Genomic DNA, 122749 nt, shown 5'->3' with positions numbered 1-122749 from the left:
TAGGGTTTTGTTTCATAAAGATTCAGAGATAATGTTTTTTACTCATAGTATATTTTGAAGGTAGTCTTCAGTTACAAAGCAAAATTAGAAACTCTTACTGCCTTAGAAACTAACCATATTACACTGAATATTAATAAAACTCAAACGTGATTTAAATTCAGTGAGTCATTTAATGACGCATGTTAATTGTGAAATAGATTGGAAGTGATACCAGTTAATATTGTGGTGAAAAGACCTAAGGGCTCGTTTATTAAAAAATCTTTGCACGAAAACTCCATGTGTGTATGAACAGTAAAGGTCAAACTGCCATTTGCATCATACAGGTTCTCAATCCCATGTATCGTAGAAACGTTTGCAGGTCCTTGCTTAGGTGACCTTTCCCACCCACAAATACCCACTAAGGGGTGGTGTCAGCCTAATGGGAAGAAACTGATCCTCAGACTTGTGATGCATGATTTAATAACATTTCCTGGATGGGAGTGGTGAAAGATCGTTGGTTTAAGTCCACAACCAGCAAGGTACCATACCCAAGCACTGCTCCCTGGGTGCTGAATTAGCTGCCCCCTGCTATGTCACAATGTCACATATGGGTCAAATGCAGAGAAAGAAAATAATGCTGAATGGCATTGTGTGACTGCTGCTGTTAATACGGTAATATGGTCAGCTCCACAAGCCGGACAATGATATAAATCTGTACAAAATAGGCAGTCCTCAAATCAGAGGCAAAAAAGGTAGGTTAATGCCGCACACCAGCACAGTGTATTGGCCAAGGAAACCTGCATTCTGTGATCTAAGTGGACTTACCACAAAAGGTAAAATGTGTTGTATATGTTACACGTAAGCACATTCGTACAGAATCACAAAAGCTAGAATGTAAAATGGTAGTGTTTTTTTGTGAGATGGAGGAATTAAGTTATTTTGTTTTTGAAGTGTATCTGTAATATTTGCAGCACAACAAAGAAATGGAAAAGATGTCCATTGTGAAAATCATATTATCATATACAATGATGCCCGAGGGTGAAGCCGGACCAAGCAGGCCACCATCCACCCATGTTTGTATATTTAAATAATGCCGCATATCATATGACATCCAATAAGCCTTGAAATGCAAGCTGTCACTTTCACCCATCAAGATACAGAGGGCCTTGTAATTGGCTGAGTGCTTCCAGGAGACCTGCCTCTAGTGGCTGCAGTTTGGAGCAGTCGAGCAATGAGCTACAGATGAAACCACAGGCGGATATGAGTGCAAGAAAAAGTTGATTTCCTTTGCTAAGCAGCTTCACAGGGTGGATGGACCTGGTGCAGTGTGAAAGCATTTTAGTTTTTCATTGAATGACTTCCTTGCCCGGTAACGTGTTTGAAACCGCTCCAGAACAGACATGAGCGCTGCTGTGGTGCCTGGAAATCTTGACAAGTTACAGCCCCCGCTGGTGGCAAGTTCCCTAGGGGCCACTGTACTTTTCTAGATGACAATCCTCGCTCACAGCATCACTGTCTACCTGATGGAGCAGAGAGGATATCTCTTGCCTAGATATTGCTCTAAAAGACATTCTGAAGTGAGGTAGTAGCCTGTTGACAGGGGCACAGCTGGGGTGTCGTGGCTATTGCCTCATGAATTAGAACTTAAGCGTTTGTCTCGGTCTGTTTTCTGTGATCGTGCACCCCACTTGCTAGAGAGCTGTGACTGGACATTAATTACATTTCCTGGTGGCACGATTTCAGCATGTATTTCTCAAAAATGAAAATAAGCCGATGGAGCAGAGCAAAGATGGCCATTGCATTTCAGTGTGATGTGGCACAATTTCGTCATTAAATTGTGTGTAATGTTTTTCTGGATGGTATTTCAACAAGATGCAAATCAATGAAATGATAGTTTTACTTTTCATTGTGTCACGTTCCCCTTACGACACTCATTGAAAAGCAATGCTGCGTGCTGTGCACTGTAAAACAATACATCGCATCAATTATTATCCCCCAAATGTCAAAGTTGTATTTGCATTTCAAGGTGGCACAAAACCTGCTGCATACTTAATATTTGAGAATGGGATATTAAATGTCGTAAAAAATCCATTGTTTCTCTTTTTTTTGGTAGAAAGATTTCCCATCACGCAATCACGGTCTACCGAAAAATGCGCAGTAACGGCATTATCGAGCCTGTGGATTCTGTGGAAGTACATTACGCATGCGTAATACAACGGAATGAACCATACGTAATAAATAAGTGCCGGAAGTGGTGGAAAATGTGGTTTCGTGGACGCATGTGTGATGGATGTGCGCATGCGTAGTAACGGGGGTTACATTTTCGGTAGGTGTGATGTTTTCAGTAGTGACAGGCGGTTTAGGCTACATTTGGGTTTAATCAGGACTCTAAGCTACTCGAGAACATACTGATCGGAGAAATAACTTTCCAGTTACTTACACGGTACGGTAAGATGTTTTTGGTGGTTTCGTAGTTCTGAGTGCTAATGTAGTTAGGTTTGCGTTTTGCCGAAAGTCCGTCAGTTATAGATAACTTTCTAATGTATTTTACATATTTCATTACATGTTACTCGTAGGAACGTGGGCTTGATGGAGGTCACAGGAAGTAACGGGCTTTGGGCATGAGCTCAGACGAGGCAAGGCAGCTAGGATAGAGAAATTATTACTGGCAAGGCCAGTAAGTGCTGTGGCTTTTCAGTTTTCGTGTCCCTTCCCTGTGAAGCATGAGGCAGCATCATGTCCCCCGTCCCCAGCTGTCCCCGTTTGGACTGAGTACCGGACCGCACTGCAACGCAGATTTCAGTGCCACTTAAATCTCAGCTGTCGATTGAAATATTTGCCCTCTGGTGCTCAGGCAGCAGAAGCATCACCGCCCCTCAGGTGCCATCGCTGGTTAACGTCACACTCGCCCTGATGTCAGCAGACGCCTGCCGTTGGCTGGTAGCTACCTCAATTAAACACGGTTATGCCTATATCTTAACTGCCTAATATATGCCTGTATTTCACCCAAAATCACCCAACACTAGGTAAATTTATTAACTGTTTTGTATTTGTCTACATTTACACAACCCTTGAGTACAGACATCGGGTCGCTTTTCTGGGTTCATAATTGAGTGCGGAGGCTCTTCCCACGGTATGTCATCGCAATGTACAACGAAATTTATTTAAAATTAATGATGTATGATCATTTATCTGCAAGAAGTGTCGCTAGCGATCCGAAATCTGTGAAGTTGCCCATTTTAATTATTGAGTTTGTAAACCGCACTGAGTTTGTAAAACGTCCCTTTCCCCTATTATTTCATCTTCACGAGTCAGAATTACTTAGAATATCACTGAAACAAAGTAAAAGACATTAGAACTTTTATCAAATTGACCTGATTTTCTTTCTCCGTTATTACCCCCATTACCATGCTGTCGCGGAGCCCGCGAAGTCCCGAAAAAAAATATTTTTACATCTTGTGCGCCCAAGAAATTAACCAAGCTTTAACGCAATGGTCGCCAACTCTGTCCTGAAGATATAGTTGTAATATTTCCGTTGTACGATAAGTGACCATTTCATGTTGTTCACTATGCCACAATGAATGACGTGAGTGTCTTTTTTAATTTGAGGTATTAGCCTATTTATTTATTCCAGTGCACACTGAATGTACTTATTGTAATTGGTCATAATTATATATGGAGATACATAAATTGAAAATCCATGGGGTCTGCATTGTCCCCTACAGGCAACTGATCAAAGCACAGTTTACTGTTTGTCTCTGTCTCATGTTGTTTTGGAGTTATTAGAAGTTACGTCCTGTGTGCTATGCATGGTCACTCAGGGTGCCTTGCTGTAAGTGAATATGAAGAGCACATGCCAAATTCTGGAAACACAAGGGATGTGCGGGAGTTCCCATTAACTGTAAATGCTATACCAACATCTCGTTACAGCTGAAATAGACCATTTTCGCAGCATGAACCAGAAACCTTTCCAGCAGGGTGTCAGTGAGGTCAAAAAAGAGGAGCAGGAATACCTGATATCTGAGGGTGGGGGATCTTCGAGCGACACCCCCCACAAGGTGAAATGGAGTGCCAGTAGGTCTCTTCACCATTGTCATTTGTCCACTCTAAAGTCGTTTATTTTTTCAGTGTTAATCTCAAAAGCAACCAACTGTAGGGATCAACGGTGAAGGATGTAAACGAAAGTAGTAAAATCTCCCAAAAGAATCATTTTTGTTTGCTTTCTGCTCCTGTTTTTCTAATATACAGGCTGTTCTTTTTGCTTTTTAATACTATGAAGTGAGTGGCTCGTTTAGCCTTGTCATTTTCCTTCTGATGGAAGACGAAGGGTGCAGAGTTGCAGGATGTGACTGAGGAGAAGCTGACTGGTTCTCTTCTGTTGAGAAGCACTGATGGGAGTCATAGTAGGAGATGCAAGCTGAGTGTGAAACCTCCAAACCCAGGTGGTTCCAACTACTGACATATACAACAAAAAACTGCAGTTACTTTGGTACATTTAGTGGTTATAAAGTTTGTTCTTCTGGTTCCCTTTTTAAACCTCCAGTGTCGTGTTACTCTGTGCACTTCAGGTATGTCAGAGAGCCTGCAACGTGGGCAGCAGACTGTGAACATGACCGGCTACAGACATGGTCGTAATCTGCGCAGCACACCGAAGATACTCTACACTGAGGGAGAGGAGCTCAGAGATGATGATTACCTCTGTGAGTGGTTTATGGCTGAAGGATATACCACATTATAGCAAACCCACGTGGTGTTCTCTCTCGGTTGTCTTGTTGTAATGCACTTTCCCTCCAAGGTTCCTGGGCTTGTCTATCCTGACCACTTTCATGTGTTGCTTCACGTGACCGTTATGCTAAGTAAGAATGGGAGATTGAAAAGGTTCATAGGTCAAACTTCAGACGTCAATTCACAAATGACAAAACTGCACCACCACCCCAAAACAATGGAGGATGATGTTGTTGTTTTAGTTATTAGTTCTTGAGGGGTGGGGGATCGATCACATGGTCCAAAAATACAGGGGAAAATTGTGTCCTGTACTGCTTCAAAATGGGACGGGTGGCAACTCCAGTTAGAAGACATATGATCTCAAAGCACCAGCCCATGATACGGTTTTATACGGCCTGCTCCACGTTCAATGTATGCTTTTAAATCTAACCAGCAGATCGGTCTTTCAATTTTCAACGAATAACGATGTAACATTATTCCACTAATCTAAAAAAACTTATTCATTAATGCTTTTAATGTAATTGAAATACAAAATTAGTTCTATCTGCTCCATTTTCGCTCCGCTACTATTTCTTTCCCCAATACTTCTGTGTAACTTACAAGTTAGAGTGGGGGATTGCGGTCAGCCAACTGGGAAGCTCATCAGTATAAACTCCACCGCAGTAGATACTAGTTGAATGAAGTACCTACCCCAGAGCAGGAGATAAACACGGTTGAGGAACTACAGTCGGGGTGAGATCCGGCGGTGGAACACAGCGGAAGTTCCGGGTTCCTTAAAAATGTTCCTATGATGGAATATATGGTATGGTGTAGTATTTACTCTGTTACTGTGTGTAATCCACATTCCTGTTCTTTCTTCATCAGATTGTGAGGATTGCCAGTCCTCCTTCACTGAGCAGTGTGAGGTCCATGGTCCTCCTGTCTTCATCTCTGACTCTTCTGCAGTCATGGGGGTCCCCGGCAGGGCCCTCCTTACCCTACCCCCTGGTTTAGAGGTTCGGTCATCCAGCATCCCTGGGGCAGGCCAAGGGGTGTTTAACCAGGGGCAGACTGTACCCAGAGGAGTGCATTACGGTCCCTATGAAGGAGAAGTCACGGACAGAGAGCAGGCCATTGACAGCGGCTACTCCTGGGTGGTGAGACTAAGCATGCAACAGTGAGGAAGGTGTATATATAACAACAGGAGAGATTCATGTCTTACTTCTTAATACCTTACAGCTTTGGGAACACAGGTCGCATTACCCTTCTGTACATTTGAATCAAGATTCAAGATATATATAATATGCATACTAGAACTGTCACTTTTTAAATGATATTTGAATAATTGAATAATTTGAAAAATTCCTATTCGAAATGTAATTAAGCCATTTGAATTTCAAAATGCCATTGTACAGAATTGTCCAACCCACAAGGGGTCCAGAGCCTATCCTGGAAGCAATGGGCACGAGGCAGGGAACAACCCTGGATGGGGTACCCAGCCCATCGCAGGGCACACTCACACACCATTCACACCTAAGGGCAATTTAGCATCTTTGGACTGCTAAAACCGGAGCACCCGGAGGAAACCCCACGACGACACGGGGAGGACATGCAAACTCCACACACATGTGACCCAAGCGGAGATTTGAACCCAGGTCCCAGAGGTGTGAGGCAACAGTGCTAACCACTGCGCCACCATTCTGCCCCTAGAGCATCAGATCATTTATTGTAATTTTGTTTGCTGTCTCTGGAGCCCCTAATAGGTCAGGGTGGGAAAATATTTGAAATAGTTTTGCAATCCCACTTGCTGCAACACGATGGCAAGATTAAACCTAAATAATACAGACATACTAATAATAATCAATACTTCATTGATCCCTGTGGGGAAATTGTCTTTATGCCTCCCTCAACTTGCTCTTTGCAGTGTAAGCTGTCCATGAAGGGCAGCCACCTGTAGTGGCACCCAGGGAGCTGTGGGTTAAGGGCCTTGCTCAAGGACCCGCAGATGTGCTGAGGCTGGGTTTGAACCAGTGACCTTGTGATTACAGGCACACAGGCTTAGCCCACTGAGCCACACCCCCCCTCCGACATGTCCTAAAAAGTGAGCAGATTTCGTAAGCAGATTAGTAGTGCACCTAAAATGTTAGTGATCTGTATCAGTGTTTCCCCCAGGTTTACAGCTGACAAGCTGTTGTGTAACTAAGATAAATAACATGAGGCTATTTAGTTTGTTTAATAAAAGGACAATGTATAGACCTATTCTATAGGAAAGGTAACCTTAAATGACTTCTGTTGTGATCTGGCACTATATAGAAAATAAAATTAACTTGACCTTCGGGTCAATGGTAGGGGAAACACTGTGTATAAATTTGGCACATCTTTATGTTAAATAAATGTGTGGGACGTTAAACTGCAAAAAGTACCACCACACCGCCGACGTCTTTTTACCTTGTTTATCCAAATGAGCTTCTCTTCCAGATGATAGTGGCTGCTCAGCTGTCCCTTTCTTCACCCCCACTTCAGTGCTTATTGCTTCCACGATACACCAAAGCAGTAGCATGTGGTGTGCTCCGCTAACCGAGTTTAATAAACATAAGGATATACTGATATTATACAGATTACTAACTTTTGGGCGTCACAATACACATCTCATTGACATTTTAGGCGTACTACTAATCTGCTTATCAAATTGCGGGCGTAAGTAAACTTCCGTACAGTACAGAAAAGCCAGCCGCTGGACAAATGTTCACGCACGTGATCTAAAGCCCCAGTGATGATGATATCTTGATCTTGATGACATCTGGTAATATCGTGCAGCCTTAATTATTAGTATTTCTTATTTAAAATCCACATAATAAGCTTATCGGCCATAGGTATCAGTTTTATTATGTCATTTGTTTTGTTTGGCGTCAGTTACTAAGTTTTGGAGTTATACTCCTTTAACTAGTTTTCCCATTGGATTTGTGCATTATAGTACGCAGTTTAAGTGAATGCGAAGTTTTTCAAAATGTATTAGTCGCGTTGTAGCAGGACTGACTGTAGTTAGGTATCTGACTGATCAGCTGGAAATTCTGTGCTGGCATAACTTGAGTGGGGTGATGTCTATTACTCACAGGCCTGTGGTTTCAGGTTTACAAGGGCAAACAGTGTGAGACATACATTGATGCCAGGAGAGAATCACACTCCAACTGGATGAGGTGAGATGACACCATTACTGAGTCTCTGTCCGTGCTGCAGTCAAACATACATACATATGGTATGTATACTGGTCATGTCTGCCTATGCCTGTGTGTCAGGTATGTGAACTGTGCCCGTGATGAGGAGGAGCAGAACCTGGTAGCCTTCCAGCACAAAGGGAACATCTTGTATCGCTGCTGCAAGCCCATTGCCCCCAGGCAGGAGCTCCTGGTATGGTACGGGGAAGATTATGCCAAGGACCAGGGCATCACCTTTGACAACTGGTGGAGTAACAAGTGCTCTTCAGAAGGTATTTGTGTTTCTTGTACCTTTGTCATCTTTTTTTCTTATTTCTATTAACCCTGTCCCATCTCAGTACTGACTGACTGGTCTCTATCTTGTCCCCAGCAAGGAGAGCGGTGGAATCCTCCCAAGGATTCCCATGTACTCAGTGTCCCTTCTTCTTCACAGCAAAGGTTTACCTGCAGAGACACATCAAAAGATCTCACCCTAAGTATGTCAGACAACTGAGGGCTGGATCTGTCAATACACCCCAGCATTTCACTTCTTCTGCTGGCACCAATGCTGCTCAGCCCAGTACCAACACACTCGGTACCCTGGAAGAAGCAGATTCAGACAGTCCTACAGCACGACAGGAATCCCAGACCGAAAAGACACTCAATATAAAGAGCAGTCGTAAAATACACCAGCGGATTCACAAAGGGGAGAGACCCTACCAGTGCTCTCCGTGTGGGAAGAGCTTCACTCGATTGGGATCCTTAAAGAGACACCAACGGATTCACACAGGGGAAAGGCCCTACCAGTGCTCTCCGTGTGGGAAGAGCTTCACTCAATTAGGATCCCTAAAGAGACACCAGCGGATTCACAAAGGAGAGAGGCCCTACCAGTGCACTCAGTGTGGGAAGAGCTTCAGTCAGATGGGGGCCCTAAAGAAACACCAGTGGATTCACACAGGAGAGAGGCCCTACCATTGCTCACAGTGTGGGAATAGCTTCACTGAATTACGATCCCTAAAGAGACACCAATGGATTCACACAGGGGAAAGGCCGTATCAGTGCCCCCAATGTGGGAAGAGCTTTAGTCATGCAGGACACCTAAATACACACCAGCGGATTCACACAGGGGAGAGGCCCTACCAGTGCTCCCAGTGTGGGAAGAGCTTCAGTCAATTAGGATCCCTAAAAATACACCAGCAGATTCACACAGGGGAAGGGCCGTATCAGTGCCCCCAATGTGGGAAGAGCTTCAGTTATTTAGGATCCGTAAAGATCCACCAACGGATTCACACAGGGGAGAGGCCCTACCAGTGCACTCAGTGTGGGAAGAGCTTTAGTCATATAGGAGACCTAAAGACACACCAGCGGATTCACACAGGGGAGAGGCCCTACCAGTGTTCTCCGTGTGGGAAGAGCTTCACTCGATTAGGATCCCTAAAGATACACCAACGGATTCACACAGGGGAGAGGCCCTACCAGTGCACTTGGTGTGGGATGAGCTTTAGTCATGTAGGAGACCTAAAGACACACCAGCGGATTCACACAGGGGAGAGGCCCTACCAGTGCTCCCAGTGTGGGAAGAGCTTCAGTCAGTTAGGAAACCTAAAGATACACCAGCGGATTCATACAGGGGAAAGGCCCTACCAGTGCTCCCAGTGTGGAAAGAGCTTCAGTCAGTCAGGACACCTGAAAACACACCAGCGGATTCACAGAGGGGAGAGGCCCTACCAGTGCTCCCAGTGTGGAAAGAGCTTCACTGAAGTAGGATCCCTAAAGATACACCAGCGGATTCACACAGGGGAGAGGCCCTACCAGTGCTCCCAGTGTGAGAAGAGCTTCAGTCATTTAGGAAACCTAAAGATACACCAGCGGACTCACTGAGTTCAGTCCTTTGTTACAGTCAATCAAATAAGTGTATATTCTTGAATTCTTTACAAAGTATTTTTTGCTTTGAAGTTGTAGGTGTGGATTTTAGAGTTTTGTTTGTCACGTATATTCAGAGAGGCAATGTTTTATAGTATAGAATATGTTGAAGGTAGTCTTTAGCTACAAAACACTGAATTAGACACTTGCAAAATTCCATTGAATACTAATGAAACTCAAATGTCATTCAGTGAGCTTTTTCTGTTATCTGTTAGAAGTGATACCAGTTTATGTTGGGGTCAACAGATCCAGTCTGGGAAACCTTTACAACCAGCGGCAGCTTTCATAAGTGATTTTAACTAGTCTGGGAAACATTGAAAGCTGCCGCTGGCTGTAGTAAGTGATTTTTACTATGCTGGACTTTTACAAGACTGAAGTGGTAAATAATGCTTCAACTGCCTACTGTGTTAGAATTACAGCTACATGACAGCTCATGTAATGAGCACCTAAAAAGTTGAATTAGGCAGTTCAGTTTGCAAAATAAACATGTTTAACACCATTAACAATAAATGCTTACTGCACGTTTCATTTTGTGAACAGCCAGGAAATGGCCAAGGCTCCACTAGGAACCACTGGGATTTGCACTGTGTACTTGCACTGTCTGTATAGGTTGTGTTTGGTACTACAGGCCTGCTTTGTATTTTAAAGATCAGGTTTCATCCACCTAACTCTGAAAAGCACATTTGTTTATGTACATTAAATTATTGAAGAATTATGTTTGAATATAGCAATATTAAGCTAATAAACAAGCCTTGTTTTTCCATAATATTTAACTATTAAAAACAGTCAACCAAACCAAAATACAGCTTCAGAAGCAGTTCAATTGCGGTAATCCCATATGCTGATTGCAAAGGAAAACCATTATTAAGTGATTGTATGAGTTTTCATTTCTAAATTATTACAAGATGAAGTCCCTTGGGGATTGTCAGGCTCTGCGTGCTGTTCAATTACAGACACAGTGTCACACACACACACACACACACTGAACCCCATGGTACAGGTACACCAGAATCAAGCAAACCAACCAGGACTAGCGAGCTGCCCATCTTCATTCATACCTAGAGGACAGGAAAACTGGAACGTGAGGTGAAACAAGTGCATGACACTTGAGTGCATGAGGTACTGTGGCCACGCACATGGCACACTTCACGAAACCTCGATGATGTTATTCTGGTTTTTCGTAGCATATGCCATTCTGGAACTGTACTTTGGTCATGTGTGGATGCCTCAATTTTATGTGCCATATCAATGGACACGGTCAAGCTTCGCAGGTGCAACTGTTCCTCTTCTGTGCACACCCACACGCACTCCGTTGGCGCGAGGCTGTGGGTCTCCAGGGGAAGGCTGGGATAGGGTGGAGCGTTGCAGTGTAACACAATGTTTTTGCAGTGGAGTTTGGGCTGCTGATAAGAAAGTATACTGCCTCTCTGCACCAGTCCGAACTCTGACTCTACAAGTGGTTTATTTGCACTCATTTTTAAAATCCGCTGAAGCCATTTGATGATGCAAAAATGATTACGAACCTCATCAGGAATGTACAGTGAGTACTCTCGAGCTTTGGGGGGAATAAAACCCCAGAAAATAGTTAAAAGCATGCGAGGAATTGGTAATATATCATACAGGGAAGACCATGAAATAATAAACTGAGAAGAAGACCTAAACTTTCACTCAGAGCTCATAACTTATCACCTCCTCAGGCGCCATCTTGAAGGGCCCCTCCGCCAGCTGAGAGGTTCTGAACGATCTATAATATTGCTGCATTCCATTTGCCTCGGGATCCGATTTTCGGATTCCGATATTACGTCACATCCGCTAAAAACTCGGGAAAACCGAGTCGGATATGATCCATTTGCCATAGAAGTAGCAATACCATGGACCCATATGGAAAAAGCAAGATTTTTTGCTTAGCCGGACAACTTGTCGGATTTAAGGTACCTCAGTTTAAATGGCCTTTATCTTCGTTCCCTTACAATTAGCCCGAACTACCTTAAATCCGACAAATAATCCGACTAATCATGAAATCCAATTCTAGACCGGTTAATTGGTAGCCATTGCTAGCCATATCACTTGATAACATGATATTACGCGCGGTGCTTCACGTATAAAACTCCGTAGCAACACGTCCATAGATAAGTTGGACGGTATAGTGTGTGCGACCGATTTAATGAGCCAGAAATGAGAAGTAGTGCTTAACTACAACTTTCCCTTCTGTTGATAAAGGGCGCAGCCATCTTCGATTCTGAACTCGGGATCCTCTGCGTTATCCGAGATATTTCTCGGATTCTTCGAGAAACGGGAGCGCGCATGTCATCACTTCCGGCTTCGAAACTCGGAATCCGACTCGGAAATTCCGAGTTCCGAGGGCAAATGGAATGCACGATATGTCGTCTTGCTCTCGCGAGGTGTCAGGACCAGAATGCATTGCTTTAAGCCAGCACTATAAGCGGCTGCATGAAGTCGATCGCACCTATTGTTATTTGGTCGCCCCCGTTGCAACGGAGAGAAATACCAGTGAATTGGGTTATCCTGGAGCAACGTGAACGCCCTGCCTCAGGTGAGACAGCTCTGTTTTATTTCCTGTTTATTTGTTGTTGTGCTCCGCTAACTGAGTTTTATAAACATAAGGATATGCTGAAATTATACCGCTTACTAACTTTTGGACGTCACAATGCACATCTCATTGATATTTTAGGTGTATAGATGGGTCAGTATATGGTTTAACATCAAAAAATTGATACAAAAGATTTTTTTATGGATTCTATTACTATTGAACCTGCTAAATGACATACTAGAAACCTAGTAAAATCTGACTAAAATTTTCAAGATGGCGTCCAAGATGGCTACCAGGGCCTTAAAAGGGGTCTATCTCAAGTACTATCCAGCTTAGAAGGTTGAATTTGAGTTTAAATAATAGGTTTTTGACCCTGTAAGCCAATTAGTATCATCAGTTAATTTTAGAAGTATTTGTTTGTATAAGTATTTGCTTAGTAACTGGTAATAAAATAATTGAATAATTATATAATCCATCCATCCATCCATTTACTTCCGCTTATCCGAGGTCGGGTCGCGGGGGCAGCAGTCTCAGCAGGGAAACCCAGACTTCCCTCTCCCCGGCCACTTCCTCCAGTTCATCTGGGGGGATCCCGAGGCGTTCCCAGGCCAGCCGAGAGACATAGTCCCTCCAGCGTGTCCTGGGTCTTCCCCGGGGCCTCCTCCCAGTGGGACATGCCCGGAACACCTCACCAGGGAGGCGTCCAGGAGGTATCCTGACCTCATCTGGCTCCTCTCAATGCGGAGGAGCAACGGCTCTACTCTGAGTCCCTCCCGAATGACCGAGCTCCTCACCCTATCTCTAAGGGAGAGCCCAGCCACCCTGCGGAGAGAACTCATTTCGGCCGCTTGCACTCGCGATATCGTTCTTTTGGTCATTACCCACAGCTCATGACCATAGGTGAGGGTAGGAACGTTGATCGACTGGTAAATCGAGAGCGTTGCCTTTTGGCTCAGCTCCTTCTTCACCATGGCAGCACCCGCATCACTGCTGACGCCGCACCGATCTGCCTGTCGATCTCCTGCTCCATCCTTCCCTCACTCGTGAACAAGACCCCGAGATACTTAAACTCCTCCACTAGGGGAAGGACCTCCTCCCCGACCTGGAGAGAGCACTCTCTCAATCCATGACGAGCTCAGAAGTCCAACAACAGAACACCACTCGGGTTCAGATCGGGGGGGCCGTTCCTCCCACTCACGCCACTCCAGGTCTCACTGTCATTGCCCACGTGGCCATTGAAGTCCCTCAGCAGAACAAGAGAGTCCCCGGGGGGAGCGCTCTCCAACACCCCTTCCAAGGACTCCAAAAAGGGTGGGTATTCTGAACTGCCGTTTGGCGCATAAGCACAAACAACAGTCAGGACCCGTCCCCCCACTCGAAGGCGAAGGGAGGCTACCCTCTCGTCTACTGCGGTAAACCCCAATGTGCAGGCGCCCAGCCAGGGAGCAATAAGTATGCCCACCCTGGCTCGGCGCCTCTCCCAGTGAGCAACTCCAGAGTGGAAGAGGGTCCAACCCCCTTCGAGGAGACTGGTTCCAGAGCCCAAGCCGTGCGTCGAGGCGAGCCCGACTACATCTAGTCGGAACCTCACAGCCTCACGCACCAGCTCAGGCTCCTTCCCCATCAGAGAGGTGACATTCCATGTCCCTAGAGCTAGCTTCTGCAGCCAAGGATCGGAACGCCAAGGTCCCCGCCTTCGGCCACTGCCCAACTCACACTGCACCCGACCCCTATGGCCCCTCCTACAGGTGGTGAGCCCATTGGAGGGGGGATCCACGTGCCTTGTTCGGGCTGTGCCCGAACAGGCCCCATGGGTGTAGGCCTGGCCACCAGGCGCTCGCCATCGAGCCCCACCCCCAGGCCTGGCTCCAGCGGGGGGGCCCCGGTGACCCACGTCCGGGCAAGGGAAATCGTGGATCCATGTTATAACTCATCATAAGGGGTCTTGTGAGCCGCACTTCGTCTGGTTCCTCACCCAGGACCTGTTTGCCTTGGGTGACCCTACCAGGGGCTTAAAGCCCCAGGCAACTTAGCTCCTGGGATCATTGGAACACGCAAACCTTTCCACTAGGGCTGCACGATAACAGAAAAAATGATTATCACGATTATTTTGCTCAAAATTTTTATCACGATTAATAATGACGATTATTCCTTTGTTAATGAACTTTTATTCACTTGTGTATTCTTATTGCACTTTACAGCCACAAATAAAGAAAAATAAACAAACCAAACATGTTTAGAATGGAGAGTTTTTCTTAGCTGTGGTAAATAAATAAAATTAAACTGCCTCTTTTACATCAACTTGTAATAAAATCAAATAAGAATAAAAAAAATTTTACAACATGTTACAGATTTTTGGCTAAGAACACAAGCCTGTCAACTTGATCGGGCTTTAGGGAAGACCGCAAGCAAGTAACTACACTTCCACCGGAACTGAAAGCCCTCTCTGAAGGAGAGCTTGTGGCTGGTATGCACAAGTATTTTTTTGCCACTTTTGAAAGCCTTGGGTAGATCTTTTCATGTTCTTTCCACCATTTTAATGGGTCCCCCTCACTATCCAGGTAGCTTGACTGCAAGTAAGATTCTAGCTCACAGGCTACACTGGATTCCTGGTTGTTAGGTGGCAAGGCTTGTTCAGCAGTTTTAAAGTAGCTTCCTAAAGTCATCTTTTTCTTTGGGGCACATCCAGTTTCAGCTTCCTCCTCGCTGGTCTCTTGTGCTGTTTCTTGGGGTGGCACCTAAACACAGAAAAAGGCATTTAGAACAAATTTAACTAATTGAGACTCAAAACACTAATATAGATCTCAGTGCAGCTCATTTTTACCATCATTGCCAAAGTCTGCATCTCAGCTTTGAGTCTGGATTGAGTTGTTGTTTTGTTGTCCTCAGCCGTGTATCTCATCTTAAATCGTGGATCCACCGTAGATGCCATGTCCAATAGAGCTTGGATGTCTGGGTCACTGTATTTTTCGTTTAGGTACTCCAAAATTTTAGACTTGATTGCTCTTGACAGGTCAGTATCATCATCCTTAACTTTCAAGATTGATGCGTTGAAAAGATGAAGAACTGGCTTAACAAATGACACGCTGACGTACTTCTCGCCAGACAGTGCATCTGTAAAATTAACTAGAGGGTGCAAGGATTTGTTGATTGCCTCTAGTACGTCCATGTCCTGCCATGTTGGGATAAGATGACGAGACTTCTTGTCAGAGGACAGGACATGTGCAATGGCCTTTTGCTGCTCGATGATTCTCTCTATCATGGCCTGACGTGATCCCCACCTTGTTGGACACTCTGTTTTCAGTGAGTGCTCTGGGAGTTTCATCTCCTTTTGTGCAGATAAAAACTCTCTCTTACGCTTCCAGCTGTAAGAGAAGGAGCTCACCAACTTTTTACAGAGCCCCACAGCCCGGTCAATTCTTGGATCCTTCATGGCATTCTCTTCAGGAAATAAACATGATCAGAAAAAAACAGTAAGACACAGGAAGACTCTTGTTGTTTATGCAACTTTTGATCAGAAATAAAAAAAAATGTTTTTTATTTCACTAATTATATATACCTACATAAGACAATTATCAAACATTTATTAATAAATAATAAACACTCACTTATTCTAAACTCATCGGGGTTCACAAACATTAACATAATAGTACTGTATTTGACTAATCAAATATTTTTTTAACTTTTAAATGTATCTATTTTGATAGATTAGCAGAATAAAAATGATGATTATTATACTGTAGACATATGATTCATTGTCATTATAATGTGTCATTATAATATCACTAAAACAACAATAACAACAATTCATATTTTTAAATTGTCACATTGTTTCAATATATCTGGGAAAAAAACATACAACTTACCGATGGCTAAATGAAGTCTGTGACCAAAGCAGTGTAGCCTCGGCCAGTTATTCACAGATGCTGCCCTAATCATATTAGCTGCGTTGTCCGTTGAGATGCACACAAGTCTATCTTCCACCAAGCCCCAAGCGGACATCGCTTCTTTGAGGCCCACTGCAATAAACTCCGCTGTATGGTCTTGTGGGAAAAACGAAGTTTGCAAAAGCTTGCTTTTCATCTCAAACTCGCTGTCAATAAAATGAACTGTCAAGCTCAAATACGGTTCTGCAGTTCTGCTTGACCATAAGTCGGTCGTGGCAGCAAAATATTCAAGGCTGAGAATTTCTCTTTCTATTTCTTTTCGTCATTCCGCATACAGCGAGGGCAGCGCAACATTGGAAAAATGGTTGCGTGAGGGAATGCTATATCTTTTATCAAGTGTTGTGATCATTTTTTTAAACCCCTCACTGCTCACGGTGGTTATTGGACACATATCCTTGGCTATATGGTACGTGATCGCCTCTGTTATTTCCCGGTGTCTTTGCGAGCTAGGCAGATATGGTATTGCGTTGAACAATGTCCCTGATATTGTTGTCTGTGTTGTAGATGGCTGGGAATTTTTTGTTGTTGCTGTTTGTGCCTTCAGTCGTTGAAATTCTTGATAGTGTACTTTGTGGTGGCTTTTAAGGTGGTTTATGAGGTTTGTTGTGTTACCTTGGGACGTCTGGACGGAACAGGAGCAAAGTTTGCACAAGACTCGTACCTGATCAACATCACATTCCTCGAAACCGAAATAGTTCCAGACGACTGAGTATGACCCTTTTTAGGAACTAACGATCGCACTTCTGCACTTCCCTCACGTTGCTCCGCCATCATATGTTTATTCTGACTGACTGTTATTGCTGCTATTGACTTCTACTGCTTCAGAAAGCGCTTGCAATCTAGACGCAGTAACGTCATAGTGACGCAGTCCAATCCGTAAACTCCGCCCATAAAAAAGTTTGGTCTTTATACTGTAAAATCGCGACGATATTTATTAACTGATCGTGGGTCATAAATATCGTTATCATGATAAAAATACGATTTATCGTGCAGCCCTACTCTCCACCACGATAAGGTGTCGGCTCCAGGAGAGGATTATATAATCCTTTTTCACCAAATTTAAAAATAGGATTTAAACAACCTTTCATATAATTCATCATCCTCTTCATCTGACTCTTCTGGAAGGAATTTGTTGTGTGGATTGTCACATCTTTGATTTTGACAGGATCCTCAGGCAGTAGTGCATGGTAATCCATATCGTCTACAACAGCAGCGGTGTGTCTTGCAGGAGTTGGTGCAGTTACAATGAATAACTTTCAGTAGATTATCAGGAGCAGCATTAATTCTTGACATGATTGGGATGAACTGATTATCCAGCAAGTTCCACCCCCAGTTTTTGGCATTCATACCCTCTGCCTTTCCCATCCAGATCATAACCTGGTAGTATACTCTGCGACAGTGAAGTTCAGTAGCAGATTCAGTTGGAGGCAGGCGCTCGGGTGCTACAAATGATGAAGCAGAAGCAACCTTTTTGCTGAAGATGTTGTGCCGTAATGTTGCAAGAGAATCTGTGTTCTTCCCACCAAAGAGTACAGCCATTCCTTGCCATCCTAATTCATCGATTATTTCTGTGGTCTGATTTGGGATGGTAAAAGTATTAGCACATGACTGAAGGAAAGGATCTCCTTTTAAAAGCTTCTGGAAAGCAGTCTTTTTTTCCCCCACACCAAAAATCCGTGATGTTGTGTCACAACCTGTCATGGCATGGACAAATAACAACTGAGGACATACCTCATGTCCAAAAACTTCTTTGACATGGTTAATGTCATACTCTTTAGGGCTACCTGCAGCTCTCGACCTGTCTGATTTGAAGTACAGACTCTTATTATCTTGTTGTGCATAGTAACAAAGTAAGACGAGGAGAGCTGTATCTTCTCCGATCAGAGTAGTTGTGCGCAGAAGAGATGCCTCAACCGCTGCTTTCACTATGTCAACATCAGCATCACCAGTTGCATTGATTACAGTGCAACCCCTTTTTCTCAGTTCCTCACTCACCATCTTGATGTGTTTCTGCTTATTGACATCTCTTGAAAGAAACTCTTCCCAGAGAATTCTGTGTCAGCAGTGAAGCTGACAACTGGATGAATATTGTGTCCTCTCCTCAGATGTGTATTGTCCTTAATAGTTGGCCCTTCTTCATAGCCATCAAAGACAATGGTTGGGGCTGAACCATAATGCCAGATTGTGAAGTCAGCATATGAGCGTGCGATTCCACCATAACTTTCTCCATGTCTGATGGCATGAGCTAGTTGAGGCTTATCAGCCTTTCGGAAAATGTTCCTGGCTTCAAAGAGGGCAGGAGGAAAAGGATTAAGTTCCTAATTCATGACCTCCTGCAATGACAACTCACCAGATTTGGAGACTACTAGGAGCCTTTGAAATAAAAGAACAGAGTCAATGCTTCGATCAGGAGCAACCTTGATTGCTGATGTTTCTCCAAGGGTTATTGCCTTATCCTTTCTGCTGAAGCATATCGTGAATACAGGCTGTCCAATCATTTTTTGCATAATTTTGCTTGAGTCAAAATAGGGAAGAACCACTTGTGAACTTCTAGGCGAATAACGATGTTTAACAGTGTGACTGGTAACCGATGTCAATACAAATGTCTTGGTTTGCCCAGGGTATTTTTTCAAGGAATTACAGTTACACTCCCTTAACTAGTTTTCCCATTGGTTATGTACACAGTATTGGTGAATGCAAAGTTTTTCTAAATGCATTTCTCACATTGTAACAGGACTGACTGTAGTTAGGTATCTGACTGATCAACTGGAAGTTCTTTACTGGCATAACTTGAGTGGGGTGATGTCTATTACTCACAGGCCTGTGGTTTCAGGTTTACAAGGGCAAACAGTGTGAGACATACATTGATGCCAGGAGAGAATCACACTCCAACTGGATGAGGTGAGATGACACCATTACTGAGTCTCTGTCCGTGCTGCAGTCATACATACATACATATGGTATGTATACTGGTCATGTCTGCCTCTGCCTGTGTGTCAGGTATGTGAACTGTGCCCGTGATGAGGAGGAGCAGAACCTGGTGGCCTTCCAGCACAAAGGGAACATCTTATATCGCTGCTGCAAGCCCATTGCCCCCAGGCAGGAGCTCCTGGTATGGTACGGGGAAGATTATGCCAAGGATCTGGGCATCACCTTTGACTGCTCTTCAAAAGGTATTTGTGTTTCTTGTACCTTTGTCATCTTTTTTTTCTTATTTCTATTAACCCTGTCCCATCTCAGTACTGACTGACTTGTCTCTATCTTGTCCCCAGCAAGGAGAGCGGTGGAATCCTACCAAGGATTCCCATGTTCTCAGTGTCCCTTGTCCTTCGCAGTGGAGATTTACCTGCAGAGACACATCAAAAGATCTCACCCTGAGGAGTACTTCACATAGCTGATGGCTGTGTCTCTCAACACAGCCCAGCATTTCACAACTTCTATTGACCCCAGTGCTGCTCAGCCCAGTACCAACACACTCGGTACCCTGGAAGAAGCAGAAACAATCAATATGAAAAGCAGTTGTAAAATTCACCAACAGACTCTCATGGAGGAGAGGCCCCACCAGTGCTCCGAATGTGGGGGGAGCTTCAGTCATTTAGGAAACCTAAAGAGACACCAGCGGAGTCACACAGGGGAGAGGCCCTACCAGTGCTCCCAGTGTGAGAAGAGCTTCAGTCATTTAGGAAACCTAAAGATACACCAGCGGACTCACTGAGTTCAGTCCTTTGTTACAGTCAATCAAATAAGTGTATATTCTTGAATTCTTTACAAAGTATTTTTTGCTTTGAAGTTGTAGGTGTGGATTTTAGAGTTTTGTTTGTCACGTATATTCAGAGAGGCAATGTTTTATAGTATAGAATATGTTGAAGGTAGTCTTTAGCTACAAAACACTGAATTAGACACTTGCAAAATTCCATTGAATACTAATGAAACTCAAATGTCATTCAGTGAGCTTTTTCTGTTATCTGTTAGAAGTGATACCAGTTTATGTTGGGGTCAACAGATCCAGTCTGGGAAACCTTTACAACCAGCGGCAGCTTTCATAAGTGATTTTAACTAGTCTGGGAAACATTGAAAGCTGCCGCTGGCTGTAGTAAGTGATTTTTACTATGCTGGACTTTTACAAGACTGAAGTGGTAAATAATGCTTCAACTGCCTACTGTGTTAGAATTACAGCTACATGACAGCTCATGTAATGAGCACCTAAAAAGTTGAATTAGGCAGTTCAGTTTGCAAAATAAACATGTTTAACACCATTAACAATAAATGCTTACTGCACGTTTCATTTTGTGAACAGCCAGGAAATGGCCAAGGCTCCACTAGGATCCACTGGGATTTGCACTGTGTACTTGCACTGTCTGTATAGGTTGTGTTTGGTACTACAGGCCTGCTTTATATTTTAAAGATCTGTGGCCTGTACTATGAAGCGGGGTTACCGGCTTATCGGGGTAACTTGTTGGATTTAAGGTAGTCTGGGCAAAATGTAAGTGAGCGAATATGAAGTCCATTTAAACTGTGGTACCTTAAATCTGACAAGTTACCCCGATATGCCAGTAACCCTGCTTCGTAGTACAGGCCACAGGTTTCATCCACCTAACTGGAAAGCACATTTGTTTATGTACATTAAATTATTGAAGAATTGTTTGAATATAGCAATATTAAGCTAATAAACAAGCCCTGTTTTTCCATAATATTTAACTATTAAAAACAGTCAACCAAACCAAAATACAGCTTCAGAAGCAGTTAAATTGCGGTAATCCCATATGCTGATTGCATAGGAAAACCATTATTAAGTGATCGTATGAGTTTTCATTTGTAAATTATTACAAGATGAAGTCCCTTGGGGATTGTCAGGCTCTGCGTGCTGTTCAATTACAGACACAGTGTCACACACACACACTGAACCCCATGGTACAGGTACACCAGAATCAAGCAAACCAACCAGGACTAGTGAGCTGCTCATCGTCATTCATAGCTAGAGGACAGGAAAGCTGGAACGTGACGTGAAACAAGTGCATGACACCATGTCACCTCGCACGTCGAGAACTCAAGCTCGCCGATGTCTTTGTCCTGCTCTGAAAGAGGCCTGTTGATCACCGTGGCAGTTTTGGACACATCTGGGTGGTAGTGTTTGTGGAGGGTCTGAGTCAGAGAAGATGGGTGCACAGTGAGGACGGGATTAAAGGGCCGTCAGCCTCCCCTGGCGACACACACATACCTGCAGCTCCCACAGGCTGCTGTCGAGGGCATGACAGAGGGCGGGGTCATCCTCCTCCATCGGGTAAGGATCATCAAAGGGCTCTAAGCATAAGAATCCCAGAGGTGTTCTACCAAACGTATATCAATAGCTTCTCCAGGGAGAATACTGATTATGCTTTTCTCAAACTAGTTGATTTTGACAGGTGGGTGGTGCTTCAAGGTCATGGGGTTGATGTGTGGGCAGTACCATAGGGATGTAGCGTCACATGATTCATACGTGTGTAATGGATATTAAAATGTAGGCGGTACTTTTGTTTACATATGTAATGAATATTGAAATATAGGTACTACTTTTGAGATGAAAGAAAATCCAGTCTAATAATTGGTGGAAATATGCTTTTGTATTTGCTTTGTTCTTTGCGAGAGGTTGAGAGTCAGAAACTAAGAGAGAAAAAAGAGCAGTATGTGATGGGGAGGTGCCCGCCGGCCTCGGTGTGGGTGCCAGAGAGTGTCTTTCTGACTTTCCGGGGTGTGTGTCTGGAGTTTGTGCCGTACCTGCAGCACGCCCCGGCATGCCACATCGAGAGGTCGCTGTTTGTGGGTGACAGTGTCGACCTCATGGGTCTCCTGATCGTGTAACCATTAGTGGAGGTTCCTGTTGGTCTGGTAACCATTCGCAGAGGCTCCTGTTGGTCCGGTAACCTTTTTACGGAGGTTCCTGTTGGTCCGGTAATCTTTTGCGGAGGTTCCTGTTGGTCCGGTAACCTTTTGTGGAGGTTCCTGTTGGTCCAGTAACCTTTTGCGGAGGTTCCTGTTGATCTGGTACTTTTGCAAGGTCAACGAAGTGCCTGGGGTCCGGAGAATTCTGCTACCTCATCAGGCTGGCTGTTTTGGTGGAGGACCTATGGATGTTTAGGGTGCTGTTCGACATTATCCCTATGTTGTATAGTTCTTAAAAAGACTACCAGAAAATGATGGTCCCAGAAATTGGGCGACAGTGTGCTGGACAGGGAGGTATGAATGAGTAGAGGTGCGTCTTGAGGATACTGTTGACTCTGATAATGCCTATTAAAAGCTACGGATTTACTTAACAATGCATTGATGTCTGAATGTTGTCCAACGAGAGTGTGGAAATCCCCCACATCAGCACCATCATCAGCCACTGAGCACGGACAGGAGATGACGACAGCCCTGCAGATTGGTGTTCAGCCCGGCCAAGTGTGGAGGGATGCCGGGCTGCATAAAAGTGGCAAAGGTAGTGCTTGTGCCTAAAGTCATTAGGAGGCAAATGGAAAAAGGTTCCTACGGCCTCCCAGTCAAAGACATCACCCCAGCCTGTTCCTGCCTGTTCATCCACTTTCATTTGGTGGTTTGTGACATCTGGACCGATCGGCTCATACCCACTTTGACTCATGGTCTGGTGACCCTGAATGTACAAGCCCATCATGCAAGAATTTCTGACTCATTGGGAGGGTGACGAACGACCTGCTCACAACTGGGAACGCCATTAGTAATGCTATACGTAGGATCATGCTAAATGTGTTTTTGGAAAAAAATCCTCTGTTAATGCATGCTTTTGGAAAAAAAAAAGTCTGTGATGGAAAAAAGAGGATAGGTCATTGGTTGATTCTCATAGTATAAATGTTATGGTTGATGGAGTGAACATCAAAGATAAAAGATGCTCTAATAAACTGTTCAGGAAAATGTGTCAGGTACACTCAATACCCCAAGCAAAAAATAGATGGATTAATGAATTTGGTAGTGTCAATTGGAAACTTGTTTGGAATTATAATAGTAGATTTTGTGTCACCAATAAAGTGAGGGAGGTGTCACACCCGGGGAGGGAGATTCTCCATTTAATATATCCATCAAACCAGGTTTTACAGAGATTCAAAGTCGGTGTTGATGAACAATGTTGTTTTTGTAAGTTCAGCGTTGAGTCTATTTGTCATCTTTTTTACAATTGTATGTATGTCTTTTCTTTTTGGTTGGAAGTTGAAAATATGTTTAATGTGTTTTATAGTAAAAAAAATAAATTGGGAAATAAGGATGTGATTTTCTTTAATGAAAAGACTGATATTGAATACAATAGGAAATTTATATTAAACCTTTTTATTTTACATGGGAAATATTTTATTCATAAATGTAAATGGACAAAGAAGGGATCCAGGACTTTAAAATAGAAATCGGACTTTATTTCCAAATCCTGCATGGATCAAAAAAGCTGTTAAGACTCTGGATGCATATTGAGCCTTGATCTTACCATTATGATTACTTTTTCTCCTTTTTCTATTCTGTCCATTTACCCCTGTCTGTATCTTGCTGTATTTTCTTTGGAGAATTTGTTAAGTGTGTTCAAATGAGAACATTTGCTTGTTTGTTGTTTGTACCATGTGAGATGGTGATGCGTGGTGATGTTTTGCAGCGCCGGCTGAAGTAAAAAAAAAAAAAAAAAACCACAAAAAATCTAACCTAAACTAAAATCTAAAAATCTAATCTGTTGACTGCATCATCCACAGACCTATTTGCTGTATAAGCAAACTGCAGGGGGTCCAGTGAAGTACTTCAGATAATCCAACACCAGTCTTCCAAATGATTTCATGACCACAGACGTTAGAGCTACAGGTCTGTAGTCATTAAGTCCAGTATTTTTGGGTTTCTTTGGGACAGGAATGATGGTGGAGCGTTTGAAGCAAGAGGGGACTTCACACAGCTCCAGTGATCTGTTGAAGATCTGAGTGAAGATGGGGACCAGCTGGTCAGCACAGCTTTTCAGACAGGCTGGAGTCACACCATCTGGGCCTGGTGCCTTCCTTCTTTTGTTCTTCTTGAAGACCTGGCGCACCTCGTCTTCACTGATCAATACAGCGGGAGTGGGGTTGCAGGAGGTGAGAATGGTGTTCTCTCAAACCTGCAATAGAACTCGTTCAGATCGTCTGCCAGTTGTTGATTCTCCACAGTGCTGGGGGATGGTGACTTGTAACTGGTGATGTCTTTCAAACTTTTCCACACAGAAGCTGTGTCACCAGAGGAGAACTGAGTTCGTAGCTTTTCGGAATAATTCCTCTTTGCCACTCTGATCTCCACGATAACCATGATGCATTGCGTCAGGACCAGAATACATTGCTTTAAGCCAGTGCTGTAAGCGGCTGCATAAAGTCGAAGGCAGCCATTGTTATTATATTTGGTCGTTCCTTTTGCAACGAAGAGAAATAGTGGCGAATTGGATTATCCTGGAGCAACGTGAACGCCCTGCCTCAGGTGAGACCGCTCTGTTTTATTTCCTGTTTATTTGTTTTTGTGTGTCGAACGGGGGGGATCCGTATGTGGCTCAGCCGCGGGGACACCAGCAAAACGTAGGCTTTGGAAATAGCATTGTATGTTGGGGGGGAACTTGGACGCAGGGCTGCTCCAATTTTAAAACGTTTGTAGTCCTTGGGTTGTTTCGGGAGCCACCGTTTGTTGAGACGTGTAATCTGGTTTCGTTTAGGCATGTTAAGAGAGGGTTTGGTGGTTTTTTATTGTTTGGCATAACATCTGAATTGCATTTATTGTGTAAAATGTTTGCTTGAGGATAATGGATAGGCAGCGTTTCTTGCTGCTCCGTCGGCAGATACGTGACTATGTTTCTTCATTTCTCCTAGATATGTTATCTTTATTTTATGCACCATATTGATGTTTTCTACTTTTACGTAAATAAATATTCTTTAGATGCGAAGGCTACGGCGTGGTCTCCCTTTCATATTGGGTCTGCTTGAGCCAGGCAGTTTTAACAGCTTATTGCTTCCACGATACACCAAAGCAGTAGCATGTGGTGTGCTCCGCTAACCGAGTTTAATAAACATAAGGATATACTGAGATTATACAGATTACTAACTTTTGGGCGTCACAATACACATCTCATTGACATTTTAGGCGTACTACTAATCTGTTTATCAAATTGCGGGCGTAAGTAAACTTCCGTACAGTACAGAAAAGCCAGCCGCTGGACAAATGTTTACGCACGTGATCTATAGCCCCGGTTATTACGGCGCATGCACCATATAATCGTGATATCTAGTAATATCGTGCAGCTTTAATTAGTATTTCTTATTTAAAATGCACATAATTACATTATCGGCCGTAGGTATCAGTTTTATTATGTAATTGGTTTTGTTTGGCGTCAGCTACTAAGTTTTGGAGTTATATCAGTTTATATCAGACCCTACCAGTTTTCCCATTGGATATGTGCATTATAGTACGCAGTTTAAGTGAATGCGAAGTTTTTCGGAAATACATTACTCGCGTTGTAGCAGGACTGACTGTAGTAAGTATCTGACTGATCAGCTGGAAATTCTGTGCTGGCATAACTTGAGTGGGGTGATGTCTAATATTGACAGGCCTGTGGTTTCAGGTTTACAAGGGCAAACCGTGTGAGACATACATTGATGCCAGAAGAGAACCACACCAACTGGATGAGGTGAGATGACCTGCAGAGACGCATCAAAAGATCTCACCCTGAGGAGTACGTCAGACAGCTGAGGGCTGGATCTGTCAATCCAGCCCAGCATTTCCCAACTTCTATTGGCCCCAGTGCTGCTCAGCCCAGTACCAACACACTCTGTACCTTGGAAGAAGCAGGTTTAGATGCTCCAACAACACGACAGGAATACCAGACCTAAAAAACAATCAATATGAAAAGCAGTTGTAAAATTCACCAACAGACTCACATGGAGGAGAGACCCCACAAGTGCTCCGAGTGTGGAAAGAGCTTCAGTCAATTAGGAGACCTAAAGAGACACCAGTGGGTTCACACAGGGGAGAGGCCCTACCAGTGCACTCAGTGTGGGAAGAGCTTCAGTCAGATGGGGGCCATAAAGAGACACCAGCGGATTCACACAGGGGAGAGGCCCTACCAGTGCTCCCAGTGTGGGAAGAGCTTCAGTTGTTTAGGAACCCTAAAGAGACACCAGCGGATTCACACAGGGGAGAGGCCCTACCAGTGCTCCCAGTGTGAGAAGAGCTTCAGTCGTTTAGAAACCCTAAAGGCACACCGGCGGATTCACACAGGGGAGAGACCCTACCAGTGCTCCCAGTGTGGGAAGAGCTTCAATCAGTTAGGAGCCCTAAAGGGACACCAGCTGATTCACACAGGGGAGAGACCCTACCAGTGCTCCCAGTGTGGGAAGAGCTTCAGTCATTCAGGAGCTCTAAAGAGACACCAGTGGATTCACACAGGAGAGAGGCCCTACCAGTGCTCCCAGTGTGTGGAGAGCTTCAGTCAGATGGGGGCCCTAAAGACACACCAGCGGATTCACACAGGAGAGAGGCCCTACCAGTGCTCCCAGTGTGGGAAGAGCTTCAGTTGTTTAGGAACCCTAAAGAGACACCAGCGGATTCACACAGGGAGAAGGCCCTTCCAGTGCTCCCAGTGTGGGAAGAGCTTCAATCAGTTAGGAAACCTAAAGATACACCAGCAGATTCACACAGGGAGAAGGCACTTCCAGTGCTCCCAGTGTGGGAAGAGCTTCAATCAGTTAGGAACCCTAAAGATACACCAGCGGATTCACACAGGAGAGAGGCCCTATCAGTGCTCCCAGTGTGAGAAGAGCTTCAGTCATTCAGGAGCTCTAAAGAGACACCAGCGGATTCACACAGGAGAGAGGCCCTATCAGTGCTCCCAGTGTGAGAAGAGCTTCAGTCATTCAGGAGCCCTAAAGAGACACCAGCGGATTCACACAGGGAGAAGGCCCTTCCAGTGCTCCCAGTGTGGGAAGAGCTTCAATCAGTTAGGAAACCTAAAGAGACACCAGCGGATTCACACAGGGAGAAGGCCCTTCCAGTGCTCCCAGTGTGGGAAGAGCTTCAATCAGTTAGGAAACCTAAAGATACACCAACGGATTCACACAGGAGAGAGGCCCTACCAGTGCTCCCAGTGTGAGAAGAGCTTCAGTCGTTTAGGAACCCTAGAGAGACACCAGCAGACTCACTGAGTTAAGTGCTTTATCACAGTAGATCAAATAAGTGTATGTTCTTGAATTCTGTACAAAGTATTTTTTGCTTTTAAGTTGTAGGCGTGGATTTTAGAGTTTTGTTTGTCACGTACATTCAGAGATACCATGTTTTATAATATAAAATATTTTGAAGGTAGTCTTTAGCAACAAAACACTGAATTAGAAACTCTTGCAAAATTCCATTGAATACTAATGAAACTCAAAAAAGTCATTCGATAAGTGTGTGTGTATATATATATATATATATATATATATATATATATATATATATATATATATATATATATATATATATATATATATATATATATATATATTTTTTTTTTTTTTACTTTAGAGTTAAAGTGCAGTTTGACAAGCCAAAAAAAGATTGTGAGATGGCAGACCTCGCCATCTCACACGCAATTATTACAAGCTGAAGTCCCTTGGGGATTGTCGGGCTCTGCGCGCTGTCCAATTACAGACACAGTGTCACACAAACACACTGAACCCCATGGTACAGGTACACCAGAATCAAGCAAACCAACCAGGACTAGTGAGCTGCTCATCTTCATTCATAGCTAGAGGACAGGAAAACTGGAACGTGACATGAAACAAGTGCATGACACCATGTCACCTCGCACGTCGAGAACTCAAGCTCGCCGATGTCTTTGTCCTGCTCTGAAAGAGGCCCGTTGATCACCGTGGCAGTTTTGGACACGTCTGGGTGGTAGTGTTTGTGGAGGGTCTGAGTCAGAGAAGATGGGTGCACAGTGAGGACGGGATTAAAGGGCCGTCAGCCTCCCCTGGCGACACACACATACCTGCAGCTCCCACAGGCTGCTGTCAGGGCATGACAGAGGGCGGGGTCATCCTCCTCCATCGGGTAAGGATCATCAAAGGGCTCTAAGCAAAAAGAATCCCAGAGGTGTTCTACCAAACGTATATCAATAGCTTCTCCAGGGAGAATACTGATTATGCTTTTTGATTTTGACAGGTGGGTGGTGCTTCAAGGTCATGGGGTTGATGTGTGGGCAGTACCATAGGGATGTAGCGTCACATGATTCATACGTGTGTAATGGATATTAAAATGTAGGCGGTACTTTTGTTTACATATGTAATGAATATTGAAATATAGGTACTACTTTTGAGATGAAAAAAAATCCAGTCTAAGAATTGGTGGAAATATGCTTTTGTATTTGCTTTGTTCTTTGCGAGAGGTTGAGAGTCAGAGACTAAGAGAGAACAAAGAGCAGTATGTGATGGGGAGGTGCCCGCCGGCCTCGGTGTGGGTGCCAGAGAGTGTCTTTCTGATTTTCCGGGGTGTGTGTCTGGAGTTTGTGCCGTACCTGCAGCACGCCCCGGCATGCCACATCGAGAGGGCGCTGTTTGTGGGTGACAGTGTCAACCTCATGGGTCTCCTGATCGTGTAACCATTAGTGGAGGTTCCTGTTGGTCTGGTAACCATTCACAGAGGTTCCTGTTGGTCCGGTAACCTTTTGCGGAGGTTCCTGTTGGTCCGGTAACCTTTTGCGGAGGTTCCTGTTGGTCCGGTAACCTTTTGTGGAGGTTCCAGTTGGTCCGGTACTTTTGCAAGGTCAACAAAGTGCCTGGGGTCCAGAGAATTCTGCTACCTCATCAGGCTGGCTGTTTTGGTGGAGGACCTATGGATGTTTAGGGTGCTGTTCGACATTATCCCTATGTTGTATAGTTCTTAAAAAGACTACCAGAAAATGATGGTCCCAGAACTTGGGCGGCAGTGTGCTGGACAGGGAGGTATGAATGATTAGAGGTGCGTCTTGAGGATACTGTTGACTCTGATAATGCCTATTAAAAGCTACGGATTTTCTTAACAATGCATTGATGTCTGAATGTTGTCCAACGAGAGTGTGGAAATCCCCCACACCAGCACCATCGTCAGCCACTGAGCGGGGACAGGAGATGACGACAGCCCTGCAGATTGGTGTTCAGCCCGGCCAAGTGTGGAGGGATGCCAGGCTGCATAAAAGTGGCAAAGGTAGTGCTTGTGCCTAAAGTCATTAGGAGGCAAATGGAAAAAGGTTCCTACGGCCTCCCAGTCAAAGACATCACCCCAGCCTGTTCCTGCCTGTTCATCCACTTTCATTTGGTGGTTTGTGACATCTGGACCGATCGGCTCATACCCACTTTGACTCATGGTCTGGTGACCCTGAATGTACAAGCCCATCATGCAAGAATTTCTGACTCATTGGGAGGGTGACGAACGACCTGCTCACAACTGGGAACGCCATTAGTAATGCTATACGTAGGTTCATGCTAAATGTGTTTTTGGAAAAAATCCTCTGTTAATGCATGCTTTTGGGAAAAAAAAGTCTGTGATGGAAAAAAGAGGATAGGTCATTGGTTGATTCTCATAGTATAAATGTTATGGTTGATGGAGTGAACATCAAAGATAAAAGATGCTCTAATAAACTGTTCAGGAAAATGTGTCAGGTACACTCAATACCCCAAGCAAAAAATTGATGGATTAATGAATTTGGTAGTGTCAATTGGAAACTTGTTTGGAATTATAATAGTAGATTTTGTGTCACCAATAAAGTGAGGGAGGTGTCACACCTGGGGAGGGAGATTCTCCATTTAATATATCCATCAAACCAGGTTTTACAGAGATTCAAAGTCGGTGTTGATGAACGATGTTGTTTTTGTAAGTTCAGCGTTGAGTCTATTTGTCATCTTTTTTACAATTGTATGTATGTCTTTTCTTTTTGGTTGGAAGTTGAAAATATGTTTAATGTGTTTTATAGTAAAAAAAATAAATTGGGAAATAAGGATGTGATTTTCTTTAATGAAAAGACTGATATTGAATACAATAGGAAATTTATATTAAACCTTTTTATTTTATATGGGAAATATTTTATTCATAAATGTAAATGGACAAAGAAGGGATCCAGGGCTTTAAAATAGAAATGGGACTTTATTTCCAAATCCTGCATGGATCAAAAAAGCTGTTAAGACTCTGGATGCATATTCAGCCTTGATCTTACCATTATGATTACTTTTTCTGTTCTGTCCATTTACCCCTGTCTGTATCTTGCTGTATTTTGTTTGGAGCATTTGTTAAGTGTGTTCAAATGAGAACATTTGCTTGTTTGTTGTTTGTACCATGTGAGATGGTGACGTGTGGTGACGTTTTGCAGCGCCGGCTGAAGTAAAAAAAAAACACAAAAAATCTAATCTGTTGACTGCATCATCCACAGACCTGTTTGCTGTATAAGCAAACTGCAGGGGGTCCAGTAAGGGTCCAGTGAAGTCCTTCAGATAATCCAACACCAGTCTTTCAAATGATTTCATGACCACAGACGTTAGAGCTATAGGTCTGTAGTCATTAAGTCCAGTAATTTTGGGTTTCTTTGGGACAGGAATGATGGTGGAGCGTTTGAAGCAAGAGGGGACTTCACACAGCTCCAGTGATCTGTTGAAGATCTGAGTGAAGATGGGGACCAGCTGGTCAGCACAGCTTTTCAGACAGGCTGGAGTCACACCATCTGGGCCTGGTGCCTTCCTTCTTTTGTTCTTCTTGAAGACTTGGCACACCTCGTCTTCACTGATCAATACAGCAGGAGTGGGGGAGAGGGGGGTTGCATGAGGTGAGAATGGTGTTCTCTCAAACCTGCAATAGAACTCGTTCAGATAGTCTGCCAGTTGTTGATTCTCCACAGTGCTGGGGGATGGTGACTTGTAACTGGTGATGTCTTTCAAACTTTTCCACACGGAAGCTGTGTCACCAGAGGAGAACTGAGTTCGTAGCTTTTCGGAATAATTCCTCTCTGCCACTCTGATCTCTTTGATAACTATGATGCATTGCGTCAGGACCAGAATACATTGCTTTAAGCCGGTGCTGTAAGCGGCTGCATAAAGTCGAAGGCAGCCATTGTTATAATATTTGGTCGTTCCTTTTGCAACGAGGAGAAATAGTTGCGAATTGGATTATCCTGTAGCAACGTGAACGCCCTGCCTCAGGTGAGACCGCTCTGTTTTATTTCCTGTTTATTTGTTTTTGTGTGTCGAACGGGGGGGATCCGTATGTGGCTCAGCCGCGGGGACACCAGCAAAACGTAGGCTTTGGAAATAGAATTTTATGTTGGGGAGGAACTTGTACGCAGGGCTGCTCCAATTTTAAAACGTTTGTAGTCCTTGGGTTGTTTCGGGAGCCACCGTTTGTTAAGACGTGTAATCTGGTTTCGTTTAGGCATGTTAAGAGAGGGTTTGGTGGTTTTTTATTGGTTGGCATAACATCTGAATTGCATTTATTGTGTAAAATGTTTGCTTGAGGATAACGGATAGGCTGTATTTTGATCTTCTGGACCCGTTGCAAATGGAAAATGTAAGTGCATTTCTTGCTGCTCCGTCGGCAGATACGTGACTATGTTTCTTCATTTCTCCTAGATACGTTATCTTTATTTTATGCACTATATTGATGTTTTCTACTTTTATGTAAATAAATATTCTTTAGATGCGAAGGCTACGGCGTGGTCTCCCTTTCATATTGAGTCTGCTTGAGCCAGGCAGTTTTAACAGCTTATTGCTTCCACGGTACACCAAAGCAGTAGCATGTGGTGTGCTCCGCTAACCGAGTTTAATAAACATAAACATAAGGATATACTGAGATTATACAGATTACTAACTTTTGGGCGTCACAATACACATCTCATTGACATTTTAGGCGTACTACTAATCTGCTTATCAAATTGCGGGCGTAAGTAAACTTCCGTACAGTACAGAAAAACCAGCCGCTGGACAAATGTTTACGCACGTGATCTATAGCCCCGGTTATTACGGCGCATGCACCATATAATCGTGATATCTAGTAATATCGTGCAGCCTTAATTAGTATTTCTTATTTAAAATGCACATAATTATATTATCGGCCGTAGGTATCAGTTTTATTATGTAATTCGTTTTGTTTGGCGTCAGCTACTAAGTTTTGGAGTTATACTTCCTTAACTAGTTTTCCCATTGGATATGTGCATTAAAATACGTAGTTTAAGTGAATGCGAAGTTTTTCGGAAATACATTACTCGCGTTGTAGCAGGACTGACTGTAGTAAGTATCTGACTGATCAGCTGGAAATTCTGTGCTGGCATAACTTGAGTGGGGTGATGTCTAATATTGACAGGCCTGTGGTTTCAGGTTTACAAGGGCAAACCGTGTGAGACATACATTGATGCCAGAAGAGAACCACACTCCAACTGGATGAGGTGAGATGACCTGCAGAGACGCATCAAAAGATCTCATCCTGAGGAGTACGTCAGACAGCTGAGGGCTGGATCTGTCAATCCAGCCCAGCATTTCCCAACTTCTATTGGCCCAAGTGCTGCTCAGCCCAGTACCAACACACTCGGTACCCTGGAAGAAGCAGGTTTAGATGCTCCAACAACACGACAGGAATACCAGACCGAAAAAACTATCAATATGAAAAGAAGTTATAAAATTCACCAACAGACTCACATGGAGGAGAGACCCCACAAGTGCTCCGAGTGTGGAAAGAACTTCAGTCAATTAGGAGACCTAAAGAGACACCAGTGGGTTCACACAGGGGAGAGGCCCTACCAGTGCACTCAGTGTGGGAAGAGCTTCAGTCAGATGGGGGCCATAAAGAGACACCAGCGGATTCACGCACAAGAGAGGCCCTATCAATTCACTCAGTGTGGGAATAGCTTCAGTCAATTAGGATCCTTAAAGAGACACCAATGGATTCACACAGGAGAGAGGCCCTACCAGTGCTCCCAGTGTGGGAAGGGCTTCAGTTGTTTAGGAACCCTAAAGAGACACCAGCGGATTCACACAGGGGAGAGGCCCTACCAGTGCTCCCAGTGTGAGAAGAGCTTCAGTCGTTTAGGAACCCTAAAGGCACACCGGCGGATTCACACAGGGGAGAGACCCAACCAGTGCTCCCAGTGTGGGAAGAGCTTCAATCAGTTAGGAGCCCTAAAGAGACACCAGCGGATTCACACAGGGGAGAGACCCTACCAGTGCTCCCTGTGTGGGAAGAGCTTCAGTCGTTTAGGAACCCTAAAGGCACACCGGAGGATTCACACAGGGGAGAGGCCCTACCAGTGCTCCCAGTGTGTGGAGAGCTTCAGTCAGATGGGGGCCCTAAAGACACACCAGCAGATTCACACAGGAGAGAGGCCCTACCAGTGCTCCCAGTGTGGGAAGGGCTTCAGTTGTTTAGGAACCCTAAAGAGACACCAGCAGATTCACACAGGGAGAAGGCCCTTCCAGTGCTCCCAGTGTGGGAAGAGCTTCACTCAGTTAGGAAACCTAAAGATACACGAGCAGATTCACACAGGGAGAAGGCCCTTCCAGTGCTCCCAGTGTTGGAAGAGCTTCAATCAGTTAGTAAACCTAAAGACACACCAGCGGATTCACACAGGAGAGAGGCCCTATCAGTGCTCCCAGTGTGAGAAGAGCTTCAGTCATTCAGGAGCCCTAAAGAGACACCAGCGGATTCACACAGGAGAGAGGCCCTATTAGTGCTCCCAGTGTGAGAAGAGCTTCACTGAATTAGGATCCCTAAAGATACACCAGCGGATTCACACAGGGGAGAGGCCCTACCAGTGCTCCCAGTGTGGGAAGAGCTTCAGTTGTTTAGGAACCCGAAAGAGACACCAGCAGACTCACTGAGTTCAGTCCTTTGTTACAGTCAATCAAATAAGTATGTTCTTGAATTCTTTGCGAAGTATTTTTTGCCTTTAAGTCGTAGGCGTGGATTTTAGAGTTTTGTTTATGTCACATAGATTCAGAGAGACAATGTTTTATAGTATAGAATATTTTGAAGGTAGTCTTTAGCTACAAAACACTAAATTAGAAACTTACAAGATTCCACTGAATACTAATGAAACTCAAAAATGTCGTTCAGTAAGCTTTTTCTGTTATCTGTTAGAAGTGATACCAGTTTATGTTGGGGTCAACAGATCCAGTCTGGGAAACCTTTACAACCAGCGGCAGCTTTCATAAGTGATTTTAACTATGCTGGACTTTTACAAGACTGAAGTGGTAAATAATGCTTCAACTGCCTACTGTGTTAGAATTACAGCTACATGACAGCTCATGTAATGAGCACCTAAAAAGTTGAATTAGGCAGTTCAGTTTGCAAAATAAACATGTTTAACACCATTAACAATAAATGCTTACTGCACGTTTCATTTTGTGAACAGCCAGGAAATGGCCAAGAAACTCTCGCAAAATTCCATTGAATACTAATGAAACTCAAAAAAGTCATTCGATAAGCTTTTGAATTGGAATATCGATTGGAAGTGATACCAGTTTATGTTTGGGTTAGAGCTGGGCGATATGACCTTTTTCACAATAAATCAGATTTTCAATTTTAATCAATTTTCCCCTCCCCCTACTCAAAATCAGATGACAAATAAATGGTTCAAAACAAGTTTTAACTATATATATATATATATATGTATTTTTACTTTAGAGTTAAAGTGCAGTTTGACAAGCCAAAAAAAGATGGTGAGATGGCAGACCTCGCCATCTCACACGCAATTATTACAAGCTGAAGTCCCTTGGGGATTGTCGGGCTCTGCGCGCTGTCCAATTACAGACACAGTGTCACACAAACACACTGAACCCCATGGTACAGGTACACCAGAATCAAGCAAACCAACCAGGACTAGTGAGCTGCTCATCTTCATTCATAGCTAGAGGACAGGAAAACTGGAACGTGACATGAAACAAGTGCATGACACCATGTCACCTCGCACGTCGAGAACTCAAGCTCGCCGATGTCTTTGTCCTGCTCTGAAAGAGGCCTGTTGATCACCGTGGCAGTTTTGGACACGTCTGGGTGGTAGTGTTTGTGGAGGGTCTGAGTCAGAGAAGATGGGTGCACAGTGAGGACGGGATTAAAGGGCCGTCAGCCTCCCCTGGCGACACACACATACCTGCAGCTCCCACAGGCTGCTGTCAGGGCATGACAGAGGGCGGGGTCATCCTCCTCCATCGGGTAAGGATCATCAAAGGGCTCTAAGCAAAAAGAATCCCAGAGGTGTTCTACCAAACGTATATCAATAGCTTCTCCAGGGAGAATACTGATTATGCTTTTTGATTTTGACAGGTGAGTGGTGCTTCAAGGTCATTGGGTTGATGTGTGGGCAGTACCATAGGGATGTAGCGTCACATGATTCATACGTGTGTAATGGATATTAAAATGTAGGCGGTACTTTTGTTTACATATGTAATGAATATTGAAATATAGGTACTACTTTTGAGATGAAAAAAAATCCAGTCTAAGAATTGGTGGAAATATGCTTTTGTATTTGCTTTGTTCTTTGTGAGAGGTTGAGAGTCAGAGACTAAGAGAGAACAAAGAGCAGTATATGATGGGGAGGTGCCCGCCGGCCTCGGTGTGGGTGCCAGAGAGTGTCTTTCTGATTTTCCGGGGTGTGTGTCTGGAGTTTGTGCCGTACCTGCAGCACGCCCCGGCATGCCACATCGAGAGGGCGCTGTTTGTGGGTGACAGTGTCAACCTCATGGGTCTCCTGATCGTGTAACCATTAGTGGAGGTTCCTGTTGGTCTGGTAACCATTCACAGAGGTTCCTGTTGGTCCGGTAACCTTTTGCGGAGGTTCCTGTTGGTCCGGTAACCTTTTGCGGAGGTTCCTGTTGGTCCGGTAACCTTTTGCGGAGGTTCCTGTTGGTCCGGTAACCTTTTGTGGAGGTTCCAGTTGGTCCGGTACTTTTGCAAGGTCAACAAAGTGCCTGGGGTCCAGAGAATTCTGCTACCTCATCAGGCTGGCTGTTTTGGTGGAGGACCTATGGATGTTTAGGGTGCTGTTCGACATTATCCCTATGTTGTATAGTTCTTAAAAAGACTACCAGAAAATGACGGTCCCAGAACTTGGGCGGCAGTGTGCTGGACAGGGAGGTATGAATGATTAGAGGTGCGTCTTGAGGATACTGTTGACTCTGATAATGCCTATTAAAAGCTACGGATTTTCTTAACAATGCATTGATGTCTGAATGTTGTCCAACGAGAGTGTGGAAATCCCCCACACCAGCACCATCGTCAGCCACTGAGCGGGGACAGGAGATGACGACAGCCCTGCAGATTGGTGTTCAGCCCGGCCAAGTGTGGAGGGATGCCAGGCTGCATAAAAGTGGCAAAGGTAGTGCTTGTGCCTAAAGTCATTAGGAGGCAAATGGAAAAAGGTTCCTACGGCCTCCCAGTCAAAGACATCACCCCAGCCTGTTCCTGCCTGTTCATCCACTTTCATTTGGTGGTTTGTGACATCTGGACCGATCGGCTCATACCCACTTTGACTCATGGTCTGGTGACCCTGAACGTACAAGCCCATCATGCAAGAATTTCTGACTCATTGGGAGGGTGACGAACGACCTGCTCACAACTGGGAACGCCATTAGTAATGCTATACGTAGGTTTATGCTAAATGTGTTTTTGGAAAAAAATCCTCTGTTAATGCATGCTTTTGGGAAAAAAAAGTCTGTGATGGAAAAAAGAGGATAGGTCATTGGTTGACTCTCATAGTATAAATGTTATGGTTGATGGAGTGAACATCAAAGATAAAAGATGCTCTAATAAACTGTTCAGGAAAATGTGTCAGGTACACTCAATACCCCAAGCAAAAAATAGATGGATTAATGAATTTGGTAGTGTCAATTGGAAACTTGTTTGGAATTATAATAGTAGATTTTGTGTCACCAATAAAGTGAGGGAGGTGTCACACCTGGGGAGGGAGATTCTCCATTTAATATATCCATCAAACCAGGTTTTACAGAGATTCAAAGTCAGTGTTGATGAACGATGTTGTTTTTGTAAGTTCAGCGTTGAGTCTATTTGTCATCTTTTTTACAATTGTATGTATGTCTTTTCTTTTTGGTTGGAAGTTGAAAATATGTTTAATGTGTTTTATAGTAAAAAAAATAAATTGGGAAATAAGGATGTGATTTTCTTTTTTGAAAAGACTGATATTGAATACAATAGGAAATTTATATTAAACCTTTTTATTTTACATGGGAAATATTTTATTCATAAATGTAAATGGACAAAGAAGGGATCCAGGACTTTAAAATAGAAATGGGACTTTATTTCCAAATCCTGCATGGATCAAAAAAGCTGTTAAGACTCTGGATGCATATTCAGCCTTGATCTTACCATTATGATTACTTTTTCTCCTTTTTCTATTCTGTCCATTTACCCCTGTCTGTATCTTGCTGTATTTTGTTTGGAGCATTTGTTAAGTGTGTTCAAATGAGAACATTTGCTTGTTTGTTGTTTGTACCATGTGAGATGGTGACGCGTGGTGACGTTTTGCAGCGCCGGCTGAGGTAAAAAAAAAAAACACAAAAAATCTAACCTAAACTAAAATCTAAAAATCGAATCTGTTGACTGCATCATCCACAGACCTATTTGCTGTATAAGCAAACTGCAGGGGGTCCAGTGAAGTCCTTCAGATAATCCAACACCAGTCTTTCAAATGATTTCATGACCACAGACGTTAGAGCTATAGGTCTGTAGTCATTAAGTCCAGTAATTTTGGGTTTCTTTGGGACAGGAATAATGGTGGAGCGTTTGAAGCAAGAGGGGACTTCACACAGCTCCAGTGATCTGTTGAAGATCTGAGTGAAGATGGGGGCCAGCTGGTCAGCACAGGTTTTCAGACAGGCTGGAGTCACACCATCTGGGCCTGGTGCCTTCCTTCTTTTGTTCTTCTTGAAGACCTGGCGCACCTCGTCTTCACTGATCAATACAGCGGGAGTGGGGGAGAGGGGGGTTGCAGGAGGTGAGAATGGTGTTCTCTCAAACCTGCAATAGAACTCGTTCAGATCGTCTGCCAGTTGTTGATTCTCCACAGTGCTGGGGGATGGTAACTTGTAACTGGTGATGTCTTTCAAACTTTTCCACACAGAAGCTGTGTCACCAGAGGAGAACTGAGTTCGTAGCTTTTCGGAATAATTCCTCTCTGCCACTCTGATCTCCATGATAACCATGATGCATTGCGTCAGGACCAGAATACATTGCTTTAAGCCAGTGCTGTAAGCGGCTGCATAAAGTCGAAGGCAGCCGTTGTTATTATATTTGGTCGTTCCTTTTGCAACGAAGAGAAATAGTGGCGAACTGGATTATCCTGTAGCAACGTGAACGCCCTGCCTCAGGTGAGACCGCTCTGTTTTATTTCCTGTTTATTTGTTTTTTTGTGTCGAACGGGGGGGATCCGTATGTGGCTCAGCCGCGGGGACACCAGCAAAACGTAGGCTTTGGAAATAGCATTTTATGTTGGGGGGAACTTGGACGCAGGGCTGCTCCAATTTTAAAACGTTTGTAGTCCTTGGGTTGTTTCGGGAGCCACCGTTTGTTGAGACGTGTAATCTGGTTTCGTTTAGGCATGTTAAGAGAGGGTTTGGTGGTTTTTTATTGTTTGGCATAACATCTGAATTGCATTTATTGTGTAAAATGTTTGCTTGAGGATAACGGATAGGCAGCATTTCTTGCTGCTCCGTCGGCAGATACGTGACTATGTTTCTTAATTTCTCCTAGATACGTTATCTTTATTTTATGCACTATATTGATGTTTTCTACTTTTATGTAAATAAATATTCTTTAGATGCGAAGGCTACGGCGTGGTCTCCCTTTCATATTGGGTCTGCTTGAGCCAGGCAGTTTTAACAGCTTATTGCTTCCACGATACACCAAAGCAGTAGCATGTGGTGTGCTCCGCTAACCGAGTTTAATAAACATAAGGATATACTGAGATTATACAGATTACTAGCTTTGGGCGTCACAATACACATCTCATTGACATTTTAGGCGTACTACTAATCTGCTTATCAAATTGCGGGCGTAAGTAAACTTCCGTACAGTACAGAAAAGCCAGCCGCTGGACAAATGTTTACGCACGTGATCTATAGCCCCGGTGATTACGGCGCATGCACCGTATAATCGTGATATCTAGTAATATCGTGCAGCCTTAATTAGTATTTCTTATTTAAAATGCACATAATTACATTATCGGCCGTAGGTATCAGTTTTATTATGTAATTCGTTTTGTTTGGCGTCAGCTACTAAGTTTTGGAGTTATACTTCCTTAACTAGTTTTCCCATTGGATATGTGCATTATAGTACGCAGTTTAAGTGAATGCGAAGTTTTTCGGAAATACATTACTCGCGTTGTAGCAGGACTGACTGTAGTAAGTATCTGACTGATCAGCTGGAAATTCTGTGCTGGCATAACTTGAGTGGGGTGATGTCTAATATTGACAGGCCTGTGGTTTCAGGTTTACAAGAGCAAACCGTGTGAGACATACATTGATGCCAGAAGAGAACCACACCAACTGGATGAGGTGAGATGACCTGCAGAGACGCATCAAAAGATCTCATCCTGAGGAGTACGTCAGACAGCTGAGGGCTGGATCTGTCAACACAGCCCAGCATTTCCCAACTTCTATTGGCCCCAGTGCTGCTCAGCCCAGTACCAAAACACTCGGTACCCTGGAAGAAGCAGGTTTAGATGCTCCAACAACACGACAGGAATTCCAAACCGAAAAAACTATCAATATGAAAAGCAGTTGTAAAATTCACCAACAGACTCACATGGAGGAGAGTCCCCACAAGTGCTCCGAGTGTGGAAAGAGCTTCAGTTCTTTAGGAACCCTAAAGATACACCGGCGGATTCACACAGGGGAGAGGCCCTACCAGTGCTCCCAGTGTGGGAAGAGCTTCAATCAGTTAGGAACCCTAAAGAGACACCAGCGGATTCACACAGGGGAGAGACCCTACCAGTGCTCCCTGTGTGGGAAGAGCTTCACTCGTTTAGGAACCCTAAAGGCACACCGGCGGATTCACACCGGGGAGAGGCCCTACCAGTGCTCCCAGTGTGTGGAGAGCTTCAGTCAGATGGGTGCCCTAAAGACACACCAGCGGATTCACACAGGAGAGAAGCCCTACCAGTGCTCCCAGTGTGGGAAGAGCTTCAGTTGTTTAGGAACCCTAAAGAGACACCAGCAGATTCACACAGGGAGAAGGCCCTTCCAGTGCTCCCAGTGTGAGAAGAGCTTCAATCGATTAGGAAACCTAAAGATACACCAGCAGATTCACACAGGGAGAAGGCCCTTCCAGTGCTCCCAGTGTTGGAAGAGCTTCAATCAGTTAGGACACCTAAAGACACACCAGCGGATTCACACAGGAGAGAGGCCCTATCAGTGCTCCCAGTGTGGGAAGAGCTTCAGTTGTTTAGGAACCCTAAAGAGACACCAGCAGACTCACTGAGTTCAGTCCTTTATCACAGTAGATCAAATAAGTGTATGTTCTTGAATTCTGTGCAAAGTATTTTTTGCTTTTAAGTTGTAGGCGTGGATTTTCGAGTTTTGTCTGTCACGTACATTCAGAGAGACCATGTTTTATAGTATAGAATATTTTGAAGGTAGTCTTTAGCTACAAAACACTGAATTAGAAACTCTCGCAAAATTCCATTGAATGCTAATGAAAGTCAAAAAAGTCATTCAATAAGCTTTTTAATTGGAATATCGATTGGAAGTGATACCAGTTTATGTTTGGGTTAGAGCTGGGCGATATGGCCTTTTTCACAATAAATCAGATTTTCAATTTTAATCGATTTTCCCCTCCCCTACTCAAAATCAGATGACAAATAAATGGTTCAGAACAAGTTTTAACAATATATATATATTTTTATTTTTTTTACTTTACAGTTAAAGTGCAGTTTGACAAGCCAAAGAAAGATTGTGAGATGGCAGACCTCACCATCTCACACGCAATTATTACAAGCTGAAGTCCCTTGGGGATTGTCGGGCTCTGCGCGCTGTCCAATTACAGACACAGTGTCACACACACACACACACACACACACACACTGAACCCCATGGTACAGGTTCACCAGAATCAATCAAGCAAACCAACCAGGACAGCCTTGTCTAGTACCCCTCTGGAGAAGAAACCATGGTGAAGTTTGGTCGTTTGTCCCGACTGAAGCATTAGGAGAGCTATATAGAATTTTAATCCAGTTAATAAAAGATGATCCAAACCCAAAATTTATATAAGTCACAGATTGATCCACCACAGGCTGATATTGATTAATTCTTTAACAATATAAATCTTCCAAAATTACAGGAAGATCAGGTAATGGCACTGGAGGCACCCATTTCAGTGGCAGAACTCCATGATGCCCTTCAGCATATGGCCAACAATAAGGCTCCGGGACCAGATGGTTTTCCAGCAGAATTCTATAAAGAATTTTGGATACGTTAGAGCCCACTTTCCATAGAATGGTGTGTCATATTAGGGAAAGCGGCAAATTACCTTTAACTATGAACTCGGCCAATATTAGTTTACTCCTAAAACCAGGTAAGGACCCCACGCTCCCATCTAGTTATCGTCCCATATCACTAATAAACACAGATCTTAAATTAATATGTAAAGCTTTAGCAAAAAAACTGGAGAAAGTCACCCCTTTTATAATACACCCTGATCAAACAGGCTTCATCAAAGGTAGACAGTCGGCAGCCAACACACGCAGGTTAATTAACTTAATGGATTACTCTACCATCAACAAACTAGAAACTACAATTATTTCTTTAGATGCAGAAAAGGCTTTCGACAGGGTAAATTGGAAATTTCTTATAACAGCACTAAATAAATTTGGGTTTGGATCATCTCTTATTAACTGGATTAAAATTCTATATAGCTCTCCTAATGCATCAGTCAGGACAAACGACCAAACTTCACCAAGCTTTCTTCTCCAGAGGGGTACTAGACAAGGCTGCCCACTCTCCCCCTCTCTCTTCGCTATTTTTATTGAACCTCTAGCAGCCATGATAAGACAAAATAGAGATATTACAGGTATTCAAATTAAAAATGAGCTTCATAAGTTAAGTCTTTATGCAGATGATGTATTAATTTTCCTTCCAAGCTCTCAATCCTCCCTATCTCACACAATTTCAGTCATAGAAAGATTTTCATCAATCTCTGAGTATTCCATTAACTGGTCAAAATCCACAGTCCTGCCTATAAACTGCGATTTTCAAAATGCACCAACTACTACATTACAATCAGGAAATATCAAATATTTAGGTATAAATATTTCCCCCAGGCTGTCAGACCTGCAAAAATTAAACTTTGCTCCACTTATTAAAACAATAGAAGACGATTTTATACGGTGGAAAACCCAGCCCATGTCACTTATGGTGAGGGTGGCCTCTATTAAAATGATGGTTCTACCCAAAATTAACTATTTGTTCTCAATGATCCCCTATAAACCCTCTTCTGCCTGGTTCAATTCATTAAATTCACACATTTTATGGCAGGATAAACCACCAAGAATTAGTATAAAAACCAAATCTTTTGCCAAATTTTTACTACTACTTTCTTGCCAATAGATTACAATATGTTTTGAAATGGATTAATCCAAGCCCGCTAGACAGACTATGGCTAAATGTAGAACAGGAGTTCTGTGATAATTTAGATATCTCCGATTTGCCATTTATCAGCTCTAATATCAAACACCATAAATGTTTCCTAAGTATTAATATTAGAACATCTCTGACAGCCTGGTGGGACTTTCTTAAATTAAACAAATCCTCGCTAACCCCATGCCAACGAACGCCCATCTGGAACAATCCAGACATCCTACTGAACAAGAAAGTGTTCAATTTCACTGTATGGAGGGATAAAGGCGTACGGTATCTAGAGCATATTATCCAAAATGGACAATTTATTCCATTTGAAGAACTTGCCTCAGAGTACAATATTCAGAGAAGCAAGTTTCTAGAGTATCAGCAACTTAAATCTATAATAAGGGGTAAATACAGACATGATGAATTAAATCTACAATTACCTAAAAAGGTAACCCAACTACTGAGAATCCATGCGCCTAAAACAATGTCAAAAATATATAGATCAGTGTCAGATTTAAACGACTCAATATCTCTTCCAACCTCAAAATGGGAAATTGATTTATCGATTAATATAGACCAGAGCATCTGGACACAAATATGTTTAAATACTTTTAGAATGACCAAAAAACCCAATCTGCAACTCATACAATATAAGACTCTCCATAGAACACACTACACAGGACAAAGGATGTTCAAGATGGGCCTCATAGAATCCGACACCTGCCCTTACTGCACAAATAATACACCAGACAACTATATGCACGCTATGTGGGAATGCACAGCTGTTCACCTATTTTGGCAGAGGGTATGCAAAGACTTATCTACGTATTTAGGGTATAATAGATTATGCTTGCTAGGCGATGTAAGTAATATGGATCTGGAGGGTAGTACAACACAAATGGTTCTCACCGCCTTGTGCATCGCCAAGAAAACTATTCTTGTGAATTGGAAATCAAAAAACAATCTGAGTATTAATCGGTACAAAGGTCTCTTGTTGGACCACATTAGTATGGAGCGAATGTCTGCTTCCTCCAAGAATCAATTGGCCAATTTCAACTCTGTCTGGTCCCCAATAATTGACTCCATCACTTAGTAGGTGTGTGGCGTCATGGCTTTGTTGTTCCTTGTGTCCCTTGAGTGTTGGGGGGGCTCTGGGGGGCGTGGGTGCCGGTGGCTCCGTCGGGCTGGGGGCCTGCGGTTCTTGGGCTGGGGGTTGTGGGTCGCCCCTGGGTTGGTGGGGTGGGGGGGCTGGGGGCGTCTACCCGGTGGGCGCGGGGGGGGGCCTGGCGGGGGGGGCCTGGCGGGGGGCGCCGGCCCTGGCCGGGTGGCTAGGGCCTCGTGGGTGCGGGGCTCGGGGCTCCGGGGGGCCCGCTAGTGGGGTGGGGGCCTCGTCCGTGCCGGGGGGGCCAGTCTCCCCGTGGGTGCCCCTTCCCATGTGGGACTGATTAGGGTGTCGCTCTGGGAGCCTCTGGGCATGCTGGCCTCTGGGGGGAGGGCACCGGGGCAGGGTATAGAGGGTACAGGTCCCAGGTCAGTCTGTCTGGTGAGTGTAGGTGTTTGTGTGAGAGCGGCTCGTCACGAGGCCTTCGCAGATGAGGCTCCAGATACCCTCCTCGGGTTGGGGTGGGGGTGCTGCGGCGGGGGGGTAGCGCCCCCGTGGGCGTTGGCGCCGCGCATCCGGGCGCGTCGTGCTGGATGCCCGCTGCCCTGCTGCATTACCACCTATTCCCCCACAGCCCCCTACAGCCCACATCCACCTACACCACACTCCATATAGGTACTGGGGGGTGATCAGCTAGTCACCCCCCATCTCTTTTAATTCCACTTTAGACACCACACCCACAACACCACACTGCATCACACATAGGGAAGGGGGGGGTGACTAGCCACTCACCCCCCTCTGTATTATTTTAATTGCACTTTAGACATACATTCATGTCACACCACTTTTTCCACATAGGGCATTGGAGGGTGGGGGGAGCTGTGCAGGTCCTGGGTCGGCTGCTTTGGCAGCCCACAGCTGGACAGTGCGACTCCCTTCCCCTCTATTTTAACTGCACTTTAGACATTGAGGGCCTGTGGGGGCTGGGGGGGGAGGCCCGCAGCTCTGGCTGGGGTATCCATCCCCCACTTGAGTCCCCCCACATTTTAACTGCACCCTAGCTCCACACACACACCCATTCCCACTGACCAAGGGGGGTGGTGGGCGGACCGGGGGAGTTGGGGGATGGGGGGGCGGCGGGTGTTGGCTGGCGGGCCCGGGTGTGGGGCGGCAGCGTCTGCGGGGGGCTGCCGGCCTTCGGCGGGGTGCTGCTAGCCTGCGACCTGGGGGGTAGGGGAACATCTTCTGGAGCCGACCACTGGACAATTCCAGGGCATCTGCTGTTGGGCCTCGAGATGAGTGTGTGCGTGTATCTGGTGAGTGTGTGCGTGTGGGCGTGCGTCTCTGTGTGTGTATCCGGTGAGTGTGGGCGTGCGTGTCTGTGTGTGTATCCGGTGAGTGTGGGCTTGCGTGTCTGTGTGTGTATCTGGTGAGTGTGTGCGTGTGTGCGTGCGTCTCTGTGTGTGTATCCGGTGAGTGTGGGCGTGCGTGTCTGTGTGTGTATCCGGTGAGTGTGGGCGTGCGTGTCTGTGTGTGTATCTGGTGAGGGTGTGCGTGTTGGGCGTGCGTCTCTGTGTGTGTATCCGGTGAGTATGCATGCTCTGTTTGTCTGCATGTATGGCCTGGGACGGGGGAGCACGTCGGGGTTGGGGTGGTGCGACTCTTTGGTGAATGTGGGTATCTGGGTATGAATGGCTCGTCGGCGATGCCGGCGCAGATGAGGCCCCAGACACCTCCTTGGGTTGGGGCGGGGGGGCGCTGCGGCGGGGGGCGGTGGTGCCCCCTGGGTGTTGGCGCCGTGCGTCCGGGCGTGCCTTGCCTGGCGCCCGCTGCCTTGCGGCACTGTGGACTATCGCCCCGCGCCCCCCCTGCCGGCCCGCATCCACCTACACCACACATAGGTAATGGGGGGTGATCAGCTATTCACCCCCCATCTCTCCTAATTACACGTTAGACGCCACACCTAGACATCACACCGCACCACACAGAGGGAAGGGGGGGCGATTAGCCACTCATCCCCCCCTCATTATCTTAACTGCATTTTAGACAATACATCCACGTCACACCACTCCTCCACATAGGGCTTTGGAGGGCGAGGGGAGCTGTGCAGGTCCTGGGTCGGCTGCTTCTGCAGCCCACAGCTGGACTGCACAGCTCCCTTCCCCTCTATTTTAACTCCACTTTAGACACTTAGGGCTTGGGGGGGCCGGTGGGTGTCTTTTCCCCATATGCTCCCCCATATCTCAATGACACCTTAGCTCACACACATGTACACCATCAATGATCAAGGTGGGTGGGGGGCGGTTGGGGGGCGGGCGGGTTGAGGGGTCCTGGGTGTGGCGGGGGCGGCGGGCGCCGGCGGGTGGGCTCGGGGGTGGGGCGGCCGCATCTGTGGGGCGCTGCCGGTCTCCGGCGGGGTGCCCGCTCGCCTGCGATCTGGGGGGGTGGGGAACATCCTCTGGGCCGTCCACTGGGCAAGTCCAGGGCATCTGCTGCCGAACTTCAAAGACGAGCAGGTGTGACTGGGAGTGTGTGTCTGAGTGTGTGTATGAGTGCATGCATGGATCTGTGTGTCTGCATGTTGTCCTGGTACGGGGAGCACGTGGATGATGGGGCGGTGTGGGGGCGGCAGTGAGGGGACTTGGGGGAGGGAGGATGCGGGGGCTGGGGAGGGAGGGTTGGGATCTGGGCTTGGGGGAGGGGGGGTCAGGGGCGGGTGTGCTTGGTGGCTCTCGGGGCGTCCCCCTGGTCCCCCAGGTGGGGGTCTTGGGGGGGGCGGGTCTCCCCGGGGCTGGCGGGGCCCCCGCGGGGTGTGCGGGTGGTCCGGGGTCCGGGCTCTGTCGATGCCTGCGTGGCCGGCCTCCCGGGGGGGGGCCGGCGCGCTGCCGCCTGTGGCCGTGGGGTTCCTGGCTCGTGCTCGCCGGTGGGGGGCGCCCGGTGCCTCCTTCCCTGCCTTCCTTGGGTGGGCGCGCAGCCATCCGGTGGTGGGGGCCTGGGTACCTGGCCGCTGTGGGGCAGCTGGGTCCGTGACCCGTCGGGGCTCTCCCGGCCGTCTGGGGGCCCCAGGGCGGTGTTGTTGTGGCCTCGCACACTCACTGGGAATCATTCCATGTTAACCTGCACACTCATACATACAATCACAACACACAAACATACACACATACACGTATGCGTACACACACACACATGCACGTACATATGCACACGCACACACATACACACACTTTCATATCAACACATACACTTAGAATGCACACACACACAGACATGCGCTCACACACACACACACACACACACAAGAGTGTCTTTCCCTATTTTATCCCTCTTTCCCCTTGTCTGGGTGTGTGTGTGTGTGAGAGTGTGTGTGAAAGTTGGTGTGTGGCTTCCACTCCCTCCTCTCAGATGCAGATACGGGTACGACGATATTTAGACAGTGTTCCTGGTGGTCTGCTTATGCATATATATTTATTTTCTTTCGTTGGTATTAACGTATTTAATTCCAGAAGCAGATACTGGCACAAGCACATTCCCATGTCATAATGGTACCACTGGTTTCTTTGTGTGTATACTGTTTGTGTGTGTCCCTGGATCTTATCTTTCAGAAACAGCAGCTGGTGTGATGATACGGTGTAAAGCAGCAAGATGCAGAAGCTGTCCTCTTATTACTCTTTCCTTTTTGTTCTACTGTTTGTTATGTATTATTTCTCTTCCCTGTCTCTCTCTCTCTCTGACCCCCCTCCTTATTTTATTTTTATTTTTATTATGTATTTATTTATTTTTCTACTTCCTCTGTCTCTCACCCCTTTCTCTCCTTTCTCACTTTCTCTCTCTATCTCTTTCCCACTAACCCCCCCTGTCAGCTCCGGCTTTGTGGCGCATTGACATAAAAATGATTAATAAAGAGTATACCTCAAGTAACAAGAGGAGCTTAAATCCGAAGCTCCACTTGTTAAAATAAAAGTGTTGGCAAAATAAGGCACCCAGACTAACATCCTGCTTGCTAAACTGCCGACATGACAAGGGGAAAAAAAACAAAAAAAACAACCAGGACTAGTGAGCTGCTCATCCTCATTCATAGCTAGAGGACAGGAAAACTGGAACGTGAGGTGAAACAAGTGCATGACACCATGTCACCTCGCACGTCGAGAACTCAAGCTCGTCGATGTCTTTGTCCTGCTCTGAAAGAGGCCTGTTGATCACCGTGGCAGTTTTGGACACATCTGGGTGGTAGTGTTTGTGGAGGGTCTGAGTCAGAGAAGATGGGTGCACAGTGAGGACGGGATTAAAGGGCTGTCAGCCTCCCCTGGCGACACGCACATACCTGCAGCTCCCACAGGCTGCCGTCGAGGGCATGACAGAGGGCGGGGTCATCCTCCTCCATCGGGTAAGGATCATCAAAGGGCTCTAAGCAAAAAGAATCCCAGAGGTGTTCTACCAAACGTATATCAATAGCTTCTCCAGGGAGATTACTGATTATGCTTTTCTCAAACTAATTGATTTTGACAGGTGGGTGGTGCTTCAAGGTCATGGGGTTGATGTGTGGGCAGTACCATAGGGATGTAGCGTCACATGATTCATACGTGTGTAATGGATATTAAAATGTAGGCGGTACTTTTGTTTACATATGTAATGAATATTGAAATATAGGTACTACTTTTGAGATGAAAGAAAATCCAGTCTAAGAATTGGTGGAAATATGCTTTTGTATTTGCTTTGTTCTTTGCGAGAGGTTGAGAGTCAGAGACTAAGAGAGAAAAAAGAGCAGTGTGTGATGGGGAGGTGCCCACCGGCCTCGGTGTGGGTGCCAGAGAGTGTCTTTCTGACTTTCTGGGGTGTGTGTCTGGAGTTTGTGCCATACCTGCAGCACGCCCCGGCATGCCACATCGAGAGGGCGCTGTTTGTGGGTGACAGTGTCGACCTCATGGGTCTCCTGATCGTGTAACCATTAGTGGAGGTTCCTGTTGGTCTGGTAACCATTCGCAGAGGTTCCTGTTGTTCCGGTAACCTTTTGCGGAGGTTCCTGTTGGTCCGGTAACGTTTTGTGGAGGTTCCTGTTGGTCCGGTAACCTTTTGCGGAGGTTCCTGTTGATCCGGTACTTTTGCAAGGTCAACGAAGTGCCTGGGGTCCAGAGAATTCTGCTGGCTGTATCAGGCTGGCTGTATTGGTGGAGGACCTATGGATGTTTAGGGTGCTGTTCGACATTATCCCTATGTTGTATAGTTCTTAAAAAGACTACCAGAAAATGACGTTCCCAGAACTTGGGCGGCAGTGTGCTGGACAGGGAGGTATGAATGAGTAGAGGTGCGTCTTGAGGATACTGTTGACTCTGATAATGCCTATTAAAAGCTACGGATTTTCTTAACAATGCATTGATGTCTGAATGTTGTCCAACGAGAGTGTGGAAATCCCCCACACCAGCACCATCGTCAGCCACTGAGCGGGGACAGGAGATGACGACAGCCCTGCAGATTGGGGTTCAGCCCGGCCAAGTGTGGAGGGATGCCGGGCTGCATAAAAGTGGCAAAGGTAGTGCTTGTGCCTAAAGTCATTAGGAGGCAAATGGAAAAAGGTTCCTACGGCCTCCCAGTCAAAGACATCACCCCAGCCTGTTCCTGCCTGTTCATCCACTTTCATTTGGTGGTTTGTGACATCTGGACCGATCGGCTCATACCCACTTTGACTCATGGTCTGGTGACCCTGAACGTACAAGCCCATCATGCAAGAATTTCTGACTCATTGGGAGGGTGACGAACGACCTGCTCACAACTGGGAACGCCATTAGTAATGCTATACGTAGGTTCATGCTAAATGTGTTTTTGGAAAAAAATCCTCTGTTAATGCATGCTTTTGGGAAAAAAAAGTCTGTGATGGAAAAAAGAGGATAGGTCATTGGTTGACTCTCATAGTATAAATGTTATGGTTGATGGAGTGAACATCAAAGATAAAAGATGCTCTAATAAACTGCTCAGGAAAATGTGTCAGGTACACTCAATACCCCAAGCAAAAAATAGATGGATTAATGAATTTGGTAGTGTCAATTGGAAACTTGTTTGGAATTATAATAGTAGATTTTGTGTCACCAATAAAGTGAGGGAGGTGTCACACCTGGGGAGGGAGATTCTCCATTTAATATATCCATCAAACCAGGTTTTACAGAGATTCAAAGTCAGTGTTGATGAACGATGTTGTTTTTGTAAGTTCAGCGTTGAGTCTATTTGCCATCTTTTTTACAATTGTATGTATGTCTTTTCTTTTTGGTTGGAAGTTGAAAATATGTTTAATGTGTTTTATAGTAAAAAAAATAAATTGGGAAATAAGGATGTGATTTTCTTTTTTGAAAAGACTGATATTGAATACAATAGGAAATTTATATTAAACCTTTTTATTTTACATGGGAAATATTTTATTCATAAATGTAAATGGACAAAGAAGGGATCCAGGACTTTAAAATAGAAATGGGACTTTATTTCCAAATCCTGCATGGATCAAAAAAGCTGTTAAGACTCTGGATGCATATTCAGCCTTGATCTTACCATTATGATTACTTTTTCTCCTTTTTCTATTCTGTCCATTTACCCCTGTCTGTATCTTGCTGTATTTTGTTTGGAGCATTTGTTAAGTGTGTTCAAATGAGAACATTTGCTTGTTTGTTGTTTGTACCATGTGAGATGGTGACGCGTGGTGACGTTTTGCAGCGCCGGCTGAGGTAAAAAAAAAAAAAAACACAAAAAATCTAACCTAAACTAAAATCTAAAAATCGAATCTGTTGACTGCATCATCCACAGACCTATTTGCTGTATAAGCAAACTGCAGGGGGTCCAGTGAAGTCCTTCAGATAATCCAACACCAGTCTTTCAAATGATTTCATGACCACAGACGTTAGAGCTACAGGTCTGTAGTCATTAAGTCCAGTAATTTTGTGTTTCTTTGGGACAGGAATGATGGTGGAGCGTTTGAAGCAAGAGGGGACTTCACACAGCTCCAGTGATCTGTTGAAGATCTGAGTGAAGATGGGGGCCAGCTGGTCAGCACAGGTTTTCAGACAGGCTGGAGTCACACCATCTGGGCCTGGTGCCTTCCTTCTTTTGTTCTTCTTGAAGACCTGGCGCACCTCGTCTTCACTGATCAATACAGCGGGAGTGGGGGAGAGGGGGGTTGCAGGAGGTGAGAATGGTGTTCTCTCAAACCTGCAATAGAACTCGTTCAGATAGTCTGCCAGTTGTTGATTCTCCACAGTGCTGGGGGATGGTGACTTGTAACTGGTGATGTCTTTCAAACTTTTCCACACAGAAGCTGTGTCACCAGAGGAGAACTGAGTTCGTAGCTTTTCGGAATAATTCCTCTTTGCCACTCTGATCTCCATGATAACCATGATGCATTGCGTCAGGACCAGAATACATTGCTTTAAGCCAGTGCTGTAAGCGGCTGCATAAAGTCGAAGGCAGCCATTGTTATAATATTTAGTCGTTCCTTTTGCAACGAAGAGAAATAGTGGCGAATTGGATTATCCTGGAGCAACGTGAACGCCCTGCCTCAGGTGAGACCGCTCTGTTTTGTTTCCTGTTTATTTGTTTTTGTGTGTCGAACGGGGGGGATCCGTATGTGGCTCAGCCGCGGGGACACCAGCAAAACGTAGGCTTTGGAAATAGCATTTTATGTTGGGGGGAAACTTGGACGCAGGGCTGCTCCAATTTTAAAACGTTTGTAGTCCTTGGGTTGTTTCGGGAGCCACCGTTTGTTGAGACGTGTAATCTGGTTTCGTTTAGGCATGTTAAGAGAGGGTTTGGTGGTTTTTTATTGTTTGGCATAACATCTGAATTGCATTTATTGTGTAAAATGTTTGCTTGAGGATAACGGATAGGCAGCATTTCTTGCTGCTCCGTCGGCAGATACGTGACTATGTTTCTTAATTTCTCCTAGATATGTTATCTTTATTTTATGCACCATATTGATATTTTCTACTTTTATGTAAATAAATATTCTTTAGATGCGAAGGCTACGGCGTGGTCTCCCTTTCATATTGGGTCTGCTTGAGCCAGGCAGTTTTAACAGCTTATTGCTTCCACGATACACCAAAGCAGTAGCATGTGGTGTGCTCCGCTAACCGAGTTTAATAAACATAAGGATATACTGAGATTATACAGATTACTAACTTTTGGGTGTCACAGTAAACATCTCATTGATATTTTAGGCGTACTACTAATCTGCTTATCAAATTGCGGGCGTAAGTAAACTTCCGTACAGTACAGAAAAGCCAGCCGCTGGACAAATGTTTACGCACGTGATCTATAGCCCCGGTGATTACGGCGCATGCACCGTATAATCGTGATATCTAGTAATATCGTGCAGCCTTAATTAGTATTTCTTATTTAAAATGCACATAATTACATTATCGGCCGTAGGTATCAGTTTTATTATGTAATTCGTTTTGTTTGGCGTCAGCTACTAAGTTTTGGAGTTATACTTCCTTAACTAGTTTTCCCATTGGATATGTGCATTATAGTACGCAGTTTAAGTGAATGCGAAGTTTTTCGGAAATACATTACTCGCGTTGTAGCAGGACTGACTGTAGTAAGTATCTGACTGATCAGCTGGAAATTCTGTGCTGGCATAACTTGAGTGGGGTGATGTCTAATATTGACAGGCCTGTGGTTTCAGGTTTACAAGAGCAAACCGTGTGAGACATACATTGATGCCAGAAGAGAACCACACCAACTGGATGAGGTGAGATGACCTGCAGAGACGCATCAAAAGATCTCATCCTGAGGAGTACGTCAGACAGCTGAGGGCTGGATCTGTCAACACAGCCCAGCATTTCCCAACTTCTATTGGCCCCAGTGCTGCTCAGCCCAGTACCAACACACTCGGTACCCTGGAAGAAGCAGGTTTAGATGCTCCAACAACACGACAGGAATTCCAGACCGAAAAAACTATCAATATGAAAAGCAGTTGTAAAATTCACCAACAGACTCACATGGAGGAGAGACCCCACAAGTGCTCCGAGTGTGGAAAGAACTTCAGTCAATTAGGAGACCTAGAGAGACACCAGTGGGTTCACACGGGAGAGGCCCTACCAGTGCACTCAGTGTGGGAAGAGCTTCAGTCAGATGGGGGCCATAAAGAGACACCAGCGGATTCACGCACAAGAGAGGCCCTACCAATTCACTCAGTGTGGGAATAGCTTCAGTCAATTAGGATCCTTAAAGAGACACCAACGGATTCACACAGGAGAGAGGCCCTACCAGTGTTCCCAGTGTGGGAAGAGCTTCAGTTGTTTTGGAACCCTAAAGAGACACCAGCGGATTCACACAGGGGAGAGGCCCTACCAGTGCTCCCAGTGTGAGAAGAGCTTCAGTCGTTTAGGAACCCTAAAGGCACACCGGCGGATTCACACAGGGGAGAGGCCCTACCAGTGCTCCCAGTGTGGGAAGAGCTTCAATCAGTTAGGAGCCCTAAAGAGACACCAGCGGATTCACACAGGGGAGAGACCCTACCAGTGCTCCCTGTGTGGGAAGAGCTTCAGTCGTTTAGGAACCCTAAAGGCACACCGGCGGATTCACACAGGGGAGAGGCCCTACCAGTGCTCCCAGTGTGTGGAGAGCTTCAGTCAGATGGGGGCCCTAAAGACACACCAGCGGATTCACACAGGAGAGAGGCCCTACCAGTGCTCCCAGTGTGGGAAGGGCTTCAGTTGTTTAGGAACCCTAAAGAGACACCAGCAGATTCACACAGGGAGAAGGCCCTTCCAGTGCTCCCAGTGTGGGAAGAGCTTCACTCAGTTAGGAAACCTAAAGATACACGAGCAGATTCACACAGGGAGAAGGCCCTTCCAGTGCTCCCAGTGTGAGAAGAGCTTCAGTCATTCAGGAGCCCTAAAGAGACACCAGCGGATTCACACAGGAGAGAGGCCCTATTAGTGCTCCCAGTGTGAGAAGAGCTTCAGTCGTTTAGGAACCCTAAAGGCACACCGGCAGATTCACACAGGGGAGAGGCCCTACCAGTGCTCCCAGTGTGGGAAGAGCTTCACTGAATTAGGATCCCTAAAGATACACCAGCGGATTCACACAGGGGAGAGGCCCTACCAGTGCTCCCAGTGTGGGAAGAGCTTCAGTTGTTTAGGAACCCTAAAGAGACACCAGCAGACTCACTGAGTTCAGTCCTTTATCACAGTAGATCATATAAGTGTGTGTTCTTGATTCCGTACAAAGTATTTTTTTGCTTTTAAGTTGTAGGCATGGATTTTAGAGTTTTGTTTGTCTCTCTGAATGTACGTGACAATGTTTTATAGTATAGAATATTTTGAAGGTAGTCTTTAGCTACAAAACACTGAATTAGACACTTGCAAAATTACATTGAATACAAATGTAACTCAAAAATGTCATTCAGTAAGCTTTTTCTATCATCTGTTAGAAGTGATACCAGTTTATGTTGGGGTCAACAGATCCAGTCTGGGAAACCTTTACAACCAGCGGCAGCTTTCATAAGTGATTTTAACTATGCTGGACTTTTACAAGACTGAAGTGGTAAATAATGCTTCAACTGCCTACTGTGTTAGAATTACAGCTACATGACAGCTCATGTAATGAGCACCTAAAAAGTTGAATTAGGCAGTTCAGTTTGCAAAATAAACATGTTTAACACCATTAACAATAAATGCTTACTGCACGTTTCATTTTGTGAACAGCCAGGAATTGGCCAAGGCTCCACTAGGATCCACTGGGATTTGCACTGTGTACTTGCACTGTCTGTATAGGTTGTGTTTGGTACTACAGGCCTGCTTTGTATTTTAAAGATCAGGTTTCATCCATCTAACTCTGAAAAGCACATTTGTTTATGTACATTAAATTATTGAAGAATTATGAAGAATTATGTTTGAATATAGCAATATTAAGCTAATAAGCCCTGTTTTTCCATAATATTTAACTATAATGGTTCAAAAACCCAAACCAAAATACAGCCTCATATCCTATATGCTGATTGCATAGGAAAACCATTATGTGATCGTATGAGTTTTCATTTGTGGGCAGTGTGTGGCTCAGTGGGCTAAGCCTGTGCGCTTGTAATCACAAGGTTCAAACCCAGCCTCAGTGTGTCTGCTGTACATTATTACAAGCTGAAGTCCCTGGGAATTTGTTGGGCTCTTGCTATTTTAGTGTAGCACCAGCGGGGCGCATATCCCAGCGTGCACTTGTGTTGTTGCTGTTATGGTTAATGGTTATATTTCCTTATTGTTGCGCGTGTGTTTACCTGTGTCTTGTGTGTACCTGGTCTGATCCTCGTGTGTAATTGGCTTACGTAAATCTCCCACCGTGTATCGTCTTACAGTTCGGCGTCTTACAACCCCGTGTTTCCTATGTGTAATTGATTTTTCGTGCTCTTTGGGTGCCTGATGAAGTCCTTGTTAAGACTACTAATAAAGAGCGTGTTTCCCCAGCAAGTGAGTCTCTGTCTCTCTGCTCCCGCGATGCCTTGGTCCACCCATCGCCACATTATTTTAACAAGGGTCACGGTTGTGTAAATGTATTTTTTTGTACAACCCTGGAAAGAAATGCGCTAATGACACCTATAAAAACACAGCTGTAATGCACTACTCCTCATAGATAAAAGCATGTCGGCTTCAAAGACAGCAGCTCAAGACCAGACTCCAGGGTCAGAAGGGGGGTTGAGGAAGCTGCAGAGGGCTGTGGAGCAACAATCAGGCGATCTACGGTCATGGGGGGTTTTCCCAAAATTGGCTTACGCTCGTGTGTCAGAAACAAGACAGGTGCAGCTGTCACACAGACTCTTGATTCTATTTTGACCAAGGGTGGGGTACCCCTCAAGTTATAGATGGTAACTTGAGTTTTTAACCCTGGGGAAGCCAGACAATCTTATCATTAAAAGAAAAATATGTCCATTGGCTAAAATGATCATACAGGCCCAGTGAACTCAAAAACAGGTGTTTTGTAAAAATAACCCTTTCCCAGTCCATGTTATGAAATGTGCCATATACGACCCACTGGACTGTTCATGCTGTTCCAACTTGTTAATTTCACCTATGAAATAAGGACAGAAAATAAGGAAAAACCACATCTTTGCCACATTCTCATTTTCAAAATGCATTTATTGAGTTTTCCTTTTCATCATTCACCATGTGCTGGCAATAAAACACAGGCTTCAAACATCAAGAAACAAGTCAAGTGAACAGACCTGCAAAAAGGTGTACTACACACAGAAAGTTTACTTGTGGTGGGTTGTAAGGTCTGGTGCACCACCTGTATTCCTTCTGTTTTTGTCTGAGGCTGATGTTGAGCACATGGAACATGATCATCACAGTTGCCAGAAAAGTTTCAAAACATCCAAAACCTAGTTGTACATGTTCCATAACATCTATACATTATAACCGATGATTCCAAATATCTGCCACTTACCTATTCACAGCTTGACAGGTGAATCTTTGCAGCATGTACAGCAGCAACCTGAAAACGTGGTGGGGGCCACATTTAATGTGGAAAAAAATCTGGTTAAATCAGTCAGTAACCACTGGATGTTACTGTTACTGGGTCGTATATGGTACCATGGGCTGTAAAGCAAAAAAAAAATTCTTAACTTTGAGTGGGTTGAATGTAGGGCAGAAATAAAAGGAAGGGCTACATCAGATTTTTCAGAAACTTTTTAAAAGTCATAAAAGTACCCATTTCACCATCGGAAATTAACTTAAAGCTTCCGTCGTAGATAGGTTTAACCAGACGTTAAAAGAGAGAAAGTACGAATACTTTACGACTAAAAACATCTGTCGATATGTGGATGTTTCAGGCTAAAAGGGGTACAATGAGTGTTTTTTTGGCAGTGTTAAAATGAAACCTTCTGATGTCACGGCCGATAATGCTAATCAGGTGTTTGAGAATCTGTATGGGACTCTACCTCTAAAATGCAGTCGTCCTCATTTCAAGTTTAGCATAGGCCTAGGGGGAGGCTGTCACTGGAAATATGTCACAACCTTGAGTTTGTAGTTGTCGATGGTGGTGCCACAATATCCTTTGCCATCACATTGGTCTTTTTCAGACTGATGGTCAGACAGACGTCCTTGCAGGCCTCGGCAAACCAATCCATCAGACTCTGGGGGTCCTGCTGTCAGAGGATTCCGACTGCTACAACATCAGCAAACAGTAGGTCTCTGATGATGGACTCAAGCACTTTGGTCTTGGCTTGAATATTTTGGGCACATAATGAGAAGACAGGAGTCACTGGAGAAGGTGCTAACGTTGGGAAAGGTTGAAGGCAAAAGGAAGAGGGGACTGCAGAAGATGAGATGGATAGACAGTATAGTGGAAACAATGAACATAAATTTGGACAGGCTTCGAGAGGTAATGGAGGACAGGGTGGCCTGGCCAGTTGTGGTCCATGCAGTTGTGAAGAGTCAGACACAGCTGCGTGACTAAACGTTTTGGGGGAGTTATGTGAAAAAAGCCATTTTTGTTACCTCACTACGGTACTGCCTACACATCAACCCCATGACCTTGAAGCTCTGTCCACCTGTCAAAATCAAATATTTTGAGAAAAGCATAATCTGTATTCTCCCTGGAGAAGCTATTGATATATGTGTTCGTTACCATACCTCTGAGATTCTTTTTGCTTAGTGCCCTTTGATGACCCCGCCCACTGCGGCACCCTTGACAGCAGCCTGTGTAGGGTGACCACCTAATCCATGTCAGGAGGGACACTATGAGCTACTTCAGCTTTTACGAACTACTTTAAAGCTGAAAGGATTCTGTGCTCTGCTAAAATGTTTGGTTAGTTCCTAGATTGAAAGACTCATCCAGCTGTTTCGCATTAACATTACTGACACATATGCATGATTATAGGAGACTGACCAATCAGCATACGGCAAGAACCCAGTGCTTAAGTGAAATCCTGGTCCTTTTAATTGAAATGTATGAAATGGTAGTTTACAAATCCTGTTGTAGCTCATAGTGTCCCTCCTGACATGGATTAGGTGGTCACCCTAAGCCTGTGGGAGCTGCAGGTATGTCTGTGAAAGCTGATGGCCTTTTAATCCTGTCCTCTCTGTGCCCACATCACCACCCTGATGTGTCCAAAGCTGCCACAGTGATCAACAGGCCTTTCAGAGCAGGAGGACGACATCAGCGAGCTTCTCGAGTTCTCGACATATAAGGTGACCTCTGTCACGCACTTGTTTCTCACTTTCCATTTCCCCTGTTCTCTAGCTATGAATGAAGATGAGCAGCTCGCTAGTCCTGGTTGGTTTGCTTGATACTGGTGTACCTGTACCAAGGGGTTCAGTGTGTGTGTGTGTGTGTGTGTGTGTGTGTGTGTGTGTGTGTGTGTGTGTGAGACACTGCCTCTCTCCTCACAGCTCTTTGAACGGGATCTGCAGCAGCTGCAGAAGCAGCCAGTAGCCCTGGAGTATGAAGGAGTCTCACAGCTGCTGGAGGGGTCTGGGAAGGTTCTGGGTGGTTTTTTCCCTTGGAGTGAGAATAAATGTAAATGGACAGGGTGCTGAGCCCTACATTCTCTCTTGTATGAATTTACAAATATAAACTTATGTTTTCTCTTAATAATGGTTTTCCCATTAATTTAATGTATGACATTACAACAATTTAATTCCTTTTCAAGTTATATTTTGGTTTAAGCATGTTATTGAACTACTTCATTTAAAATACATATACATTAAGCAGACATCACCTCTGAAGTTTACAGAAAAAAACAAAACTTTACAGGTTTATTATCAGTATATTCAGACATAATTCTTTGCTAATTTAATGTATGTAAAATAATATGCTTACCGAGGATAGGTGGATGAGAAATGATTATATGAGCAGTCATGTAGCTGTAATTCTAACACAGTAGGCAGTTGAAGCATTATTTACCATTTCACTATTGTAAAATTCCAGCATAGTTAAAATCACTCATTACAGCCAGGGGCAGCTTTCAAGGTTTCCCAGACTGGATCTGTTGACCCCAACATAACAGATATCCCAGTTAAAAAGCTAATGACTTTCATTAATATTCAATGTGATTTCTCAACAATTTCTAATCCAGTGTAGGTGAACACACTGCACTACTGCGCGACCCCACTCTCCCCTATATGAATCCGCTGATGCCTCATTAGGTGTCCTAATACACTGAAGCAGTTCCCACACTGGGAACACTGGAAGGGCCTCTCCCCTGTGTGAATCCGCTGGTGTTTCTTTAGATTTGCTAATCGACTGAAGCTCATCCCACACTGGGAGCACAGGTAAGGCCTCTCCCCAGTGTGAATGCGCTGGTGTGTCTTTAGGTTTGCTAAGTGACTGAAGCTCTTCCCACACTGGGAGCACAGGTAAGGCCTCTCCCCTGTGTGAATCTGCTGGTGTGTCTTTAGGTTTTCTAGTCGGCTGAAGTTCTTCCCACACTGGGAACACAGGTAAGGCCTCTCCCCTGTGTGAGTCAACTGGTGTGTCTTTAGGGGTCTTAAATGCATGAATTTCTTCCCACACTGGGAGCAATGGTAGGGCTTTTCCTCTGTGTGAATCCTCTGGTGTTTCTTTAGGTCTCCTAAATGACTAAAACTCTTCCCACACTGGGAGCACTGGTAAGGCCTCTCCCCTGTGTGAATCCGCTGGTGCGTCTTTAGGCCTCCTAATTCACTGAAGCTGTGCCCACACTGAGAGCACTTGTAGGGTCTCTCCCCTGTGTGAATGCGCTGGTGTGTCTTTAGGTTTACTAATTGACTGAAGCTCTTCTCACACTGGGAACACTTGTAGGGTCGCTCCCCTGTGTGAATCCGTTGATGTTTCTTTAGGGTTGCAGACTCACTGAAGCTCTTCCCACACTGGGAGCACTGGTAGGGTTTTTCCCCCGTATGAATCCGTTGGTGTCTTTTTAGGGTTCCTAATTTAGTGAAGCTCTTCCCACACTGAGAGCACTGGTAGGGCCTCTGCCCTGTGTGAATCCGTTGGTGTGTCTTTAGGTTAACCAACTGACTGAAACTCTTCTCACACTGGGTGCACTGGTAGGGCCTCTCCCCTGTGTGAATTCGCTGGTGTCTCTTTAGGTGTCCTATATGACCAAAGGTCTTCCCACACTGAGAGCACTTGTAGGGTCGCTCTCCTGCATGAATCCGCTGGTGTCTCTTTAGGTTTACTGACTGACTGAAGCTCTTCCCACACTGGGAGCAGTGGTAGGGCCTTTCCCCTGTATGAATCCGCTGGTGTATTTTTAGGTGTCCTAGTCGAATGAAGGTCTTCCCACACTGGGAGCACTGGTGGGGCCTCTGCCCTGTGTGAGTCTGCTGGTGTATTTCACGACTGCTCTTTATATCGATCCTTTTGGTCTGGAATTCCTGTTGAGCTGTCGGAGTGTCTAAACCTGCTTCTTCCAGGGTACCGAGTGTGGTTCTACTGGGCTGAGCCCCACTGGGGCCAGCAGAAGGTGAGAAATTCTGGGTTGTATTGACAGATCCAGCCCTCAGCTGTCTGACATACTCCTCAGGGTGAGATCTTTTGATGTGTCTCTGCAGGTAAACCTCCACTGTGAAGGAGAAGGGACACTGAGAACATGGGAATCCTTGGTAGGATTCCACCGCTCTCCTTGCTGGGGACAAGATAGAGACCAGTCAGTCAGTACTGAGATGGGACAGGGTTAAAAGAAATAAGAAAAAAAGATGACAAAAGTACAAGAAACACAGATACCTTCTGAAGAGCACTTGTTACTCCACCAGTTGTCAAAGGTGATGCCCTGGTCCTTGGCATAATCTTCCCCGTACCATACCAGGAGCTCCTGCCTGGGGGCAATGGGCTTGCAGCAGCGATATAAGATGTTCCCTTTGTGCTGGAAGGCCACCAGGTTCTGCTCCTCCTCATCACGGGCACAGTTCACATACCTGACACACAGGCAGAGGCAGACATGACCAGTATACTGTACATACCATATGTATGTATGTATGACTGCAGCACGGACAGAGACTCAGTAATGGTGTCATCTCACCTCATCCAGTTGGAGTGTGATTCTCTCCTGGCATCAATGTATGTCTCACACTGTTTGCCCTTGTAAACCTGAAACCACAAGCCTGTGAGTAATAGACATCACCCCACTCAAGTTATGCCATTACAGAACTTTCAATTGATCAGTAGTCAGATACCTAACTATATGTGTATATTCCTTCAAATGTACAGAAGGCTAATGTAAACTGCAAATTAGGCCGCAAATTAATAAGACAACATGAAATTCTCATGTGGTTATATTATAAACCTTCCTCACTGTTGCATGCTTAGTCTCACCACCCAGGAGTAGCCGCTGTCAATGGCCTGCTCTCTGTCCGTGACTTCTCCTTCATAGGGACCGTAATGCACTCCTCTGGGTACAGTCTGCCCCTGGTTAAACACCCCTTGGCCTGCCCCAGGGATGCTGGATGACCGAACCTCTAAACCAGGGGGTAGGGTAAGGAGGGCCCTGCCGGGGACCCCCATGACTGCAGAAGAGTCAGAGATGAAGACAGGAGGACCATGGACCTCACACTGCTCAGTGAAGGAGGACTGGCAATCCTCACAATCTGATGAAGAAAGAACAGGAATGTGGATTACACACAGTAACAGAGTAAATACTACACCATACCATATAGTCACTTTTCCAACATAGGAACATTTTTAAGGAACCCGGAACTTCCGCTGTGTTCCACCGCCGGATCTCACCCCGACTGTAGTTCCTGAACCGTGTTTATCTCCTGCTCTGGGGTAGGTACTTCATTCAACTAGTATCTACTGCGGTGGAGTTTATACTGATGAGCTTCCCAGTTGGCTGACCGCAATCCCCCACTCTAACTTGTAAGTTACACAGAAGTATTGGGAAAAGAAATAGTAGCGGAGCGAAAATGGAGCAGATAGAACTAATTTTGTATTTCAATTACATTAAAAGCATTAATGAATAAGTTTTTTTAGATTAGTGGAATAATGTTACATCGTTATTCGTTGGAAATTGAAAGACCGATCTGCTGGTTAGATTTAAAAGCATACATTGAACGTGGAGCAGGCCGTATAAAACCGTATCATGGGCTGGTGCTTTAAGATCATATGTCTTCTAACTGGAGTTGCCACCCGTCCCATTTTGAAGCAGTACAGGACACAATTTTCCCCTGTATTTTTGGACCATGTGATCGATCCCCCACCCCTCAAGAACTAATAACTAAAACAACAACATCATCCTCCATTGTTTTGGGGTGGTGGTGCAGTTTTGTCATTTGTGAATTGACGTCTGAAGTTTAACCTATGAACCTTTTCAATCTCCCATTCTTACTTAGCATAACGGTCACGTGAAGCAACACATGAAAGTGGTCAGGATAGACAAGCCCAGGAACCTTGGAGGGAAAGTGCATTACAACAAGACAACCGAGAGAGAACACCACGTGGGTTTGCTATAATGTGGTATATCCTTCAGCCATAAACCACTCACAGAGGTAATCATCATCTCTGAGCTCCTCTCCCTCAGTGTAGAGTATCTTCGGTGTGCTGCGCAGATTACGACCACGTCTGTAGCCGGTCATGTTCACAGTCTGCTGCCCACGTTGCAGGCTCTCTGACATACCTGAAGTGCACAGAGTAACATGACACTGGTGGTTTAAAAAGGGAACCAGAAGAACAAACTTTATAACCACTAAATGTACCAAAGTAACTGCAGTTTTTTGTTGTATATGTCAGTAGTTGGAACCACCTGGGTTTGGAGGTTTCACACTCAGCTTGCATCTCCTACTATGACTCCCATCAGTGCTTCTCAACAGAAGAGAACCAGTCAGCTTCTCCTCAGTCACATCCTGCAACTCTGCACCCTTCGTCTTCCATCAGAAGGAAAATGACAAGGCTAAACGAGCCACTCACTTCATAGTATTAAAAAGCAAAAAGAACAGCCTGTATATTAGAAAAACAGGAGCAGAAAGCAAACAAAAATGATTCTTTTGGGAGATTTTACTACTTTCATTTACATCCTTCACTGTTGATCCCTACAGTTGGTTGCTTTTGAGATTAACACTGAAAAAATAAACGACTTTAGAGTGGACAAATGACAATGGTGAAGAGACCTACTGGCACTCCATTTCACCTTGTGGGGGGTGTCGCTCGAAGATCCCCCACCCTCAGATATCAGGTATTCCTGCTCCTCTTTTTTGACCTCACTGACACCCTGCTGGAAAGGTTTCTGGTTCATGCTGCGAAAATGGTCTATTTCAGCTGTAACGAGATGTTGGTATAGCATTTACAGTTAATGGGAACTCCCGCACATCCCTTGTGTTTCCAGAATTTGGCATGTGCTCTTCATATTCACTTACAGCAAGGCACCCTGAGTGACCATGCATAGCACACAGGACGTAACTTCTAATAACTCCAAAACAACATGAGACAGAGACAAACAGTAAACTGTGCTTTGATCAGTTGCCTGTAGGGGACAATGCAGACCCCATGGATTTTCAATTTATGTATCTCCATATATAATTATGACCAATTACAATAAGTACATTCAGTGTGCACTGGAATAAATAAATAGGCTAATACCTCAAATTAAAAAAGACACTCACGTCATTCATTGTGGCATAGTGAACAACATGAAATGGTCACTTATCGTACAACGGAAATATTACAACTTATATCTTCAGGACAGAGTTGGCGACCATTGCGTTAAAGCTTGGTTAATTTCTTTGGCGCATAAGATGTAAAAATACATTTTTTCGGGACTTCGCCGGCTCCGCGACAGCATGGTAATGGGGGTAATAACGGTTAAAAATCAGGTCAATTTGACAAAAGTTCTAATGTGTTTTACTTTGTTTCAGTGATATTCTAAGTAATTCTGACGCCGTTATTGTTCGAACGCGGTTTACCAACTCAAGAACTAAAATTGGCAACTTTACAGTTTTCGGATCGCTAGTGACACTTTTTGCAGATAAATGGTCATACATCATTAATTTTAAATAAATTTCGTTGTACATTGCGATGACATACCGTGGGAAGAGCCTCCGCACTCAATCATGAACCCAGAAAAGCGACCCGATGTCTGTACTCAAGGGTTGTGTAAATATAGACAAATACAAAACAGTTAATAAATTTACCTAGTGTTGGGTGATTTTGAGTGAAATACAGGCATATATTAGGCAGTTAAGATATAGGCATAACCGTGTTTAATTGAGGTAGCTACCAGCTAACGACAGGCGTCTGCTGACATCAGGGCGAGTGTGACGTTAACCAGCGATGGCACCTGAGGGGCGGTGATGCTTCTGCTGCCTGAGCACCAGAGGGCAAATATTCCAATCGACAGCTCAGAGATTTAAGTGGCACTGAAATCTGCGTTGCAGTACGGTCCGGTACTCAGTCCAAACGGGGACAGCTGGGGACGGGGGACATGATGCTGCCTCATACTTCACAGGGCAGGGACACGAACACTGAAAAGCCACAGCACTTACTGGCCTTGCCAGTAATAATTTCTCTATCCTAGCTGCCTTGCCTCGTCTGAGGAGCTCATGCCCAAAGCCCATTACTTCCTGTGACCTCCATCAAGCCCACGTTCCTACGAGTAACACGTAATGAAATATGTAAAATTCATTAGAAAGTTATTTATAACTGACAGACTTTCGGCAAAACGCAAAGCTAACTACATTAGGACTTAGAACTACGAAACCACCAAAAACATCTTACCGTGCCGCTATTGTAAGTAACTGGAAAGTGATTTCATCGAACAGTATTTTCCCGATTAGCTTACAGTCCTGATTAAATCCAGGACTAATGTAGTCTAAACAGCCGCCCACTTCTGTTACACGATTTGCAGGACGCATGTGCACCCTTTCACGCATGCGTACACCTCACCGCGTAACGTCCCTGACCGGCGTCTGCACCGCGCAAGCTGTTTTCATTTGGTATAGTGTCACATCCTCTTGCATATATTCATCGTACGTGTAAATTTAATTTTTGACTTAAGAATGTTATACTCCTTGTGTCTATCCGTGTGTTTTGATGGTTGTGTCCCCTTTGGTCTGTGGTGCAGCGCGGACGGCCCGGCCACACAGGAATTGCTCTTACTCTGGTTCTCTCTTTACTCCAGCTGGGACAAAAATCAGTAACACACAGTCACACACACTTTTTTCCTTTTTTGACAAGGAACTTTAATAATAATAATAATAATAATAATAATTTTTGTGAAAGCCGCAGGCGACACAAAAAGTTTAGTAGTCCTAATTCAAAAATGCATAAAATGCCTGTACGGTGCTGGTTTGGAGGACGCCGTTTGTGTTTACGGCAGTCTCTCAGTGATATCTCACAGTGATCTTGCAATGACCTTTCTATCTTGAGTTTCGCGTATCTTTTCTCGCCAGGTGCCACATTTTTCCAGATCGCGTGGGGTCTGCGCCCCAAGCCCCCGCGATGTATAAGGGTAAACTGTACATGATTGCTTGAGTCCGTTGTTTAGTCTACAGCCATAAACCTGTTTTATCGATATGCTTATGCATAGTAGTTACTGAATTCCATCAAACTTTAAACCACTTCTCCTGTACAGGGTCAGACGGTCTGTGTCACATGACTGTCCCCGGCAGTGTGGGACACACAAGAGGTATACCATACAAACTCCAGGAATACAGATAGTGTGACATAATGCATTTAATACATGATTGTAAACAGAAAGATATATTAACAGGGGCTGGTAGGTCGCAATGGCTCAGTATTTAGCAAACTCCTTGAACCTCCAGGGTTTGGGGTCAAAGCTCACCTCTACTCTCCGTGTGAGTGTGTATGTGTGTGCGGTTCACATTCTCTCTAAGTCACATGGGTTTGCTCCTGCACTCGTACATCTACATTAATTATCATAAATTGCCATAGTATATGCACCCTACACCGTACCAGCATCCTGTCCAAGCTGTGGCCCATGCTGCCCCTTCCTGGAAGTGCAATTTTAAGAAAGATGAATAGAAAACGGCAAAAAGAAAATCTGTGTTTCACTCTGGAATGTGGACTAGCGGACAAAAGAAGTGTCACCTCAGGCAGTAAGGAAACCTAGTGAACACGGTGTTAAACTCGAACATCGCTTAAGGTCACTGTAAGGAATCCACTTGCAGAGTCTCCGCAGTTTCAGCAAAATGGTGGTTTATTGAACAGTAAAAATAATATAATGTAATACAGTGTAGACATACACCGGGTACTGAAAGGCAGCTCAAATACAAATTAAGGGCAGTTCTTCACCCCCCTTTATACCCCAAAAGACCCTCCCCAAAAAGGTGCTGTGTGTAGGTGTTGTGAGTGAATTTACATATGAAGAGTGACCCCCCTGGCCTGTGAGGAGCCTGGGGCAGGGATGGGGCAGGATAGGGTGGAGACTTTTATGATCATTGTAATTTAGTTATCTTCCTTATCACCCTAGTGGTGCCGACCAGAACCCCCATTCTCTCCCTGACTTCCCCTTTGATCATTCCCCCATGATCATTAATAGCTAACACTGTCTCCATTCAAATGATCAACCAAGAACATTGGGGCATCTTTACTGCTTTTCCTTACATAATCCCCCCTTAAACCTTGAGCCTTAGTGCAAGAGCAGTGAAAGGTTTACCCAGAGCACAGTACCAGCATCACACTGATCAGTGGTCAACACACAAGGGTCGGATAGGGGAGGTCGTAGCGGTGTGGTTGTCCGTCTCCATAACCTACACCCTACTTTGTGTCATGCACACTTTCCTCTCCACATATCCAAGGTCCCTTTTCCGCTGTTCCCTTAGGAATCTGAGATAGACCATCAAGGCCACACCCAGCAGCAGTACCACGACACATGCAGTGATATCTGCTTTGAACTGTACATCCCAGTACATGTCCTGGTAGTTCTCCTTCAGCGTCGACATTCCACTGATATAGTTACTGACCTGCTCTGTCAGTTCCTTCTCACGCTCATGCATTTTAAGCAGCTGAACCGTCAGTTGCTGCTCAACCTCTTGCAGGTCTTGAATCCTGTTTGTTTCAGGCAAAGGCTCAGGCTGGAGGAATTCTGCATAAGGGTCGTTTAAGTAAAGGTCAATCCTATTCTTGGTATAGTACAATTTTCTGCCTTCAATGTTCATTGGGTAGATCACCTGAATGCAGAAAGCATTGCTCGGTGCTCTGTACTGTAAATTGGTTGTGGTTAAACTATTGTTAATTGCATTAATGCAATAGGTGTTGTTACCAATGAACCTGATGTCCACATACTGTGGCTTCACCACTTCTGTGGAGATCACACAGTGTACATCACTCCTGTTCATCCACCCACAACCTAGATTTGGATTTAACCTATCACCTGAGCACATTATTATATTCCTACCAATATTGCAACCCTCTAAACTTTCTATTGCTAACATTGCTATTCCATCCTGTACTGTCATCCCATGCTCCCGTGTTACATAGATTACTTATGTCAAATTATTATTTTTTACACAAAGATCTCTACAAACTATGTATACCTCCCAAATCCCCAAGAATACTCTCCCTCTGAATCACAATTCCCAACAAAATCAGCTTATAGCATCAATCAATTATGTGTGTAAGTTCTTCAGATCCTATTGCACAATAATATGGCTGTATGTGGTGGTAACAGGGATTATACAAATATCTAGAATATACCACATTCTAAGACAAACATTTACTTTTGATCGATTCTCAACCCAAGCTTACAGTCACACTTGTAGTTTCCCATATGTGTTAATGCAAATTTGGTTGACATGTGAGGTGGTTTTCTTCCTCGCATGAGGTCTGCAGAGTCCTTGCATTGTCCCGAGGAAGTTATCCCACTTATGGCACCGATGTGGCTGGTTACATCGTTGTTCCTGCGCTGGACATATGCTTTTCCTTTGCTGTGTACGATGCATCTGCCCCCCTTGATCATTTCTTCTGTTGTGCCGTAGTTTTCAGTGAGACTTGGAGTATGTAACCTGAAAGACATCAAGTGCAGCATTCATTCTTATGTCAGGTTAACATCTTACATTCTGAATCGGTCTGTATTGGTCACCATGGAACCACTTCATTACTGGTCCATTCCTCTCTTTGATTCTAAGCTTAAGATTGCCCTCCCCACAGGTGTCCACGGTTTCATGTAGCCCTGTCCAATTTGCATCCCAAAGCCCTTTCTGGAGGCAATTTTTGACCAATACTTGTTTCCCTTTTGTAAATTTGGCAATGTTGTGTTTTACAACATCATCCCATTGTCTTTTGTTCCCCTGGTAGGTATTTCCTATGGTATGATTTTCAGACAGAAAATCATCTTCTAGAATTCTCTGGACATTTTTTGAGAACATGTCATGTTCTGCCCAATCTTGGATGAGTTGTGAAGTGCTTTGCTGTGCTTCAGTGACTGCAGGGCCCGTGTCTGCTAGCCACTTGTCACAGTAGCCCCTAAGTGTAATTTCAACACTGGGTCTAGCAAATTCATCTGATTTCACATCATCCAATTTTTTAACAGAGGCCAGGTACCCCTGTGACTTCAAATAAGCATTCCCCTTGCATTTGACACATGAATAAGTCTGAATAGCACGCTTATGTGCTACCACTTCTTTGATTTCATGTAATAATTTGTTCATATCTTCATAAGTCATTGCTGGTACAGATGGGGTTGGTTCCTTCTTCCATCTAGATTCCCCATCTCTCTGTACCCTTGGCCTGTGTCCTGCTGCACCTCCACCCTTTGACCAACAATCCTTCTTAAAATGACCTATCTTACCACAATTGTGACAAGCATCTTTCCTAGCAGATTTAAGCCTACCTTCCTTAGTGGCTACTGCTGAAACCTTTTTCACCTTTCTTAAGGAACTTCGGCTTGTCTCGTTCCAGCTACTGAGGAGATTGCAGATGTAGGCAAAGGTCAAACTACCTTCTTTTTGTTTCAAATTCAACATTAGTCTTGCAGCATCATTTATTATTGGATCATACTGCTGCATGACCAATGCTAGGAATGCTGGGTCATTCCTCTGTTGGTTTGGAATTCCAGAATTCCCAGTGTAACACTTAAATAAGCGATTCATATAGGCCACAGGATTTTCCCCTCTCTCTGGCTTAGTCTCCAGAATTCTCCCCCAGTTTGGCTGTGGACTGCCAATCATGGCCAATAATGCTGCCTCTCTCTGCTGTGCATTTGCCCATTCACCATTAACAGCCATCTTGAAATTGTCAGGGAGCAATTCTACTAGGTCTGCAGGTATGGTTAACTGAACTATTCGACAGCAATCTTGGTCATCTAGACCATTTGCTCTGGCTTGTCTCTGCAACTCAGCTAAGTAGGAATGAGGATCAGACACGCCATCCCATTTACCCACATTAGCACAAAAATCTCCCAGTTCAGACACAGCCAGTGGAATATGCTCACAAACCTCCTCATATTCATACTGTGCAGTGGCAGGCTGCCCGTCAACCTCGGCAGCTGCCCTTCTGCGTGTCCTGCGCTCTCTCACACGAACTGGTGCAACTTTAACTGGGCTCACATTAGCTCCCTCATCTGAAGTCTTACTATCACTGTCAGAATCTTCCAGCAGACTAATGCCCAAAGCTGTAACATGTCCCTTAACCTGTTCTAATTTGCTCTTTAGAACAGTATCCTCATCCCCAGCACGCTTTTTATGCACTTCTGGGTTTCTAATGCTTCTGGACCAAAGTGCCTCATAAGCATTCTGACACTTCTCCAGTTCCTTTTGCAGGAATGCATTAGCTTTCTTAGCTGCTTCCAGGCCCTGCCTATGAGAAGCTACCAGTTGCCTCAGTTCAATGCTGTTTTCTGCAGCTAGCCGACGCTCTGCTCGACTAGCAGAGTTCTCCTGTTTGAGACTCTCTATTCTGTTCCTCAATTCACCGATTGTACTCCTATGCTGAGTACACTCAGACTGCGAACTTGCCAGTCTGCACTTAATTTCTTGCTGTCCTTCCAGCAAGGCCTGTAACACGTTAGCATGTTTCTGCTTTTTCTTGGAACATTTTATGTTCCTTTCCCTGCATGCCTCCTCTAGCCACTCTAGGGGGTCTAGCTTATCTATGAGAGATCCATATGATCCCTCCTTGCAATGCTTTGCAACATATTCGATGGCCCACTCCATCATTGTAGGTTCTGAGTATAAATTTAAACTCTCACAGTATAAACTTACACAATTTACCTACAGTGGTGGTTTATCTCAAGGACACAGGGTTACAATGTGGGGAACCCTGCTGGTGCTTTCTTACCAAAGCCCAGTTCCTCTACAAACACACCTCCTGTTTACCCTTTATTACTAATAAACAGGTCAAACCAGGAGAATTCTCATGCCTAAGTCTTGAATTACTCCCTATTTCCTATATTACTTTACTGTTTGTCTCAGCGGACGTCTGATATCGCAAACCAGTTATACTCACAAGCGTGATTCTTTCTGGGTCCTTCGGTTCGCAGAAGAAGGTGGCACGTCTGGAATGAAGCTTTCTGGTTAGTCTTCTCTCTTAGGTGAAGAAATCTTCTCTCTTCTTGAGGAAAATATCAGCCAAAAAAAAGGTTCCCAGATGATTCTTCCAGTTGTTAGCCCCTTCTCCTGGCTGGCTCGCCAATAAGATGTAAGGAATCCACTTGCAGAGTCTCCGCAGTTTCAGCAAAATGGTGGTTTATTGAACAGTAAAAATAATATAATGTAATACAGTGTAGACATACACCGGGTACTGAAAGGCAGCTCAAATACAAATTAAGGGCAGTTCTTCACCCCCCTTTATACCCCAAAAGACCCTCCCCAAAAAGGTGCTGTGTGTAGGTGTTGTGAGTGAATTTACATATGAAGAGTGACCCCCCTGGCCTGTGAGGAGCCTGGGGCAGGGATGGGGCAGGATAGGGTGGAGACTTTTATGATCATTGTAATTTAGTTATCTTCCTTATCACCCTAGTGGTGCCGACCAGAACCCCCATTCTCTCCCTGACTTCCCCTTTGATCATTCCCCCATGATCATTAATAGCTAACACTGTCTCCATTCAAATGATCAACCAAGAACATTGGGGCATCTTTACTGCTTTTCCTTACAGTCACTCAGGCCCAAACGTTGCCATGTCAGTGAAGACCGTGGTAAATTCCTCGATGAGCCGCTAGATGGCGCCGTGTTCACAGCGCACCAGGGGGTCTGGAGCTGTGTTGAGCTCTTCAGGGATTTTCTGTCCTTCACTTTGCTTCCAGGCACCAAAGACATGCATGTTAAGTGAGCGGGTAGCAGTGAAGTGCGTTTAGTGTACTGTGGTTATGGATTAGGGTTAGGAGTGTGAGTGGACACCAGGCTAAGAGCATAGAGCAGGTCTGCAAAAGGGGTGGATATTGTAAAGTTATTTTTGTCTTTAAGCATTAAAAGCTTAATTTGAATTTCACAGTTAATTATACTGCCTTCAGAGGATGTAAATGAGGCCTGATGTGACTCTACCTTGTTAAAATGAGGAGCAGGGTTCAAAGGTCACCCCCATTCTCAGGTCTGAGAACAGGAGGGGATTATGCCATTTGTACCGGGTCGGAGCCCCCGATGTGGACTATACCAAGGACATCAACTTTGACTCCTTGTGGCGTAACAAGTATTCTTCAGGTGTGTTTTTGTAGTGCTTTACCTGAACTTGTGGCTCACTTGCTGCCTTTCATTGGTTATATTTCTGCAAAATGTTACTTCTCTTCTCCCAATAAAGACCATTTCCTCAGACATTTGTGTGAAAGTTTACCGTCTCACCTAAAGAAAATAGTTATTGCTTTCCTCTCTGAAGAGTTCACACCTGTATTAATGAAAAATAAGCAACATGCCCTGCTCCAGTAACACAGTAGATGCAGACTGGCCAAAACACATACCAGAACGGTCATTTAACGGGACGTTATGGCCGGTAGGTACAGGAAACAGGTGCAGGGATGCACTGGAAAACATGCAGTGGCAGCACTAGGAACCCACACTAAGATCAGGGCCACCTACAGTGAACAGGCATCTCACAGGCTGAGTTGGATAAATACCATGTACACATTTCCCCTAAATTAGGAAAAATCCCATTCAAACATCCTTATTCCTACCTGGAGGAGCTCCCTCTCATCAACTGCAGAGTCAGCAGAGCGAGCGGGATTAGCAGCGGAGGAAAAGCTGGTGCAGTGCGTTTGGACGACATTCTCAAACATGAGGCATGAGAAGCGACCGAGACGAGCACACGAACACATGGGAAAAAAGAAAAGGCACATGATTTATTCAGAATCAAAGAGAAACATTACAAAGCCAGCAGTCGTTTGACATGCTTTTCCTAGACAGACAAACGATGCACTAATGCTGTTAATGCCACAGGGCAACGAGAATTTTAAATTAGAATATTTTAAAATTACAGATTGGCATATTGCTACCAGGTAGAATGGAGACTCAGGTCAGGCTGGCTACACTGACACAAACTCCCCAAGCCTGGCTACAGAAAATCCCAAACGCATCTCAATCCAATGAAGGAACCCAGAACCCACGAGTGTCACAAGGCAGCAGGTGACCTTTGGCCTAAGGTCAAGGTCACACAGAGGCCAGGCTTAGACGTCCGTTCTGCCCAGCTCTAGGTTACTGGCAGAGAGGACCGGGGCACACCCCCAGAGGATGTCAATGGTAGAGCTGAGTCACGTCACAGCAGATGTGAAGTGAAACAGTTTCTCCCCAAACAGCAGAACAGGTCTGAACAGGTATCCCCCCCACCCCAGCAGGGTGAGGCCACTTTAAAGGAATGAGGTTCACAGAAGATTCATGAACATACTCACCACTGATCTACACAAGCACCGCATCCCCTAACCCACCTCAGGGGGATCTGACAGTGACGTTCAGCTATTTCAGCCATTACAGTACAGAAAACCCAAGCAGTCACATCTGAGGTCCACCCCAGCTTCCAGGAATGTCATCTGTCTTCCCAAGAGCCTCAGCCCAGGCCGCTGCCAGCACCATTAGGAAAGGTAGCAAGATGAAAAAAACAGCTTGTTCACTTAAAAAAATGTATGTGACCTCCTCAGCTGCCATCCAATCAAAAGTGTTCCTGTTTCCAGGTGGAGATGTGTGCGGCTAGTGGGCTTGGCAGGGGCAAGGGGTGGCGAGATGCCCCAGAAGGTAAAGTTCGAGAGATGGCCAATCACAAGGGTGGAGGGAGGGGTTGGTGGTGCAGGAGGTGGGGCCCATCACTCATTCTCATCGGGATCCTGGGGGTCCATGATCTTCACGTGCGTGAATGGAAAGAGCCCCCTCCGGCCGTTGACCTCACCCTCCCATTGGCCACTGATGTTCATCCGTGTCACCTTGACAATGTCCCCCACCTGGGGGTGAAAGACACATGCGGAGGTTGGTGGGTGTGTCGATCTGAGTGCTGAACTGGGTCACACACACTCCAGGTCACCAGAGGCTACATCGACCCTGTGATGCTGTGGATTTAACATGTCATCATTTTCTCCAGGATGCAAAGCCTGCATGTATCTGGCTGTCTGATGTTTCGTCAGTCTGGCTGGCTAGGGGGCAAAAGGATCAGACCAAATACCCACCAGGCAAAGGATCAGACCAAATACCCACCAGGCAAAAGGATCAGACCAAATACCCACCAGGCAAAAGGATCAGACCAAATACCCACCAGGCAAAGGATCAGACCAAATACCCACCAGGCAAAAGGATCAGACCAAATACCCACCAGGCAAAAGGATCAGACCAAATACCCACCAGGCAAAAGGATCCGACCAAATACCCACCAGGCAAAGAATCAGACCAAATACCCACCAGGCAAAGGATCAGACCAAATACCCACCAGGCAAAGGATCAGACCAAATACCCACCAGGCAAGCGAGACACCGTGTCACCTAATTTGGTGATGTCACCAGTACAATGGGTTCACGCTACGCAAGTAGAGGTGCTGCTCTGCTTCAGGAACCATTCAGAGGACAGAAGCTTGCCACCTGCTAGATCTGGGCCAGAACTGCAGGGCAGGAAACAGGGACAACAGCAAGGGGTCCCTGGAGAAGAGGACCAGCTGGCCTGGCCACTTAAAACCCTTGCTGCGTCAGTCACACTAACAGCACTGTGCGGTTTCGGGTAAGGGCAGAGCTGCTGAGAGAGAGGCAGTGCATCCCTCAAACCAATACCTATTAAACAACTTTGGTGTCACTACTAAGAAGAGACTTGAGCAGAATGACAGGTATCCAGCCCCCCAATCCAATTCTTCTATTTCCAGCAGATCTAAGGTATTTTCTGTGGGGCGGGGTGTCACTGAAGATGCTTCCAACCCAGCCCACATCCTGTTTGGTCACCCAGGGCAGTGGTGTCATCGGGGACAGATACAGAGATGCAACACAAGGGACCAGCTGGGACCCTAGAAACACTCATAACTTTCTATCTGCTTTAAAACCAACCATGGAGCAAAGACAAAGCAAAAGGGTGACTTTACAAACACAGGTCACAGTCACAAGCCAAGGCTGGACCCCCACCCCAGAACAAACATCCCACAAGCCCTGACTGGTCAGCCCCTTCATCCAGGACCAACCGGACTGCGTTAGTTCACAGAATCTCACATCAGCACTGTTGTTTTCGGTTAAATCCAACAAGGACACTAGAAGTAACTATTTCTGCACTTTCTAGGCAGGAAACTAATGACTGACTGGCAGAAGGGATCTTTCCAGTACATCAAGGGATTAGTGAGGCAGGCTGGGGGGGAAATAACCTAGAGAAATAATCAGTGGTCCAAACCTACACATGAACTGCTCTAAACTGCAGGGACTGTTTATTCTCGATAATCTTTTACACTGCCTTCATTTTTTAAGTGTCAAATGCTCTGCAGCACTGTCACAACTACAGCACCACCTACCTCTAGCGCCAGTGCAGTTTTGTCGTAGGCACAGGGCACCCGCTTCTGGATGGCCTTGGCCATGACGGGGCCGTTCTGCATGGAGGGCAAGGGTCCAGGGCCCTGTGGCAGTGGCGAGGGCGTCTGTGGCTGCGCATAGGCGTGGGCAGGCTCCGGGACGCCATAGCTGTTGGAGATGCGGGAGGTGTGCCCGGCGGGCAGGGTACCGGGGTGGGCAGCTGGCCGGGGCAGCTTCTCCACATAGGGCACGGGGATCATGCCCACACGGCCATCTTTGTTCCGGGCACTCCACCACTGCTCCTCCGGCTTGTCCAGGATTACCAGAATCTCCCCCTTGCGAAAGGGCAGGTCCTCTGCATCATTGCCGGTGAAGTCATACAGGGTACGCACATACTCCAGGCTGTCGTCGGAGACAGTGGGCGGGGCCCCGGGAAGCCCGCTGGGGTACCTGGGCCAGAGGGGGAAACACTGTTATGTCCCGGAAAAGCGCCCCATCACTGGGGCCGCTCACTCATGCACAAGACCTCACCTGGAAACCCACTGCATAAAGGGAGGGGCCTTCGTGTAAACGTTACACCGCAGGACTATTAACGGGACTTTGAAGAATGCGGGGGGGACGCGCCTGGACACGCGGCCAGTTTGAACCACGCCAAGCACAAGTATGCGGCCCGATCTCTGCCGACACGGATCCCCGACACGTCGTAGCCTACCGGCCGGTACCCGGGCCTATGTCACAGGTCATTCCAGTTAACGCTTACTAAATTAACCAGTTATACCACCAACACCATGCACCTCAACCATTCAATGTGCCCCGTGAATACCGCGGCCCCTCGCTCACCTGCTGGCCGGTTCGATCAGGGTGGTGGTGTCCAGGTAGTGGATCTTGTAGAAGTCGAGCAGCGCGGCCAGGTGCTCGAACTCCTGGTCCCCGATCTTGAACCTCTTGCCGGGTAGCGAGTTGATGATGTAGTGCGACACCTTGGAGTTCTCCGAAACCGACAGCACGTAGTCGCCTGGGCAGGTGGACGAGTCCCGCACCAGGAAGGTGCCGTGCCGCTGGCTCTGCAGGCGGTTCTGTGCCTCCTGCCGCGACACCGGGCCGAAATACCAACTGGACCGGTCCGAGGAATCGAACCGCGCCGAAGACATGCTTAGGAGGGGGGATGAGCGCAAAACGCTAAGGCAAATGAAATAGTAGCGGAATGGGACTGGATATATCACACGCCGGGGCGCCCCATGGAAGCGGACTGATAGCCCGTCTGCGGCTCAGCGCTGTCCGGCTTCAGGCGTCATCCAGAGCCCCAGACGCCGCGCTGCGGGGACGGGGACGGGGACGCTCCCTCCACCCTGGCTCAGCTTCCCCTTTTACGCACCTCTTCCGAAAAAGAAGAGAAAAGTAGCAAATAATGACACAAGGTGTCCCCGGTCGGAGCGGCTTACTCCAGCCCAGCGACCTCCATGCCGCTACAGCGGAACAGCGACTCGGTGCTGATTGTACAACAATACGGAGCCGAGTCGGCCGAAAGGCGCCCGAAATGCCTTCCCTTCTGCCCCCACCCCCGACTACTAGAGAGGAACAAAAATGGCGGCCCTCAACACGTATTCACACTCGGAAAAGGCGTGCTGTGCAGCTGCGGGTCCGAAAGCGGTTCGGCTAGCAGCTCAGGCGGGGCTCGGTTACGGCAGAATCGTTTCGGTCCCGGGCGGTCAGCTCTCTTCCAGAGGTCTTACGCCTTGTTGATGTTCGGCTCTCGACTCCTGGCCGAGGTGGTGAAAAAAAATGGCGGACGGAGGGCGGGTCCCGGTGCGTGTGCACGGGGCGCGGCGCTGACGCCTCGCGGCGGCTGTATCCTCGTGAAGGCATTAAACCCCTCAGCGCAGAAGCGTTACATCTCGCTCGACGTCTGGAATTATAAACGCACTAGCGCGTTTGAGTGTGTGTTGGAATAGCGTAGAGAGCTTTATTGTCATTGCTCTACAGCACGAGATTAAGCTGCTTTTTCCTGTTCGGCACTAATAATTAATAATAATAATAATAATAATAATAATAATAATAATAAAAACACTGAAAAAAGTAAAAATGTAAAAGTGTAGTTATGCACGAAATATAAAACTGTAATGTGTGCACTTCCAGATATACATTGAGCAAGGAAATATACTTATATATAAGTGGACATTTCCACACTGATACATATAACATTTTCCCATTCATCCAGTTTACATATTCCCAGGGCTGCCAGCTTCGGTCAGCTGGCTGAAGTGAGACAAGTTTACATACATATGCACACGCATTTACATGTATGTAACAGATTTATTACCGGGCCAGATTCGTGAGAGCTGGCGACCCTCCATACTCCTGCATGCTGGCATGCTTGCATACATAGAAACAAACATACAAGCATTCCTAACCTATACAAACAAGTCAGCATAATGCCTTAATTGCCATTATTGCACATAGTCAGCAATTATAGTACTGAAACTTGTAAAATGTATCTACAGATGCAGCGTTGTGATTGTCATTACTGCAGAGAATCACTGCAGAACCTCATTCCTTTAACACTGCACTTTCATTCATTTTTATTGCATAGAAGAACATCAATGTAGAGACATTATTGTTGTTGCACATGTACTGGTGAAGGCTGGAAACAGGAGCTCAGGAGCGCAGAGGTCTCTGGAATGCAAAGTTCACCCTAATGGCTCTGGGGTAGCAACTCTTCAAAAGCCTGGAGGTGCAGAGTTTAACGGACCTTTATGAAAAGGTGATGGCAGTGGTGGGATGAGTCTGATGTGAAGACACTCCAGCTGTGTGTTCATGACCTTCTGGACTGATCTGATGACTCTCTAGACTCTAGAGACTGTTTATTGACCACAGAGCAGACGGCAAACCGTGCTGAGACGCCATAGGTGAGTATACCTATGAGAGATCATTTAAACATATGAAAGATGTACTTTATACGGGACACTCAGTAATTCAGTTTTGGTGTTATACAGATAGTGGGATTTCCAGGTCTTCAAATATGTTACAGGTATTTTGGCTTAATTTCTTAATAGCTCCATCCCTCACCCTGGTCCCCCTAAGGATTTCCAAGCCAGAAATTACACTGTGTTCAAAGTGGGACATCACAAATTTGAATCCCAGAGGCTTCATCAAGCCCCCTCTCCACCTCAGTCATGGGGCCTCAAGCCAGTGTATTCTGTAGTGGGTGGTGGTGGGGGGGACTAATATCGGAGGGGGGTGGTGGTCTGGTGGCTACTTCAGGCCTGTTTCTTTGGAGCTGGTGACAGACCCCCCTTTTCACTGCAAGCAGAGGTGGTGGCAAGATGGAGATGCTCCCTGGCTTTGGGCAGGCAGGGGGGGGGGGGGGTTCATGTCAACGAGCCCCAAAGCCCTCTGAGCGCATGTAGGAAGAAGCGAATGGAATGTGGTTCGCAAATGAAATGCTTATCATGGAATGCAGCGTGTTGTACAGACACGTGTGTAGCTGTTAGCCTGCCGGGGAGACCTGCAAGCAGGTTAGGAGACACACACAGATACACAGACGGACACAGAGACACATACACACACAGACACAGAGGCAAAGAGATGCACAAAAAGACAATTAGACACACAGACAGACACACACACACAAAGACACACAAGGACAGGCAGACACATAGACACTCAGACAGACAAACACACTCAGACACAGGGACACAGGCACACACACGGATACACAGTCAAGACACACAGAGACACACGCACACACCAACACACAGTTAGACACACAATCAGACAAACACAGACATAAAGACAGACGCACCCACAGATACACAGTCAGACACAGAATCAGACACAGTCACCCCCACAGACACATAGTCAGACACACATAGACAGACGCACAGACACAGTTAGAGACACACTCAGACACAGACACACAGTTAGAGACACACTCAGACACAGACACACAGTTAGAGACACACTCAGACACAGACACACAGTTGAACACAGAGAGACACAGACACACCCCCAGAGACACAGTCAAACACACAGACACCTCGCACCACTCTCAGCATGTTTCCCCTGCTGCCTTCACCACTGCCTGCGCTTTGCCTCACTGGGCCAGTGAGGCCTGCATCAGGGATCCAGGAGGCACTAATCATTATGCTATGTTGGTCCATCAACACCATTTTGGCCCACATGGTGCGCCAACTTTGCTCATCCTGCCCCCCCAGCCCCCCCAGCCCCCCGTTTGGTCAGAACCTCTTGTCCTCCATACCTTTTACTCATTTAACAAATGGGGAAAATAATGCACAAATGCAGGAGCCCATCAGCAGGGCAACACAGCAACCTGAGTGAAGCTGAGCTGCAGAGTCCCGCCACGTCCCTGTAGGTTTTCCATGAGGACTTCATGTGTATCTGTGTGATTGCAATTATTACAATGTGGGGACCAGATTTCCTCACAATGTCATAAAAACCTGCAACGTTTTACCTTGTGGGGACATTTTTTTGACCACACAAGGATAATCTCAATTTTCTAGAAATCCATGAAGGCGCTTCTAATTAATGTTAGGACTGGGTAGGGTTAGGCTTGTCATAGTTGTTATTAGGCTTATGACTATAGAAATGAATGGATAGTCTCTACATTGATATGACCTCCTTAAAAGACTGCTCACTATTCAGTTATGCCCCTCCCTCTCATACGGCTGTGTGCGGGTAGTCTCCTTTATGCCCTCCCTCTCATACGGCTGTGTGCGGGTAATCTCCTTTATGCCCCTCCCTCTCATACGGCTGTGTGCGGGTAGTCTCATAAGAACATAAGAACATAAGAAATTTACAAACGAGAGGAGGCCATTTGGCCCATCAAGCTCGTTTGGGGAGAACTTAGCTAATATCTCAGAGTTGTTAAAATCTTATCTAGCTCTGATTTAAAGGAACCCATGGTTTTAGCTTCCACTACAATAGCAGGAAGACTATTCCATACTCTGACTACACGCTGTGTAAAGAAGTGCTTCCTCAAATTTGTTTTAAAATGTTCTCCCGCTAATTTCCACTTATGGCCACGAGTTCTAGTATTTAGACTAATATTGAAATAGTCATTTGGCTGAACAGCATCCAGACCCGTTAGAATCTTATAGACCTGAATCATATCCCCCCTTAGTCTCCTTTGCTCAAGGCTGAACAGATTCAGTTCCGCTAACCTCTCCTCGTAAGACATTCCTCTAAGACCAGGAATCATTCTCGTAGCTCTTCGTTGCACCTTTTCTAAGGCAGCAATGTCCTTCTTGAGGTATGGTGACCAAACCTGCACACAGTATTCTAGGTGGGGTCTTACCAAGGAATTATATAAGTGTAACATCACCTCCCTTGACTTAAACTCCACACATCTAGAGATATAACCCAACATTCTGTTCGCCTTTTTTATTGCTTCCCCACATTGGCGAGAGTGGGACATGGAAGCATCAACATACATACCGAGATCTTTCTCGTAATCAGCTACCTTTATTTCAGTGGAACCCATAAAATATCTGTACTGTATATTTCTGCTCCCTGCATGGATTACCTTACATTTATCTGTGTTAAATTTCATCTGCCAAGTATCAGCCCATTCGCTAATTAAATCCAGATCCCGTTGAAGCCTCTCTGCTGCTAGATTAGTATCTGCTACCCCGCCCACCTTAGTGTCGTCTGCAAATTTAACCAGTTTACTGTATGTATTCGTGTCAATATCATTAATGTAAATTAGGAACAATAGTGGTCCTAAAATTGAACCCTGCGGTACCCCACTATAAACGGAGGCCCACTGTGACATAGTGCCTCTAATAACTACTCGCTGCTTCCTATCAGTTAGCCAGTCTCCTTTATGCCCTCCCTCTCATACGGCTGTGTGCGGGTAGTCTCCTTTATGCCCTCCCTCTCATACGGCTGTGTGCGGGTAATCTCCTTTATGCCCCTCCCTCTCATACGGCTGTGTGCGGGTAGTCTCCTTTATGCCCTCCCTCTCATACGGCTGTGTGCGGGTAATCTCCTTTATGCCCCTCCCTCTCATACGGCTGTGTGCGGGAAGTCTCCTTTATGCCCCTCCCTCTCATACGGCTGTGTGCGGGTAGTCTCCTTTATGCCCTCCCTCTCATACGGCTGTGTGCGGGTAATCTCCTTTATGCCCCTCCCTCTCATACGGCTGTGTGCGGGTAATCTCCTTTATGCCCCTCCCTCTCATACGGCTGTGTGCGGGTAGTCTTCTTTATGCCCCTCCCTCTCATACGGCTGTGTGCGGGTAGTCTACTTTATGCCCTCCCTCTCATACGGCTGTGTGCGGGTAGTCTCCTTTATGCCCCTCCCTCTCATACGGCTGTGTGCGGGTAGTCTACTTTATGCCCTCCCTCTCATACGGCTGTGTGCGGGTAGTCTCCTTTATGCCCCTCCCTCTCATACGGCTGTGTGCGGGTAGTCTACTTTATGCCCTCCCTCTCATACGGCTGTGTGCGGGTAGTCTCCTTTATGCCCCTCCCTCTCATACGGCTGTGTGCGGGTAGTCTACTTTATGCCCTCCCTCTCATACGGCTGTGTGCGGGTAGTCTCCTTTATGCCCCTCCCTCTCATACGGCTGTGTGCGGGTAGTCTACTTTATGCCCTCCCTCTCATACGGCTGGGTGCGGGTAGTCTACTTTATGCCCTCCCTCTCATACGGCTGTGTGCGGGTAGTCTCCTTTATGCCCCTCCCTCTCATACGGCTGTGTGCGGGTAGTCTACTTTATGCCCTCCCTCTCATACGGCTGTGTGCGGGTAGTCTACTTTATGCCCTCCCTCTCATACGGCTGTGTGCGGGTAGTCTCCTTTATGCCCCTCCCTCTCATACGGCTGTGTGCGGGTAGTCTCCTTTATGCCCCTCCCTCTCATACGGCTGTGTGCGGGTAGTCTACTTTATGCCCTCCCTCTCATACGGCTGTGTGCGGGTAGTCTCCTTTATGCCCCTCCCTCTCATACGGCTGTGTGCGGGTAGTCTACTTTATGCCCTCCCTCTCATACGGCTGTGTGCGGGTAGTGTCGTTTTTGCCACTCCCTCTCATACGGCTGTGTGCGGGTAGTCTACTTTATGCCCTCCCTCTCATACGGCTGTGTGCGGGTAGTCTCCTTTATGCCCCTCCCTCTCATACGGCTGTGTGCCGGTAGTCTCCTTCATGCTCCTCCCTTTCAGGTGGCTGTGTAAGGGTGGTCTCCTTCATGCTCCTCCCTTTCAGGTGGCTGTGTAAGGGTAGTCTCCTTTATGCTCCTCCCTTTCAGGTGGCTGTGTAAGGGTGGTCTCCTTTATGCCCCTCCCTTTCAGGTGGCTGTGTAAGGGTGGTCTCCTTCATGCCCCTCCCTTTCAGGTGGCTGTGTAAGGGTGGTCTCCTTTATGCCCCTCCCTTTCAGGTGGCTGTGTAAGGGTGGTCTCCTTCATGCCCCTCCCTTTCAGGTGGCTGTGTAAGGGTGGTCTCCTTCATGCCCCTCCCTTTCAGGTGGCTGTGTAAGGGTGGTCTCCTTTATGCCCCTCCCTTTCAGGTGGCTGTGTAAGGGTGGTCTCCTTTATGCCCCTCCCTTTCAGGTGGCTGTGTAAGGGTGGTCTCCTTCATGCCCCTCCCTTTCAGGTGGCTGTGTAAGGGTGGTCTCCTTCATGCCCCTCCCTTTCAGGTGGCTGTGTAAGGGTGGTCTCCTTTATGCCCCTCCCTTTCAGGTGGCTGTGTAAGGGTGGTCTCCTTCATGCCCCTCCCTTTCAGGTGGCTGTGTAAGGGTGGTCTCCTTTATGCCCCTCCCTTTCAGGTGGCTGTGTATGGGTGGTCTCCTTTATGCCCCTCCCTTTCAGGTGGCTGTGTAAGGGTGGTCTCCTTTATGCCCCTCCCTTTCAGGTGGCTGTGTAAGGGTGGTCTCCTTTATGCCCCTCCCTTTCAGGTGGCTGTGTAAGGGTGGTCTCCTTTATGCCCCTCCCTTTCAGGTGGCTGTGTAAGGGTGGTCTCCTTTATGCCCCTCCCTTTCAGGTGGCTGTGTAAGGGTGGTCTCCTTCATGCCCCTCCCTTTCAGGTGGCTGTGTAAGGGTGGTCTCCTTCATGCTCCTCCCTTTCAGGTGGCTGTGTAAGGGTGGTCTCCTTCATGCTCCTCCCTTTCAGGTGGCTGTGTAAGGGTAGTCTCCTTTATGCTCCTCCCTTTCAGGTGGCTGTGTAAGGGTGGTCTCCTTTATGCCCCTCCCTTTCAGGTGGCTGTGTAAGGGTGGTCTCCTTCATGCCCCTCCCTTTCAGGTGGCTGTGTAAGGGTGGTCTCCTTTATGCCCCTCCCTTTCAGGTGGCTGTGTAAGGGTGGTCTCCTTCATGCCCCTCCCTTTCAGGTGGCTGTGTAAGGGTGGTCTCCTTCATGCCCCTCCCTTTCAGGTGGCTGTGTAAGGGTGGTCTCCTTTATGCCCCTCCCTTTCAGGTGGCTGTGTAAGGGTGGTCTCCTTTATGCCCCTCCCTTTCAGGTGGCTGTGTAAGGGTGGTCTCCTTCATGCCCCTCCCTTTCAGGTGGCTGTGTAAGGGTGGTCTCCTTCATGCCCCTCCCTTTCAGGTGGCTGTGTAAGGGTGGTCTCCTTTATGCCCCTCCCTTTCAGGTGGCTGTGTAAGGGTGGTCTCCTTCATGCCCCTCCCTTTCAGGTGGCTGTGTAAGGGTGGTCTCCTTTATGCCCCTCCCTTTCAGGTGGCTGTGTAAGGGTGGTCTCCTTTATGCCCCTCCCTTTCAGGTGGCTGTGTAAGGGTGGTCTCCTTCATGCTCCTCCCTTTCAGGTGGCTGTGTAAGGGTGGTCTCCTTCATGCTCCTCCCTTTCAGGTGGCTGTGTAAGGGTGGTCTCCTTTATGCCCCTCCCTTTCAGGTGGCTGTGTAAGGGTGGTCTCCTTTATGCCCCTCCCTTTCAGGTGGCTGTGTAAGGGTGGTCTCCTTTATGCCCCTCCCTTTCAGGTGGCTGTGTAAGGGTGGTCTCCTTCATGCTCCTCCCTTTCAGGTGGCTGTGTAAGGGTGGTCTCCTTCATGCTCCTCCCTTTCAGGTGGCTGTGTAAGGGTGGTCTCCTTCATGCCCCTCCCTTTCAGGTGGCTGTGTAAGGGTGGTCTCCTTCATGCCCCTCCCTTTCAGGTGGCTGTGTAAGGGTGGTCTCCTTTATGCCCCTCCCTTTCAGGTGGCTGTGTAAGGGTGGTCTCCTTTATGCCCCTCCCTTTCAGGTGGCTGTGTAAGGGTGGTCTCCTTTATGCCCCTCCCTTTCAGGTGGCTGTGTAAGGGTGGTCTCCTTTATGCCCCTCCCTTTCAGGTGGCTGTGTAAGGGTGGTCTCCTTCATGCCCCTCCCTTTCAGGTGGCTGTGTAAGGGTGGTCTCCTTCATGCCCCTCCCTTTCAGGTGGCTGTGTAAGGGTGGTCTCCTTTATGCCCCTCCCTCTCATACGGCTGTGTGTGGGTGGTCTCATTAACATCCCTCCCTGTCATACGGCTGTGTGCAGGTAGTCTTCTTCATGCCCCTCCCTCCCACACAGCTGTGTGTGGGTGGTCTTCTTTTCCATCCCAGGCTCAGTGGTGAGATGAGTTTCTTGCTGCCTTCAGGGCTCAGTGGGAAAACTAAGGAATTCTACTGAAGAAGCACTGATTTGAAGCTTTGTGGATGTTTCTATAGTTGTGCCCATACTGTTCCTGTTTTGCTCTGCTATGCTCTGGATCAGAACCCTGCCACCTAATTTCCTCCAATAGGATGCCAAAATCTGACACAATCAGAGCATCTAAATTGAGCGTGCAATCCCATGACCTCCACAACTGTGACCATCTTGAGTCATAGTTTCCATGGGAACAAGGAACACCAAAGCAGTTTATCAGTCTGGTTATAAATCCAAGCACGAGGCATGCAGTGCTACAAGGCTTTAATACAACAGAATTGTGTGTTTGCCAGCTTAAAGCCATAGTTATGCTACCAGTGTCTAGTGCATAAATGTGAAAAGGAGTATTTATTTGTGTTTCCCAACCCGGTCCTTGGGGACTCCCAGACAGTTAGCGTTTTTGCTCCCTCCCATCTCCCTGCCAGACAGTTAGCGTTTTTGCTCCCTCCCATCTCCCTGCCAGACAGTCCACATTTTGTTCCCTCCCAGTGGAATGCCTGGGGATCCCCAAGGACCAGGTTGGGAAATACTCCCCACACTAATCCATACTCTGTATGATCTGTAAGTGCCTCCTTAACAGATTATAAGCATCCTTCATAAAACCTTTAATTCCACGATTATACATTTAATTCTCACCCTTAGCTTTGTTTCCACGTTCTGTCCTTGTGTGTACGGGTTTATTCTAGATACTCTAGAATTCTCTTACAGCAATAAGGCAACAAAATATGTGAACTAAAATAAAATGCTAATGTATAACTTGGAAACACTCTCTAAATACAATAGATGTTTCCATAAAGAGAATGGAAACGTTACATAAGCACTGCCATGCACTCTTCATAAATCATAAAACAATCCCTTTTTCTACCAGTTTCAGAAAGACTTTCCCTGTGGGTCCCACCTTACATTCTGAAATCTTGCCGATATAATGCAGTGGGTGAGGGGGGCTCCTGCCTAATTTTTTAATCCTGAGGCATTTCTTAGCTGAGTGTGAGGCGGCTGGGATGAGGATCGACACCTCTAAGTCTGAGGTCATGGTTCTTGAATGGAAAGGGGTGGATTACCCTCTCCTGGTGGGAGATGGGAGAGGAGTTCAAGTATCTCAGGATCCTGTTCATGTGTGACGGAAGAAGGGAGCAGGAGACTGATAGATTGGTGTGGCGTTAGCAGTAATGTGGATGCTGTACCATTCTGTTGGTACAGAGGGAGCTGAGCCACAAGGCAAAGCTATCAGTTTACCAGCTGATCTACATTCCCACCCTCACCTATGGTCATGAGCTCTGGGTAGTGACTGAAAGAATGAGCTTCCTCCGCAGGGTGTCTGGGCTCAGCCTTAGAGAGGGTGAGGAGCTCAGACATTCGGGAGGACCTCAAAGTAGAGCCACTGCTCCTCTGCATTGAAAGGAGCCAGTTGAGGTTGTTTGGGCATCTATCTAGGATGCCTCCTGGACGACTCCCTAGGGAGGTGTTTCGGGGATGTGCAAACGGGAGGAGACCCTGGGGCAGGACCCGAGGCAGACCCTGAGGCAGACTCTGAGACAGACCCCGAGGCAGACTCTGAGACAGACCCCGAGGAGGACATTCTGGAGAGATTATACAGCGTTGCTTGAAAGTTAGTAAACCATTCAAAATTTTCCATATTCCTGCAAAAATATGACTTAAAACATCAACAGATTTTCACACAAATAGGTGAAGAGAACACAGTTGAACAGATGAAACAGAAATATCATACTTGGTCATTGATTTATTGAAAATGATCTAATGTCACACATCTGTGAACCTTTCCTTTTAGTATTTCTTGTGATGCCCTTTTGCATCAATAACTGCAAATAAACGTTTCCTGTAGGTCTTCATCAGTCCTGCACATGAACTTGGAGGAATTTTAGCCCATTCCTCCATACAGAATTGCCTCAACTCAGGGATGTTGCTGGGTTTTCTTGAATGAACTGCACGCTTCAGGTCCTTCCACAACATGTAGCTGGGATGCTGCCAGCTAAGGCTCCAATTAAAGCTGTTTTTCCTTTCAGGTTTTAGAAAAACCCTCTCAGTTAGCTGAAGAAAAAGTTTGTAATGTTCCTTAATTTATCAGATCTCTGATTATACCTAAGGTTGAAGATTGATGTTATGGGGATTTTTGAAAGTTTTATTTTTAAAGATGTGTTTGTCGCTCCATGATAACAAATTTGAATTACGTATGACAAGTTTTTGTTCTAGGGATATTTACAGAATATTATGATTAAGTTATGGAAATGTTCAAAGTGTCCATTTTTCCTGGTGTTCACAGAACGTCATCCCACTACTACAGCTAAGACTAATAATATAAAAACAAATGAAACGCGTGCTAGAGCAGTAGGTAACACTGTGGCGTTATAGTTCACAGGTGATGGATATGAGGCTGGTTGACAGTATACATATACAGTACTTTTATAAAATAACATACTATTATGAAACAATATTTTGCAACATGAATTGTTTTAAAAGGATTTTCAGACAATATTGTTATTGTACTGACATTGACAGAACTTCTGTTAAAATGTGGAAATAATGTTCTATTAACGTTACAGTAAGAACATTCTCTCCCATGCTGGGAATGCTCTCTGGTAGCTGGGATGCTGTCATTTTAGTCCTTGTCAGCCATGAACATCAGCAGCTGCAGCAATTAATGCTTGCAGTTTAGTGGCACATTTCCGATTTCTCAGCCCCATAAACACCCAGAATTGTTAATCCCCTAGATGACTGGACTATTTCCTGTTGTCTTCTAGTTTTCAATACCACATCTCTCTATTGCAGCAACCTCAGTGCCTTGTGTATTGCAAAAGAGTATTCTCCAAAAACAGGAGATATTTAATATGAGGCCAACCTTCTCATTCAAGCACAGTTCAACACAGTTGTTTTTCTTAATTAAAATTGTTCCTCAAGGTCAGATCCCAAACACACTTCCCATAAGGCACAATACAAATCTGTAAAAGCATTTCACCACACTGGTGAGTGTTTTTACTGGCCCGTTTAAGACTGAAAGTTCAACAGACTGACAGTCTTCAGACCACTTTCCTAGCTATCTGCCATTATGTGGTCTCCTGGTACCTCATACACTTTAACTTCTATATCCGCCACTGAGATGCAAATGTGCAACATCCCTCAGGCTGAGAGCAGTGCAAGCAGGACGGTTAGTGTTAGGCTTAGTCTGTGCTCCTGCAGGCCAGGGGAATGACAAAAACATCAAATCAAGCTGTTTTGTGCACCTATGATGCTTAAGTGACAGTCTACATCAGGGGTCACCAGCCTTTTTGAAACTGAGAGCTACTTCACGGTTACTGAGCAATACGAAGGGCTACCAGTTTGAAACGCCCTACTAAACTTACCTAAACATGTTTTAAATGTTTTTTTTTAGATATTGTCATTTTCAAATCTATATAAATGTAAATGTGAAATATATATTATTTTCTCCCGCTCCCACCCGCAGTATTCAAGTTTTATCCCGCTCCCGCCCGCAAAATCCCGCAGGTAAACATATAAGTAGTTTTATTTTTACCGCTTCTTCCCGCTACTATGTTATTTGTTTCACTTGCTTCCCTTTTGAGTATATATATAAAAAGAAACGGAAAATAAACAAATATGTTTCGTTTTACTTGAGTTTAATTAAATGGAATGATGAACATGTACACGAACGAGGAGCTTTTCAGAACATGCCATCTCGTCCAAGCACCAGGCTGATTCCTTCTTGGGGTGTCCGGTTACGTCCCCCGGCACTCAGAGCGCGGCAATTGAAGTTTCTGTAAATTGTTATTATTTTAATTTAGTCGTTCTTGTTGCTTTTGTGCAAATAGAGTATTTGTTTTTAATAAATTAGTTTTAAGATAATTTCATTTTGCGGGAGTCCCACGATTAATTCTATTCTCCCGCAACCCGCACGTACATGAGGACCTTACTGCCCGCACCCGCATCCACCCATCAAATCTTGTCCCGCGCCGCACTCGGTGCGTTGGGTCCCGCGGTACTCCCGCGGGAGTGCAGGTCTTTACCCCAGACTCTCCTTCAACTCAAACCCCGCCCCGACACCAGACTTTCCTTCATGAAGCCCCGCCCCTTCAAAGTCCCCTGCGCGCCCACCCCCCCAGGAGCCGCGGATCAGGCCAATTTGCGTTTTACAGGGTGGTTCGGGAAATCTTATTAAAATTCATAAGCGAAGCGCTTCCTGATTAGCCAGTGAATGCCTTAGAGCCGCACATGTCGATAGGAGCACGTTCAGGTAGCGCTTCTTTATAAATATTAATGAGATAGCCAATCACGTAGCCTCTCATGTATATTAATAAGTTTTCCTGAACCACCTCGCAAAAAGAAAATTCGTCATCAGGAGCGGTTGAACCGGAAGCGTAACGTTCAGGCACGGCAGACGCAATGGATCCTGGAGGACCGGAGAACGACTGGAAGAGCCTCGCCTTCCGTCAGAAGGTGGTGGCACAAATGTAAGTGTCTGCTCCCCGTCCTGTGTTTACAGGCGGCTGCCGGTTAGTGGAAACAGTAGGTTTTAAAACACGCCCGGATATGTGTACGTTCCCGGGCAACCATCGGGTACCAGGCCGCAGATACATCCTCGGTTTCATAGTGAGTGACTTGGTCGGAAGATGCACGCGTTTCAGAAAGGGGCAGACGGCTGTTTGTTGTCGTAATGACGCCGCGGGAGCTGCTAGGCGGACAGCAGTTTCCCCTGGCCGGCGGCAGAGCTTGCAGGGTCCGGCTCTGTACTGCGTCACCCGCAGGGTCCGGGAAAGACCAGCTCCGTACACCAACCGAAATACAAAATAAATGAGTCAAAAGTGAGTAACTATCTGTCTGGTACTTCCCGGCGTTGGTTGTGTTATATAGAAGGCCAGAATGCATCCGGGTCGGAAAGATGTAATAAACTATAAGAAGTAAATGTATGTGTTGCTTATTGATAAATGTCGTCAATTCCACAACGGTTGGAGACATTTAGAGGTTCCGAGATGCTGTCTTTTTGCGTGGCTGATAATAAATACAATCATACGCGACTTTGTGGCAATGAAGTGTGTCTGTGGGGTCGGCCCTGGATGTTCTGGTGCCCCAGGTGAGATCTTCCCCGGGAAAACAGAAAGCAAATTCTGTCAGTTCATTTATATTAAAGATATATATTAGTCACAATAGCACTGTTTTTTAACAGGTTTGTTAAATCTGAGAAAGAAATACAATTTCTTTTAAATTGATGTTAGCACACCCATACATGTAACACGACCTTTTCAAGTGCATTTAACAGCTGCGTAAATTCAGGAACATGGATCAAGCTGAAATTCAGTAGACATTATCAGAAGAATCTCATTTGTACCTAGCATAAATCCAGCTAAATCCATTATTATATGAGCTGTTGGTGAACATGTATACATATGAGTTCAGGATAGCAAAAATTACTCATCTTATCAACTTTAAACATTTTTCACTGACAAACTACTGGCTGGATAGTTTTAAGATTTTGCAGAACTTTATTAATAAAATAGATGAGTTGGCATGTAACGGGCTCCATCAGTTACATCTGTCACTGATGTAACCTGTGGTATTTATTCAGATTTTTTTTCTCACTGTTTTGCACCCCAATAATCACATGGGGCACTAGGCAATTGCTTATGTCTGACACTGCTAATGAATTTATCAGCAAACAATGAGTCTGATTTCACTTGGAAGCCTGTAAACTGGATTCCATATTCTGAATGTTCATGAAGCTGATGTAATGATGCATCCTAGTGGACAGAAATGAATCATAGTTTTAATATGTGATTATTTTCCCGGTGTCTCTTCTTCTTAATGTCTAATTTAGTGAAGATGCCATGCGGAAGGCTGGTGCCGTGTCCAACAAATCCAGCAACGACATGGAGAGCCACGTGTTCGTTAAGGCCAAATCCAGGGTGAGCCAAGCCGACATTAAACACATGCAGGAAAAAGAGGGGTTTCCGCTGGGTGTGTGGCGAGATGGCCGTAGCTCTTTGTTTACTGTGATGTTTATTCACCGCAAACAGGACGAGTATCTCTCCCTGGTGGCCAGACTCATCATCCATTTCAGAGACATCCGTGAGTAGAAATGCCCACCACCTCTGCACATTGGCTCAGTTTCATGCATCCCACCTGGAAATTCTGACATTTTAAAGTGTTTTTTGTGTTGCAGATAAGAAAGCTCAAGGAGGACCAGGTCAGTTTTGAACTTTATTTTTCTCACAAACGGTCAAATGGGATGTGGGGGGTTTGGACGATAGAGGTTATCATCAGAGCAGTACTGAACACTGAAATGATGCCGGCTGCAGTGAACACAGGGGTGCACATACTTTCCCCTCCCCTGGACACTGCATTTCGTGGAACTGTACAAGTGTCTCTCCTGCCCAACCTTATCATGAATATACGTTAATCTCCACCAGAAGCGGAACTAAATCTTGAGCGAATGTGGTTATGGAGTCAGCTGTGTGTTTCAGCCCTCTGTGTGTTGATTTTTGTTTTCAAGAGAGAGAGTAAAAAAAATACTTTTATAGGTGTGCTTACTTGTAAACTTTTGCCCCCTTAAAATGCCCATGTTCAATGGGCAAGTGGAAGAGAAATCAGAGATGGATGGAGCACCCCAGGGACTTCTAAAGCAAAGATTTAAACTACTGAGATACATGGAAAAGAAGGTCCAGTTAGCCAAGGGATCTGTCAGTAATGCTGCTTTGATGATGGGTGGCGTTTCAATGGGGATCACGGCCAATGGGTGAAGAATCAGCCAAGTGTAGCTGACGGTTGACACCATGGTTAATAATAATAATAATAATAATAATACTACATTTTATTTATATAGCGCTTTTACAAGTCAGACGCCTTACAGAGAAAGTACACAGAAAACAGATTATACAAATACACATTATGCATATGGAAGGTTGAATACCTGAGCAAAAAGTGAGGTTTTTAGCTTGGATTTAAAATCTGAAACAGAGGTCGATAAACGGATGGCAGTAGGTAATGAATTCCAAAGGCGGGGAGCTGAATTGGAGAATGCATGGTCACCATAGCTATGTAATTTGGAAGGGGGGATGAGGAGAGAGCCAGTAGAGGAAGATCTAAGACTGCGGGGGGGCTGGTAGGGTAGAAGCAAATCAGTAAGATATGGGGGATCTTGATTGTTAAGAGCTTTAAATGTCAGAAGTAGCATTTTGAAGTGAATGCACTCTTTTATGGGGAGCCAGTGCAGGCTCTGCAGAACGGGTGTGATGTGTTGATAGGAGCGGGTGTGAGTAAGGAGGGGGGCAGCAGAGTTCTGAACTATCTGAAGTTTATGAGGAGATTTAGCGGAGATTTATAGGCAAGAATAATCTTAAAACATTTACAAGTGAAGGTAATGAACTGAGTGATGGGATTATGCCTCAACGTAAAGATAACAAAGGTTATGGTCGTGGAGCAGCAGCCACCTTTAGTGATGGTGAAGATGGAGGGTTAGCTCAGTGGCTTTCGCTGTTGCCTCACGCCTCTGGGACCAGGGTTGAAGTTTCTGTCATGGCTCTATGTATGTGGAGTTTACATGTTCTCCCTGTGTAATCTTGGGATTCCTCTCTCGCAGTCCAAAACTGTGCTGATATCAATTGGAGTTACCAAATTGCCCATAACTGTGCCTGGGCCGGCTTGAGAAGATAGGCCTGAGCACGGTTAGTCAGACTTGGGTATGGTATGCTTCTGGTGTGATGGTTTACCGTGCTACGGAACACAAACGCATCCTCAGTGATGTGACTGACACATGCCTGCACACACACGTGAACTGGACCCCGAAGGAGTGGATCCGGTTGGCTGTATAGATTGCATCGTTTTTTTTACCCCCACAAAATTGCATTGCACAATAAAATGTCTACTTATTGGTCAGTGACGAACATGGCAGCAAAGGATCACTTTGGTCTATGGTCATGTCACGATACCGAAATCATGACCTTGATGCCAATACCAGTACTGCAAGGATACTAATGCAAAAAAAAAAAAAGATTAAGTATTGTTCATGGTAAATTATATATGCACTGAGTTTCACAAGACATCTATCTAAAGTGCATTTATAAGTTGTCTCACTCTAGTGTTTCCCCTTGGTTTACAGCTTGGGGGGGGCGGGACAGACGTACACCTACAGGATTCAAGGTGTTCATGTGTTTCTTTTAATGACAGCAGTCAATATAACAACTGAACTAAACATCAGAACATTTCTTTTTATGACAATTATACACAAAGTGTGCATCTTTTGTCACTCAGAGTATCTTTCTGGGCTTCTGGAAGAACATTTCTAGAGCCTCTTGATATGGGAAGTGAGAAACGTCTGGCCCAATTATTGAGATCCACATACAGGCTGCAAGATGGTCTCCTGAAATAAAATTCAAATGAAATAAAATTAACTTGACCTTCAAGGGGGGGTGGGAGGTGCCGTTGCGCCCCCCCCTAATATAATGGTAGGGGAAACACTGCACTCAACTACATCACGTTCCCTGACATTGAAAGCCTCGCACTATGATCACTCAGGTTCATTTGGTTACCTGGTGGACGATGATATGTTCTGTTAAATATATAAAGGGTATATCCACCTTGATTGTCGTTCACTTCCGCCTTATTAAAAATGCATGTGAGGGGGGCGGAGTGCTTAATGTAAGGAGACTTTTTGGGGGTGAGGGTTATCAGTCTGGATATGATTCGTTATTTGGTTTTTGAGATAGTGCTGCACTGAAGAATGAAGAGAAAAAAAACATGCCGGCACCCTAAACTGTAAAACATATTTCTTCCATAAGTGCTCATGACTATTACACTCCACTGTAAACAAACAAAACGGCAAACACAATATTAGCTAATATAAAGGTTACAGACATTTTATCTGTTTTCTTTTGTCCCTCTATTGAATAAACATGCAGAATAAATCTGTGTGTCATTGTGCCAAAAATGACTCCACATAAGGCACAAAATTAGGACACTAGTCGTGAATTCCATTGTTCTGTGCGATGGCCCTTTCCTTCCTTGGGTTCCTTCAACAGAAAAGAACTCGCACAGTGATGACAAAAGCGTGCTTGGGCCATGATTGTTAAGTGCAATGTGAGCGCAGACCAGCAGGGGGGGGGGGGTGTAATTGTGCTTGGGTACAGTACAAGGCAACCAGGCCAAGTGTGAAGACACTGTAAGTTGTGGTCCATCTGAGCAATCACCGCACTTGGCTTTAATGGAATGTTTTTAGGCGATGACTGACTTGGTTGGCACTTAAGTACTAAGCTTGTAGCACTTTACCCCTATTTTCTCTGTGTTTTCAGTCCTACCCACAGCAGACCCAATGAACGCACTTCACAATTTGACGGCGGTGGGGACGGGTGGACCTAGCGGGCTAACTATCGGACCCCGCCCCCCTGGAGCCTCCATGGGTAGCTTGACCCAAATGCCGATGACTCAGCATGTCATTCCGGGCGTTGCTGGAAACCCTCAGCCCAGTGAGTTGGTTTGTGGGCTGGGCCTGTTTCTGCACAGTGGCTGTGTCTTGATGGCTTCACCATGCTTTGCTTATGAGCTGCTATTGTATTAACTGCACCTAGAGGACCAAATAGGTCATCTGCTGTGTATAATACTGATTATGGCACAAGGAGTTAAGGCGTTATGCATGTAAGTTCAGCCTCATTTGAAGATTCTCTTTTCTTCAACACGCCATAATGCTTATTCCCGACACTCTGCCACTTGTCCTTCACTTCCTGAGGACTGCACTGTCACTTTGGTGGTCTGCTGACAGACCTCTGTCCTCTGCCCCATAGTTGCTATGCCAACCCAGATCCAGCAGATGGTCCAGCAGCAGCAGCAGCAACAACAGCAACAGCAGCAGCAGCAGCAACAACAGCAGCAGCAGCAGTTTCCCCAGTTTTCGGCCCAGCAGCAGCAGCAGGTGGCCATGTTGCAGCAACAGCAGCAGCTTCACCGGCTGAAGCAGCAGCAACAACAACAGCAGCAGCAGCAGCAACAACAGCAGCAGCAGCAGGGTCAGAACCAGCAGCAGCAGAACCAGCAAGCTCAGCCGGTCAGTGAGTCCTCTTGTCTTGTGAGGCTTGTGGGAGGATGGGGGTATGTTGCTTTTCTCTTAATGGATCTGTGAGCATTTTCACACCTATGTTCTGGTACCTGGTTCTAAGTTCCCGGGAATTTTTTCTTTTGGAGACGAAAAAAACTTGTAAGTTAAATTTCACGTTTTCTTTCATACAAAACCACCCCCGCCACCCCAAAACAATGAGGGATGAACAAATTGTTTTGTTAGTTGTTAAGGGGATCTATCTCATTCAAAACTGGACATGGCTTTTTATTTATAGTTTAGTTATGTGATTCACAACGTGTTTATTTATGCACTTCTGCATAACTCCCAGATTAGCACCAGTGCTTGTGGTCAACCAATCGGCAAGGTTATCAATAAAAAGGGGTGCCGGAACTGCCTCAGAACCATGATTGGACTGAGTTTCTGCAGCGTGAACATGACAAAAGTTCTTGGTTCTAGGAAAAGGTTCTGGTTCCTGAAAAAAAAAATCCTGTGATGTGAAATCACCCTGTTACCTTTCACAGCTGCTGCTTTTGTCGATGTGTGTCAGATAGTTTCCGTTTTCTTGTTAACTTTGTATGACATCACTGTTTCTTTGTTTGCTAATCATCCTTAACCTGTTTCCGTCTGGCCCAGTGGGATTGAAGATATCCAGCCTCTCTTATATTCTTCCTGAACTTAGTGAACAGCAGGTCTGTGAATGTTTGCTGTAGTGAGAGGATAACTGACTGCCCACAGGGGTGAAGAGCGATTCGGCTCCACCCTGACACTACTCGCTTCTTGTTTGGTCCTTATGAGGTGTATGGACCATGAAGTTGTATAATTGTGAAATGGCTGGAGGTCACTCAGTGCTTCAGCTAAAATTATAGGGCTGATGTTGGTGGTTCTCTCATGCTCTCTGTTCTAGATGCTTGCATCCCGCCTGCAACAGCAGCAGATTGTCCAGCTACAGCAGCTCCAGCATCAGCAGGTGGCTCAGGCTCAGGCTCAGGCTCAGGCTCAGGCCCAGGCTCAGGCTCAGGCTCAGGCCCAGGCCCAGGCCCAGGCTCAGGCTCAGGCCCAGGCTCAGGCCCAGGCTCAGGCTCAGGCTCAGGCTCAGGCCCAGGCCCAGGCCCAGGCCCAGGCCCAGGCCCAGGCCCAGGCAGTTCAAGCCCTTCAACAGCAACAGCAGCTGCAGCAACAGCAACAACAACAGCAGCAGCAGCAGCAGTCCCAGCATCAGGCCCAGGTCCAGGCCCAGCAACAAGTGCATCACCTAGTCCACCACCCGCAACAGCCGCCACCACCTCCCCAGGCCTCCCAGCTGGCCCCCCACCCGCAGCAGGCCCTGGGAGGCCAGATTCCAGCCCAACACATGCCAATTGGACAGCTCAGCCAGCAGCAGCAGCAGCAAATTAAACTGATGCAGGTGTGAGGGGGAGACATGGAGGGAGCGGTCAGGGTGTGGGCGGACGCCTGCAGGGGTGAGTTCAGCGCTGAATTAACAAGACCCATTTTGAAGTGGCTATGCATTTTCAGCAGCAGCAAATGACCCCCAGAGTCATGCAGCAGCAGCCGTTTGCCCAGCAGCAGCAGCCGTTTGCCCAGCAGCAGCAGCCGTTTGCCCAGCAGCAGCAGGCGGTTTCCCAGCAACAAGCAGCTGTGGTCCAGACCCATCTTGTTCCTGGACAGGTGAGGGAGCTGCTAATCAGTCGTGGGTGGGGGCTTCCAGCTCTGGAGCCAGTACAATGTTGTTCATTATTTTTTAATCTGTTATTTTTTGTTGTCAAATTGCAGATGTCTTGGGTGGGTAACTATTCCATTGATGGGTGAACAACTTCTTATCAATTTTATTCTTTTCAGTTTTCACCGGTTTTCTTCCTTCTATTGGGATAAGAGGGAAGTTGCATCCATTTTTAAAAAAATATTTTTGTTTATTTCCAGACACTGGAATTACATTTTGGGTTTTCCAAAAATGAGTGATACACTCCTCTGAGGTCCAAGCAGGCTTGAGACCTTGGACTTGCTTTGTGGATGGTCTCCATGCTCCCTCAGAGTCTGCCTGCGTGGTTTTAAGAGATGTTACTATATCATGACATGTACTTCACGAGAGCCTCACCCACCTGGTCCCCAGTGAACAATCATCCATGTGAAAAAGTGTAGTGACAGGCAGGTCGCTTGCACGGACTTTGGAAACCCCCAAGAACAGGCGGTTAGCAGCTTGCCGGGCAGTGATGCGTGAACAGTCCTGTCAGCGTGGTGTATCTTAGACTCCCAGTCACCGAGAGTGTGCTGCGTCACCTTTTGAAAGGTTTCCCCAGATGTAGAATTTACAGGAAGCAGTCCGTCTCCCCTCCTTAAAGCTGCTGAAGAAGTCAGTGTACCTCTGAGCCTCGGATCTCGGGTTTGTCGCTTGAGGAGTTTGTGACCCAGTGGCACTTGGCTGTCCCGTGCTGCCCATTTTTGCGCGTCCCGGTTTGAAACTCTCCCCCCTCCCCCTACCTAAAACCCAGACTGATGGCAAACGCAGATGAAGGGGTTATAAATGGCGGTGAGCATCCCCCAGCCTAAAGGCCTGTCCTTCAGCAGAAGGGTCATGACACCCAAGGAACCCATGGGAGATCCCTCAGCTCACCCCATGGCATTTGTCACGGCTTGCGTGTGCATGTTTGGGTGTTGGCGTGTGCCCGTAGCTTGAGCCTGTCTACCCAGACGCATTGGTATCTATGTGGCTTGTTCGCTTGGACCGCTAAACCAAAGCTTTCCTTTCAGCCTGAGTGAGGCTTTTGCACCTTCTGAGCCCTTTTGCAGATGAGGCCGTAATCTGCATCCTGTTAACACACGCTGACTGGCAGGGCTGTGCATGTCTACCTGTGTATGTACGTGTAAGTTTGCGTATGCGTGCAGTTGAGAGATCCGCTACTTAGGAAACCATTTTTAATGTTAAGTTTTGCCTCTGATACAAACACAGACAGAGAATGCAGTAGCGCTGCATTAGAATTAGCCAAAGGAGTTGATGGCCTGTCAGACGGTCTTATATCATACTACATCGGAATAATCTCCACAGCACAGGCTGTGCTTCCCTAGGTGACCAGTAGGTGGCTTCACGTGGTCAGCATCAAGGAATATGTGCCACATTTCACCAACTGTTGTCTCATCACATAGTCTCAGGCCAGAAGCCTGTCCCTATAAAAATGTGATTTGTAATGTAATGCCAGCACTGAGTTGATAGATGGTCTGTCTTCTGCTGGTTGTGCTGGTTTGTGTCTGACACCAGCACAAAATGAAGGGGTTCATCTGAGACCAGTACTGAGGAATCCATGTTTGTTTGCTTTACTTGTTGCTGTGCTCTTGGCAGTCTGTGTTAAACCTGCCTGCTTAAAATGGCCTTAACTAGACAACTAAAGATGCTCCCGATTTTAATGTTAATCTTTTATTGTAACTGAATTGTTCCGTGGAATCATGGGTAAAAAGTGGCAGCCTTACCACACCGTGAAGTGTGTGTGACAGCTGTGTGTCTTGGCCGCACTGCATGCGCTCTTGACTTAACCCTCAGAGACGCTGTGGCCGTGCATGGGCCCTCGCTTGGGGTCTCTGACTCTGTGTTTGTGTCCGCATGACCCCCCATGTGCTGCTGCCATACTGCGTTTGCATTCGTTTTTTTTTTTTTTTTTTTTTTTTGCTTGTGACCTGTCTGTTGTCCCTTTATCCTCCCGAGATGATGATGATGGCCCGCTCTGGGATGCAAATTCCACCCCGCCCACCCCGCGCCACGCCGACCTCTGCAGCGCCCCCCAGCGCTGCCACTGGGGGAGGACAGCAAACGCCACAGGTATTTACCCTAGGGATTGATAGCAGCACCCAGAGGTATACAGTGTGGCCCCCCCCCTCCCCCCCCCGGCCCCCGTCCCGTCAGCCACATACCTGCGATTGCAGAACTAGACCCATGTGAGGATCAGCTCTTGGGCTCTGGATTTGTGCCGGTTTTTGCATCAGTGTTTGGCTCTGATATGCGGTGTGTGATCAGAAGCTGAGGAGTCGCCCGGCCGGAGCCGTGCGTCATGCAGGGCTCGTAAACAAGGAAGCACACGGACATTCAGCTGAAATTTCAGGTTGGAGGCTCCTGTGAATGGGAGCTGCAGAGTCTGGAAACTCTGCAATGCTGATTGGCTGGCTGGCCCCTCAGGTAACAGCGCGGTGTACTGATTGGCTGACTGGCTCCTCAGGTAACAGCGCGGTGTACTGATTGGCTAGCTGGCCCCTCAGAGTTTCCTCCAGGCCTGCAGATGGAAGCAGGTGGAGCCTCTTGCTCTTGGAAGTAAAGAGATGGAGCTGGTGCTGTTGGCTGGATTTCTGGGAGAAACCCTGTACCTTTTTTTTGGGGGGGGGGGGGCAAGTGCACAGTTATGTGAATGGGAGTGCTAGGGCCCCCCCTCCCCCCTCACTCTTGAAACCACACACTCATGGACCCCTCGTCTCATCTCCACTCAGCAGGTCCCTCAGTCCTCGATGATGTCATCGTCCCCCTCTTCAGTGCAGGTGCCCCCCCCGCAGTCCATGCCGCCACCCCCCCAGCCGCAGCCGTCCCCACAGCCTCCGACCTCCCAGCCAAACTCTGTCAGGTACGACACATAGGAAACAGCCCTTGGTACAGACGTGCTCCCGCTGTGTCTGATGGCGTATGCAGGTAAAAGAAATAAGAAGGATACTCTGGGCCTGTAGGTCCTGCCTGCTGCTTTGCATGGCCCCAGATCATGGGCTCACCCAGGGCCAGCTGGCCATTAATGTACCACTCTTACTGTTATTTACAGACTGTGCCCTGTCTCATCGGCCCCTCCGCTTGTTTATCCCACTAGACCCGGCCCCCTCTGGTTGCCATCCCGTCACCTCTCTGCATCACCCTTCTCCATCTCCCCTTCCTGTCGCCCCTCTCCATTGCCCTCTCCACCCTTCTCCATCTCTCTTTCCTGTCGCCCCTCTCCATCACCCTTCTCCATCTCCCCTTCCTAGCACCCCTCTCCATTGCCCTCTCCATCTCTCCTTCATCTCCCCTTCCTGACACCCCTCTCCATTGCCCTCTTCATTACCGTTCTCCATCTCCCCTTCCAGTTACCTGTCTCTGGCACCCCTCTCCAATGCCTTCTCCATCTCCCCTTCCTGTCACCCATCTCTGGCACCCCTCTCCATTGCCCTCTCCATCACCCTTCTCCATCTGCCCTTCCTGTCACCCATCTCTGGCACCCTTCTCCATCTCCCCTTCCTGTCGCCCCTCTCTGGCACCCCTCTCCATTGCCCTCTCCATCACCCTTCTCCATCTCCCCTTCCTGGCACCCCTCTCCATTGCCCTCTCCATCACCCTTTTCCATCTCCCCTTCCTGTCGCCCCTCTCTGGCACCCCTCTCCATTGCCCTCTCCATCACCCTTCTCCATCTGCCCTTCCTGTCACCCATCTCTGGCACCCTTCTCCATCTCCCCTTCCTGTCGCCCCTCTCTGGCACCCCTCTCCATTGCCCTCTCCATCACCCTTCTCCATCTCCCCTTCCTGTCACCCCTCTCCATTGCCCTCTCCATCACCCTTCTCCATCTCCCCTTCCTGTCGCCCCTCTCTGGCACCCCTCTCCATTGTCCTCTCCATCACCCTTCTCCATCTCCCCTTCCTGGCACCCCTCTCCATTGCCCTCTCCATCACCCTTCTCCATCTCCCCTTCCTGTCGCCCCTCTCTGGCACCCCTCTCCATTGTCCTCTCCATCACCCTTCTCCATCTCCCCTTCCTGGCACCCCTCTCCATTGCCCTCTCCATCACCCTTCTCCATCTGCCTTTCCTGTCGCCCGTCTCTGGCACCCCTCTCCATTGCCCTCTCCATCATTCTTCTCCATCTCCCCTTCCTGTTGCCCCTCTCTGGCACCCCTCTCCATTGCCCTCTGCCATCACTGTTTGCTCCGTTTCACTGTTCTTCTCCTGCCAGTATCTGAACCTGCCGGTCATGTGCTCATGTATGTTCCAGCTCTGGCCCCACACCCTCGCCGGGGGGGTTCCAGCCCAGCCCATCCCCCCAGCCTTCCCAAAGCCCGGCAAATGCCCGGACCCCTCAGAACTACGGCGTCCCCTCCCCCGGTCCCCTCAACACCCCAGGTACCAGCATGTCCCCGGTGGGCGGCGTCTCAAATGGGGGTTGGGGGGCAGTGCTCTGTGGGGTGGGGGGTGTTGCTAATCAGGGCTGTCCCCACCTCTGTGGGATGAGGGGGCGGTGCTAATCAGGGCTGTCCCCGCCTCTGTGGGATGAGGGGGCGGTGCTAATCAGGGCTGTCCCCGCCTCTCCCCGATAGGGAATCCCAGCTCGGTGCTCAGCTCGGCTGGCGGCTCACCCACAGAGGAGCAGCAGTACCTGGAGAAGCTGAAGCAGCTCAGCAAGTACATTGAGCCGCTGCGGAGGATGATTAACAAAATCGACAAGAACGAAGGTGCCCCCACCCCCCCCACACTGTACCCCCCCCGCACTGCCCCCACCCAACCTCGCTGCCTGCCCTGTACCATTTGAAGATAATGGGTTTACCCAACAGACAGGAAGAAGGATCTAAGCAAGATGAAGAGCCTGCTGGACATCCTGACGGACCCCTCCAAGCGGTACGCCCCCCCCCCCCCCCCGCATTGAGTAGCCCTACCCCCATCCCCCCCCACCCCGGCCCACAGCAAGCAGTTAAATCACGTCTTCTTCTAGGTGTCCCTTGAGGACATTACAGAAGTGTGAGATCGCTTTAGAGAAGCTGAAGAACGACATGGCTGTGGTGAGTGTCTGTCTGTCTGTCTGTCTTTGCGTGGTAAACCGGGCTGCGTATCACGCTGTGGTCCCACCCTATGCTGTCTCTCCTCCCAGCCCACCCCGCCCCCGCCGCCTGTGCCCAGCACCAAGCAGCAGTACCTGTGTCAGCCCCTGCTGGACGCGGTCATGGCCAACATTCGCTCGCCCGTCTTTAACCACTCGCTGTACCGCACCTTTGCCCCGGCCATGATGGCCATCCACGGCCCGCCTATCACGTGAGTAAAATTACACTGAAATGCAAAATGCTGAGATAAGGGGGGGGCCTAACCGCCGGCTCTTGGGCAGGGGCCCCAGCATCGCGGCTCGCAAGCGGAAGCACGAGGAGGACGAGCGGCAGACCATCCCTAACATCCTGCAGGGGGAGGTGGCCCGTCTCAGCACCAAGTTCCTGGTTAACCTGGTGCCGTCTCACTGCAGCAACAGCGGGACAGTGCATCTTATCTGCAAGCTGGGTGTGTCTCTTTCACTCCTACATGTACACTGAGACAAACAGACGCATGGACGGACTCGCATGGATGCACACAGGCAGACAGACGGACATGACCACGCAGACAGACGGACATGACCACGCAGACAGACGGACATGACCACGCAGACCTGACCACGCACACAGGCAGACAGGCTGACATGACCACGCAGACCTGACCACGCACACAGGCAGGCAGACTGACCTGACCATGCACACAGGCAGACAGACGGACATGACCACGCAGACAGACGGACATGACCACGCAGACAGACGGACATGACCACGCAGACCTGACCACGCACACAGGCAGACAGGCTGACATGACCACGCAGACCTGACCACGCACACAGGCAGACAGGCTGACATGACCACGCAGGCCTGACCACGCACACAGGCAGACAGACGGACATGACCACGCAGACCTGACCACGCACACAGGCAGACAGACGGACATGACCACGCAGACCTGACTACGCACACAGGCAGACAGACGGACATGACCACGCAGACCTGACCACGCACACAGGCAGACAGGCTGACATGACCACGCAGACCTGACCACGCAGACTGACCGCATGGTGACCAGCAGCCTTCACTGCTCATACTCCTGTCCCCCACAGATGATAAGAGTCTCCCCAGCGTACCCCCCCTCCAGCTCAGCGTTCCGGCTGACTACCCCGAGCAGAGCCCACAGCTGGCAGACGACGGGCAGCAGTATGGTGAGCGGACAAGGGGGCCGTACCATGGGCGGGGAGGTAGGGCGATGTGTGGCTGTGTGACCTGACGCTCACCGTCTGCCTGCCCAAAACCCTCCCCAGACGCCAACCCCTTCCTGCAGACGGTCCACAGGAACATGACCTCCAAGCTGCTGCAGCTGCCGGACAAGCATTCGCTCACGGCGCTGCTCAACACGTGGGCCCAGAGCGTCAAGCAGGCCTGTCTCTCCCCGGCGTAGCGCCATCCTGCCCCTCAGACCTATGGCCTGCCACCTCTGTTGGCTGCTTTGTGAGCTGTCTGTGCGTTTTATGAAATGGATAGCGACTTAGTGTGAGAGTGTGCCCTGTGACCCTCGGGCAGTAAAAGCCACCCTTAACCGTGTCAGCACGTGCTTCTTCCCCAGTATAGTCATCCTGCTTGGTCCTGGTGGTTTTTTTCTGTTTTAATTACAGCGGAGCTCTTAGTATAGGCTGTTGGCTAAATGGATTGTATTACACTGCATTAAACTGAGTTAGTTTGCTGTAACGCCTTCGCCTTCTTGGTCTGCAAAGCTTATTTGAATGTGAATCGGGACCCTGACTTGTCAGAGTCCTGCGCACAGCATTTAGCTTGTTAGCCTTTCTTAGCATTCTGCCAGTGCCGAGCTCCATAAGGATCTCGCCCGTACTCGCTGTCGTCATGCTTTGGCGTCTGGCGCTTGTGGCGCTGCTTGTCCTTTTCAGCACCCCGTCCTCTGGAGACAGCCCCTCTGCAGGGTCCCGGGGCTCGGCTCCAGGTGCAGGCAGGGTGACGCAGTGCGGGGGAACGGGGAGTGGGGGTTGCCGGGGAGTGGGGGTTGCCTGCAGGGAGGAGGGAGGGACTCGGCCAGACCTGAGAGGAACACGGCTTCAGAGTGGGAAATCTCGGCCAGATTGATTACAGATGGCTTCATTCATCCAGTACTGATTTTGTTTTTGTGTAAATAAAGTGAGAAAATTACAATTTGAAGGGCTTCTCATTTTAAATATCAAACCTACATTTTTATTATTACTAAAACTGCACACACAGCTTGTCATGTTGACCTGTTTTAATGATTCACCCAGTGACCCTGAGGGCTAGTTAAGCTCCTGTGCTCAGTCGTCAGGGTCAATGACTTCTGTTCTGCCACGTTACATCAGATCAAGGCTGGTGTTGACAGAGACGGCAGATGGGTGTTTGTTCCTATCCAGTGCCACCCTACCTATCTGCATGAATCCCAGTGTGTCTGAATTCAGCCCTACAGGTCAAAGGTCATGTGCCATGCTGGGTCCAATTGGACGGCGTCGAGTTCGCTTCTGCGCAGGCATAGGCCACAGCGGGATGCTGAGGCAACAGACCATGCCTCAGACAAGCCCAAGATACGTGACATCTAGCAGACCCTTCAATCCAAAGTGTCATGCAAGTGAGGAAAGCTTGGTCAGAGCACAGGTCAGCCAGCGTCCAGAGCAGGTGGGGTTAAGGGTCTTGTTGAAGGGCCAAACAGTGGTGTGATGGCTCTGCTCCTCGTGGGATTCAACCCCATGACCTTCAGGACCCAAGCAGACATCTCTAAGCCACTGGCACGATTAGGCTGACTCAGAAAGTGAGACTTGCATTCTAAGTGGCTCAGGTCTGCTTGGGATTCTGGGAAATCTCACTGCATCTTCAGCTCTGATGAAACCGAGAAAAGGGCCATGGACTCACTCTGTGTCTATATACAGACAATGATTGGCCAGCTGTTTAGCACACCTGTTCTAATTTGTTTGGGAGGGTGCCCCCTGGTGGCAGGCAGAGGGTGGTGTGGCAGTCACCTGAGGGTGCTTATATGGACTGAGGAGCTGCTGGGGGCCAGGAAAGAGAGTGATACTGCCATCTAAAGCTTATAGTCGCAGTAAGGCTCCTACCTCCACAGGGATGGGGCAGCCTGGGGGGGGGGCATTCATCTATATGGAGTTCTTGCTAAACTACTGAACTTTCAATGTATTTGTTTATCCGGCAGTCTGCGGGCACATGGTCGCCTTTGGAGCTGTCCAGCTTAAAATTTTCAGTATTACTTTTTGTTTATAATAGAGATTACATTTTTTATGAGTTCTTGTCAGCCGGTCAGTTGTAAGGTAATCTCACTAATCTCCAAAAATCTGTAAATTTTATTGTAACAAAATCTAAATTCTGGTTAAATTTGGGGTGTCCGTTGTATTTAAAAAAACACCACGGCTTCAACACAGGTTAAGTACGGATGTTGGCGCACACAGAGGAGGGAGGAAGACAGACAGACGGACCTCCCATGCAGCAACTGCGGTCCCTCTGCAGCATGTCCATGCCTAAACGCTGCTGTTACCTGCTCTGGGAATGCGGCTGTCAGACATACTGTCAGGAGAGACCCCCCACTGGGTATTGATCTACCGTTCCAACCCAATTTGCCAGTTGCCTTGTTAATAGATAATTTTCCTGATTAGTTAGTATGCAGGTTCCACTTGGTTTGTTTGTGTTGTCATGACAGCCATGTTGAAACTATGCTTGCAAAATGTACCGGGGATTGTGCTTATACTCATTAAAACTGACCAGGAAAGGGCATAGTAGTCGCTTAATTGACCAGGTCTCTGATCATTGGGTGAGGCTTCACAGCAGTAACCTAAACCCTAATTTTACCAAACAAAAACTGCAGATAGGTTTTTTTAAAAATGAATTTTAAATTTACTCAAACCTTTTCAGGTCCTTGCAGCTCAAGGGAGCCACATCCAAATCTGACACCACCTTAAGGGTGGAGCTGAAAAGGCCAGAGCCTGCGGGTCCCAGCCTGCACCCCGACTGGTCAGGGGCTGGGGCGGACCTGGGCATGCTTTGGAGGGATCGCAGTACCCAACCGCTTCCTGGAATGAGCTGGAGTCTGTGGCTGGATCCTCACTGAGACAAGCAAAGCTTGTTTATGGGAGAAGACGGATGGATTTAGCCAAATTATGAACAAGGATATACATCAGGGAAAATAAGTATTGAACTAGTCAACATTCTTCTCTCTCAGTAAATATTTTTCTAATGGGGCTATCGACATGAAGTTTACACCAGTGGCCTGAACTGCGAAGCGGGGTTACTGGCTAATCAGGGTAACTTGTCGGATTTAAGGTACCACAGTTTAAATAGACTTCATATTTGTTCACTTACATTTTGCCCAGACTACCTTAAATCCAACAAGTTACCCCGATAAGCCAGTAACCCCGCTTTGTAGTACAGGCCACAGATGTCAGTAACAACCCAAGTAATTCACACATACAAAGAAATTTAAACAAATAAATCCATAAATTATGTGTAATGAAGTGAAATGACAAATGGAATAAGTACTGAACACGCTTACCAAAATTTAATACATAGTAAAAAATGTATTAATTGGTAATGACAGCTTCAGGACGCCTCCGGTATGGAGAAACTAGTCGCATGCATTGCTCAAGTGTTATTTTGGCTCATTCTTCCACACGAACTGTCATGAAGGTTCTGGGGGCCTGTCCTATGCACTCTGATCTTTCCATAGATTTTCGATTGGATTCAAGTCGGGTGACTGAATGATCCATTCTAGCAGCTTTATTTTTTTCCTCTGAAACCAGCTGAGAGTTTCCTTCGCGGTATATTTGTGGGATCATTGTCTTGCTGAAATGTCCACCCTTGTTTCATCTTGAGCACCCTGGTAGATGACAGCAGATTCTTATCAAAATGTCTCGGTACATTTCTCCATTCTTCCTTTCTTCAATTATACGAAGTCTGTTTTTCAGCATATGGTGCTGGCAATCAGGTTGCGAAGGTCTTAAGTGAGCTCCTCGCGTTTGCCCATCATGAGATGCTTCTTGTGTGACGCCTTGGTAATGAGAAACCTTTATATAGGCCATCAATTAGGACTAAGCCAGCTGATATTAATTTGCACCGATTGCTTTCTAAATGCAGACAGATTTCTGATGGTTTCCGGGATTTCCTTGCCTTTTTGCTCCTCCTTTTCTTCATGTGTTTAATACTTATTCAGTCATTTCACTTTATTACACAATTTGTGGACTTACGCATTATGATTTCTTTGCACGTCTGGATTACTTGGGTTGTTACAGACATCAGATATAAATTTCATGTCAATGGCCCCATTAGAAATATATTTACTGCGAAAAATGTTGACAAATTCAATACTTATTTTCCCCGCTGTAACATGCAGAATATCACATGAACAAAGTTACATGTTTTATAAAGAAGGGTTCATCAGTTTGCACTTTCACCAATTTATTTAAAACAGATCTCACACACCATTCAGCCAGAGATTCTGGGATTTATTTACAGGGTAAGGTAAAGGAAACGTTAAAAGCAAATACCGGCGGTACGACAGAAACCAACGCCTCAGTGCATCTTCAGCTTGTCACTGAACACGCTCATGAAGAGTCCATACACTGCGGCGGCCACCAGGAGGAGCCCCGTGCTGGACAGTGGGCCAAACGAGAACAGCGCCCCCAGCAGGTAGAGCAGGGTGATACTCAGCAGGGTGCGATAACTGGCCAGCGTCCGCAGGCTGAGGCGCGGTCGTCGAGGGACGAGGACCGCTCGGGCCGCGGCTGGGCTGTTACGGCGTCTCTCAGCGGCGCCGGCCGGGCAGCTCAGGTAGAACCTCCCCATGCGGCCCAGAAGGTCGGTCCGGGAGCACAGGACTTCCATCTGGACGGCATACTGCCAAAGGGAGCCCTGGGTCAGACCCCCCACTGGCTGGGGACCCCCCCCCCATAGACACTTACCCGCTCATTGAGGAAGGTGGTAATCCGGTAGAGGAGGCGCACCAGCAAGGCGTTCTCGTAGCTGCGGATGGGCTGCAGCTCAGGGTCGCCTTGGTACTGGATGTCAAAGCGCCGCAGTCCGTTGATGATCTGCATCATTTAATTCAGACCCTGAGCTGGTCGCCGTGGTAGCAGGCCCAGACAGTGCTCATGCTAGATTAACATCCCACCTTTTTTATAATGGTGAGTGAAAAGAAACGTGAGCCATCGCCGGCCGCCCTACCTGCATGCGGCCGAGGTCAGTCAGTACCAGCCCGTTCTCCCCCCGAATGCAGTCGGGCAGCTGCCTGGATCCGAGGTCATCCGGGACCTGGGCCAGGTTTGTCACCAGCTGGGTCACCTGTGCGGTATTCAGCTGGGAGGAAAGAGGACGAAAGCCAGTGAAGCATGTCTGATGGCCCCCCCCACCCCTCCGGAGGGCGTCACCTCCCACCTACCCGGAATATCTGACACAGGTAGTCCAGGGCCCGGTCCAGGAACTCGTGGGTCTTGCGGACACACTCGCCCGCATCGTCTGCCTCGCCCGCTGTGTACGTGCTGTTCAGGTCCGATGAGCCCATGCTGAACCAGGACAGGAAGGACTGGTTGGCGGCAGCTTCGGCGGAGTGGTCTGAGATGCGTTTGGCGGTCTGACGGGCCTGGGCAATGATCTGGACCAGTTTCAGCACCTGGGAGGGGTTTTAAACAGCATGCAAATAAAAATCAGTCTTTTGCCATTTGCACAAATACGAGTACTGGTACATTGGGATTCTTCTCTGCCTGCCCCATCTTGCTCTCCGTAGCTTGGGGGTCACAGCATAGGTTCAGCCATCGTGTGCCCCTCCCCGTTGCTGAAGGGCCCACGGACATGTGACTGTTTTGCTGAGGATGGGGCTCCAACCGGTGATCTGATCATGAGCAGAGGCTTCAACCACCGAGCCACTCACTCCCCAAAACTGAAGGAGGTAATTCCTCACTCATGCTTCACATAACAAGGATGAAAATGCTTTGGGAACGACCGGCAGGAATGAACGCCCCCCCCACCCCGCCTAAAAGTGCCCCCTACCCTACCGACCCCACGACAGGCTTACTGTGCTCCGCAACTCGCTGCCGAACATCTGCTTGTACTGACAGTCCTGCCCCTCCAGGCTGTAGACATGGTTCTTGACCTTGAAGATGGCGTCTGCCTCTGGAGGCTGGCGAGCAGACAGGAAGCTGCCCCCCCGGGAGGGTGTGGGGAAGATGCGGGGCTGCCTCTGGTGGAGCACATGGTCCGGTTCCAGGAACAGCTGCTCCCCTGCACCGTTTACAACGTCACCCCAGTTAACCTGTAAATCACTGTTTTTTTCTTTTTTTAAATTAAAAAGATCAGAAGTCACCCCTGAAAACAGTGGATCTATGTTGGGCGGGGGGGGCAGACATGAACCCTAAATACACAGCTGACACTTCTACACAGCTCCTGATCACTTCTTCCTCACCCTTCTGGATCATTTCCGGCAGGTTGGGCTGAGCGAAGACTTTGCCCACTCTGAAGACCATGAGTGCGTTCTTGGTGTTGACCAGGTCAGTGCGCAGGGCGCGGTTGAGGAAACCCTGGAACAGCTTTGTGTACATCAGAAGGTTCTCCTGGACAAAGGACGCCCTGGGGGGGGGGGGCGGACAAGAATAGTTTGTACCCAGCCCTCCAGGAAGCGATGCCACTGTCCTCTTGAGGAAGGTGATTAACCTTAATTGCTCTTGGGCAAAACATCCACCAAATGGTAAAGTTGATTAGAAATAACAGCATCATAGTACCACTTCTCAGGAACACTGCGGCTGTGGCTGTCCCCTGGGGGGCTGCTGTTCTCGCTGGTGTATCTCCAGGGCTGGATGTAGCTCAGCCAGGTCTCCAGCACCTATTGGCACAGAGCCAAAGGAATAACACAGGGCACAAGGAATAACACAGGGCACAAGGAATAACACAGGGCACAAGGAATAACACAGGGCACAAGGAATAACACAGGGCACAAGGAATAACACAGGGCACAAGGAATAACACAGGGCACAAGGAAAAACACAGGACACAAGGAAAACACATTAATCGGTTTTAAAGTCAGGCCTCAGGGTCGACGGGGAAGGACGCCTTCCCCCGCGATCTGCTTCGAGTGGATGAAGGGGACGCATCGGGTCACGTACGGCTCTGAAGGACACATCTAGGGGCCAGTGGCCGAAGCAGTGCTGCAGGAAGATGTAAAGCTTCTGCTGGACAAACCGCGAGATAACCACCCTGCGGGGGCAGGATGGGGATGGAACAGGTTAGATTGTGGCTGTGAGAGGAGGGGGGGGCACGCATGGTACCGCAGTCCTCCTCTTACCTTTTGAACTCCTCCAGGGGACTGGCGTGCGAGTGGGCCGAAGGCGAAGGGGGGGCCAGCTCCGGCTTCAGGCTGCTGGAGAAGGCGTGCAGGTGCTTGACCAGAAGTCGCACCACCAGGATGTGCTCCTCTGTGGGACTGAAAGGCTCCTAGACCCGCCCCCAACACACGGCGAATCAGAGTAGCGGGCAATCACAGACCCCCCCCCCCCAGCTGCCAATCACAAAGAGCACGTCAAAATCCCCAGCTCCAGAAGGATGGGATCCCCACCCCGAGGCCTCAGAATCCCCAGCTCCTGCAGGATGGGATCCCCACCCCGAGGCCTCAGAATCCCCAGCTCCAGAAGGATGGGATCCCCACCCCGAGGCCTCAGAATCCCCAGCTCCTGCAGGATGGGATCCCCACCCCGAGGCCTCAGAATCCCCAGCTCCTGCAGGATGGGATCCCCACCCCGAGGCCTCAGAATCCCCAGCTCCAGAAGGATGGGATCCCCACCCCGAGGCCTCAGAATCCCCAGCTCCAGAAGGATGGGATCCCCACCCCGAGGCCTCAGAATCCCCAGCTCCAGAAGGATGGGAACCCCACCCCGAGGCCTCAGAATCCCCAGCTCCTGCAGGATGGGATCCCCACCCCGAGGCCTCAGAATCCCCAGCTCCTGCAGGATGGGATCCCCACCCCGAGGCCTCAGAATCCCCAGCTCCAGAAGGATGGGATCCCCACCCCGAGGCCTCAGAATCCCCAGCTCCAGAAGGATGGGATCCCCACCCCGAGGCCTCAGAATCCCCAGCGCCTGAAGGATGGGATTCCCACCCCGAGGCCTCAGAATCCCCAGCTCTTGCAGGATGGGATCCCCACCCCGAGGCCTCAGAAGCTGTAACTTCTCACAAGCTTCTCTCCTGATGTGTGGCGAGTCCCACACCGGGACAAAAATGGCCCTAGGTAACAGATTTGGTCACAGGCAGCCGTTACATTGGGAACCGTATCAAGCATCTATGGAAGATCAGCAGCGAACCTCTAAACTGTCCATGTTTGGCCCTGGAAATGGGGGCAGCAAAGACACGGCTCCTGGTAATTTGGCAGAGCACCTTTAAAGGTAGTAGTGTTTAACCAGAAAGCGGAATAGAATGGCCGACACATACAGCAGAGAACATATAAAACATTTAACAGTGAGTGTGTGCAGCCATGCTAAAAGGAAACAGTCACAAACGCAGTCAGGCCACCTACCCGCGGCCCCCATAGTCCCTGGATGAGTTACAGGCTAACATGCACATCTAGAGAACACAATGAAAAGTAAGGAGGTACTTGGTAGGTGTGCAGGGTCCCGTAGCCGGTGGAGGTGAGGGGGGCGCTGGCCACACCGGACATACTGAGGCGATACTGGAGCAGAGCCAGCTGAGAGACCCGTCACGCCCGGTGGGTGGGGTGGGGGGTGGGGGGGACAAGAGCAACGGGACACAGTGAGAGGAGGACAAGGGAGGGAGGGAGGAGGCAGACAGACAGAGAAGACAGGGGAGAGAGGAAGGTGAGCATGGAGGAGGAAGGGCAGTGCAACATGGAGGGAGAGGAAGAGAAACTAAACAAGGAGAGATGATGTCACTCTGGCTGGGGGCCTGGAGTCTCACTATGTACAGCACAACCGGGAATCTCCTCCCACAATCAGAGCAGGAAGATTTCAGCAGAAGGAATATAGATCAAAATAATGCATGAACTACATATAAAAGATGCACTGCAGGTATGACTGTGTTTTACAGAAACAAATGTCTGTTTTGCATTTTTCACAGTTTACTACAAAAATAAATCTCAAGAATCTGTATAAATCTGTGGTCATAATTAATTGCTGTGGGTTTAAAGCTGGAGCATATGGAATTACTGGGAGAGGACAGGAAATTAGGCAGAACCAGAGGTGCCCAGACAACAGGCAGCTAGATTTTCACAGCCAGCCAGTGACACAGATAGCATGTGGCGCCATGGAGAGGGAGGGACATCCGGGGAGGATGCATGCCATGGACAGGACGACGGACAGAGAGTGAGTGATGCCAAGGAGACAGCGTGCCTACTACCAGCAGCCCATGCCAGACCGGTGACCATTCGTCAGGCCGCAGTGGCTGCCCGAGCCGTTTAGAAAGTCCCCAAGTGAAGGTGCCCTGCGCTCTGCCCGACTGCCCTGACTGGCCTGTCCAGGATGGAGAGGGGAGGGCTGAAAGCAGACGGCTGCGCAGACAGCTACCCCCAAGACACAGAGCGCACAGCAGCCCCAGGCCGACACAGATGTCTGTGCGCGCACGCGTCCCTGAACAAACACACGGAAAACAGCCCAGGATTCAGACAAGAGGTGCGTGTGGCCGCACTTACGGATGGAAGGCAAAGTGTTATTGGCTTTTGCGGGAACTGGGCGGAAGTCACAATGCAAATAATTTACATGGCGCAGCCAGAATGTGGGGGGTGGGTGGGTGGGGTTGGGGGGGGACAGGCACACTCCTGGAAACCATCCCGGGAAAGTAGTGTGTGCTTGGCATTAGTGAGCAGGGCCAGGCTGGGGCGGGATGGGCCCTTACCTTCACCTGGGGGGACTGCAGCTTCTGGTACATGTCCAGGGAGTAGTGGTGCAGCCAGAGCTCCACAAAGACCTGGGCAGGAGACACAGGACACGGGGGTGTTCACCACGGTGCGAGCGAGGTAGCAGCGCAGACCACGCCTCACTTCAGTCCAGAGCTTAATTAATAAGTCCTCGGGTACCAGCTCATGCCCCCCACAGAGCCTCACCTGCAGCAGAGTCTCGGACCTCCAGATCTCCTGGGCGGCAGGGTCCGCGTTCACCGAGGGCTGATGGGAAATGTGCCTCTTCAGTAAGCCGCTGCTCTGAGAGGCGTAACCTGCCAGCGGCATGCTGGGTGATCTGGGCGAAGAGACGGACAGCTCTCTAAAGTGGAAATGAGGCTGTTAAGAGGCACACATGGAGAAGGCCACCAGGAATGGGGTTAGCTGTACCTGGGAGTAGGAGGCGACACGGAGCCCCTGGCATCTGAGAATGGAGAGGGGGGCACGCTGCCTTCTGTTGGCAGGAAGTACTTCAGATAAGTGTCCACAAGCACAAAGTAGGCGCTGTCTGAGGCCGTCCCATTCTGTCCCTGGGGAAAGCTCTGTGGAAGAGGGAGCAGCATGTTAGCACATGCTAGCAGAGCTTTTAGGATCTGCAGGCAAGGGAGCGGTGCGTTAGCATAGCAACCGTGAACCCAGCCTAAATGGTGAGAGGGTTACCCACCCGGGGTGCGATCAGGCAGTAGGCGAAGTTAAACATGTAGTATTCGAAGGGATCTGAAGAGCAGCTAAGGGACCCAACATACTCAAACAAAAAGACTCACTCATGTGCTCCCCCTCCCCTCCCCCTCCCCTCCCCTCCCCTCCCCTCCCCCTCCCCTCCCCTCCCCTCCCCAAACACCCACCCATTCACATCTGACACTTCTACACAGCTCCTGATCATTTCTTCCTCACCCTTCTGGATCATTTCCAGCAGGTTGGGCTGAGCGAAGATTTTGGCCATTCTGAAGCAACCCCCCCCCCCCCAACACCCACCCAAAGGATACTGAGGGACAGTGTGAGCGTGAGCAGGCCGGACAGGGGGGACTGCAGCTTGTTGTGGAAGAGGGGGCAGTCGGGCAGGACACCCTGCTGGATGGAGCTCTTCACTGGCCCCTGCAGGGAGAGAGAGGTAGTGCCGATGCTACAGCGTTGGTGACCGTTTCGTGATCTGGACGGCTGATCTGGAATGGGGGTGGGGGGTTTAGTCAGACTCACCGGGAGGTAGGACACAGGAACCTCATACTTGTACTCCTCTGCTTGGAGTTTGTACACCAGCTTCATCATGGGACCACTGGAAAAGGAGCAGAGCTCAGTGGGTAAATTGGGGAGGGGGTGGAGGGTCCTTCAGGGGTCCATCAAAACGATGCCTATGATCGTCCCCTAATACACATAAGTCTGTGGTGCACGGATGTGAGGCAGCCCACCTGGGGTCTAGAAACTCCATGACGACGCTGTATTCATTGGTTCTAGGCTGCAGCAAGCGCAGGTTCCAGCCCACAATGACCCCATCCAGGCTGCCAAACACACTTTCGACCAGCCAGGGAAACACAGGCTGGAGGTCCTGCACACAGCGACAGCTCAGTAAATCCCACTCTGTCTGATAACAGCCAGTTACCCTAGAAGGCACCGACCCTACAGCAATAACACCTCAGACATCACCAGCCCCGCCAGTTGTACTCTACCTTGGCCGGGTAGTCATCGATCACCTTCACCAGCTCCTGGCATCGCTGCAGGAACGGCTTCGTTGTCCAGTCCGCTTTGAGATTGGTCTGAAGGGACGAAAGGAGACCCGCGTTAAAGCAGCGGAGGAGCGAAACAGAATAGTAAGAGCCTAATAAGGGGGAGCACAGCGGCGACGCCGGACGGGGAATAACTGACCAGGAGGAAGCTGGGTGGCTGCGTAACGGGGCCAGCCATGGGGGCGCAATTCCGGACCAGCTGGACAGCTGCGGCAGAGACAGCATCATGTCATGTGTTACTAACGGCAAAGAGGCCCGGGCAAGGTGAACGGCATGGCAAAGCACTCCAGGCTGCTGTGACCTGACCTGCGGGCTTGCTCACGTACAGACAGAGACTTTAGACAGACGTAACCCAGGTTCTCGAGCTGGCTAAGCGCGCGGCCAGCCGAACCGCGTTAAGTTTCACTCCAGGAAAATTAGCACAAGGCGGAAAGCAGCCGGATACCTACGTGCCCAGCTCCTCGCTTTTAGGCGCTCCAACAGACTCGCGTCCACGCTCGTCCTGTAAAATGTTCTTTTTCCTCCTTTTCACATACGATCAGTTCCAATCTACCGCGTTCCCAAGGCAGTCGCTCGGCGCCCCTCAGTGACGTCACCCTACATAACGGACGACTTTGCGCATGCGCGACGGAAGAGTCGCAGCAGACTTCCGGGAAACTGACTGTCGCCCCCGGTTACAGGGCAGGCATACCCCGCTAATTAGCTGTGTGGCATTGGCTTGTACTGTACGTATTATGCAGTGCTTTCTGGCATGAAAAAAATATTAGGTGGTACGTGGGGCATACTGTTCTTAGTAGTGCAAATTTTTCACAAATGTCAATTACGGAGTATATTCAATTGAAGATGGCTTTCGCGACACCATATATTTTAGTTGTGTAATAAATGTATTTTTCTTACGTTATCCCTGGGGAACCCAGACAATCTTATCATTATAGGAAAAATATGTCCATTGGCTAAAAAGATCATACAGACCCAGTGAACTCAAAAACAGGTGTTTTGTAAAAATAACCCTTTCCCAGTCCATGTTATGAAATGTGCCATATACGACCCACTGGACTGTTCATGCTGTTCCAACTTGTTAATTTCACATATGAAATAAGGACAGAAAAGAAGGAAAAACCAAATCTTTGCAACATTCTCATTTTCAAAATGCAATAAAACACATGCGTCAAACATGCCAACCCATTAAGAAACAAGTCAAGTGAACAGACCTGCCAAAAGATCTACTACACACAGAAAGTTTACTTGTGGTGGGTTGTAAGGTCTGGTGCACCACCTGTATCCCCTCTGTTTTTTGTCTGAGGCTGATGTTGAGCACATGGAACATGATCATCACAGTTGCCAGAAAAGTTTCAAAACATCCAAAACCTAGTTGTACATGTTCTATAACATCTAAACATTATAACCGATGATACAACATTTCTGCCACTTACCTATTCACAGCTTGACAGGTGAATCTTTGCAGCATGTACAGCAACAACCTTGGGGGCCATATTTACTATGAAAAATAATCTGGTTAATTCAGTCAATAATCACTAAATGTCACTGTTACTGGGTTGTATATGGTACAATGGGCTGTAAAGCAAAAAAAATAAAAAATGTAAGGCAGAAATAAAAGGAATGGTCGTATATGACCCCGTGAGTTCCCCAGGGTTATTTCAGAATTAAATCAATGTATAATTTCACAGTCGTTGTAAGAACACAAATTTCTGCATTTCAGATCGAGCGTGTCCAACTCAGGACAACATTACCATTTGAGTCCGCTAGATGGCAGTGTAGCGTCAATTAAAAATTTTAAATTGAGGAACTATGTGCATGAGTAATATTCTACTTGTGTTTCGTCCAGGTGCTCCTGTTTGCAACTGCAGTCCAAAGACATGCAGCTAGATAAGCAATTAGAAGACGGATGGACAGACATAAACTACATTTCGGTGATTCAGTATAACAATGCATTTACTGTCTGTATACATTACATTAGATCCTAGAAGTTGACAACTCAAAGACTGGGTGAGCTGCTGATAAAAAGTTCATGAGGAATACGTGGCAGTACGAAAAGACGCCAGTCGGAGGCGCCCGAGCAGAAAGTCACGGAGCAGCAGTGACACTAATGATGTACGTGTAGTTTGGAAAGGTCACATGACTGTAGGTAATGGGGCTCGAGGCAGGCGAGTATGGGGCACGGGGCAGTGCGAGGAGCGTTTCGGCGTGTCGCACGGGTCACGGTCGTCAGGCTCCCCGCGAATCGGAGGAAGAGTGATGCAAATGAGCCCAGACGAGCTGCGTTTAATCACGGCCCCTCCCGGCGTGGCGCTGCTTGACGTGCCCTGAATGTGTATGTGCTCTTTAAACTGAACAGACAGACTCATGTCAGAGCAGAAACGATTATGATTGCAAAGGAAGACGTCTGTCTTATCTTTAGACGCTGCTACTCCTACTGCTTCCACATAAAACGGAACGTTTATGTGGCGCACGATGCTGTTTTTAAAGCTGTGCTGCTGAAAGCACTCCCTAAAGACTGCAGTAGTATGCTAAGCTTTGGGTCATTTGGATATAAGCCTTGAAGGTTTTTAATAAATCACTGTCTGGCCTTATTCCCCTGGTGTTGTGCCCGGCACTCTCCAGATAAAATCATCCCTGTATCAAAAGCTCTAATATCTTCTGCTACTTCAAATGGTTTTCAGGACCAGACAAAATGCAGAGACGTGCCTTTTAGTCGAATCGTGACCCGAGGACATGGGGAGTACATTTCTGTAGCGTTCCTTCGTGTTCTGAAATAGTGTTTACACAAAGCTTTCTCGATAACATTCGTCCTAATCGAGGGGTTTGCCAACCTTTTGATATCCGCGGGCAGGTTTTTCCTCGTGCGAAAAATTCACGGAGCAGGGGATAGGGATGCTGGCGATCGATCGACGATTTCATTAAGTCTGACCGTTTAAGTCATCCATTCATTCATTTATGCGAACGCAACGCGCGAACGCGTCGGGTTGTAAACAATTAAAAGTATAGTTTATTATTTCGAATTTAACCAAATGTTTCGTGAAGCGGGGACTGGAAGCCCCTACTTTAAATTAATCAGTGGCAGTGTTGAATCACATGAATGTGACTATGTGAGGTCGAATCTCACCTCAGCTCTATGAGTGTAGTTTGTGTACCCTCCTCAGGTCATGTCCTGCTATTCAAAGACATGCATTTAGGATAATGAGTGTTTCTAAAAATCCCCCTATTATGAGATTGCTCCCTGTGATAGAGTGGCATCTCCTACATCAGGGGTCACCAACCTTTTTGAAACTGAGAGCTACTTCACGGGTACTGAGCCATACGAAGGGCTACCGGGTTGAAATGGCCTCCTAAACTCACCTAAACTTCATGTATGATAAACATGTTTTAAATGCTTTTTTTTTTTAGATATTGTCATTTTCAAATCTATATAAATGCAAATGTGATTAAAGAAGAATAGCAACAGGATGAAATTAAATTTTAGACGCTGCTCACTGGTGAGTTATTTTTAGAACAGGTCCGCGGGTGACTCATGTGGTCCTTGGGGGTGTCCTGGTGCCCGTGGGCACCATGTTGGTGACCCCTGTCCTACAGCCTCAATGAGGTGTCATTACTTGCTCTCAGTATATTTTAGATGTGAACATTGTTTATGCTTCTTATAATTCATAGTTTGGAGAACAATTACATTTTTGCTTGTTTTTTTCATCATTTTTCTCTTGATATTAGTAAGGGCTGGGAATTGGTTGGACTTATTTTAGTAATTAGTATCAGACACTTGGAGGATTAGAATACCGATAGTGAAGTTTAGGAGTGGAGCTGTGTGGTGAAACAATTCAGCTGTCCTTCATCTGGAGACCAGCAAAGTGCGAAGAGTCAGTGAGCACAAACCAAAAGGTGCTTCTGCTCGTCACATCAGCCTATGCAGGGACTGCCTGTGCTGACTGATCGGACCAGTTAGTCTGACATGTCAGCTGCAATCATCTCTGAAGTTATATCTGACTGACTGGTATTAGCAAACCTCTCTGGCTTTATTACGGTTGATGGTTATTGGTAGCCAATGGCAGTATTGTTGACTAGTGACCGAAAAGATGAGGCATTGTAATCTATGGGGCTCTACCAATGTCATGCTGCTTTAGGCCGCATCCTGTTGCTTTATTAGTTCCTGTTCAGTCAAGTCGAGTTGTGAGTGACAGCATATTATCCTCCTGTCTGCCAAATGTACTCCAGCAAACAATATAATCATAAAGCGAGAGCCGCGTGGAAGATGGTGCTCCAGTTTTATTTTTTAGTCATAAGGCTTGCAGAAGCTTCCCTTTCTGCTATAATCAGCTAGTCATGCTCAGCAGTTCAAGGGTGTAAAGCAGGATTAGTACAGAGCCTCTCTGTACATGGACATTAATTTGCTCCTAAATTTATACTTGCACCTTAATCTGTACTGCTGATCTGTGTTTTGTGTTAATTGGGGTTTAGCGGTAGGACATGTAGATCAACATATTCATTGTGTGGTGGAACTGTCTGTTTACAATGCATATGACAAATACTTTTTTGAATCTTGAATCAATACAAGGACCAGTGTTAGACTGGCTCTGGTAGGCACAGACATCAACTACAGACCCGATCCCTTTCCAGACAATTGGGGGAGGGTGCTGTGTGTGCTGGTTCCTGCGGTGATCGATGTGCTGTAGCAGTGAACACGTACCCGCAGGACTGCGCGGGGTCCAGTCACATCCTCCCCGCCATCAATCCTGCTTGCCATGGACTCTTATCCATTTTCATCAGAGACAAGCTATAAGGTGGGAGGGATTATCTCTGCTGCTTTGTCCCAGTACATTAGGGACCATCTGCTTTAGAACTGGTTTTATCTGGCTTTAGGGAGTCTCAGGGCGGTTTAGACTCAACAGGAACCGTATTCAGTTGCATCACGGATGCAGAATGTCTGAAAAACAGTGCGGTCTATGGGGGTTGTGGCTCATAGACTGAGCGGCAACAGGCAGGATTCAGGCAGTTTGGTGCTGCAGGCTCGGATGTGCCGGTCTGGGCCAGGTCGGACCCGGTCACAGTTCTGTTCTGGCTCTCGGGTGGATGAGCTGATGTGAGGGGGCTGGCACACTGGCGGGGGACACATAGGCAGCAGCCATTACATGAAAGCTGAGATTTAAGTAAAAGTGCCCATTTGTCAGTGTGATGTGGGAGATGGCACAGCGGTGGCTTTGGGAAGGAGCCAGCAGCGCCCGCGACCGTCCAGCCAGTGTGATGTCGAAAGTCTTGGCAAAATGCCCACCAGCTCACCCTGCTTTTGCGAGGGAGATGCAGAGGCTGCTCCTGCCCCCCAGTGTCTCCTGTTAAGGAGATTCCACGAGGCCAGCTGTGGGACGCAGGAGTTCTGTGGATTTCACTATCACCGCACTGGGTGGAGCGGCCACCCTGGTCTGCTGAGACAGGGGTGCCTGGGGGGGCTTTTAAGATATGAGTGTTTCACTGGGGGGTGATACAAGCCTAACCCCCATGAGGCGGAAAAAGACTAATCAGTAATATTTATAAGATGTTTTACACCATTTGGCCAAATGTATGTCGGCACCAGCTTGTCCAGCATCTCATTCTGAAACAAAGGGGATTTGCTGCCATTTAGGGTGTGTGTTGACGCTGGGTGATCAGCTCCCTTTCTGGGAGCTTGTGTGCCTGACCACTTCACAGCTGAACTCACTCTCAGGTGTTTCCACTTCACCATCACCTTAGGTGTAGCTGACCAGGGCAGCTCCAGCAGGCCAGAAATGTGCCAAACTGACTTATTGGAAAGATGGTGTCCTTTGATGGTGCCAAGTGGAAAATCACTGGTGTCTCCTGTAGAAACACTTGTATTTGCTGCTTGTATTTGCTGCTTGTATGTGCTGCTTGTATTTGCTGCTTGTATGTGCTGCAGTGCCTGACTGTTCGCCTAATGTGCATTTCACCATCATGTTGGGGGTGGGGTACAGCATCAGCAATAGGTGTGTCTTTATTAGGCAACTACTCCAGTTCATAGAGGTGTTCACATGCTTCTGACCATACAACGTTTGCTTAATGTCTCGCTGCAGAATAGCGTGTGTATTCTCAGGGTTTGTTCTGTCTCACTGCACTTGGGCTCGATCAGGATCCCTGTGGCATCACCAAAAACACACGCCCCACCCCCCGCCATGCCTATCCCCCCCAGGCTGATTTCCTGTGGTACAGAAATACATTGTCACCTGATTATTTATCTGTGTTTCTGTATGTGTGTCTGTGTTTATGTGGGCATCTATATATTATGTTATGGGGATCAAATGTCTCCACTATGTCATAATAATCTGAAACTTTTTAACTTGATTTTATGTGAATCTGTGAATGCAATTAAAAAACTAAAAATTCCTTGTATTTTGTTTGGTTACTTATGGTTAAGGTTAGGGCTGGGTAGGGGGTAAGGTTTTCATTGCTGGGATTAGGGTTTTGACCATAGAAATAAATGGAGAGTCCCCACAAAGATTCATGCATACAAACGTGTGAGTGGGGGTTTGGCCACCCTGAACGGGGTGGGGGGCATGTGGAGTGTGGAATTTTTAGTGCCACGAGTCTTTTTAATTTGTGGTAAATACATGAGGTAATAATTAAGAGCTGGTTAGTAATTACCTGCCAGATGAACTCGACCCCAATCAGCAGATACATGTCAGCGATTAATTAGACATGTTAGCTTGTGATTGTGATTGGACATTTGTATTCCCCAATAATTTACATCCAGTCATTCACAGTGCAAGTTGCCTCTGTTTTGCTCTGTCTAACTGAGCCTGTGCCTGTGGCTCATTTTAGATATTCGAGTTGGGAGCTGGATTGTTCTCTCATCCCCTATGATGACTGGGACACATGACTACTCCCCACCTTCCTGGGACTGGTGATGTTCGCCCATTCACCATCGGGTAACTGGGATTGTTTTCCGAGAAGGTGTTTGGTGGGGAAGAAGGGTTATTTATTAAGATTATGATTAGACTATTAATATTTAATTATACTTTATTGGCTATTCATTCAGCAATCTACATGTTTTATAATGTCTGCAGCTGAGTAGTTATGATAGAATGAATGTGTCCCTCAGGAATTATTGGGTTCAGTCTTTACACTTGCTGCAGGCCCATGTGTGAAACATCTATTTTGTGCAGGTCAGGTCTCCATAACCCAGGTCTCCTGAACTGGCTGTTTGTGGGCCCCAAATGAGTCTGGCGGCCTTGGAAGGTTCCAGGGACACGCAACTCTGACTTTCACTGAGTCAAGATGAGTCCTTTTGTGACTGACTCATGACAGATTTAATTCCATTTATCTATTCAAATCATTAATCAGCTCACGTCACGAAAGGACAGCCAGCATGATGATAACCTTGTGGCATTTCATTGTAAGGTTCTAACGGCGACTGAACCCTGGCCTGGAGGAGCCCAGGTGGATGGGAAACACCATCTTCAGATGGCCTACACCTTAATCCGTACTTCAGTGGGCCTTAAACTTCACAGAGCTGGTTGTCTACAGCTGCACGTCGTCCACTCAGACTTATGTCTTTCTTGGAGTCTCTGGGTTAGTGTCGCAGTGGAAACTTCATCCACCCTCTCAGGGAAGGAAGGGCCCAGCAGTGACAGCAGAACTTGATGCTGAATGCTGCAGTGGTTTTGCTGATGCATCCACAAAGCATTTCAAATTCGTGCTCTTTACTGTGACTTAGGGTTAGAGTTCGGGTTAAGGTTAGGGTTAGAGTTCGGGTTAAGGTTAGGGTTAGAGTTCGGGTTAAGGTTAGGGTTAGAGTTCGGATTAGCTGTAATGCTGCATTATTTGTGATCCCCCTATTCAGGCAGGATTTCGGACAGAGGGACCGCAGCTAGCTAGCTCCCTCTAAATCTGCAGAAACATCTCAGTACCTCATCAGCTGCCACTGCATCTGCCTCTGTCTGCTGAGTCGTCATTTCCAAACGGCCACATCGCTGAGTAACTTCACTTTCCCCTCGTTTTTCATTCTTTATTACTCATATGCTAAAAATATCTTTGAATTGTGTTTTCTGAATATCCCCAAATGAGCTGAGGTTTTCTGTCCCCATCCCTTTCTTAGTTTCTATTGTCCTAACTCGTTCTGCTCTCTCTCTCTCTCTCACTCTCTCTCAGATTATCTCTTTCATTCTCTCTCCTTCTCTTTTTCATCTGTTCTCCCCTTCTCCTCCTGCTCCATATCATCCACCTTTGTTGGCATTAATAACATCCAGGTAGCAGAATGTCACAGAGCGGTCAAGGGAGAGTTCTCCAGTATGGACCATCTGTGTAACGGGGAGCTGTATGTCTGTGCTGAAGCTTCTCCATTTCTGCTCATTCCGTAGCTAACAGTAACAGGTTCTGAGACCTTTGAGACCAGATGGGGTGACAAAAAATGTGGAAATGTGGAAAATCAAATATAACTCTGACACCAGAAAAAAGTGGGTATTTATCTGATGCTGTGGAGGAATGAGTGTGATATTGATGTCATGGAACATTGAGCACAGGTCCTGTTACTGCGGAGAATCAAGACACTGATACCACATAATATCAAGTATGATACTGATACCATGTACAGTTGAGTATGATACTGATACCATGTACAGTTGAGTGTGACACTGATACCATGTACAGTTGAGTATGATACTGATACCATGTACAGTTGAGTATGATACTGATACCATGTACAGTTGAGTATGATACTGATACTATGTACAGTTGAGTATGATACTGATACCATGTACAGTTGAGTATGATACTGATACCATGTACAGTTGAGTGTGACACTGATACCATGTACAGTTGAGTATGATACTGATACCATGTACAGTTGAGTATGATACTGATACCATGTACAGTTGAGTGTG

At 46.9% G+C, this 122749-nt stretch overlaps 6 protein-coding genes and 2 pseudogenes across 28 annotated transcripts; 5 read left to right on the top strand and 3 right to left on the bottom strand.

Annotated features, from left to right (window-relative positions):
* The first annotated feature begins 2255 nt into the window (after positions 1 to 2255).
* LOC140592049 (uncharacterized) lies at positions 2256 to 10512 on the top strand. Its single transcript, XM_072713906.1, has 8 exons — positions 2256 to 2305; positions 3910 to 4037; positions 4301 to 4421; positions 4548 to 4679; positions 5569 to 5840; positions 7813 to 7880; positions 7980 to 8170; positions 8269 to 10512. The coding sequence occupies exons 1-8, from the start codon at positions 2266 to 2268 to the stop codon at positions 9756 to 9758; spliced, it is 2442 nt and encodes an 813-aa protein (XP_072570007.1). The 5' UTR covers positions 2256 to 2265; the 3' UTR covers positions 9759 to 10512.
* A 1702-nt stretch (positions 10513 to 12214) lies between these two features.
* On the top strand, positions 12215 to 19700 carry LOC111833218 (histone-lysine N-methyltransferase PRDM9-like). Its single transcript, XM_023791240.2, has 4 exons — positions 12215 to 12354; positions 19132 to 19199; positions 19299 to 19471; positions 19571 to 19700. The coding sequence occupies exons 2-4, from the start codon at positions 19195 to 19197 to the stop codon at positions 19690 to 19692; spliced, it is 300 nt and encodes a 99-aa protein (XP_023647008.1). The 5' UTR covers positions 12215 to 12354; positions 19132 to 19194; the 3' UTR covers positions 19693 to 19700.
* A 4919-nt stretch (positions 19701 to 24619) lies between these two features.
* Positions 24620 to 34638, top strand: LOC111833217 (uncharacterized; annotated as a pseudogene).
* On the top strand, positions 27832 to 55429 carry LOC140592054 (uncharacterized; annotated as a pseudogene).
* A 3162-nt stretch (positions 55430 to 58591) lies between these two features.
* Positions 58592 to 64812, bottom strand: LOC111833225 (uncharacterized). 13 transcript variants are annotated; one of them, XM_023791252.2, is made up of 9 exons: positions 64647 to 64812; positions 64456 to 64518; positions 63064 to 63191; positions 62680 to 62800; positions 62422 to 62553; positions 61254 to 61525; positions 60961 to 61028; positions 60666 to 60856; positions 58592 to 60567 (listed from the first exon to the last, which is right to left on the bottom strand). In XM_023791252.2, exons 2-9 carry the CDS (start codon positions 64484 to 64486, stop codon positions 59054 to 59056), a joined length of 2457 nt encoding a protein of 818 aa, XP_023647020.2. In that variant the 5' UTR covers positions 64487 to 64518; positions 64647 to 64812; the 3' UTR covers positions 58592 to 59053. The 13 variants fall into 13 exon arrangements, with proteins under 13 accessions (XP_023647020.2, XP_023647027.2, XP_023647023.2 ...); XM_023791259.2 differs by lacking the exon at positions 64456 to 64518 and having other exon boundaries at positions 62680 to 62807; positions 63048 to 63191; positions 64647 to 64810; XM_023791255.2 differs by lacking the exon at positions 64456 to 64518 and having other exon boundaries at positions 64647 to 64810.
* A 1257-nt stretch (positions 64813 to 66069) lies between these two features.
* Positions 66070 to 76617, bottom strand: LOC111833226 (crk-like protein). Of its 2 annotated transcripts, XR_011992278.1 has the most exons (6): positions 75617 to 76617; positions 74779 to 75226; positions 72704 to 73246; positions 71993 to 72085; positions 70335 to 71706; positions 66070 to 67894 (listed from the first exon to the last, which is right to left on the bottom strand). XR_011992278.1 is itself a non-coding variant. In XM_023791267.2 (3 exons), exons 1-3 carry the CDS (start codon positions 75925 to 75927, stop codon positions 73112 to 73114), a joined length of 894 nt encoding a protein of 297 aa, XP_023647035.1. In that variant the 5' UTR covers positions 75928 to 76617; the 3' UTR covers positions 72138 to 73111. The 2 variants fall into 2 exon arrangements, 1 of the variants encoding a protein (XP_023647035.1); XM_023791267.2 differs by lacking the exons at positions 66070 to 67894; positions 70335 to 71706; positions 71993 to 72085 and having other exon boundaries at positions 72138 to 73246.
* An 11909-nt stretch (positions 76618 to 88526) lies between these two features.
* Positions 88527 to 103418, top strand: med15 (mediator complex subunit 15). Of its 7 annotated transcripts, none has more exons than XM_072713898.1 (19): positions 88530 to 88856; positions 90218 to 90305; positions 90417 to 90468; positions 90563 to 90586; positions 93687 to 93860; positions 94176 to 94435; positions 95352 to 95519; positions 95574 to 95852; positions 95963 to 96115; positions 98142 to 98255; positions 98915 to 99045; positions 100430 to 100557; positions 100752 to 100886; positions 100986 to 101049; positions 101144 to 101210; positions 101300 to 101460; positions 101531 to 101697; positions 102335 to 102433; positions 102533 to 103418. In XM_072713898.1, exons 1-19 carry the CDS (start codon positions 88789 to 88791, stop codon positions 102667 to 102669), a joined length of 2469 nt encoding a protein of 822 aa, XP_072569999.1. In that variant the 5' UTR covers positions 88530 to 88788; the 3' UTR covers positions 102670 to 103418. The 7 variants fall into 7 exon arrangements, with proteins under 7 accessions (XP_072570000.1, XP_072569999.1, XP_072569998.1 ...); XM_072713896.1 differs by having other exon boundaries at positions 88624 to 88639; positions 88730 to 88856; positions 95352 to 95852; XM_072713899.1 differs by having other exon boundaries at positions 88527 to 88856; positions 93687 to 93794; positions 95352 to 95852.
* Positions 103419 to 106662: 3244 nt separating this feature from the next.
* smpd4 (sphingomyelin phosphodiesterase 4) lies at positions 106663 to 114491 on the bottom strand. Of its 4 annotated transcripts, none has more exons than XM_023791247.2 (20): positions 114323 to 114491; positions 114013 to 114080; positions 113817 to 113903; positions 113559 to 113695; positions 113350 to 113425; positions 113139 to 113247; positions 112817 to 112869; positions 112543 to 112694; positions 112318 to 112474; positions 112110 to 112181; positions 110857 to 110946; positions 109555 to 109703; positions 109376 to 109466; positions 108995 to 109095; positions 108679 to 108842; positions 108292 to 108497; positions 107659 to 107889; positions 107445 to 107576; positions 107183 to 107311; positions 106663 to 107117 (listed from the first exon to the last, which is right to left on the bottom strand). In XM_023791247.2, exons 2-20 carry the CDS (start codon positions 114049 to 114051, stop codon positions 106794 to 106796), a joined length of 2499 nt encoding a protein of 832 aa, XP_023647015.2. In that variant the 5' UTR covers positions 114052 to 114080; positions 114323 to 114491; the 3' UTR covers positions 106663 to 106793. The 4 variants fall into 4 exon arrangements, with proteins under 4 accessions (XP_023647015.2, XP_023647016.2, XP_023647017.2 ...); XM_023791248.2 differs by having other exon boundaries at positions 112318 to 112450; positions 114323 to 114490; XM_023791249.2 differs by lacking the exon at positions 110857 to 110946 and having other exon boundaries at positions 114323 to 114490.
* Between the last annotated feature and the right edge of the window lie 8258 nt (positions 114492 to 122749).

Source organism: Paramormyrops kingsleyae, chromosome 7, assembly GCF_048594095.1.
Source record: "Paramormyrops kingsleyae isolate MSU_618 chromosome 7, PKINGS_0.4, whole genome shotgun sequence".
Lineage (NCBI taxonomy): Eukaryota > Metazoa > Chordata > Actinopteri > Osteoglossiformes > Mormyridae > Paramormyrops > Paramormyrops kingsleyae.
The sequence above is the reverse complement of the archived record's forward strand: the minus strand, read 5'-3'. Positions and strand labels throughout refer to the sequence as shown.

Excerpts from the sequence above, each read along its gene's own strand:
- LOC140592049 (XM_072713906.1), top strand. The coding sequence starts at position 2,266 with ATGGATGTGCGCATGCGTAGTAACGGGGGTTACATTTTCG. Across the intron at positions 4,680-5,568 it reads CAGAGATGATGATTACCTCT|ATTGTGAGGATTGCCAGTCC; the intron begins GTGAGTGGTTTA and ends TTTCTTCATCAG. Across the intron at positions 5,841-7,812 it reads ACAGCGGCTACTCCTGGGTG|GTTTACAAGGGCAAACAGTG; the intron begins GTGAGACTAAGC and ends CTGTGGTTTCAG.
- LOC111833218 (XM_023791240.2), top strand. Across the intron at positions 19,472-19,570 it reads CTTTGACTGCTCTTCAAAAG|CAAGGAGAGCGGTGGAATCC; the intron begins GTATTTGTGTTT and ends TCTTGTCCCCAG.
- LOC111833225 (XM_023791252.2), bottom strand. The coding sequence starts at position 64,486 with ATGGGCTTTGGGCATGAGCTCCTCAGACGAG. Across the intron at positions 61,029-61,253 it reads ACAGCGGCTACTCCTGGGTG|GTTTACAAGGGCAAACAGTG; the intron begins GTGAGACTAAGC and ends TTGTGGTTTCAG. Across the intron at positions 60,857-60,960 it reads TCACACTCCAACTGGATGAG|GTATGTGAACTGTGCCCGTG; the intron begins GTGAGATGACAC and ends CCTGTGTGTCAG.
- LOC111833226 (XM_023791267.2), bottom strand. The coding sequence starts at position 75,927 with ATGTCTTCGGCGCGGTTCGATTCCTCGGACCGGTCCAGTTGGTATTTC. Across the intron at positions 75,227-75,616 it reads CTGATCGAACCGGCCAGCAG|GTACCCCAGCGGGCTTCCCG; the intron begins GTGAGCGAGGGG and ends CCTCTGGCCCAG. Across the intron at positions 73,247-74,778 it reads AAACTGCACTGGCGCTAGAG|GTGGGGGACATTGTCAAGGT; the intron begins GTAGGTGGTGCT and ends TTTCACCCCCAG.
- med15 (XM_072713895.1), top strand. The coding sequence starts at position 88,789 with ATGGATCCTGGAGGACCGGAGAACGACTGGAAGAGCCTCGCCTTCCGT. Across the intron at positions 94,436-95,351 it reads AGAACCAGCAAGCTCAGCCG|ATGCTTGCATCCCGCCTGCA; the intron begins GTCAGTGAGTCC and ends TCTCTGTTCTAG. Across the intron at positions 100,887-100,985 it reads CAAAATCGACAAGAACGAAG|ACAGGAAGAAGGATCTAAGC; the intron begins GTGCCCCCACCC and ends TTTACCCAACAG.
- smpd4 (XM_023791247.2), bottom strand. The coding sequence starts at position 114,051 with ATGGCTGGCCCCGTTACGCAGCCACCCAGCTTCCTCCTG. Across the intron at positions 109,704-110,856 it reads GGACCCTGCACACCTACCAA|GAGCCTTTCAGTCCCACAGA; the intron begins GTACCTCCTTAC and ends GGGCGGGTCTAG. Across the intron at positions 108,843-108,994 it reads CGCAGTGTTCCTGAGAAGTG|GGCGTCCTTTGTCCAGGAGA; the intron begins GTACTATGATGC and ends CCCCCCCCCCAG.